The sequence below is a fragment of the Gambusia affinis genome, linkage group LG20 (genome assembly GCF_019740435.1).
Source record: "Gambusia affinis linkage group LG20, SWU_Gaff_1.0, whole genome shotgun sequence".
Taxonomy (NCBI): domain Eukaryota; kingdom Metazoa; phylum Chordata; class Actinopteri; order Cyprinodontiformes; family Poeciliidae; genus Gambusia; species Gambusia affinis.
Genome location: NC_057887.1, coordinates 2,059,649 through 2,198,858, shown reverse-complemented (window position 1 = coordinate 2,198,858; position 139,210 = coordinate 2,059,649). Strand labels below are relative to the sequence as shown.

At 40.2% G+C, this 139,210-nt stretch overlaps 11 protein-coding genes and 1 long non-coding RNA gene across 25 annotated transcripts in view; 4 read left to right on the top strand and 8 right to left on the bottom strand.

The window, feature by feature from the left end:
• Positions 1-12,102, bottom strand: part of LOC122823687 — a 12,567-nt gene extending 465 nt beyond the window's left edge. Inside the window, exons 1-2 of the long non-coding RNA XR_006369378.1 lie at positions 11,986-12,102; positions 86-285 (exon numbers count right to left, since the gene is read on the bottom strand). This is a non-coding gene — a long non-coding RNA (uncharacterized LOC122823687). The remainder of the gene's footprint in view (positions 1-85; positions 286-11,985) is intronic.
• A 7,744-nt stretch (positions 12,103-19,846) lies between these two features.
• On the top strand, positions 19,847-24,206 carry dlx4b (distal-less homeobox 4b). The gene is made up of 3 exons (XM_044103574.1): positions 19,847-21,914; positions 22,329-22,525; positions 23,718-24,206. The coding sequence occupies exons 1-3, from the start codon at positions 21,593-21,595 to the stop codon at positions 23,976-23,978; spliced, it is 780 nt and encodes a 259-aa protein (XP_043959509.1). The 5' UTR covers positions 19,847-21,592; the 3' UTR covers positions 23,979-24,206.
• A 7,182-nt stretch (positions 24,207-31,388) lies between these two features.
• Positions 31,389-34,124, bottom strand: dlx3b (distal-less homeobox 3b). Its single transcript, XM_044103573.1, has 3 exons — positions 33,556-34,124; positions 32,676-32,860; positions 31,389-32,319 (listed from the first exon to the last, which is right to left on the bottom strand). The coding sequence occupies exons 1-3, from the start codon at positions 33,896-33,898 to the stop codon at positions 32,002-32,004; spliced, it is 846 nt and encodes a 281-aa protein (XP_043959508.1). The 5' UTR covers positions 33,899-34,124; the 3' UTR covers positions 31,389-32,001.
• A 5,829-nt stretch (positions 34,125-39,953) lies between these two features.
• On the bottom strand, positions 39,954-54,827 carry usp42 (ubiquitin specific peptidase 42). 5 transcript variants are annotated; one of them, XM_044103554.1, is made up of 18 exons: positions 54,442-54,827; positions 51,810-52,056; positions 51,113-51,319; positions 50,881-50,991; positions 50,471-50,570; positions 49,229-49,296; positions 49,054-49,124; positions 48,859-48,941; positions 48,645-48,756; positions 48,143-48,283; positions 47,843-47,943; positions 46,724-46,889; positions 46,006-46,653; positions 45,842-45,918; positions 44,086-45,159; positions 41,922-42,217; positions 41,781-41,838; positions 39,954-41,690 (listed from the first exon to the last, which is right to left on the bottom strand). In XM_044103554.1, the coding sequence occupies exons 2-17, from the start codon at positions 52,045-52,047 to the stop codon at positions 41,783-41,785; spliced, it is 3,549 nt and encodes a 1,182-aa protein (XP_043959489.1). In that variant the 5' UTR covers positions 52,048-52,056; positions 54,442-54,827; the 3' UTR covers positions 39,954-41,690; positions 41,781-41,782. The 5 variants fall into 5 exon arrangements, with proteins under 5 accessions (XP_043959489.1, XP_043959492.1, XP_043959493.1 ...); XM_044103557.1 differs by having other exon boundaries at positions 41,781-41,835; XM_044103558.1 differs by having other exon boundaries at positions 44,086-45,138.
• Positions 54,828-54,968: 141 nt separating this feature from the next.
• Positions 54,969-69,794, bottom strand: eif2ak1 (eukaryotic translation initiation factor 2-alpha kinase 1). Of its 2 annotated transcripts, none has more exons than XM_044103568.1 (15): positions 69,409-69,794; positions 66,217-66,384; positions 65,997-66,133; positions 65,514-65,557; positions 65,338-65,437; positions 65,149-65,229; positions 63,903-63,996; positions 63,756-63,804; positions 63,257-63,644; positions 62,473-62,581; positions 62,188-62,294; positions 57,089-57,203; positions 56,921-57,000; positions 56,547-56,783; positions 54,969-55,289 (listed from the first exon to the last, which is right to left on the bottom strand). In XM_044103568.1, the coding sequence occupies exons 1-15, from the start codon at positions 69,578-69,580 to the stop codon at positions 55,164-55,166; spliced, it is 2,007 nt and encodes a 668-aa protein (XP_043959503.1). In that variant the 5' UTR covers positions 69,581-69,794; the 3' UTR covers positions 54,969-55,163. The 2 variants fall into 2 exon arrangements, with proteins under 2 accessions (XP_043959503.1, XP_043959504.1); XM_044103569.1 differs by having other exon boundaries at positions 56,550-56,783.
• Positions 57,210-61,364, top strand: LOC122823684 (ankyrin repeat domain-containing protein 61-like). 2 transcript variants are annotated; one of them, XM_044103572.1, is made up of 4 exons: positions 57,210-58,733; positions 58,934-59,105; positions 59,216-59,416; positions 60,290-61,364. In XM_044103572.1, exons 1-4 carry the CDS (start codon positions 58,657-58,659, stop codon positions 60,902-60,904), a joined length of 1,065 nt encoding a protein of 354 aa, XP_043959507.1. In that variant the 5' UTR covers positions 57,210-58,656; the 3' UTR covers positions 60,905-61,364. The 2 variants fall into 2 exon arrangements, with proteins under 2 accessions (XP_043959507.1, XP_043959506.1); XM_044103571.1 differs by having other exon boundaries at positions 57,210-59,105.
• Positions 69,795-70,162: 368 nt separating the features above from the next.
• pms2 (PMS1 homolog 2, mismatch repair system component) lies at positions 70,163-79,132 on the top strand. 2 transcript variants are annotated; one of them, XM_044103565.1, is made up of 15 exons: positions 70,163-70,356; positions 71,298-71,440; positions 71,656-71,742; positions 72,094-72,196; positions 72,279-72,462; positions 72,852-73,019; positions 73,115-73,212; positions 73,284-73,383; positions 73,467-73,551; positions 74,532-74,672; positions 74,766-75,549; positions 76,312-76,479; positions 76,556-76,656; positions 76,728-76,897; positions 78,196-79,132. In XM_044103565.1, exons 1-15 carry the CDS (start codon positions 70,343-70,345, stop codon positions 78,337-78,339), a joined length of 2,490 nt encoding a protein of 829 aa, XP_043959500.1. In that variant the 5' UTR covers positions 70,163-70,342; the 3' UTR covers positions 78,340-79,132. The 2 variants fall into 2 exon arrangements, 1 of the variants encoding a protein (XP_043959500.1); XR_006369377.1 differs by having other exon boundaries at positions 70,216-70,356; positions 76,733-76,897; positions 78,196-78,334.
• A 29-nt stretch (positions 79,133-79,161) lies between these two features.
• Positions 79,162-87,663, top strand: rsph10b (radial spoke head 10 homolog B). Of its 2 annotated transcripts, none has more exons than XM_044103567.1 (17): positions 79,162-79,454; positions 80,211-80,286; positions 80,395-80,463; positions 80,562-80,735; positions 81,224-81,309; positions 81,382-81,502; positions 81,687-81,863; positions 82,304-82,403; positions 82,480-82,595; positions 82,668-82,857; positions 82,955-83,063; positions 83,561-83,640; positions 84,541-84,689; positions 85,958-86,062; positions 86,139-86,324; positions 87,082-87,318; positions 87,549-87,663. In XM_044103567.1, the coding sequence occupies exons 1-17, from the start codon at positions 79,240-79,242 to the stop codon at positions 87,606-87,608; spliced, it is 2,250 nt and encodes a 749-aa protein (XP_043959502.1). In that variant the 5' UTR covers positions 79,162-79,239; the 3' UTR covers positions 87,609-87,663. The 2 variants fall into 2 exon arrangements, with proteins under 2 accessions (XP_043959502.1, XP_043959501.1); XM_044103566.1 differs by having other exon boundaries at positions 82,468-82,595.
• A 92-nt stretch (positions 87,664-87,755) lies between these two features.
• Positions 87,756-95,589, bottom strand: dlgap5 (discs, large (Drosophila) homolog-associated protein 5). 5 transcript variants are annotated; one of them, XM_044103559.1, is made up of 19 exons: positions 95,465-95,589; positions 94,374-94,622; positions 94,065-94,249; positions 93,883-93,960; positions 93,735-93,774; positions 93,039-93,083; positions 92,848-92,982; positions 92,674-92,748; positions 92,289-92,323; positions 91,934-92,205; positions 91,149-91,307; positions 90,972-91,060; positions 90,738-90,898; positions 90,554-90,655; positions 89,365-89,551; positions 88,820-89,280; positions 88,582-88,735; positions 88,161-88,204; positions 87,756-88,006 (listed from the first exon to the last, which is right to left on the bottom strand). In XM_044103559.1, the coding sequence occupies exons 2-19, from the start codon at positions 94,609-94,611 to the stop codon at positions 87,896-87,898; spliced, it is 2,571 nt and encodes an 856-aa protein (XP_043959494.1). In that variant the 5' UTR covers positions 94,612-94,622; positions 95,465-95,589; the 3' UTR covers positions 87,756-87,895. The 5 variants fall into 5 exon arrangements, with proteins under 5 accessions (XP_043959494.1, XP_043959495.1, XP_043959498.1 ...); XM_044103560.1 differs by having other exon boundaries at positions 92,848-92,958; XM_044103563.1 differs by lacking the exon at positions 88,161-88,204.
• Positions 95,590-96,575: 986 nt separating this feature from the next.
• On the bottom strand, positions 96,576-109,877 carry ccz1 (CCZ1 homolog, vacuolar protein trafficking and biogenesis associated). 2 transcript variants are annotated; one of them, XM_044103553.1, is made up of 17 exons: positions 109,699-109,877; positions 107,061-107,147; positions 106,886-106,982; positions 106,694-106,791; positions 105,883-105,976; positions 105,704-105,784; positions 104,620-104,667; positions 104,447-104,530; positions 103,287-103,462; positions 102,781-102,862; positions 101,240-101,301; positions 100,124-100,235; positions 99,752-99,785; positions 99,500-99,617; positions 97,994-98,152; positions 97,186-97,313; positions 96,576-97,093 (listed from the first exon to the last, which is right to left on the bottom strand). In XM_044103553.1, the coding sequence occupies exons 2-17, from the start codon at positions 107,066-107,068 to the stop codon at positions 97,038-97,040; spliced, it is 1,437 nt and encodes a 478-aa protein (XP_043959488.1). In that variant the 5' UTR covers positions 107,069-107,147; positions 109,699-109,877; the 3' UTR covers positions 96,576-97,037. The 2 variants fall into 2 exon arrangements, with proteins under 2 accessions (XP_043959488.1, XP_043959487.1); XM_044103552.1 differs by having other exon boundaries at positions 109,599-109,778.
• Positions 109,878-111,780: 1,903 nt separating this feature from the next.
• On the bottom strand, positions 111,781-116,058 carry pvalb9 (parvalbumin 9). The gene is made up of 5 exons (XM_044103549.1): positions 115,811-116,058; positions 114,735-114,802; positions 114,161-114,293; positions 112,925-113,034; positions 111,781-112,055 (listed from the first exon to the last, which is right to left on the bottom strand). The coding sequence occupies exons 2-5, from the start codon at positions 114,793-114,795 to the stop codon at positions 112,030-112,032; spliced, it is 330 nt and encodes a 109-aa protein (XP_043959484.1). The 5' UTR covers positions 114,796-114,802; positions 115,811-116,058; the 3' UTR covers positions 111,781-112,029.
• A 2,850-nt stretch (positions 116,059-118,908) lies between these two features.
• On the bottom strand, positions 118,909-121,163 carry LOC122823676 (parvalbumin beta-like). The gene is made up of 5 exons (XM_044103548.1): positions 121,068-121,163; positions 120,540-120,606; positions 120,060-120,192; positions 119,401-119,510; positions 118,909-119,314 (listed from the first exon to the last, which is right to left on the bottom strand). Exons 2-5 carry the CDS (start codon positions 120,598-120,600, stop codon positions 119,289-119,291), a joined length of 330 nt encoding a protein of 109 aa, XP_043959483.1. The 5' UTR covers positions 120,601-120,606; positions 121,068-121,163; the 3' UTR covers positions 118,909-119,288.
• Between the last annotated feature and the right edge of the window lie 18,047 nt (positions 121,164-139,210).

Sequence of the window (139,210 nt, the reverse complement as noted above, 5' to 3'; positions counted from 1 at the left end):
TGTCAAGCATTAGAGTGGGAGACGCCCGATCTATTTCATAAAATCTTCATAAAAAGTCTAAAAATATACACATGCAAACACCCACGATGATTTGGAACACTGAGGCTATGATGTCCAGCCTCCTTTGAAAGCGGTGGGGACCAGAAGACATCAGCAGACGGCGTCCCGCTGCTGCCACCTGGACCTGTGTTGTCGGGCCCCCGGGCCCACCTGAGCAGTGGACATACACCTGGTGCTCCGCGCTGTTGTTCACTTGAGTCAGGAGCCTGGCAGGCAGCTGGAATGCTGATTTCAAGCAGAGCTCCAACATCAACACGGAAGTCAAGGGAAACCAAATTCTGAAAACCAACCTCATAAAATCGCAAGTCACACTTTAATGTTTTCCTTCAGAGTGTTGCCACTGAGGAAGGCCCGCTCTTAATAAGGCTGCATTCAGTTATGCATAATGGCAGGCTCCATAATATAAAACTGCTGTGCAGCAGTTGCATGGGCTTCACATTTTTGAATAATCGCCAAACCAGTAAAGCATGAAAAAGTCTACAAGGTTGCTGCTGTACAGCATGAAATTTAAGACTTGTGTGTTCCAGAACTGGTCCCTGTCCAAAATATTCCCCAAACAGGATCAGCAGTTTGCTTCACGAGACACTCCCAGTTCCTCCACTCCACTAATCTCCCTGAGAAACCAAGGTGAGACGCTTGGGTGAAAGGGTCAATGGCCCCTCCCACCCCCAAGCATTCCAGGCTTGGCAGGGGGGCAAAGGCTGGGCTGAAATGGAAGAGCAGGGTGAAGCATTGAGGTAAGCATGGGCATTGTATATGTAGAGGAGGTGACTTAGTTGGGTTTGGTCCTTTGCCTTTTGTCAATTTGTTGTTGTCATTGTTGGCCAGGCCTCAATTCAACATTCCACAGCGAGTGTGTAGTTAAGAAAGGTACCAGTCAGGGGGGAGATGACAAAACAAATGGGATTTTAAATCTAATTGGAGACAATGGAAGGTGGTCCCTGGAGCAATACTGGGCCTCTGTGGGCTTCAGGGCCTCAACTGGAAAACTGCATGACAATGACAATAAATAGGCAGATACATTTTAGTGACCAGTAAAATGGCAAGAGGGACCATCAATCAAATGTATTTATTTGTTGGGCAAACTTTTAAAAAACAAAAAAACAAAAAAAAACAAAAAACAAAGATTGCCGCTCCTCTTAAAGGTGTGCAAAGAATTTCAAATTTGATTTATTTTTTTTTATTGGGCAACAACACTACAAAAATTGACTGACAATCAAGAGGTCATTCATAAACCATTTCTCATAGACATTTTTCAAAATTAGAATGAAAAGAGAGTGCTGAATTGAAATGAGGCAGACATTCTGACCTAAGCTTGTCCATATCTACAGTCAGAGCAACAACTACAAACCCCTGAACATCTGTACCTGGGATAAACAAGGTAGAAGTTCACTGTTAGAGAACTGCAGCAAAGACTGGCAACATGGAGTCACCAAGTCTCTACAAAACCATTAAATTGTTGATGCCCAAAGTCAGGCATCAATAATCTTGATTGCGGGTTGCACCCACAACCCACAAACAACTGTGGGGTTGTGGGTATGAATTGGAAGAAATCAAATAAGATTTTATGGAAAGTCGAGTCACATCTTTGTCGACTCGTAGCTGCGTCACCTTTGATGCTCTCCCACTCCAAATAATGGCGTGCGATGCCATCAGCGGTGTGGAATTCAGTGTTCAGTTGCCTTAGCCTTAGCAGACCCGTATTCTTTTATTGCTCTTGCTTGCTAATTATAGATCACCTGAAAGTTTTATTCCAGCGCTCTTCCCTCAGATGGTCAGTTATTTATTACTGAAATAATTTTGAAGTAGGTCACGCTACCAGTTTCAAGCATCTCGCGTGCCAAGATGAGTGATGCCTCCACAGAGAACAGCATGAAATTATGGTACCATTGGGTTGTTGCCGTAACATGACCACAAATAAATTCTTTAGAAAACCTGTGAGCTGAACTGGAGAGAAGGAAATATTGGGCTGGGGTTTTTCCACCAAAGAGGTACCAGTTCTTAACCAGTTCTAAACTGGTCCTGTAAACCGGTTTAGAAAATAACTGATTGTCTTTCCATCACCCAAGAATCAAATCAGAGTCAATGTGTCATCACACATTGACTTATTTAAAACTTCCTGATGTGTTAATTAAAAATAAACCAGAAAGATAAACGACAGTCATTTTCTCCTCCCACGCATCATCCTTGCTACTTTTACAGCTTTCATGTCAAAATTAAACTAAGCTCCAAAATCTTAAACATAGCTCACTACTCTTTGATGGACTCCTGCTTCCCTTGAGCGGCTGCTGAAAAAGGATTTTTGCCCTGACAGCAAAATTTTCGTGTGTATCAGTGGAAACACAAAGAACTGGTGCTTAGTAGTTGTAGTTCCAGTGGAGCAGGGTAACCGATTTGGGCCAAGTAGGCCTTTTACTATTTTTATTTGTACAATCAAAGACTGTACAGAATGAAATGGTCTTCATTCCTTCTCTCAAGCCTGGCAACATGTTGTAGGAGAAGATCCCAGTTAAGCCTGGAATGTTTCTTAGCCCAAGAAGATTTAAGTTTAAAGGAAATTTTTTATTTTACCAACATGATTCTTCTGGCTGGAAGTAATGTTGACCTGTTGGAGTGGCTCAGTCATCGAGCTGTCGAACGGAAAAGAGATGCCTCATTAATTTTGTTCATTTATATGAATACACAGAATTATCTTTATGATAAAGGATTTCAGTTAGGAGATGTCTCAAATCCAGATGACCTCATCTGGATTTGAGACATCTCCTAACTGAAATCTTCTTGTGATCTAGTCATAAAATATGCTTTGAGTTCTTGTCTTCAGATTGGTTTTGTTCTTTTCTCTTCCTGCAGGTGTAGAGGCAGACGTCTGGGATGTTGACTTGTATTCTCTCAATGCTTCTTTCTGTAATCTACTCATACCTCCCCTTTTCCCTTTAAAACATTTCCCTACTTTTCTCTCTTTCTTTCCTCCTTTCTTTTTCATGTCCATGTCAATTATATTTGTAATAATCCAAAGCAATTTCCAATAAAGTTTAATATATACATATATATATATATATATATATATATATATATATATATATATATATATATATATATATATATATATATATATATATATATATATATATATATATATCAAGTGGCGCATGAAAAAGGACAGGACACGTGAAAAAAAATAAAATAAAATCAACCATATTATTTTCCAGATAATTTATAAAGTATAATCTGAGAACAAGAAAGTATGAGTTATGATATTTTTTGACATAGACAGTTCAGTAACACCAGTCAAACATGTTGAATTTGTTCCAAGTACACGGTATTATTCGTCAAAGGACCTACTGCTTCTCTTTAAAGCCGCGGTTAGTAATTTACTTTGAAAAGCTTTCTTTTAAATCACCGGCTTGAAAACAACACCAAGAGAGAAAGAAAAAACACATCCATTTGCCTGAAGTGACTTGGCTTGGACTAATGGGGTCAAAGCTTTGCCAATTAACACTTTAACAAGCTCCTTGTCTTTCTGTTTTTCAGATCTTGACACGGGTTTCCTTAGGCTGAGCTCGTGAGACAGGCATCATGGTCGCCTGTTGGGCCTTTGCTACCTGTTTTCTCTTTCTTCTTATTCTTGGAACAGATAAGTTAAATGGACTTCTGTCACAGAAATATGAATGCGTTTGAAGCACTTCAGCTTCTACGCGGCCTTCGAAGCTGCTGCATGTTTGGGTACGAGCAGGATCCATGCCTTTGAAACTTATTTAAATTCCAGCTCAGGTGAGCTCCTGTTCCTCTGGATCCAGGTCCTACTTTTAAAGAAACGTCAGCGTGTACGAGTCACCACAAAAAATGATTTATTACATAATTTTCATGCGTGGGTTTGGCTAATTGTGTGGTTCGCCTACCTTATTATGTAAAAATGTAACCGATACTCTCAGTTGTCTAACTACGACATCGTGTTTGTATTTGTACATCTGTCACGATGCTCCAGCTATTTATTTTCTTAGTCTTTGGGTTAAGGATGTTTCTCTTCAAGCATATCTGTGTAGTTCCCCGGCTGAGGTTTTTGAGACAATCCCCGAGGAGCAAATTACGACTAATGAGGTCCAACCTTACATGACCGGCGAGAATCTGGGCCTGGTTTTCAGCTTTTATCACAAGATCTCTTCATGGAGCAGAATGAGGGACAAACCCACAGGAAGCACATCACTGCTGACGCCAGTCACGTCTGCTACAAATGACCTCAGACGACTTAAAAGGACGTCTTGGAAAATATAATTAGGATGAACAGCACATTGTTTTTGTTGTTGTTTTTGTTGTTGTTGTTGTTGTCTTGAAAGTGTTTTTTTTTTTTCAGCTTCATCAATTTGCTTCGTTTGTGATTCAGGAGTGTGCTTTAACTTTCAGGGCCTCCCAAAAGTATTCACATCTCTTGAACGTTTTAATCATTTCTCGCTTCACAACTACCAATCTCAAGATGTGTTGTTTCTTTGTTGTTGTTGTTGTTGTTGGTTCTTATACTGCATCATAAGCAAGTAACTGTAGCTCACAGAAAAAGGCCAGGAAATAGACTAAACTTATCTTTTTATTGTTAATGCAAAATGCTGTACACTTTTCATCTCTTCTCATCTGACAAGCTGAAATATAAACAATATTGCTGTGAAATTTTCCACGATAAATGTTAAGAACTATATAAAGAACTTGTGGAAAACTAAACACAAGGTAGAAGCTGACAAGTAACCAATGCTTACAGTTCTAAAATCTTTTGCTGTACTAAGTCTAAAAATGCACATCCCAGTGAATCATTTGCAGTTTTTCTCTTTCAAACTGATTAGTATTGATTAAATGTTACTAATTCACCTGATAAACTAATTTTGGAAATTATTTTGAGTCTTAGAACAATTAAACAGCGGTTTTGATAATGTCATACTATGCCGGAGCCAGTGGTTTGTACAGATAAATTATTAAATATGGACAGATTTGCAATAGTATTACAATTCTGGGGAGGGAAGGCCATGGGGCGGAGGAGGTTGTGAAAAAAATTTGGATACCTGGGGGAGGGGGGAGAGGGGGCATGACAGAAAATAATTGAAAAACACTGGATTAAGATGTGGACTTTGACTGGACCAATCCTATACAACAATACAACTCTTCTGTTTGTTCTCCATTGTTCTCGAACACAACAAGTTAATTCAGAAGATAGCGGGCTAACTACAAAAACACAGCCCACTTTTACAAACATATATCTATAACGTGAAAACCATCTAATGTTTTCCTTTCACTTCACCATTATGGACTCCTTTGTGTTGATCTGTCACATAAAATTCCATTAGAATAGCCATCGCCTTCCTACACAATTCCACTTGATTCTCATTTCCTTTCGATGTTCCATCTGGATTTGTCCCATTGAGCTCAATTCCTCAGGATGTTTTTCATCTTGGCCAATCAGCGAAGAGAAGGAAGAGTTTTGAATGATGACACTGAGTTGGTTGTATGGTTGTATTTTGGAAATGGCAAAGGAGGAAGAAGCCATTCAGTCCATGTTGACCAAAGATGTACACTGTTCCTCTCTTTCCAGTAGGGAATGTTTGTTTACAGTTTCTTTCCTGATCAAACTGGCGTATTACATACATCATGGATTGGTGATTGGGTAAAATCAGATCCAGTCATTAAAAACCTGAACAGAGTCCACTCCAGCAAGCAATCGTTTTCAATAGCAGAGGGCCCAGACCAGGGGTCAGCAACCTTTATGGATTAAAGAGCCATTTTGCTTTCAGGCCAGACAAAAAAAAAGGAAATGACAATATTTAGGGTCACAGATGTCCAAAGAGCCACATGAGGCTTCGGAGCCGCAGTTTGCAGACCCCTGGGCCAGGACCTCTCTACGAAACAAGGGGCTGGTTTTGACCAGGTTGTTACCAAACAAATGGGCAAAAGATGGAGGGGTGTGAATACTTTTGCGAGGCTCTGAAACATGACGAGACTTCAACACATTTCCCTGCTTGTAATGTTCAGACCAGCTGATTGTCCCTGGTTGGGGTTTTTGTCCCCTGTGTGGACGTTTGTTTTGCCTTCCTGCTGCTTCCTCCTGTTGATGCTGCTGACAGACAGACAGAAGTGATCAGTAATTGTTATGAGGCTCTGTTGCCCGGAATCAATTATTTTGCCTCCCTAGTGTTAAACCACTCAGTTGCTTTAAACACAAACTCCCCCTGGGTGGGTCATCAGGCCTAATTGAAACCTGAGGCACTTCATCCAAACATCATTTAGTTTTTAACGTGGTTTTTATTTTGCCAGCATTTATGATAATAATTAATGAGGTATTTATAATTGTGTGTTTTGTGGGAGAACCACATAACCACATAACCAGAGCCTAACGCCAACACAGCAGCATCCCTCCGTTTTGACTTGATGTGAATATTGTTAATGGGCGAGCAGCAGGTGGGGGAATAATCTGAGACCAGGAGCCCCCAGTCACACATTCCCTGAGCTGCTCTGCTTTGTGTGGCGGATGCTGAGGAGGAGCAGAGGAACAAGACAATTATGACATTATGGTTGGGTGGTTGAGCAGCCAGTAGTCCCAGCTGGGGAGAGCAGCAGAGCGAGGGCTCCCTGAGGACAGCAATCCACCACATGGACACTCTGATCAGCCGTCAGATTGTTTCTGTGGCTCTGCATCCCGACTGGAACTACTTCTGTTGACATCTTGTTGTCAACAATGGATTTAACTAGAGTTATAATCAGATTTAACTGGATTTTGAAGACTCCTGCATAAAACCTGTTTAAAATGCAGGTCATACAAAATGCAGCCAAAAATTCAAAGGCTTGGGTTGAAAATAATATCAGAGGCAGAGATGAGTAGAAGAGCCAAACTGTGCACAGAAGTGAGGCTAGAGCTACTTCAACTTATCTTAACTCAAGTAAAAGTGAAAAGTAGCTTTCAAATAAAACATTTTAGAATAAAAACGGACTTAAGAATGCCACTCAAGTGCTGATCGTTTAATCTGATCTAACATTTCAAAAAGATGTCAAACATTTTAAATACTAAAGAAAAAACATTGCAACAAATAAATAGAAAACACATTCAGCCAGATGCAACACATTTTCAACTAACTATTTTTTTTTCAGTATTGAAGTTTTCAAAAAACTAACAAAAGTATAAAATTCTGTTAGTTTATAGAGCACATCAACCAGTTCTAAAGTCTTTCCTCTTTCCTCTGGCTCCCTGCAGCTCAGAGAATAGACTGAAAATCCTGATGTTAGTTTATAAACTTCTGAACAGTTTAAAGATCTGCTGCTGCTGGATCAACCCTCCAGACCTCTCAGGTTCTAGTTCTGGTCTGCTCTGCATCAACAGAACCAGAACTAAGCATGGAGAAGCAGCGTTCAGCTTCTATACACCACAAATCTGGAACAAACTTCCAGAAAACTGCAAAACAGCTGAAACACTGAGTTCCTTTAAACCTAGAGTAACCTGTTTAGAGTTGCTGTTGAAACATTACAAATGAAACATTAATCAACATTTTGATATGTAAATGAGTGTTCTATAACTTTGTGTGTGTGTGTGGGGGGGGGGGGGTGCGTGTGTTTGTGTGTGATGTTTGGTGCTATGCTACCATTTTACCAACTCTTATTACTTTTGGTGTTTCTTGCCGTTTTAGTGAATTTAAAACTCATCCATAAATTATTTTGCGTTGCATGAACTTGATGATTAGTTTCTGATTGTGAGACTGACACCCAGATGGAGACTTCCTGTAGGACACTTGGCTACAGCAGCTGTTCTATAGATCTACATTCATGCAGTTTACATTTAGGCAAATAATTTTGGGTCTTAGATCTTGGAATGTGTTTCCCTAATGATATCTCAGTGACCTGAATGATTTTGGTCTTTTTATTCTCCTTTCCACATCCATATTCCCCATCTACTTTGTGACTATGCAGTGTATTGTATTAGTTGTTTTTATTTGAACTTTTTCACCATTTATTAATAAAAAATTAAGATAAAAAAGAAATGCATTTTCCTGTAATCTCCCACTGCCAGTAGCAGCTTCTGTGCGCCTACAGCTACACGCATTCACACCTGAGTTATGTTCAACAGTTATTATTTTCTCCGAGGTGGCAGACATGTAATTTATTGCCATAAAAGAGGCGGCTGTACAGATGTTACCGACAGTAGGAGGTGTGAACTCAATTGTTTTTGCCTAGTGAGCTGCAAGGCACCACACTGTCTGTGAAAATAATACATTCACTTTCCTTTTGTTATAGAAAGTTTACGGGCAGGTCTGCTGCTGCTCCCCTCTAAGTGACTTTGCATTTTGTGTTAGAGAAATTGTAATGATAGCAACATGTGTGTCAGTCTATATTTAGAGAATTGATTTCTGCAAAGTCATCTGTTCTGATTCAGGCACATTCTCTCTCTCCTATTCTAAGTATTCTATAAGCAATAATGTTAGAAAAACCATAATTGTAAATGGGTCATTCATTTGATATTTTCTCATCTTACAGCCACACGTTAACTCTGGAGGAGCTGCAGAGATGTTGGAAGAATCAGTTGACTGGACAACTATCAGACTTGGACTCCAGGAACCTGAACTTAGACTGCTAGTAAAAAAAGAGTTTGTGGCGTAGAGGTTAGCGCGCCCCACGCCTGGAGGCCCTCAGTCCTCGACGCGGCCGTCGTGGGTTCAATTCCCAGACCTGACGACATTTGCCGCATGTCTTCCCCCCTCTCATTCCCCCTTTCCTGTCAGCCTACTGTGGTATAAGGGACACTAGAGCCCACAAAAAGACCCCCTGGTGGGGAAAAAACCAAAAAAAAAACAAAGAGTTTTTATGCCATATTTGAGCACAGGAGTCATTTGGAAGAAGGGGCTTTGTTCACACGAGACCAAAATGTAACTTTCTTCTCTTGGTGATGCATTTTTCCAACAGGTCACAGCTGATTGGAAGATGGATGGAAGTAAAGACAAAGAAAACCTGGAAGAAAACCTGTTAGAGGCTGTTATACAGCATTTCTGTTAGGATGATATTACACTAGAAATGCTTACATTCTGCTGCACAAGATATAAACTACTCTGTTAGAATAGATCCAGAACCTCCCCCAACTAGTTTACATGTTTATGCTTAATTTATGTGAATGTGTATTATGTTGGTTGATATATTGTTGCCTTTGTAGCATAAAGGATGCCTCAGCTTGGAGAAACATGAATCATTTTCATGTTGACAAACTGGTATTGAGTACCACATCATTCATGTTGCAACTTGCAAGACATGCCTCATTGGTTCTAATTTGCTTCTCAAAGTCGCCAGGTTTAAGTCAAACTTGTTAAACAATCTTGTGTTTTAAACATTTTATTTATATATATATATATATATATATATATATATATATATATATATATATATATATATATATATATATATATCCTCTGCAGCCCTGCTGGGTCCAGCTGTTGGTGTCTCCAGCAACATTGCCCCGTCCTCTGAATCCAATATTAAAGCGCAAGTGTGTTGTTCTCTCTCCACGCTCCGCAAGAATGTCACGGGAGAATGACCGCCCTGCCCCAGGCACAGGACAGCAGAGACCTGAGCAGAAGCTGGTCAGGCTGGTAGATTAAAAAAACATGTCTTTCCTTGTATAAGTAAGAATCTGTGCAGATTCTGGATGAGTTTACTGGACTTAGCAGCTCCCAGTTATTATGAAGCAGCCGTAAAAGAAATTCTACCATCAATATCGAAAATATTCATGAAAATATTAAACAAGGCGAGGCACTCTGATGTCTCTCATCCTGGACATAAACGTCCACTTGCTTGGAGTTCACTTTTAAGGGTCAGCGTGTCCTCCCTCTGCCCTGTCCAGTTGCATACCTTAATTGGCGCAGAAGCTAATAAAGCTCAGCTTCCTTTGATGTCGTGTCCCACCCAGAGGCCTCTACTCGCAAGAAGACAATACTCTAATTCATTACTAGACCTGACTCTTCAAAGCTCAGCCATTCTGCTCTGGGAGACACTAAACTTAGGCCCCAGACAGGCTCTTTTAAATGCCTGTTCACCCCCCCCCCACCCCCACCCTCCACCCGCCCTCCGCCACCCTGCGGGCGATGAGGTGGTGGCTGGATGAGTCCACATAAGTCGCGGTAGCCTGCACATATCCCACCCCCCTTCCTGAACCCTGCAGCACCACACCTATCCCCCTCAGGTGACAGATGTATTATTGAGCAGTGGTATTTCTGCATTATCCTGCCTGGGTATGAGCACTACCACCCCCAAACTCCCTTCTCACACACACACACACACACACACACACACACACACCGTTACGGAGTGTGGGAAAGCTTGGGACCTGTGGAGGTGTTTGCTTTTCCAGCTTGTTAATGCAAACTCTTATTCTGCTGTTGTGTTATGGGCAGATTAACATAGTTGCCTGAAATCTAGTTTCAGTTCCTCGTTCTTGTGTAACCACAATAAATCACATCACATTACAACTGGATATTTGTTGTTGCTTTGTAATCCTTTGTTATGACCTCAGATGCTTGACTTCTCAGCCACTCTATGGCCAATTGAGCCACTTGAGTCAAACAGAAGCAGAGTAACTCCTCTGTTACTGACGCTGTCGACCAACAGCTACTTTGTCAGCAGTAATTGTCTTCATTTGAGCTAGAGAGTACAAAGCTGTCCTAAACAAACACTGGGAGGAAAAAAGTCTGTTTTGTACATTTTGCCTTGTACAGTTGCTTTTTGGAGTATATCAATCACAAGGCAAAAAAAATAAACTGTGTGGTTTAAGGTGAAGGAAGATGATACAACTGAGATAACTGGAAAAGCCAACAGTAGATGGACCACAGCAGTAGAAAACAACAACAGGCTATAATTCCAACAAGCTCACCAAAACTGGACAAGAGCAGACTGCAAGATGTTTTCATCTCAAACTGAGTTCTAAAACAACGACAATAAGCTCACGGTACTCCAATGGGTTAGAAAGTCACCAGAACTTAATCAGGGTATCTTTGGGATGTGGTGGAATACTTGCATTAATCATTAATCAATCAATCAAATCTGCAGCAATTCCATAATGCTATCATATCAATATAAAACAAACTCTCTAAGAAATGGTTCTGAAAGCACATTAAATCATCGACCTACTACAAAAATTCTAAAGGAATTTAATAGAGCCTGCCAAGACGCGCATGGTTCCCAGATTCAATTGATAAACACAGCAAAAAAAACTCTGTATAAGCTAAAATGAGCTAAATTGCTAGTGCTAGCTTAAATGCTATAATCAGTACATTGGCTATCAATGATTTATTGACAAAAATGTGTTTATTCCTTTCAATATGTTAAGTTGAAAATGTTATAAAAATGATATCAAATGTCAATGTTAGCTACAATGCTCATAATAGCATAATGACTATTATGTTAGTAGCATGTTGACCTACAGCAGTGCTTCCAGTCCTCAGGCCCCCCTGCTCTGCATGTTTTAGATGTGGCTCTATTCCAGAACAGGTGATTCTAATCATTGCATGATCATCAAGTGCTGCAGAACCCTGTTAATCACCCATAGAGTCAATCCAGGTGTGTGACAGGAGGGAAAAACCTAAAACATGCAGAGCAGGGGGGCCTGAGGACCGGAATTGAGAAGCACTGACCTACAGTAACATACTCCATCTAGTGTGCAAAAAGCATCTATAAGGTCAAATTAGCTAAAATACTAATGTTAGCTCAAATGCTACATTAGTATGTTTGCTATCACTATCATGTTGACTCCATCCAGCATTCAAAATGTTTTATAAAATTAGCTAAAATACTACAAATAGCATGTCCTTAGGTTGCTGTTGCAGACAACGATAATGGAAATTCAAAACAGTTCTTATTGCAAAATGGAGTTCAACCTGGATGGGCCTAATAAAGTGCCAGGTGAATGCATGTTCTTACATTGGTCCTTATGCAGAAGAGGAAGCTGAATTTGTCAGCATCTGATTTCTCCTGCTGTTTCCCTCTGTGTCCTCCTCCCTGAGCCTGTTTACCTCCAGTTTGCCAAGTCTGACGTTAGGCCAGCACACACACAGGGTCCCAGAGAGAGGGTACAGTTTCTGTTTTGACACCTGCTCCTAATTACACATGTAAATGATTGATCACCTGAGCTCAGCACAGGAGCGGTGGAGATGGAAGTCCCTGCCACAGGATGACTCTGCGATTATGGCCAAAGTCCTGGACAGTCACTGGGAACATTGCCTGTGATGGCCCATAAAGAGCGTGGAGATTAACTTCTATGCAACAAGCAAAGCTCCTCCTAACTAAAGACCATTGAGGAGCAAGTCACACAGGTGTGGTGAGATATCTGTGGCTCTTTGTTGGTTCTAATCTGACCTAAGTAAAACCAAGCCCCACTGCCTGCAAGTTTAAGCTGATTTTATGACACCTGAGGGCCCGTGGCCACTGGACTGAAAGCAGAACCCAACTACTTTTGTGAAATCTGATTTGGCTAATTGATTTTGGAGTGGCCAGTCTAAGATCGCCTGCAGGGGGTGAAAGCGCAGGGAGCTAGGATCCTGGGTAAAATTAACCCATTGCTTCAACTGCTTTAGCGCCCTGCTCTCAGGTGCAGTGTATTAACTCAGAAATACAGAGTTTTAACCTCAAGTCTTAAAGAAAACAAATGAGTGGAAGCCAGAAACAGACTTGTGCTTTCACAGATGGGGTGAGAACTCCTGTCTGGCAACAGCTGTTGGCTTGGCGGAGCTTTGACCCAGGTATGGAGCCAATCTGGGGCCAGGGGAGGTTTTAACCCCAATCTTCTCCTCTCTCTCGTCCCACAGCCTGGCACACATGAGCTGTGCAGCTGGGCTTCTCATTGATGTCCCGGGATGCCGGGATGACTGGCTGGCAGGAGATAGATTGGAGAGGAAATGGCTTAATTGTCCTCTCTCTTACAGCTGGAATGCAAATAGCTACCACTGCTGGGCTCCTCTGCGAAAAGAAAAGATCCTCATACTGAAATGGTGGAAACTGAATAAATATAATAAATTGTAAGTTTATATATCACGTCATTTTAGACTAATCAACCTTTTGTCCAGTCATGTTTGATGACAGTAGCGTTCAGCACCCAGAGGGTAGAGACGGCCATGACTTGTGTAAAAGAGGCAAGACATGGAAGAGTTAAATGCTGAGGTGTATGTATCCTGTCTGACTTTGGTCTCTGCCTCAGGTCGCTCTTCCACAGCCATCAATCTTGGCCAGGAGCTGATGGGGTCCCCCTCCCCCTTGGAAATGGGCTTGCTCAGACATGGGCCGTCCCCTCGCCACAACACAGCACCATCTGAATCACTTCGTTTTTCAGACAAGAAAACACAAAAAGCAACAACAAAATCCGTAAAGGGCTTTCTCTGATCGTATTCTCCCTCTCTCCTTCTTCTGGAAGGTTTTGCAGTTGGTGGCGCACGAATGCAGGCAGGAAGGGGAGCTGGGAGGGCGTGGCTTTGGTGAGGTTCAAAGATGCACTGAGTGAGTATCGGAGGCTTTGATGTTCCTTGGCAGGCTTCAGGCAGCCGCTGACAATCCACTGATCTGAGCTCGGGGTGTGGGGGGCTGTGGGAGGGAAGATGTCTTTCTTGAATGCCGGCCTCCGTCGTCTAGCCCTCCAGAGACAAACACTTTAATATGACAAGGTTAACCACCTGAAGCACTGCAGCAGAATGTTTTGATGAAGCCAGGGTCACTGGAGCGCCTACAATTTGCTCTGGAGCTGAATATCACAGTTAACTTGTCTTTAGTTTTATTTCACTTCCAACAACCGGTACCCTGTAGATAAATACTGGATCACACAGTTAGTGTTAAACTAAATGAACATGTTGGTTGTGGGGTGGGGGCTCCAGCCCTACCCTTTGTTTAGGTTTTTTGTTTGTTTTTTTATTGTTTGTTTTGTTTTTTTTATTTGGACCATCTTTAAACATGTTTCAATGGAATCCAGGATCTTTCAGACTGAATCACTTAAACTAACAGACAGATCTACCTTTATAGCAAAGCTGAAAACTTAGTCACACCGTCAAGGCATTGTTTCTATGTCAACTTTCCTCTTGGTCAATTGTACCTTCATTTTGTACCCCAGGCATTGTCCCTCTCAGTTTCTACCTCTGTTTCATGCCCTTTACAAACCAATTTATTTTGTAGGTAGTTCATAAATGATCAAGTTAGCTAAATTTGCCCTGACGTTATTTATAGAAAAAAAAAAAAACTATTTTATTTTCTGATCATTTTTAACCACACCCTGTTTACATTGTTTATGCTTCTGATCCTTGGTTTGGCCAGCCGTCTGAAATATTGATCAAACAGCTTTTATTCATTTGTAAAAAATAAAATGTTAAAAAATGTTTAGCTTAGCACTGCTTTAGCCATGCTTGACTTTCAATTTTTGATTTCTTTAATATATGGATTATTGTCACCTACTGGTAAAGCAAAGCTCTTCAAAAAACACCCTTGGCCACTAAGGAACTAAGAAAAGGCAGTCGGTACAGATCAAAAATGTCTAAGAAGAAAAACAAACATCTATAGTTATTTTTTAAAGACATGGTAAAATGTTTTTGTAGGCATCTTCACAAAAGTTTCAGTGTTTTTCATCCTAAGTTTTCCTCTTAGTAAATATGCAAGAAGACTTACAGGGTGTCCATGACTACCTAGTAAGTCTTCTTGTATATTACTTTAATATTTTAATTGAACTCATATTAGGATCGCACACAGAGTCCCACTGATGAATATGTAAATCTATGTTTGGAGAGATTATTTTTTTTATATAACTAGTCGACTTGAAGACGTCATTAAAGTTTGCTGAGTTTAACCCTATTTTTCACTTTTTCCGTGTTTTCTTACTTACAAGAGCAATCAGTTCTCCAGAACCGCTGATGTGTGTTTGCTAAAACAACTTTCATTGGTTGAGACTGTGTCCAGTGGTGAAAATCTGAGGCTACTTAGCATTAACAGACACTTATTTTGTAAAACTTTCACACATTATCACGAGTTTCAAACCTAAACACACACGCATATCGCTATATCCATAGTTTTTTTCTTCTTCTTCTGGGGGACACCTGATAGGGAGCATGTTAGCTGCTGGGCCCTGTGGGGCCTTTGTGTTCCATTGTAGGTCACAATGGAACTTAACACTTGACAGAGTCAGGCCTTGTTGTCAGGAGCTGAACTTGATCCTGTCAAGTTGTTCTCATTGAAGAGCTATAAAGAAAAGGCTTTGACCTCGCAGCTTTGAAAGCTCTGTGTGCAACCAAATATTTATCCACTTTCAAAAATATCTTTAGTGTATCATCTGCAGATGGGTAAGATTGTGTACTATCCAACCAAACACCTGTTATGGCATTTGTCTTTCCACAGAAAGTCTTTTTTTTTTAATGATCATTATGCATGTCAGGAGATAGATGTTAATGATCCACAGCCGTGTCACTTAACCTGGAAACAATTCAGAGATGACCCGTCCCGCTGCCGACACACAGAATCCAGAGTGTTTTCCCACATCCAGCCCTTGCATCCCACCCTAACACCCTGCAGAGCATAAAAACAGGGGGCTTCACGTTACCAAAGGGCCTGGTAACTTCAGATGGATAATCCTGGGACCTGGTAAACCGGTCTTCAACCTTGAGCCCTGTGTTATTGTGTGCCGATGTGTGTGTGTGTGTCTGTGAGGGGGGGGGGGGTGCATGTGTGTGCGTGTGTCTGTGTGATTCCCCTGGGTAAATCTTTGTGTTTAACATTAGCACCTCCACCTGTCAGCCTTTATATAAAGAAGGAGCAGAAAGTGATGACAGTTTTACTCACTCTGAACAGCTTTCTTATCCGCACATATGTAGTTTGTTAGAAATGTCCGTCTTTTAAATGATTTTATAGACAGCTCAATCGTTTTCTTGCCTCTACTGAGCAGATTTATAGACTGCTCACTCTAACTTCCATCATGGTGGATGATTTGAAGGAAATCCTGCTGTGATGCCGTGATAAAGTCCTCAGAAAGCTGTGCAGCGGCGTGCGATGCCACTGCTTCAGGATTCACACACTTTGTCCGCTGCCACCATTCTCTCCTGAGCAGCTGAAGCGTTTTGTTGTCTCCCTCCCACGCCCTCCTGATGCACTGTGGACAGGATTTACAGTGGAAAATAGCCTATAGTTTTTCTCCCATGTTGAGCTGCATGAGTCTGGAATGTGTTTTTTTGGCGAGATTTTTTTTTTTTTCTTTTAATGCGAGTGTGAAAAAACAACAGGGCTGTAAACACCAAGGGTATAGTCCCAGACAGGGTTCCTTCTTCCAGATGTGGCGCAGACACACAGCTGTTTGTGGAGCCCAGAGTTGTAAGCCCCAAAGCGGTGCCAGTGCTGTCCCCTCCGTGCCCCGCTCACTCTCCCGGCCTCCTGCCGCGGTTTCAGGGAAGGGTGACGGCCTGTAGCCCTACCTGTAGCGGCCTTACCAAGCGTGTGTAGGGAATCCACAAAACACCAAACCCCGCGTAGTTTAGGCTAATGACGCCATGTTACTCCGCTGCCCCCGCGTGACACCAGACTTAGCACGACGGACTTGAGTTTACGATTACGGTAAATAGAATCCAGATTTTTCTTCTTTTTTTTTTCTTCTTTTTTTTTCACTACCGTTAGGCCTTCATTCAACCAGTCAGGAGTTTAAATACGGCAGTGAGCGTCGTCAGCGCGTCGCTGCCGTCACGCGCTGCCTGACAACCACTGGACCGAAAATAAAACAAAAACAATAATAATAAAAGTAATGAACAAAGTCCGGAAATTTGCGAGCATTAATGTTCATGGTGTCACTTTATTTTGTATTGACAGAAAAAAAGCTGTGGGTTATTTATAATCATTTTTAATTTCACTTTAAGAAATATATAATAGCTATATATAAAATATAGGATCAAATATATATCTTTGTTTTCTTTTTTATTTTATATTTTTGTAGCTACATAGAACATATTATATATATGAACATATGAATATGATATTGTTCATTATTATTATTATTAAGAATAATAATGATCATTAAACAATAAAATGACTGATTACTGATCATTTTTGTCTGAAGTGAAGATTAAACTTAAAGTAAATAAAATCCTCATTACATATCCTATATATATATATATATATATATACTTAACATTCTGCACCTTTTGGTTCAATATCTGGTGACAATAATAAACAGCAGTGGGCTTCACAATAGTACACCTCAGTGAGTGTATGTTAAGAATAGACGGATAATAATATTCACCATAATAATCAGCATTTGGAGCATTTTGCAGGTCAAAGAATAAATGGTGTCAAAATAAAAGGTCTCATATCATAAATTAAACTGAGTGCATAAAATAAAATAATAAATGAAACATCTAGTTATTAAACAGAAATCACATTATTAAACTCCAACTAAGACTTAAATACATGTTACCATATGGATACAAACATGAAGATTTTGATTCTTCAAAATAATCACCTCTAAGAGGAAACAGAAATCAGTTCATGGAATTAATTGGATTCTTCTTTGGTAACAAACCTGTCACTCGCAGTGTAAAGCAAGATTCCAGAAGAGCATTATGAACGTATTTCTGTTTTTACTCAGATGAGTCGGAATGTAGAAAAGAAATAAAACTAAAAAAAATAATAAAACATTAGTCTGCAGAAGTGATGATCCGATTGTGCTGAACTCTTTGAGGCCTCGGTCCAACATGCCAGCAGGCTCACATCTCAGAACTATTTCTGCAGATAAAAATGGCTGCACTTGAGGAATGGGACTGGGGCCCATGGAAGCATGAGTGTTCCAGTGTGAAGACGCCCGGAGGACAGATTAGGACCGATCATCCTCTGCCCTTACTGCGGCTCCTCCTCAGCTCCTTTAGCCTGCAGCAGAAAACAGTCATAGAAAAATGTCAACCCTTTTGTTTGCCTTGGCTTTGTTGATGCATAAAGGACTGACAGCCGCCTTGTTTAGTGTGTTTCACTGCCAGTCAAGTTTTTTTTTTTTTTCTTCATACACAACAAAAAAGTAGCAAGAGAACAGAAAGGATATTCACACTCATTCAAATTGGGCAGGCTCTACCTGCTCTATAATCATAGTCAGCCTTGGTGTGCGATTAAATGGAGACCTTCCCGCTTCTCGTAGCTTGTTTCACAGAGATGCACCTCTGCTTTAGAAACCATGGTAACGTCCTGCATCAGGAGATACACGCAGGGCTCTATATGTGTCCATGATGGGAGCCTGAGCTCGGCCCCAGCAACAGAGGGCTACTTGTAGAACATGACGTACCAGAGAGGAAGATCACAGCTGCAGCAGTTGCATGGGAATGTGCTTTTAGTTTGTACACAAAGAATGCTGTCACTCTGCATCAACTGGTGTGTGTGTGTGAGAGAGAGAGAGAGAGAGAGAGGGAGAGAGAGAGAGAGAGAGAGAGAGAGAGCACCTCTATCAAACACACCTCCAGCAGCTGTATGAACCGTGCCAACTTTGCAGCCAACAGACGCCAGAAAGTCTGACCTGCATTCAGGCCTGTGACTGTTACTCACTTCCAGTCGTTTTCGGGGTGTGCTGGCAGGGCAACGACCGGGGCCAGGTCCTGCACAGCCCTGCATCATGACTGCAGGGCTCATCTTTGTTCTCCACCCGTAATGCTGACATAATTACAAGCCTTAAAAAAAAAAAAATCCTCCTCACCTCAGTGTCTCTGTCCCAACACCTCCTCTACACGCTGTTTGGCTGTCACAGTCTGGTTCCTGTGCTTTCAGATGTCGAAGACGCCTCAGGATAGCCACCATAGTCTTCCCGGTCTTCAAAGAGTTCTATTTTGCTTTTAATGCATGTGTCTGAAATGGAATTTCAGCTCACAGTGTTCTGCTGAACAAAACGTAACTCAGAGACTAGTTTGTTCCAGTGTATTCCCACCGTTTCCACAGCCTCGGGTTTGGGTTACATCTACAAGGCCTCATATGGATGAAGTCAGAAATTTGTCGCCCACAATCATCTCCCCTCTTCCCTCTAAGTTGGCTAAATTTTTTTTTTTACAGTGATAATAATTTGTGGCTTTGTTCCGTCTTAAACGCTTTGGAAACGGTTCAACCACCCCCTCCTCTTCTTGGGAGGACCGTCGTTTGATGCCACGGGTTCCCAGTAGCAGCACACAGGGTAGGACATGACCAAAATGACGGGGTTGGACAGCGGCTCGGCGCTGCCGCTCAACCCACCAAAGTTCTGTTAGTAATTTCGCTGCAGCACACATTGTAGGCCAAGTGATTTATTTTAGAGTAGAGGAGGTATCTGAATAAGCCGGGACACGAATAAGTGCGTCCAGGCGCTGTGGGGGAATTTTTCTCCACCTGTGGATTTGTTCAGCCCTCCAAAGAGTATAAATCCAGGCTGGGAGGTGGACACAGGGGCATTCTTCACTGCAGTTTCCTCCCTACTTCTACTAATTGTAAATAGAGATAGTAACTAATGAGTTATACGGGTCATTTTCCTTATATTAAAACAAGACGCCTTTGCACTTTTGGATAGTTCTGTTCCTGCTGTCCTAAGACTTGATGATGGATTTGAAGAAGACTTTCTGCAAACTCAGCATATTAATAGTGAAACAAGGCAATACTGGAACTTGAAACATCAGTATGTACAAATGAATGTTGCTGCTTCTGATTTACTGATGGTCAGTAGTGGTGTACCACAGGGATCTGTGCTAGCCACTATAGCACAGATATATATATATATATATATATATAAATATATATATATATATATATATATATTTAAAATATATATATCTAATATATATATATATTTTTATATATATATATATATATATATATATATATATATATATATATATATATTACAATGACATGCAATGCTTCAAATAGTCATAAAATATTAACTTTATTTGCATATTATTTAATGTTCTCTGCCTGTTTACATTCATCTGATAGCGTCAACAAAAAAAATCACTAACAAAATGACTGCATAATAAAGATCTGTAATATTTAGCAATAGGCGATAATAATGTAAAATTGAAAGAGTTTATTGAAGCAAATGTTTTGGAAGGAAAACTGAACAAATAAATAATGTTTAATAATTACACAAAAAATACATTTTATTGCAAAAAACATTATGCATTGTAAACGGCTAAATACTGATCTAATGCGTGTTTACACTAACTATAATAACTATAAACAGTTTCAATTACTCTGATGCAATGAATTAAGTAGACATAATTTTATGGATTCTATTATTTAGTGGAATTTAATGCTGGACTGGTAACGTAAAAAGAAGAAAAGCATAGTGAAAGCCTCCTGAACAATATTCAAAAATTGCTTCAATTTAAATGTTTTTTGTTGTTGTTTTGTTTTGGGGTTTTTTTTTAAGGAAAACATTTGTAGCTAATATAGATTTGTTCTGGAGATTAACGTGTGAAATAACTGATAAAGAATAAATTGAGTTGTAGATTTGAATATATCTATATATATATATATATATATATATATATATATATATATATATATATATATATATATATATATATATACACACACGGCAGAAAGAGCAGACGGTGTCCTGATAAATCTGTTCTCTCATTTCTGTTCTCTGTTGGTGTGATGGGTCTGAGCTTCCAGTTCCGGCTGGATGTCTGCTCGCCTTGGGACGCAAGTTTGCTTTAGTTAAAAATATTTATATTCCTCAAAAGCAGAGTACCATATTATCTGGCCATGTTTTGTACTATGACATTAAACCTTTAGGTTGCACAAATAACATGATAATGAAAATAAAATACTGTAGACTAAAGATGATATTTTATTTAGAATTTGAAGAGTATTTTTTTTAGTAAAATTAAAAACATGATTAAATACATTAATGTATTTATTATTATTATTATTATTATTATTATTATTATTATTATTATTATTATTATTATTATTATTATTATTATTATTTTATTTTTTATTTTTTTGTGGAAATTTAATTGTCAATTTGTTATTTCACTTTTCCAGGAGAGAACGTGAATTTCCCTTTAAAATTTGCCGAATTTTATTTTTGTTTTATTCAATTGATCTTGAACAGTGTGTTCGTCAGTCCTCTCGGAGCTCTGTGTGTTTCACCCGGGACTGATGCATGTATCCGCTGATCGATGGGAGGAGGTGTTCCCTGGCTGGATCCCATATTAATGAAGTTAATGGTGCAGCTCCGGTGACAGCCGACTGCTGCAGACCAATCAGAGCGCTCTGCGATGGAAGGCTGCGCGTTTGAGGCGCTGCACGCACGATCCGTTTGAAGAACCATGTCAGCTCCTCTTCTGACCTAAACCCGGGACACCTTTCGCTTTTCATCTCCTTCCACCTCCCAGAGACACCTGTCAAAAAAACATGCCCGGCGCGACTCCGTCCTGCGTGGATGTTTGCCTCTCGAGCGGCGCGTTGGATTCAAGCGGGGAATTGCTCCGGTTTTCCTTTGCTTTCTGACAGAAACTCATGAATTCCTCCTCAGAGCGGCAGCTTTATGGACTCGCGCATTAGCTAAATGATGTCTATGGGTTTCATGCCCGACAGTGTGAACGGCTCCGATCCCTCCAAGTCGGCCTTCCTGGAGTTCGGCCACGGACACCCGGCGCACCAGCAGCACTCCCCGGGACTCTCACACATTTACCCCGTGCACGGCCTCCACGCTGCGGGACATTCTCAGCACGAAGGTCCCTTTCCTGGCAGCGCGTCCTACGGCCCCCCGCTGGGATACGCCTACCCGGCCACGGTGAACGCTCACCCGCCGTCCGCTTACATGTCATCCTACCAGCACAGCAGCCACAACAGCGGCGGTCTGAACCACAGCAGATTAGAGAGGACAGGTATGAGAGAAAAACTGCAAAAAATAAAATAAAAAATCTGTGCTAAAGTGTAACTGCGCACTCGGGGCGCCTTGACTTAATAATTTACGACATATATATATATATATATATATATATATATATATATATATATATATATATATATATATATATATATATATATATATATATATATATATATATTTGAATTAAATGGCTGCAGGTCGCCTGGGACCTCTCCAGCCCGCAGCCATACATTAGGCCCGTCAGTCAAAAGTTCAAAATGTGTCCAATAAAACTATGTCATTGTTTTATTATTATTGTTATTATCATTATTATTAATATTTTTATTTTTATTATTTTGTTTTGGGGTTTTATTACTAATTATCTTTATTTTGTTTTGCTTGTTTTTTTTCCCCCTGTGGTCTCTTTTAGATCCCAACAAACCCGGCATGACTGAGAGCAGGGACGTCCGTCTGGTGAACGGCAAGGGGAAAAAGATGCGGAAGCCTCGGACCATCTACTCCAGCCTGCAGCTGCAGGCTCTGCACCAGCGCTTCCAGCAGACCCAGTATCTGGCTCTGCCCGAGCGCGCCGACCTGGCTGCCAAACTGGGCCTCACGCAGACTCAGGTGGGTTCTCCACTCCTCCGCTGATCTCCGTCCACATATCAATGAGTTAGCCAGGAGTTGGACTTACCAGGGATCCAGTTGGTTGCAGTGATAGGCATTTTCCAGCCAGAGCCGGCCGAGTTGTTTCACTGTGTTGTCTGATCAGACGTGTGCAGCCATGTGGCTTTGAACAATAATGTTGAGCTCTGCTAACTGAAGAAAGGGAAACCTTTTTATTCAACAGTATTATGAGGGATCGCGGAACAAACCTGATCCTCGATCCTTTAATACAGCTCTCATCTTCTGGGCTTAATTTACTGCTTGCTTTTCCCTTTGTTAGACACGCGGGCCTCCGCACGTGCAAATCCCCCAAATTAATAATAAATGCCAAATTTAGTCAGTCAAAAAATTTATTTGTTTATTCCTTGACTTTATTATTATTATTATTATTATTATTATTATTATTATTATTATTATTATTATTATTATTATTATTATTATTATTATTATTATTATTATTATTATTATTATTATTATTATGGAAGGGCATTTGGGAGGGTTTAATTGGTTTGGGGTGCCAGTCTCGTGCATGCGCTTGGGTTCTCGCGTGTTCCCATAAAACAGCAGGTGCAAGTGTCAACTAATCATCTTCAGGTGTCCTTGCGCTTTTTATTTGGCGTTCAGATTTTAACAGAAAAGAGAAATAAAGACAGACAGACAAAAGTTGATCGATTTTTTGTTTTGTTTTGTTTTGTTTTGTTTTGTTTTGTTTGGGTTTTTTTTTTTTTTTTCTTGTATCTGAGCCGCCTCCTGTACTTTTCTTTTTCGAGCTTGGCTGTTTAAACGTCTGCAGTATTCACCTCTTCGCATTAACTGTTAGAAATAAAACAAGCATAATGTGTATAATCATTTGCATCTCACTCTGCCACCAAAGCCTTGGGCTTGTTTTTATTTCTTAATCCCCCCGATCTCGGTCTGAAGCTGTTACTCTCACGCACCACTGGCTTTACAAAACAACCAACAATAGGGGATCTCAGTTTTAATAAGTTTGGAGTCACTCAACCATTATGTTTGTTTACCTCATAAAAAAGTCGTCTGGGATTTACAAAAGTAACTCTGAAGCTGGAGACTTGCTGGAGAAATGAATTGAGTTTTTTCTTTCCCTCCCAAAAATAATAATAACTGTTTTCATCCTTCTTTTCATTTTTTTTAGGTGAAAATATGGTTTCAGAATAAACGCTCCAAGTACAAGAAGATCATGAAACATGGCGGAGGCTCAGAGGGGGAGCACCTCCACAGCTCCAGCTCCATCTCCCCCTGCTCCCCGGCCTTACCCCAGCTCTGGGAGGTCTCCATGGCGACCAAAGGAGCCCAGATGCACCCGAACAATTACATGAACAGCTTTGGCCACTGGTACCCGAACCACCACCACCATCCTCACCAGGACGCCATGCAGAGGCCGCAGCTGATGTGAAGTGAACAGGCGACTTGAACTCATTTGTCCTGAGGATGAACTTTGCGGTTGCTCGTGCGCGTGCGATTTGACTTCAGGTTTTTTTTTTGCTGCGAAATTCAAAGTCACGCAGCAAAAAAGTACATCTATATGTTTTCAAGCGTCATCCTGCACGGCCTCACGTCCTTAGAATGTGGAGTTTGTGTTTGAAGCTGAACTAGACACTGCATAAAGGAACTGTCGTGAAAATATGTGTGCGTGGATTTATTTCAGCAACAAAGAACAAAGTGAAAAAAGAAAAGAAAAGAAAGAAAGAAAAAAGAGCTTCTTGTGTGGAAGAATATTCTGCTGGGTGCAGTTTGCTTTTAAACACCTTGCCGCTGTTTTCTAAAAACGATTTTAAATCGTTTCGGTGCAACCTGGTTTTACTTTCTTGATCCCGATATAATTTGTGAAGGAGTTCGGGTTTACGAGTCTCACAGTTTTATGTTGTTTTAAAATCACCCGGAACCTTTCAGTTTGAGTTATTCCAGATTCATTTACTGATATATTTATCTACAGGCAGCTGCTGAAGCTGATTATCTCTCTGAGCTGCACTCCCAGAAACATCTTTCAAATGGAAAACATTTGAATGCGTGCTTTATTTTTTATTTTATTTTTTTATTTTTATGGAGATGTTCCATCGACGCATTGACTCTTATCTTTGCCAATCTTCCTTCGTTTCAAAGTGAAATCCACGGCGCAGACTCTCTGCGCGGTGCTTAGGTTTGGTGCAGCTTTTTACGCACGAATCCAAAGTCTTGAAATAGTTCAAACACATCCAAACTGTTGTCTAACGGCGATAACTCGACGTTTTTTAATAGCTGGATCTGAGCCTTTCCGTCTTCCGTCGGAAAAGAAACGCCTGCATTTTTCTTTCCATTCAGCGTGAGAGGAGAAGAGCGCATGTTGAGCAGTCAGCTCAAACAACAAAATCACCTCTGTCATAATACAGTGACAAACGAGTAGGCTATCCCTTCAGCATCCTGCGCACTGATTTGCCAATTCTGGCTGCTTGCATACAGTTTAATCAGGCTCAGACTGGGGTATTTATGTCTTCGCTGGTGCTCTTGATTAAATGGAGAGCTGATTTCTGATTAATGAAGCTGAAAAGTGCGTTAAAGAGCCATCCAGTGACTTTCTTTTTATGTTTTTCATTCATCACCCCGAACATTTCGGGCTGTCTGGCAAACATTAGGAGCAATTTGTCTGATGTCACATACAGGGATTAGAGGAATAACAAACTATGCATGCAGTTTTCCCCAAGATGTTTACCCTAATATTAGTAGTAACTGCTCGGGAGTTCACTGGCTTCGATTCTGGCACTGTTAAAACAAACTGTTAGAATTTAACCAATAAAATCTGCGTGCCAGTTAGTTTGTGTAGATATTTTAGCAAGTATTTTTGATTTCAGAGCTAAAACACACGGAAATGAAGGAGTAAAATTACTCAACTAATACAAATTCTAGCTAATTAGGCTCATTTTTTCTCAACTCATTTGACCTCCAAGGTTAAAAAAAAACAGAAGAGAAAAGCAGAAAACTCTGAAAAATTTAAAACACTTTCTATTTTTAGTAAACAAGGTGCCATGTCAGCCTTTTCTTCGGACAGATGTCAGGCAATGATCGCCAGAGATCTGATGAAGACTTTAGAGCTTTAATCATCATGGATTTTATAAAACATTTGATTTTATCGCTCATGCCGCATGTCTGTTTGAAAGTTTAATGTTGAAAATAGAACAACATTAACAGCTTTCACTGGATAATACTGGAAACATGTTGGTTCTGTCAGCTAATTGACATTCTGATTTGACTTTTGTGCTACAGGCTACAGCAGAGAATGGAAACCTGATTGTTTAGTCTGAGTTGTCTTGTGAGTGAATTTCTGTACTTACAAGTATCAAAGACTTCCAGTGAAGAAGATTTCTGCATTCGTTAATTCTACAGAAGAACTTGCAGAAGAACCTGCTAGCAAGCTGAGCAACTACACCCAGAGCAGGAGTTATAGTGTGCAGAGCAGCTGTGGTTGCTAAGCTTTTCAACACAACTTCAGGATTGAGAAGCTAAGCTGGCTAGCAAGTTACACTTTGAAACTAACATTGTCGCTAAACCAGTCTACAAACTTAAATTAATGTTCCAAACTCTCTCAGCCATAAAGTCTTCTGAAAGTTGTTGACTCTTAGCTGTTGTGAATTATTCATTTAACCCATATAAACTTTTTTTGTTTTGTTTTGTTTTTTTTTTTGCTGGACACCAAATACAACAAATAAAACGACTGACTGAACCAACATCTTCAGTTGAATTCTAACCAAAGGGTTTAGCTAGGAGTTGTAAACAGCAAAGCTGATAACATTTTTAGAATCTAAACATTACAAAACATAAAATGTACAAACTATTATAGATTGCAATTTGAATATTTTTGATGGTTAATATAAGAATAGCCTCTGCTTTCTGTTACCTAGTAGAGTTTTCTACCTGTTAAATAGGCAAATTTTGCTCATAAAAAATGACTGAAATAAGGCATGCAGACTTATACACCAAATTTACTGATTAAACCGTTTGTTTTTCAGTTTAGCAGTTTTGACTTTAGAGATGTCACTTATCTAGTTCTAGCTGGATATGAGATACAACAGAGACTTTCTCCACACCTAATCATTCAGTCCTTTGACAGCGTGACTGAATTTATGTATTCACTTATTTCACAGCACCTAAGCTGGACGACACAAAATTATTGCCTGGTCTTAAAATAAATTCTAATCCAAACATGAGAGATATTTCTGTTGGAATGTAACTATCACTGGAGGTCAAACTATAAACTATATATATATATATATATATATATATATATATATATATATATATATATATATATATATATATATATATATATATATATATATATATATATATATATATATATATATATATATATATATATATATATATATATATATATAGTGCAAATTTCCATCCACTCTAAGCACAAACATATTTATCCTTCTGTCTCTCTGCTTCATGCAATAAAAATATGCAACTTCAATTTGACATCTTCTTTTAGTTCCCTTTTTTTTTTTTAAGTGGACTCAGCTGTGAAGTTCCAGGAAGAAGAACATTTCTAAGTGGCTGCCGCTGCCTTTTCTGAGCAGAACACTGACTCATTCAGCTCTTACCTCGCCCGAGGAGCGCGTCCTCATCCGGGAGCTCTTCAGCCATCTGCCGTGTTTCCGTGAAGAACAAAGCGCAAGCCAGAGCCGCCGAGTTTTTGAACCCCTTTCCGAGCTGATTTTTCCTCTGATAACCGCCAGTTTTGTGACATATTAACATCTCCTTCTTTGTGCACCCTGTTTTACCTCCTCGCTCCTCATCATTATGTTGCCTTGTTAATAAACATGCGGGAAGACGAGGAGAGCACCGCTTGTGCGCTGAACCAGGCTGACGGAGGGGGACATTGGGGAAAATTATAGGCAATTTCACATCTCTAGATTAGAATAATGGCTCTGTGGAGTTGGACAGAGAAGAGTGGGAGCTTTCAAACGGAGGGGGACCAATTATCACGTAAGCAAAAGTGAAAAGGCCTTCCCCGTGTAATAGACAAGCTGTGAGGAGCGGATGGAAGGCTGGGCTGACGGCTGAAGGCTCCTGATAAAGGCAGCTCTGACTGTATCAATGATGTGGATGCTCTGGGTTATCAGATATCAGCCGTCTGATGGCTTTTAATTGCAGGATAGCAATAGGAGGGAAAATAGCTTGTTATTAAATCTCTGCTGCTGTGAATGGGTGAATGGCAAAGCAGGTCTCCAGGGTGATTATTGTTATTAACTTGAAGGATCTGACATGTAGGGTAATTGTAAGCAGCTTCCCCGCAGGAAGAGAAGTGAATGTGTGGTTTCATAAAATAGGCCGTGACTTTCTGGTTTGGGGGCCATGCTGCACAAACACACTGGAGGGGGAACGAAGGCTTTTACACAAGTGTGACCTATAAGCAAGCGAGGCATCAAAAACACGCTAATGGTGCATGCTGCGCCTTCTCTTCTTCTCCAGCCTGGACTTGCCCTGCGTTGGCCGAAAACAGAGGTCAGCCAAGGTTCAGGACTCCACAGCTGTCCACGGGGCCTTCCTCCCTTCACTTCTCCCAGGTTTACAGCGAAATGACCAGCCTGAGTGACGCTAATGCGGCTGAGGACGAGCCCGGCCCTGGACAGCTGCTGGGAGTCTTTCCGTAGCCGCCGACCTCTACCTCAACCCGCACAGATGCACTCGAGAGACGAGCTCTGACACCACCATGTCGACAGCGGACAGGGGTCACGGGGACAGGGCCTTATTTGTGGCCCTCCAAAACGCCACATGTTCCTGGACGTTTCTGTTTCACGGCAATCTAAGGTTCGAAATGATACTTATATTTATATTTACTAATATAAATATACTTATATTTAATTAAGCCATGGAAAAAAAACATATTATAATGTTGTAGCCCACTGGACACTGGAGACATTGGACAACCCTCTTCATGTCGTTGGGTTATTTAATTGACAGCATAAGTCTTTATGTAAATGTCTCTTACGAGGTGAATTTTTTTTCCATTATTTCTATAGAAGGAAACATGGTAATAATCCTTGGTAATTTTACCCAAATGTCCAGGGTCACACTCAAGTTCAGCTCTTCCCCAGCCACAGTCACACACCCTCCACTGCTGTCACACTTGAACTGTTCAGAGATGACACAAACGGACACGCCTGACGGCCCCCGTCCCACTTGTTGGCGAATTCATGTTTGTTCTCGGCCCAAATGTCTCCCCTGACGGCGCGCAGTCCGGGAGGCCCACACACACTGAGGGAGCCACCAGGGGGGATCATATGTACTCTGTGATGAGATTTCATTGATATCAAAAGGCAATAGTAATCATGCCGCTTTTGTCAAATCAGCACTGGGTACATTTACATGCTGACTGACGCCATAGACAACTGGTGTTGAGTTCAGTGGGTATAAAATAAGAAGGGGACACCAGAGGGATGGGATTAAGGAGTTCTGAAACGTTAAGCTGTTTGTAGCGTAATGTGCACAAAAAAAAGAAAAAAGATGTGCTGGAAGTGTGGTGCCAAGAAAATGACAAGTCAGAAGGGACAAAAAACTTAACAAAAGTGGCAACAGGACATTTAGAGACGTTTCTTTTCTTCTTCTTCTTCTTTATAGATAGAACAGAGATATGAAAAGTTATATTCAAGTATTACAGAGATGTTCTGAGAGGTTTAAACACTTTGATATTTTATTTAAGGCTGTGAAGACTTTCACTGAGTCACACTTGTCACCATTTTAGCTGCTGATTAAACCTCTTTAAAGGCTTTTTTATGAAGCTGTTAAAACCTTTGCAGGTTTATTATCTTTTGAAGTTTGACATGACTGACAGCTATGAACACATTTCGGAATTAATTGTAAATAGCGTCATAATTCAAAGCCTTGGCAGTATTAGCAGTAATAACAGTTATCACTGGTGCTGCCTGTAAAAGCAGGCCACTTCAGGAACAGTGCTGGATTAACACTCAGGTCATATTAGGTGTCATAGTTTTAGGTTATTAAAAACTCAGGGAAAGTTAAAAGTGTTCTGCCCCATCTAGAAAATTATTGTCAAATACAAACAGAAAACAAAGCAAAAAAAAAAAAAATTATGTTGAAAGGTGAAAGTCAAAATAAGGATGTTGGAGACTGAAAGGTAATCTCCATTGATGTTTAAAAGTGGTTTAAGGGGAAACAAAATTGAAAGTAAATATAAAGATGGCGGTAGATTTGTAAATGCTGCTGGCTGAAGTGTCATCTGATGCATAATGATGTCTATATGTAGCTATAATAGATTTAAATATGAATATTAAAGTCAAATGAGGTCGAAAAGTAGAAAAAAAAATTCAACTTGTCAGGGTTGATCAAATTAAACTGGTTTTACGGTCTGGACGGAACCCGTGGAGCAAAACGGTCTCATTTTGAACACACGTTTTGGGATTAATTAAGAAAAGGACAGCCGTTAAAAAGACCACCAGGATACGGAGTGGGTTGTGACAGACACGACCCTGGTGGAGAGCCTAACAGCAACACCTCCACGGGTGAGCGCATACCACTGCAGCTACTAAAAGCAGCAGAAACGATTCATTAAAGAAAAAAGAAAACGGGCAAAAAAAAACAAAAAAAAAAAAAAACACCGTGGGTGCATTTTCTCTCCGTGTGTAATGGCGCACTGGTGGTCCATGTGGACGAACTCACAGTCAGCAGTTTCTCCATCATCTCTATTTTCAGCGTTGGGAACATCAACCAGCTTATAGCTCACATTAATAACGACAGGAGTTTAAAGAAGCGCAGCTGTTTTGTTGTCTTTTTCTTTTTCAGTGTGACACGGAGTCTAAAGAACTCGGCAACATCAAAGGTTTTCTTACCGAGCTTCGCAGCGTCCCACGTCCCAATTATAACATGAGAAACCTCCCCTACTTCCGGTCGTACGGCCTTTTTTTTAATCTGTAAAGATTTCCTCTTCCTGTAGAAATAAAGATATAAACAAAATATTTTACCTTGAGTATTTGTTTAAAGGTAGTGTTTCCAGTCAAAATAGTTTAATTAAGCACGTAGTTGTACTGTTTATTCACATTCAATACACTCAGAGGTGCGCGTGCGTCTATGACGTCTCGCCGTCTCCTTGCCAACGTGCCCTCGGATCAGGCAACAGAATAGCAATTAAATCCACTGACTCCGGCATGTCTGCAGCTATAGTACTGAAAAAAATACATTATTATTATTATTAATTATTATTATTATTATTATTATTATTATTATTATTATTATTATTATTATTATTATTATTATTATTATTATTATTATTATTATAGATAGGGGACATTATTCAGATTTGGGGACAAATTTAAAAAGCTACACAATAAATATCTGCATTTAGTCTTTGGGTTTTTCTTCAGTAGAACTTCCACGGGGTTTAAGGGATTTTTTTTCTTTTTTTTTCTTTTTTCTTTTTTTTTATCCTTATACATAATCACATGCTCCAAATACTGGGCATCTTGTTGGTGTGTTTTTCAGATTGGCTTATCTTTTCTTCATACCCACAAATAGTCCACGGATCCATTTGAAATTCTGCCTAAACAAGGACACTGTGGGCCAGGCTTCAATGTCAATCAACGATAATAACCATTGCCACCACAATTAGACGACAACAGACGTATTTTCACGTCCCAGTGTATCACATTTACGTTCCTACAGACGTCTTTGAATCCCCAAACCACTTTCCTTTTTTTTTTTTCCCGGACAAACTTTGCTTCTATTGCGCTCTTTAAAACGGTGTCTCGACTCCTCCAGCCGAGCCTTTAAATGTGTAGGTTTCTTTAAAAAGGGCTTGAGACACAGCGAGCATTTAACACCTTTATTCATCAGACAGGAAGGCAACAGTTTGACTCATTACATGAATATAAAAACGGACTAACAGCACCACAGTGCTCTTTCTTGTTCAAATATGATCATAGTGGTTCTGCATATATATTTATATAAAAACATTTATTTACAACCTTCAGCATTTTTTTGTACAAATCCTTATAAATATGTCCTGAGTTCTTTTTTTTCTTTCTATTGTCAAAGTTCTCCACAAACCAACATGCATGATTGGTTGCAGCACAGTTTTGTGATTTAGTTTGTGTTTCGGCTACTTGTTTTTGGGGACGAAAAAAAAAAGACACTTTGCATATCATTTACAAAAGGATTATACGATAGAGGTGATAAATAATTTAAAAATAAAATACGCCAGATGTCCCTTAAATATGCTGCCAGAAGTGATTAGAAATCCCTTATGTGCTTTTAAAAAATAAAAATCTGGAAGTCCAGCTCTGAAAACTCTCTGCGGACATCCAGAGACAGAAAGCAGTGTCTGGTTTCCGGCCTCCTCTGGCTCCATTAGAGTTCGCTCTGCAGAGTCACTGTGGGGAGAACTCGTAAAACACGACGTGGGTCTGGCGCCCGAGTCCGACTTAGTAAACGGCTCCCACGCTCTGCTGCGGCACCGGGTGGTGCACGGTGCCCGGATGCTGTAGGTGCGATCCCTGCTGGTACCAGTGGTTGGTATAATCCTCCAGGTAGGGCGGCGACGAGCTGTGCGCCGGCTGCGGCACCTGAGGCCGGCTGATCGGCGTGCTCTGAGGGGTGCTGCTGCCGTCCCAGACGGCGGGGGAAGGCGGGGAGTTACAGGCCATGGAGTCGCTGGCGTTGGGACTGTGCTCCAGGGGAACCTCGCCGTTTTTGTACAGCTTCTTGAACTTGGATCTCCGGTTCTGGAACCAGATCTTGACCTGAGACAAGAAAAAAAAACGAAAAAAAAAACACGAAAAAAAACAAAACAACGGGTGTTAATTACTGATCTAAATTAAAAAAAATAAAATAAAATAAAACATTTGATGCGTTAATAGTGCTAGAAAATAAAACTGTTAAAAACATCATTTTAAGGTTTTTTTGTGAGTGAGTGTGTGTGGGTGTGTGTGTGCGTGTGTGTGTGTGTGTGTGTGTGTGTGTGTGTTTGTTTGTTGTTTTTTTTTTATCTAAATATGTTTTATTCATCTAAATATGTTTTATTCAATTTTTGTCCATGTGGGGGAAGTTTTCCTTGAAAAAGTTCTAAATCAGGACCAGTCAGTCAGCCGCAGCTCACCTGAGTCTGAGTGAGGCCGAGCTGGGCCGCCAGCTCCGCTCTCTCGGGCAGGGCGAGGTACTGCGCCTTCTGGAAGCGCCTCTGCAGGGCGGCCAGCTGGTAGCTGGAGTAGATCGTCCTCGGCTTGCGGATCTTTTTGGGCTTTCCGTTCACCATGCGGACCTCCGGTTCTGGTTCTTCTTTGACTGTAAATTTACAGGAAAGAAAAGAAAAGAAAAAAAAGACCGAATGAATCAAACGTTTCGCACATCATAACTGACGAGTCAAAAAAAATAATAAAGAAAGAAAGAGGAAAGAAGATGAACGGGAACAGTAAATTAAGCCTAACCTCTGTGCAAAGCGATTTTAAATGTAAGAGGTTTTTTTGTTTGTTTGTTTTTAGTCAGAGTCATACTCTAATATAAAATGAAAAATATAAATTTGATATTCATTAAATTTAATAACGTTTGGCAAAATAAAATTCAAAAAGAAAAAAAAAATATATATATAAGTACTAAAACCAAATCTAAAACTGTGAGTAAAATTCCATAAAACATAATTTTCAACTGAGCAAAACAGCGCAGTACAATGACGTCCATTTTTAATTTCGCCTCTTTTTTTTACAGCTCCTATTAAATGGCTTTTATAGCGTGGCCTAATCAAACACTTTCATCTATTTAGAACTACATTATACACATTCATTTCATTTAATTCGTAATCAAACAGTTCGAATATATTTTCCAACTTCGAATAAAATTTTGTCTTATTTATTTACCAAAATTCTAGGAGGGAAACGGTCTCCAAAATCTCTGAGGATATTTGGAATAAAAAATCTTTTTAAGCCTAAATGAATTCAAAACCCCCGGAGGGGGAGGGGGGACACTGTCGTGTTCTCATTTACCTGAGCCGGGCGGCGAGGCCTGCAGGTGATCTCTGTTGTAATGTCCGTACTGTCTGTAGCTGTTCGTGTAGGGATACTCGGATTTGGTCGCGTACGCTCCCGCCGCTCCCATCCCGTTCAAACTGAACTGATGGTGGTAAGAGTTCATGGGCTGTCCGTACGGCTGGCTCTGGTAATACTCGTGGTGGCCGTGGGCCGTCTGTCCGCTGTAGTAGCCCATGTCCGTCACCGAGGACTCTGGGAGAGTCGGGGAGTCCTTGGAGCTCGGGTGGCAGCCCATAGATCCGGGGAGATCCGTCAGAATACTGGCGATCTTCTTCTCGTAGCTCTGTCCGGCGCTCATGATGAAGGAGGCGCTCCGAAATTGTTAAAAACAACAAAAAAGAAGATCAAAAAAAAAAGAAGAAGAAAATAAATCCTCCCCCCTACTCCTCCTGCTGGATTGATTAGCGAGGAGGTTTCGCGCAAGGAACAGCAGTGTGTGCACTCCAAGAACGCGCTGAGGTGTTGCTGAGCATATAGTCCACTGAAACTCTTCCAGCTGCAGAAACTTTCTAATGGCATCGCTCAGCCTCTGTGGCACAGAGTTATAAAGAGCCGAGCTGCTCTCCGCCTTCCTATTGGCTGCTCGCCCCCTCTCCTCCCTCCTTCCTTCTGCGCTCCGGGCAGAAAGTCTTGATGGAACCCAGCCTTCAGCCGGGGGCTCATATGCACTCGCTGCCCCCCATAAAGTCATTTTTCTTAACATTTACCTGTGTGCCGCGCGGGCTCTGCACACATTAAAAAACTAGGTCACCACAGATTTCACCCCGGTGACGTTGCAACATGGTGCGACGGGCATGTTTTCTAAAGACTAATCCTGCAGCCAGACCGTCTCCCTAATGTTTTATGCAATGTTTTCTTAACAATGCCTTGAGATCACACTTTATTGAAAGACTGCCAGCTGGCCTCCCACTGACTGCTGTTGTCATTTAAAGACAGCAGAGGACGGGGACGTTTGGGTGAAATGCAATGGAAGAGAGAGGAGGAGGAAAAGAAGAAGAAGAAGAAAAAGGTTAAAATAAATAGTTCAACTGATGTGTCCTGAGGGTGAATTCCTCTGCTCTGCTCATCTCGTTTGTGAATATGCAAATCAGCACTGCTACAACCGGACTGAAGCGAACAGTGCCAGAGGTAAAGGAGATATTCCTCTACACATTAAAATAGAACAAATATTTAGTCAGTTTTATTTAAACAGCTCTTATTTCTCTCGTGCGTCTGTTAACAATACGGTGCACAGCGCCTCCTTGCGTAACGAAGTGATGCATCTTTTTTTATTATTTTAGCAATTAGGTTTCTGTTTGTAAACATAGCGCCAATTTACAATTGTCTCAAGAAGGTAAAAATTAATTTTATGAAGAAAAAATAAATAAATAAAAAAATAAAGAATAAAATGGGGCGTCACTTTCTTTACCGCCTTATGAAAACGTAGTTCCACTTCAGTCATCTGCAATCAGCAATTTCTGATACAACACCGCCCTCTTCTGGCGACAACCGGAAATTCACACTTCACATAATATTACTATGATGATGATGAAGAAACCAAATCCCATTTACCTATATTTAAAACACTCAAAAAATATATCATATTGTCAAAATAGGAGTTTTGTGTGTAGAGTTTCGAAGAAATATTAATTTAACAAAATAAAATTTGAAAAAGTATAGCTGGGCGTGGTTGTTCGACGCCGTAGGTAGGTTTTATACATGGTTTCTTTTAATCAGAACTAATTGTATGTTTATATAGCCTATTGCTAGGCTTGCACCAGATCGGCTACTCCAAGGTTTGAACTGGGAGTGTTGATTTATGCAATGCAGGTAGGCAGTGTTTTAATGTGTTTTAGGTTGATTTGATTAAAATGATTTAATAAGCATTTGACAATTTTTGTGTTTTTGTTTTACAGTTTTTGCACTGCCTCCTGCTGTCCTTTTAGCGTTTGGTTTTCCTTTGTTGTTCCACCCAGTTAGGATTGTTTTTCTTCTTGTAGTACTTGTGAGGGCGGGCTAACAACCTTTCATTTATTATGTTGGTTTTGTTTAATTGTCTGTTTTGGGCACTTCCCTGAATATTTATATCCTGTTTGGTGTGATGAAGTTAGCGGGGAATCCTTTTTATCTAAGCAACAATAATTAACTTAATTCTGGTTGTTGTTTATTGCGCTTTGGCTAATCAAGGCTATAACATAAGTATTGGCAAAGCTCAATGTCATTTTCACAGGAGGTGGAGCGTTGTTGTTAGCAGCTGCTGAAAGTAACTAAAAAAAGTTTCTTTTAATGTAACTTAGTTACTTTCCAAATCAAGTAGTCAGTAATCTAAATTACTTTTTCAAGGAGTAATTACTTATCCGATTAAAGTTACTTTTTCAAAGTAACTATGCCATCACTGTTCTTACACATATATTGTAAATTCTTTCTGACAATAGATCCTCAGATCAGAACAATCGTCACTCGTGTCCCATGAAATGTAACCACTAATTCCTCATGAGCTCTTCTGGGCCTCTGCATGCGTCCTGTTTCTCATTTCATTCATCCTTAAACATGTTTCTGTCGGGACCCAGCCATGAAGGACTGAACTGCATACAGGAAACGAGGAGTATGACTACTGTTAATCCCAGAATGCATTGCATTAACCCATCTTCAGTTTCTAGAAGGAGCGGGAAGCACAGCAGCTGAAGCACCTGACATGCTGAGCCAGCATGCTGCTAGTGTTGCATTCCAGTTAACTGGGACGTGGGAACTCAGAGCTGGGTTTGATGTCACACTGGGTAACAGTGTTCTGGTTAAGAGGTCAGAACTGGCACTTGGTTACACCAGCAGACGGATGGATCAGTTTGTAGAAACTCTTACAAACATCATTTTAATGTTTACTTTCCGTAAGAAAACACCACTTTTAATTTGTTCAATTCACAGTTGCAGGCACTACATACAATATTGCTTTTTAAAGGTGTCTTGTAAAATAAACATGTTTTCACAACATCAGTACCAAATGTTGATGTGAGGAGCGGCCATTTTGAAACGCGTGAAAGTGAGCCTCACCAATCGTAACGGGGTAGTGGGAGTTGCTCCCATGCTTCCAGACTTGGGAGGGACTTTTAGTTTTTTTTTTTTTTCCTCAAACCTTGAAGTGAGAATTTCTCATCTTTGAGTACAACTGGAACGCAGCAACACTTCCTGCCTCTTTATTGCAGAGAACTGCAGTGGTGAGACGCAGACAAGCATGTGAACCCCCCATCGTTGTTGGTAGAGAAGGGGAGAAGTTCATCCTTTAACGAACCCTGAATCCAAAGTATCTTTCTACCATCTGGTAATCGGTGACTGCAGTCTGTCTTGACCCAGCTAATTCAAAATTCTGCAGAAGGACTTTACTACCTTTACAACACTAACCTGACAGAGCACAGCTCCAGGACTGGGTGCTCATTCTGTGCTTCCAGATCATGTCCCACCATGAAAAGTTCCTCACAGGTTCTGCTTGTGATCCGAAGTGTGATTTCATTTCATGGTTGGGAAAACAATTTCCATGATGGAAGGAGTTGATGCACTGCAGGTCTACACTGGCAGTCCATCCTCAAAGTCAACTATTAAGCAATTAGTACTATTAGTACAGCATTATTCAAGCTTAAATCATTTTGAAGTCCCATTAGCCAAACAGGTGTGTCGTTATTGCAGAATGTGGTGTTGCACTAGTTTTAAGCCGCAGGACGAAAATGCACGTGATTTAAATATCTTTTTCTAAGACCACGATTTAAAAAGCCTGACTGAAACAGTTCCTAGCTTTAAAAGGCTGTTATGTGTGGGTGGATTTTTCACAGGTAAACCTGAAGTACACTGTGTTTCTTTGACATTCTTGGTAAGAGTAAATATGAAGTAAATATATCCATCCATCAATCAATCCATCATAAGAGTGATCAGAGGTGCTTTTGCATCTCAGTGAGGAAAACTAGTTGTGGTCACCTAACTGGTGTCCCAGCATGGCGGCCAGCGTGAAGCCGTCTTCTGTCACAGGACAGTGGAGAGAGAACCATCAGGGAATCTATGACTGGCCACTAGGGAAACGACTTTCACAGCTGAATATAATAAGAGATAAAAACATTTTTCCCTCTCTAAGTCCTTTAGGTTGGGAACTGCTTCCCTTAAAGGACAGTAGAAGGATGGAGATGTGGTGAGAAAAGTTCCAGGATGCTGCATCTCCTGCACATTGACAGGAAGTCAGGATTTCTCAGACAGCAGATTGGTTGATTTATTCTTCATTTTAAACAACCAGAGCCAAATTAGAAACCTGAAAAAGTGGAGAAGTGGAGAAAGAGCAGGTGACTGAGCATCTTTAGTTTCTCCTGCAGCCTCACACATAACTAAAGTCACACTCACTCCTCTCAGTTTATTCTGAGAAATAAATTAATTCTGTAAATAAAAACATCTATTAAAACCGCAAAGTTTTTTTTTGGCTGCTCACAGATAAAAGGCTTCCTTTCCATCAGATTATATTTTATAAACTTTTCTTCATGTGTTCAGTAATCCAGTTGAGGTCTAGTGAAACTGTCATGTACAAAATATTCTGTACATCCGTTTTGTTTTTGTCATTGTTGTGTTGGAGGAGTCAACGCCACTGACCGTCATGTCCACCCACAGGTCAGCAGTGACGTGCGGTGAGGTTCATAGCTGGTGAGGCACTGACGTCATCAGAATCAGATTTGCAAATAGATGCATAGATTGACAGCAGTTTACAGGTTATGTTTCACTTCTGCATCCTTACACATACAAACTGTAGCTCACAAAACACACATATTATCTCCTGCTTCGATTGAAAGTCCACTTGAGAAAACTTTTTTGGTGTTGTAATGTAGTCATCCATGTCGAAAGTCGGGATAAGCGAGAGGAAAAAAATCCCTATCTCTATTATAATCTATCGCTGCACTTGACTTGCTTCCCGAATCGTTTAGCCTAGCTCGCTGTCACTTACTCGGCAGTTGAGGAGTGAACAAGACGAACGTCTGGGATCTTGAGCGCCCCCTGCCATGAGGCAAGAGAACTGCCTGCCTCACCTCGAACCTGTTCTCTGCCGTTTATAATCGCTCATTACACGAAACACGTTACACAAACACAGTTGGTGACAAAAAGCACTGTACATTATATACATAAGCTAAATTATTGGAAATAAGTTCACATATTAAATTGTTTAAACCATTTTATTGACGCCTGCAACAACATGCTCTCCGCTTAGCAGCCAGTGCAGAGCCAGGGGTTGCGCAATCCAAGGTGAGGCAGAGCTCGCTGCTGCCTCACCGGCATCGCTTCCAAGCATTTGAATGGGAAAATAAGAAAATTCAGCGATTTTGAACAAATAAAAATCGAAATTGGTGAAGCTACATGAAAAATAAATATTTTTTAGTACAAACCACCGGATGAATATAACAATTTAAATTACTTTATGATTATATATTTTCTTTCTTTCCACGATGGCTGGTGAGGCACTGCCTCACCTGCCTCCCCTGACCGCACGTCACTGCAGGTCAGAGAATTCTTTGCAGATTTATGAAACATTGCAGCTGGTGGTTTCACAATTAACATGAACATTTATCAATACCAAATGTGGCAGAGTGATCAGAATAAGAGTAGAGACATGAACAGCCTAGTCAAACACTTCCTCTAGATAATATTTTGGCCTCTTGTGCCTTGTGGTATCTTTGACATGGACGGCTTTTTACCCACCAACTTCAGAAGATATTCCATATTCTTGACTGACCTACTGGAATAAAGAGAGATATCTATGACATATACCTAATTTGATCAGTTCGTCTTCTGCACTGTTAAATTTCTTAATCTAAAAAAAAAAAATAAAAATCAGACCAACTAAACTCTGCCTTATATTAAAGAACTGAATGTTTCATATGATCCTAACAGAGCATTAATGCTCTCAAGATGAAGGTTTACAAATGAAGTAGAATGGGTTTTTCCACTTCCTGTCTATGAGCTAAACCCCCGTCTACTTCTGAGACTGGGAAAGGTTTTTTGATGCAGCTGGTGCTCTGGGTGGCTGCAGGTATCCTGAACTAGAATTACAGTTGTGTTGCTACAGGTTTGGGCCACCATTATTCTGCATTTCTTCATTTTTGTTGCCATCAACTATTCTTTGCCGTTTCATCTCTGTAGATTATCATGAACTGAATTTGACTGGATTCCATCCCAGCTGGACTGAACACACTGCACTGGCATGATTTAGGGAAACTCCACTTGGCTGGACTGGGGTTTGATTAAAAATAATGTCCTGTAAAGTGTTTAGATATGCCACTTGTGATATGAAGGGATATAAACTGCAGTGAGGTTTGTTTTTTTTATAGTTACTTTGTATTGAAGATCCATATTTGCAATCGAAGTTCATTTGTTTTATTTATTGTCTTTTTGTTTCACAAAAGAGGCAGCCCCTCCCCCCACTTACATTTAGTGTGTATGCAATATAATGTACAGTTTTGTTATCATTATGGTCATGTAGTATTAATCATGGCTTTAGCCATTACCCATTCAATATTTTAGCTTAATGTGTTATAATAAAGGGACTGTATGGAGCTCTTAGTAGAGCATAAGCCTCATTACACCATTTTTACTGAGCAGAGACAAAAAAACAAGACTTTGTGTGCATGTAAATTCAGTGAAAAAGTTTGACTCACCAAACATAACCAGTCTTTGGTTGTTCCATATATGGAAATAATACATGTGTGACTCAAGCTCTAATACTGACCAAGGAGAGATAAACAGCTTGAGTGTTATTTGACCAAACCTGAATATAGTGTGACGCGTGGGAAGTTTACCGTCTACATTTAAATGGAACGAGAAAATATGTTTGTTCAACAAGAAGGCTTCGGTACAATCAATCAATTCTCTATAATACAAAAGGTAAATAAATCCAACATATCCATCAACGTTTGTCATTCAACACAGCTTGTAAACAAAGTCCAAAGACAGAAATTACAATTTCTGACATTAACAAATGTATTTAAGGCTTTTACCTTACACAATGTATAAATTCAGACATGCTAAAATAAAAAGGTATAACAGCAGTTTCCTCAACTTCTTCCTAAAGTTGAAAAACAAAGAAAGAAATACCCTCCCCATTCTCTACCCTCACAATCACACCCCCAAAATCTAACCATATCCACTAGTGACTTGTGTCCAGAGAATATGGTCAAAAATCAACACAAATCCTTCTACAGACAAAGCAAGAAGATCCTGATACAGGCTTTTTACTTATAAAAATAACTGATAGTACAGTTCAAACTCAACTTCACAGTATATTTCATGATGCTAGAAGACACAAACTGTATTTTTATTTTTTTTTTTAAACTAAACACAAATGGTCCACAGTCGTGAAAGAAAAAAAATATATAAAAAGCTTTTCTTTCTGAACACCTTAAAAGAAAACAGGAGAAAGAAATGCAATTTAACTCAAACGGTTTAAAAAGGGAGACTCAGGCGTCAAGAGGGGAAATGGACGTTGTTGCAAAACAAAAAAACAAAAAACTAACAAATAAAGCAGATAAATGTCCTCAAGTCTGTCCAGGGTTAACATGGAGGTATCGCTCAACAAACCCATGTTCACACCACTGCATTCATCCGCCTCATTCAGAAACATGCACCCCCGTCCCCCCTCCCCTCTCTGGTAGTTTGACCACAGCGTGGATTCAACAACAAAACAACAGGTGAGAAGTAAAAACATTGCAGCTGTGCAGATATGGTGACATCTTCAACATCTAAACATGAAGAGACTCAGTCTTTTTACACAACACATTCTCCCTTTTGTTTCATTCTTACTTGAAGTATGTGGATAAGTGATTTCTGTTCCAAAGGGTTTGAGTCCTGAGATCCGCTGAGCAGCAACTGAGATGTTTAAGCTCCAGGCTTGGTTTGTACTCAAATAACTATATATTACTATCATCTTTTAGTCCTAAATGTTTAACAGGTGATTTTGTTGTTTTTTTAACCGTAGGAGAATAATCATAGATAAAGGAACACTGTTAAATTGAACTCCCAGTGAAGAAGCACCACTTCAAATAGTTTTGTGATATCATTCCTCTGCTGTTGTCAAATGTTGCAGGTGAGTGAGGGGTCTGTAAGGAGAAACAAACACGGCGTTGTTACACTGACTGAGCGCCTGAGCTGAGCTCCAGGTGGAATCTGAACAGCGGGTTGGTACTCACAGTCACTGCTTGAGGCCACTGGAGTATCTGTGGAAGTCACCATTGGTTCGACCGTCTCCTGAGAAACAGGACAACCTCTCAAGTCTAATTGTGACACATGACATGTTGAACTTCAGTGAGCAGCTGTGGATGTGGAAGTACCTGTGTGTCCGTTGAGATGTTGGTGAGCTGAATGGTTTGAGAGGGCGTGGTGCTGAGGTGGGAGTGGCTGGTCCCTGCTGCCATCGCTGCAGTCTGTGCGCTGACGTTTCTCTGGTAAAAAGTCTTGGTCGTACCTCGAGTCCTTGGTGTCAGAGTGATGGCGCTTCCGGTTCTCTCTTTCTTTGCTGCCTCTGTTGCCGTGGCCCCGTCCGGAATCGGAGTCGCTGTCCCTGTGCCGCCTCTTCTTCTTTTTCTTCTTCCTGCTCTCGGTGGCTCTGTCTGAATCCGGGTCAGAGCTTCAAGTAGAGACAGAGAAAAACTAAATTGAACTGAATAATCCATTCGACAATCCAAGAGTCAGTCATTATGTATGACACCCTCCCAAAAACGGGGGTGGAAATTAGCACCCGCCACTGGCCAAATGCGGGTAAAAGTATGAAGTGGAGTGTAAATTGGAGCAACCCACCCACCACCGAGGCGGGTTGACAATTTAAACAGGAAAAAAAAAAAAGCTGCATTCAGTTTGAACTTCTGTCCAGGCCCAGGGCAGCTGTGGCTGACTGGACTACAGACTGATGCACATACTGTATATGGGAGGGACCTAGGCTGTCATAATTTATCCAAAAAATATATCAAATATCATTTTTATCGACCACGGCAGCCCATTAGTCGATTTCATGCATTTTATATCATTTGCCTGTACTGGTGGAGTTTGTAATTGAAAGAAAAAAAAAAAAAACAGTGGCCGGTGAAATGTCTGAATGGCTGGTAAAAATTTTTTATTTCCACCCCTGCCCAAAAACAGCATTGGTTTTTTTTCTCCCTGGCTGTATGGAGGAAAGAAAAACATTACTGTACACAACTGCTCAGCTGGAAGAATGTAACTGCTCCTCTAATGCTTGCAAGAAAAAAACCCCATCTGCCATACTACAACTATTCCTGCTCACAAAATCCATGAGCTCAGTGTGGAAACAAAAAGAGCGCCTTAACTTCTTCCTCGCCTTACCTCTTAATAAGGTAATGCAGTTTAAATAAGGCCTATATACAAAAGCTGTGACTCTGTTACAATAAAAAGCTGAAATGCACAAATGTTTGATCATTTCCACAACTAACAATTATTACTACTAAAAGTAGATTTTTTTTCTAGATTTTCAATATACATATAAACAAATACAAATTAAACATAACATGAGCAAGTCTACTCAGAGCATCTTTAGTTATTTACAGATTCTGAATGTGTAGATTCTATGCTTTCCAGTGCTGTCAAACTATGGCTGTAACGATTCCTTGAATGATCCGAGATCTTGATTATTAAAATTCCTTGGGGCATATTATCTACCTCAAAGTTTCGTCACATTATGTTTTACTATTTATCGCACCGTGTTCCAACAGGGTGATTATTTACGTTGCACAATGCTTTCACTTCCACCTGTGAGTTGTTGACGACTGATAAGTGATGTCATAAAGTCCAGTTTTCAAGTGGGTTGACTGATGTGTTGGAGAGGTTCATGAGCCATGTGTTTACATCAAACTTGTAAGTTATTGGGTGAATCCAAAACAATAGCACGTGTTTATCCAATAAAGCCCTGAATGTTGATCAGCTATGAGTTTATGAACAGCTCAAATTTACTCTGTAAACAAGCTGAATTCAAACATTATGCAGTATGTTTACTATTTTTAAACCTCTGAAATTGCCATTTAAAGCATGGATTGGTTTCTTCATGACTTGAACTAGCATGCTTTGCAAAAAAAAATAAAAAGAATCGCAGAAATTGGTGGATGTTATCCTTTATTCTCCAGTTCCTCTCTTTTGACTTGTTCATACATTTGCAGTGGCGCTTCCCATATTACTTGGGCTGCATGATAATTGGAAAATATAACTGTGATTTTATAGGTGAATATTGTGAGGAGTGGAAGTTGTGAAAGTTTTACCTTTCTGTGTTGTCGGGGATCTTGTTGTAGGGTTGATCAGTTCTGATCCATTCTACAGAACAGGTCTACAACAGCCTGACCTAAAAGCCTGAGTGTCCTAGCATGTCCTAGATCTTATTGACTCGGCTACACTGAGCCATCTAAACATTTCAAATGTAAGACACTTGAGTCCTAGCATTAGGCAGCACCATTCTGTTGCTGGGGGACAAACCTTGATTTGAGCAGGTCTTACCTGCTCTCGTGGTGCCTGTCTTTATCTTTTGACTTCTTCTTCTTCTTGCTTTTTTTGTGTTTTTTGGAGTGGCGGCCCTCTGAGCTGTCCTCTCTCTCCTTTCTTAGATGAGCAGCTGGCCTCTTGTCACTCGACTCCTCCCTCTTAAGAGTAGAGTTAAAATTACAGAGGCGGTCCAGGGGGGGGGAAACCTTGGACTTGTTTGTTTCTAGAGCAGTAGCAGCTGGGGAGGAACTCCTTTCTTCCCTATCCCACCCATTCCTTTTGTCCTTCATTGCCCAGGATTCCCGACCGTCCTTTTGCGACCGCCAATAGCTGTGAGACTCTTGAGGTTGTGGGTATCCCCTCCTCTCATGTCTCCCATCATACTTGTGGTAGTAATGGCTGGAATGGTATGAGCGCCGGTCGCGATCATGCTCCCAGGAGTGCGACCCGAGTCGTTCCTTGCGGCGGTTTAAGTCCCAGTAGCTCCGCTCAGGAGGAAATCGATCCCTGTAGGAGCGATGGTGATCCCGGTAGTCTCGCCTATACCGATGGCGATCGCTGTAACTTTCTCGTGGTGGACTTCTGTCCCTGTAGTGTCTGTCTCTGTCTTTGCTATAGTCAGAGTAGAATCTGTCTCTGTCCCTGTCATGGGATGACTGCCTTTCATGGCCTTTAGAACCGGGCTTGGACTGGCTCTGCCCCTTGTTCTCTGTACCACCGTCCGGCCGTGCTGATGGACCGTTGGTCTGCGACGAATCCTTAACTTCTTCCTCGGTTTTGCTAATGTTCTGAGCAGCTGTAGAGATCCCATTAGCACTTTGACAGCAGACTGGCTCTGAGGGGAATCCTGACAGGTCTCTGGGTCCAACAGCGTGCGTCTTGGAAGTAGTAGCTGAAGGTGAGGAGCTAACAGCAGAGGATGAGGTGTGGTGAGGAGGAGGAAGAGGTTCAGGCAGCGTTTTAGCCCTTTCATCAACAGTAGCAGAGAGGGGCTCTCTTTCATTAGCAGCAGGAGTAGCACTCTGAGCTGAACAAGTCTGCGATGAGGCCGGGTCAACGAGCTCTTTGCTGGGATCACAAAGAACAGAACTGTTTGAGATTAGCTTCATGATTCATAGAGTATGCAGTAAGTTATGCAGATGGAATTGTAGCAAATAGTTGCACTTCCATTTGCTACAATTGAATTTTGATAACAATTCATTTACCCGAGTATCGACTCAAGAATACTGAATGAATATGCACAGCACACTTTTCAGATGTTTGTTTGAAAGAATGCTTAAAGTTATTTATTTTATATTAGAAATACCTAATCATGAATCCTTATAAAAAAAAGCTTTTCCCCATACATCAAGCTTCAGACAAAGTTAATTATATCATAAAAGGCTGTTTACTAAATGCCTACATTTAGGTTTGCTTAGTAATTAAAAAAAAAAAAACTTGTGAAAGGTTTTATTTCTCATTTGCTTTTGTAGCTTAAAAAAACATTAAATAGATAAAATGTTTCCTTATTAAAAACAGGAACTACTGATTATCTCTTTTACATATTTCTTTTACTGAGTTCTAAGGAACAGGATCATTTTACATTTGATTATGGATTTAATCTGCAGAATAACTGATAGATCACTGAACACTAAAATAGTTATTTACGAATAGCCCTAAAATGCTTTGAGTCTTAAGACTGTACCACGTTTATACGTGCATCAATACTTGTGCGAGGGACTTTGTGGTTATATGTTAAAATTTAAACATAAATCAGACACGTTAATCTTACTTGGGTTCATTGTGGTCACTGCCAAGTCCATTGGCAACAGCATTCACAGCTGAACTGTCCTGATTATGGATGGATCCCTGAGGAGCACACAACGCCGTTACTACTGACATGACACTAGCAACAGATCCTTTGCATATTTTACAGATCATATATGCATAATTTACCTTGTCATGTATGTTGTGTCCATTAACTTTGTGGAGCCCATTAAATTGTCCATTTTGGTTTGTTTTTGTAAATTCAGAGGTTGACCCGTTCACTTCACTACTGTTATGACAGACATCTATTTCACCGTTTGTGTTTTTAGAAGAAGAGGCACACACATCTCCTGTTCCATTAGTTCCCTTAGTCTGAGGCTTGGATATGCAGCCAGCATCCTGAGTGGTACTGTTCTCCTGGTCGGATTCTTCAGAGGACTCTTGACTGTACGGCACCAGTAAAGACGACCCGTTGCCCCCGGCGGGTTGGTCGCCGTTACTGCTGGGCGTGCCGTTAAAGTGGTTTAGCTGACGCGGAACAAAGTGAACGTCTGAGGTAGACTGCGAGGAAGATAACGAGCTGGAGGAGGAGCTGCTTGCAGAGGATGGGTGGCTGTAGGTAGATGAGGAAGATGCTCGGTTCTGTTTGCCTTGTCCAATAAAAAACGAAAGCTTCTGTCGTTTCTCTTGGTCTGGGATGGATGTGGGTCGACTGATTGAGTGGGAAATTGAGGAAGAAGCCAGGCCATGGCTGGGTTTGCCAACTGCACTGCTGCTGGCCTTAGAATTGCTGGGATAGTCCCTCAGAGATCCATTCCCATTAACATGGAGAGTGTTCTGAGGCACAAGACAAACATTTTTAATAATAACTCATCCTCAAACATCAGAGGGAACTCTTTAGCCCTACCTTGGTCATGTGTGGTGGTAGCTGGGGGCCGATGAAGCCAGTGTTGCCATGGTGAACGGCGGTGTGGATGCGAGGGGTTACCACCGGCCGGGGAGACGACTGACCAGACATACCTGGGTTATGGCTCACATTGCTGAATTCCCCAGTTTTCTTCACATTACACGACCTGACCACAACAAAATACAAGCCAATATTTTATTCATCATTTTTGAATTTTTTTTTAAAGTTGCGTCTGGAATATCTTTTATTACTACACTATAATTAATATTACAATAGCAATAAAAAAAAAAGAAAGTAAAAAAATGTCAGAATCCTTAGATAATTTTACACAAATATCCAGTTTGGTTACTTATAATATCTCACTGATAGAAGATATGGTAAAACTCTTTATGTGCCTCTCAACCTGCCTGCTTGGTGATGTGCTGAACCCTAAATCTAATTTTATTGCCTTGTTGTAAATCATTTGTAGATTATGTCAATACCTACATTTATTGACACTTAAATAGATAGGACAAACTCATAAATATTATATCATGTTAATAACTACAAGTCATTTTTAAGGTTACAGTCTGCATTATAAAATTTGAAGCAAATTTAGAGGTGCACTTATCACAGTCCTGTTCTATTTCTGTTCAACATTTTATTTGACAATCAAATTATTGAGCATTTAATAAAAAATGTATCATCTTTTGGAGGGATGCCCACCTCACCTTCTAACTTACTTACAGACTTATTGGTTCAGTGAAATAACTTTTCACTTAAATCTGCCAGGAATGTGGATAAATTGGCGATTAACAGTATTACATACATACATCACTTCATTAGAGAACAAACACTTTGAGCAGAAACCAAATCTCACAAGCATCATTGTTGCCATTTCTGAATAAACATCCTAACCTTATCTCCTTCAACAGTTGATCATTTTTAAATTGCTTCTACATATTTTAATATAAAATCACCACCTAACGTTTGTTAATATTAATATTTCCATCTCAGTTTCTTTACCTACTGGAGGGTTGGAGTCTTTTTATCACAATTCGTTTGACCTACAATTTATATTGTGTTCTGTCCATTTCCTGTTTGTAATGTTGGACCCTCGCTGAGTCATGGTTTACTCACTTAATGTAGAAAAGGACGTAGGCCTGTTGGTTGAGGACTGAGCGGATGTCGCTCACAGAGACAGACGAGTCGTTCATCTGGTACCACTGACCATTGCTGGCCTGTCACAAAACACAGAGGAACACTTTGATTCTGTTTCAGAAAATGAAATGAAACGTTAAAACATAATGAAAGCAGCTAAACATTCAGCACAAACAAAACAAAGCTGAACTATGCATTTAAGGCTGATGCGTTTTGTGTTCCATCTCTCTGGATGTGGATGTGTGGAAGGCCAAAGCAGCGTTCAGACAGATGATTCACCTTAATGTAGCAGAAGTAATGGCCAGCGTGGCAGCTGAAACCGGAGTGGACCAGCACAGCGTACAGGCCGTAGATCTGGGGCTCTCCTTGAGACTGGGACATGAAGGGCCGCAGCTCCAGGTACTCTGGATATTTAACATCCTAGTAAAGACAAAAAAATACTGTTGACTTTGCTTCGTTTCGCTAATCGGGAACATTATTATTGAAAATGATGCATAAAGTAGCTAACAGCAATAAAAAGCACATTATCTAGCAGGCATTTTGACAGAGCACTGGTCCGTGAGCGTCCACAAGGGACAGGTACGATTTTATTGGCATTTATTTATTTACAATGGATTTTTTAAATAATCCTCATTATCACATGAGAAATATGAGAATTTTTTTGAGGGACTCATTATTGCACTCTATTGTTAGTGCCGCAGATACTTTCTAATGCTATTCTTACGTGAAGGTCTTAAAGGGCCGGTGCAGTATGTGGTGTAATATACAGGAAGCTCTGTACCTTTGTGATTTTTCCTCCAGTGAAGTTTGCAAATCGTTTTAGTGAGAGAGTGAGCACATTAGGACTGCGGTGGATTGTGAATCTCTTTGAGGCTGTAACCATTTTTTTGCACCTGAAAAAAGAAAAAAAAAGAAATTTGTTTTAATTAACATATTGATGCATAAACAGAAACATAAAAAAATTAAGATCTGTGCTTAGAGGCTTCAAGAGTTACTTGGTGCACTTGTAGGCATTTTCTCCATCCAGCTGTTCTGGTTTGACAAATTGCTCCAGAGCTTTGGAGACGCTGGGTGCCGTCTACATGAAGGAAAAAAACAACAAAAAAAAACATTTTATAGGTTCAGTATTGAGAAACAATGATTTCTTTGGATTTGTTTGTCAACTGTGACAACAGATGTGGTCAGATTACCTTAATTTCCAGCGTGATGTCCAGAAAAGGATCAAATGTATCAGAAACTGATTTGCAGTTCAGACATTTCACTGAAAAAGAAACATTAGAAAGTTGACCAAATAACAAGATTCAACTATTTTTCTGCCGAAAACAAAGATAAAAAAAGGACAAGAAATCACCATTAATGTCTCACCTCTGGACCTGAGGTACCCTCCAAACACTTGATGGATGAAAGTGGTGGCCTGCGTTTGCCTGTCCAATCTGCCACACAGGAAAATGGGAGAAGTAATTTCCTAAATGAGTCATGAATGTACTTGCATGTGGCTACAGAAGTACAGCTGCACATCTCCTGAATGTCTAAGACAGACCTTCAAATACAACCCAGTACAACCGTTCTGGCACAGCAGAAAGTGAAGAGGCAGTCCATTAAAGTTCTTCACCTTGTGTTGTTTAAAATATTTTGGTTTTAGGTAAATTGAAGAATTAACAAATGTCAAATGTTTTTGTGTATCATATATAACTTGATGCAATTACCTAAAATAAACATTGACAGAAAAATAGAGCTCACGCAACAACACCAAAAACATGATCATCATATTCCATAAATATTAAGATTTGTAACTATGGCAAAATAACCTTCACAAAAATAGCTTAGCTTTATAACTGTGCTGTCGGGTGTTATAAGGTTACACACCTTTAAGGATCCAATCTTACTTTATTGGAAAACACTGAACAATACCCATGAAGCTAACTTGTATCAACTGCATATGAAGTATTGCTCTCAGATAAAAATGAAAGGTTTAGAGTATTTCTCTCCAAACAACAAACAAATAATTTTAAAAAATAAATTAAAAAAAAAAAAACACCCTTTTTTTAAGTCTTTAATTTTTCACATCTTAACTTGAACAGGTTAGAAACTAAATACCTGTTTAAGCCTCTTACCAAAACTAAAGAGCACAGAAGTATTTATTTTTATAAAATCAAAAGATTTGTGGTTTATTGATGACTAACAAAATAACTTAAACCACTAATAAAGTGTCCTAACTTTAAAGTTCTCTTGCAGTACAAAAACATATTGCCCAAATGCAGCAGCTTTGTGGCTATTTAAATGTAGATAAGGTTGGTTTTTACATGCAAGTATTAGTGCACCTCTAGTTATTTTGCTTTTTAGAAATCAAGTCAAGTCTGAGGAGCAGATTCATTTTGACTGGAAAATGTACAAGTGTCCATCTGAACTTAGCACCTTAACTGCAATTGTAATTACATTTAAGATTTTTCCAATAGTAGTAAAAGAAAATTTATGAATAGTGTCTTTGGCCAAAACCACAGACTTGATAAGAGATTCTTAATTAAACAGAACTCTGTGGTCCTCCACAGGATAATAATACCACATTTAAAAAATGCTGTAATTAACCACGATTATAATCACACTCACTTGGTTCCAGGTAAGCAGGACTTTTGCATAGCGTCCACTGTGTACCGCAGGAACTCATGAGCATCCTCCTGGCTTCCATAGCGGAAGTGCTTTGCAATTCCTTTTAAAGGGGGGAAGAGTACATTCATAACAAAATCATTAAAATGCAAGGAAATATCTGGCTGTGATTAAACACACGACTGTTCCATCGTTGCTTGTTTCATAATTGGTTACTGTATTGTGTTTTTATCATGTGAAGCCCTTTTTATTGGTGTAGCACCTTACTGAAATGTGCTACACAAATTAACCTGGCTTGAAAACATAAGAAAAAGTTTTTTTTTCCTGTCTGCCAATTCTATCACAATCAGAAGATTTCCTGCCATTAATGAAAAGAGTTGACAGTAGTTTTAGCACCAACACCACCTACTTACTTTTAAGCTCATTGAGGACACCGATGGGCTTAATGACATTCCCAGAGTTAGCAAAAACCTGAATGATGTGGTTTTGCATGGTGCACATCATGCAGAATCCAGGCTCATGACCTAAAAGAGAAAGATTAATACATTAAAAAAAAACTACATTAAAAATCCTCAAGAAAACTAAGATAACTGATTATTTTTAGGTCAATCTGTTGCAATAAAAACACCAAACGACTGAGCCTACAGGTTTTGGAGTGCTCCCTTGACAGCATGAAGTTGACAAGCGGTGGAGTGTAGGTGAGGCACTGCAGGGCTGAGTTGAGGAAGCATGTGTTCCCCATGTTCTGCAGGCCGGCACCAATGCGATGAACTTGGATCCACTTCAGGCTGAGCCGCTCTGGAGGAAACAGGACCTTCTGAGGCAGCTCTATGCCATCTTCACTGCTCATCACTGGGCAAACATGACAAGAGCTACAATCACAATCAGTGCAGAAAGTTTCTTTTGTTTCTAATTTTAGCTCAACCCGGCGACTGCATCACAGGCTTAAGTTGATTGATTGTGCTCCTGTTTTCAAACTAGCTGTTATGTAACTGGATGAATGAAAGAGCTAAAGGAGAACAAAACGCCCACATGAAGCAACGTGTCACACATGAGAAAACCATCAGCAGAGTGCAGCTTTTTATTATTCACAAGTCATAATACAACCAATTTTACTTTGTTTTGTAGAAATAACAGCATATATATTTCTGAAGTGTGTCTTGTATATTTGCATACAAGTCAACACTGTAAATCACCATTTTTCACTAGACTAGGAAAACAAACTGTTAGCTAAAGCTGGTTTGGTGTGTATTAATCCTGTTTAATCACATGATCAGGTAACTCGGTGTTTGCTCTGTCAGAGGTGTGTGTCACTCGTGCAGGTTCAGGTGTTTCCCCGTACCTTGGTCCTTGGGGCGGTCCATAGAGGCGGGTGTGCCGTTATAGATGGCAGCACCAGGGGTCGGACCCAGGCAGCCTCCTGAAGGCTTGAGCCTGGGAGAGTCGCCGGGCATGCTGGGACCCACCGCCCAGCTGCTGGAACAACTGCCGTCCATCCCCACGTCTCCACTGGTGAAGGATCGGTTAAATCCAACTGACTCGTGGTCAGATTTTTCTGACAATCTGTCAACTATGGTCATTGTTCATAGCTGCATAGAGACAAAAACATAATCTTACAACTTTAAAAGCTGCAGATAAGACAAGAATACAGCTTTAATCTGTAGTATTTGGAAAGCAGCAACAGCAAGAATAAAGGTCTCAATAAGAAGATAAGAGGAAAAAAAGATAAACTGTACACCTAAGCTTACAGCTGTTTTGGGAGAAAGGAATGTCAGGAACAGAAAGTGCAACTTCCTTTGTTTTGGAACTAGCAGTGGGCATTTATTGGGATTAATTTCTTATAATTATAACTTATTGTTGTCATTATGAATTCCACTTAATGCTGTTTAACTACCCGCCTTCCAAACCCGTCCATACTGTCTGGATTACTAGTTATGCTATTTTTTTTTTACACTGTTCATTCAATAAATCTGAAAATATGATTAGATGCAGTTACTGTTTGTGGTCTAGTGATACAAATCACACTTTTCCTAAAGAACCCAATTACTAGTGCGAATGTTTTCAGGAGAAGTACTTGTGTTTGTGCTGCTATGATTGCTGTGCCATGCAGTCACAGCCACACATTTACCTAAAACACAGTAATAAAAAGTTCTTAATGTAATTTATATTGTTATCACAATAATACCACAAACTATTGGCATAAAACTTTAAGTCCATAACAACCACCCCTACTGTAGACAGATATGGTGTGTCTGTATTGAAGATGAATTTGGAGAAGACATGGCAGCTCTCCTGACATTTTGTGGTCTGTTACTAAGGAAATCAGTGGGCAGGATTAGGCATTATAGGCACCGGTACCGCTCGCGACCCACTAGGGATAAACATTTAAGAAAAAAATATGGATGGATGGATGAAGCTTTGGCCAGTTACAGGTATAAACTGTAACTTTATACCTGTAAAGCTGTAACTTTTAAAAAAGTTACAGCTTCAAAATTTCTGCATTTTCAGTCATGCTGTTCTTAGAATTTAAATTAAGTTGAATAAGAATCCAGAAACGGAGTGGAAGAGCACAAAAAATGTTTCAAACTAAATACTTTTGGTTGTTGTTTATTTTAACCCAAACAAAGTGGGAGTTCTCAATTGTGATAAATTTAATGAATATAAGGAATAAATGATTTGTCGGTATTTAATCTGCCAACCCTAGCCGATTCTCATCTGTGGCCAAATGATAAGTGCATCCCTAACATTATTTAAGACTACATATAAAAAAAAAAAATCACTGTACATGGTAAAGACTAGTAAGCTAATTCAACATTGTAGTAGTAGGACAAAATGTGTTGCTATTTAAAAAAAAAAAAAACACTACAAGATTGTATAAAATTGAGATTTTTGTAGTGATAATTTGTATTGATTCACTATTGTATGGAGACAATATTTATTCAGCAGTATGGTGAATCAAATCTTTGGATTAAAGAAAAATGTTTTAGATAATTCAAGATTTGAACTTGGCATCACAGGGAAAATGATAAAAAATAAATAAATAAAAAAAAATCACTGTAATTGTCCTGATCAGTTTGTACTTACTATTTTTCCCCTTCAAAACTAAATTAAATCATTGAAAAAAATGAGCAAAGTAGCTCAAAATAATATTTGTTTTATTTAGACTTTAAATAAAACAAATATTTAAAGTCTAAATTTGTTTTACGCGTCTGTAAAAAATATCTAAAGACTTGGCGTATCAAGAAGAAAGAGTAAACATTACCTGTTAAAATTCATTAAATTTGAAACTTGTTACGGGCGCAATGGTTCCCAACTACCACTGGAAGTTACACAACCCAGACGGGAACATTTCCTTGTTAGAAGCACGTTAAACTGCAGCTGTTCCCTCCCACCCGCTCCAACAGACAGACTTACATTGGCTAACAGACGGTAGCTAGGCCTTTAACATGCAGCGCCTTTAAAACCGAAAGAGAACACGCAGTAACGCTCAGCTCACGTAAGAGGGGTCCCGATGTGTGTACATTTTTTTGCGAACATTGGAGAAAGACGGAGTTGTGATGAATAACCTGTTACCAAACATTATAAAGGAGGCGAAGGACAGAAACGATAGCAGTGGCACAATTCCGGCTAATGCGGCTAACGGAGCAAGCTAGCTAGCAGTCTTAGTTCATGCTAGCTGACACCGTGATGAGTCCCATGGCTAAGAAGTAGCATGTTAAAGAAACCTTAGCGGGCAAGGTTTTAAATTGTACCGACTTTCATCCGTGTGGAGATTAAAAATAGGTTGTCTAGTAGGATTATTAAAGAATGGGCTCCACACCGGTGGCTGTGTGCGTTTACTGCGTTGCTCTCCGACATGACATAGAGAACCGGTGTTGGGCTACTACAGCGAATTCCAGCGGTTTGGGCCAGCTAATATACCTCTATTATTCGCCAGTTCTAACATTAGACCGTAAAAACAACCCAGCACTCACCTGGAGTCTGTTATGAACACCTTAATAGTGGTTTTAAATCCATTTCTTATTTCCAGCGGGTGTCCGCCGGTGAACAATGACGTAGCTAATTGCCCCACGGCTACATCCGGGTACCTGCCATGAAACGACGTCTCTGATAGGTCCATCCGACACATATCCGTGAAGAACGTGTTTCGGAAATATCCGACGCATGTTCTTAACTCTGACCTTATTGTGCCTTTTCCACTACAGTGACAAAATAGCAAGCACTACAAACACGAATATTTCAGCACAACTACGATGAAATTATATTTTCCGAAAACTTTTGTGTTCAGAGCAAATCGCACTACATGTAGCCTGTACAAAATCATCTTTTAAAAACTGAGATTGAATAAACTAGCGACAAGAGCATAAAAAGATGTTAGAACAAAATCAAAGTACTTTTACGTTGTACGGAGCTCAGTAACATTGAAACTATCCTGTGAATGGGAGGCTGAGGTTGAGAAAGACATTTTGCATAGACATTAAAATCAAGCTAAATATCACAGTGTTTTTGAAATACCTGACATGGTTTATTTAGCAGCTGGATAAAACAAATGTTTAAAAAAAGAGAAAAAGAACACTACCATCTCTAGTACAAGACACTTAAATGTTCACACATGCAGGCAATTGTATCAAGTCAAACCAAGTAAATTAGGGGCTCAATAAATTAAGTTTAGACAATCTGTTGATGTTTTTGAGGCTCAGGTTTTGTCCAGTTCAGTGAAGCTAACGGTGACTTTTGAGTTCTGAAGCTGACTGATCTGCCTCCTCAGCTGCATGATCTCCTCCTCCTGCTCTTCCACTCTTTTCTGTAAACCGTGGATGACCTGGAAAAGAAGAAAATAAATATTACAATTGGTTGGTAGTTATTATGGGCGCCTTAGCTCCAAATGGATCCAAAAAAGATGGCACTTTTTTGCATTTGGGAACTTGAAACTAGGCTTGGGCCAGCAGTGACACTGGACAGTAGGTTATGATGATGGTTTTACTTTCGGTTTCAAGCAAAGGAGACTCAGAGGAGAGTGGATCATGATTAGGGCAGACCAAGCATTTGAACAGTGCCGCATGAGATTAAGTAATGTCAATATTTGGCCATTGCTGTGGTATTAGAGTAGTAGTTGTGTAAATGCTACTGAAGTGGCAAATATACAGTATATATGGCATGTGAGAGTAATGGAATTTTTCAATATTTTTGGGTGCCTGGCTTGTGTGGTGACTAAACTGTGTAGGCTTCAGTGCTGAAAGTGTAGGAAGGTGATACTGGAGCATTATGTACATAAGACAACACATCTCTTAGTGATACACAGTTGGGGCATGAGCAAAACATAAAACACTAGTAGTAGCTCAGTAGTGCCTGCAGCTGAATGTTAATTAGTGATGGGACTCTTTGAAAGGAACCAAATATTTACTTCAAAGTACGTTTCAAAGGATTCAGTTTTGAAAAGATACATTTTTCTAATAAGTCAATTTATTCCTAATATAGTTTTATATTAATTGGTCTTGTGGATGAAGTTCATATAAGAAGTTCAATTGTATGCATTAAGTTAAAACAAAAAACTCTGGATTTTATTTATTTGCCGATTAAATAAATAAAATTTTAAATGAAACAGAAACTTAGGCAATCTTAAGCGATGTGTGCAGAATCCTATTGTACAGGGTAAAGAGCTGCTCAAAAGAATCAGCTCGTTTCTGAACCTCACGTCACTAATTACTGAACACCAATGTTCAGTAATGTATCCTTAAGAAAAAATGTCTTTGTGAGGGAAAATGTAGTAGTAGAAATAGTTGTCTTTCAGCCAGCTGACAGTGTCCAGAAATAGCCTAGACAGATCTACATCTAGGCTGATCAGTCCAGAACTTTCTCTGGCGCCTCATTTGAAGCACTTTAAATGAACTGGATGATGGCACATGTATGCCATTTTGTAACTTTGTAAACTCTTCCATGCCTTAGTATCTGAATCTGGCCCAAACCTACTTCAAACTAAACACATGTGCTGTATGCATTTAATCCTAAACTATATCTGCCTACTTCAAGATTTCTGAAGAATTAAATGAACAGTATTAGGCAGATATTTATCCCGTACTACCATGTCTTTATTGTGGAACAGTTCACTCTCTAGCAGCTGGCTGGCTGCTGGCCGAAGGCTGGGGTCTTTGCTCGTCAGCTTTACGATGTATTTAGTCAGAACTGGCCATCTGTGGCAGAAGGAGTCTGGAATTTTCCCTTCTCTCAGGTCCCCGAGGGTCCGGACCCGCTCCATCTCTGTCCCAAACGGATGGAACAGCTCCAGAGCCAAAACCCCAATGCTGTACATGTCTGACTGCAAGAGCAACATTTATACTCTTAGTGTTAAAAAAAACAACAACAACATGTACAGAGAAGAATGTGTTTGATCTAAAACATCATTTATTCATAAACTATCTAATCACAACACAAAAATGTAACAGTTTTAATTACCTTTGAATCATAATGAGAGCCTTTCAGTTGTTCTGGTGCAGCGTACACAAACGTGCCGACACCTGATGTATGGGTGGAACCTGAAAACACAAAGAACCATTCAGAGGAAACGGCGCCATCTACTGGTGTGTTGTGAGAATGTAATAATAAAAGAGTTTAATAATCTACCATCACCAGGAGAAATTGTTCTTTTATGGTCATCTACTATCATATCCCTGCATGCCAACCCAAAGTCTCCGATCCGAACATGGCATTCATGGCCATGGAGGAAAATGTTCCTGGGCTGGAAAAAACAAGAAGGAAAAGTTATTAGGATTAGTTTACCATGTGATCAGTTGTAAAAGTGGAGAAATCCAAAGTTTCAGGAAAAACCTTTTTTAACACATCATCTGCCGGGTATGCATAATGTATCCACATGTAGAACTCAGTTTTTCAGAGAGAAAACGTGAGACATTTGTAACCACTGAGACATGAGAAACAGATTTTGAGAAATAATGAAATAGTAGTAGGATTGTGTCCCTAATACTTAGTTCTGACTGCTGCAGAACTTTGACAAAAAGGATCTTATTCTTAGTTTTTTTTTATAGCCTAATATTTGCTTAAAAGTTCAAATTTTCAAGTGCTTGTACATTTAAGATCTATTGATATAAAACATTAGTATGTAAATTTTTAAGCCCCTGCAAAAAGTATACACTACATTTTTAAAATACTCTAATACTCTTAATTTTTAACCACAAAACAAGACTTAAGTCTCTTTTCTAACTCTAGTAAGAAAAATGCTAGCTTCAGCAATTTTACTCTAACAGCATAAGGGATATTTCTGTGAAGCAAGTTAACATAAAACCATTGTATCTAAGAACGACGCAGTCAGAAGTGTAATTTAACCAAGGCTTATATACATTTTGCATTTCGGATAAAGAAACCAAAACAAACATTATTTGTCTGTAAATCTCTTCTACCCAGAATTCCTCAGGTGGCAGAGCTTTTGCTCGACCTTGGTTCAAATTCAGCAACAAGAAAATCTCCTATTATGAACTTTTTGCTATTCAATCATTTATCTGATCATTGTAAATATAACCACCGGCTTAGCCCTACTCTGTACTGATGTTAAGTCCAGCAGAAAGTGCGGGAGCTTTTCACATGTTGATGTCAGACAGATTTTTTTTCAGATGCAGATGCATCCTACAAATGATGACGAGTCACTAAAGGACTGCTGTTAATGCATTTCAGGCATTGATGACAATGTTCATTTTCTTATTTAAAAAAAATGAACTATTTGTATCTTATAAAATATACTCCTAAAATTGTATAATCCAATTAATGGTCAGAATAAGCAAATAGTAAAATAATGGGTAGTTCCAACCCCAATTTTTATGACATGAACATTCATGAAAATGTTGAAATAAAACAAAAAAAGGGAGTTCGTCCACCAATTTATAAAAAAAAACAAGAAAAGAAAAAAGCAATATCAAAGGTTTTTGTCAAGCAGTAACTATAAAAAGCACAATCATCAGAAACACTGCAACAACATGAGGAGACTCATCCGGTGGATGTCAACAGCCCCCAAAACAGGCCCCGAATGCAGCCAGGGTTATCAGATGGGTCTGGGCCGCAACGGCAAAGTTAGGTCACAATGACTCAGTACCAAACACAGAAGGAGAAGTAGTTGATGAGAACACCAAAAACAGGGAAGAGGAAGTTGATGTTGACATTTCTTTTTAGATTTACTCTTTACTATGAAAAACCAGAATACGTACAGAAGAGTCCACAGCCTGCAGAGCTTGCTGTCAGCTGGAGCCGATGCTCAAGTCAAGTGCGTACAAACATCCCAGATACAGATTTACAAGTTCACACACATTGCGACCAGAACCCGAGAGCTGCTGTACTCTACCATATTTTTACACTACATGCTAAGAGCGCAACCAGGAAAAACAAAACAAAACCACAAAGTCTAGACAGTGAGCGCACTGGTCTGGTTTTGGAACGCAGATACCAACAATGCCTTTTCCACAGGGACAAGCTGGGTCGGACGTCGCTACATTTGGTCATCACCAACTGGCCGATCACCACGACGACCCGGACAAAACCTTCCTCCAAGTTCTGGACCACTGTGGCGAGAGCAAGCAGGCAGGCTGAAGCCTGTTTACGGCTGCTCTGTGAGCACGGAGCTGACGTCAACGCGAAGGTGAGGTTTAACACGTCCTACCCAAGTTCTGAACATGAAATAAAAAAATAAACAAACAACGACATTTTAAAATAGAATTTTGCCACTGTCGATTTGTCGTTTCTTATTAGATGGATGATCAGAGTCAGCAGACGCCTCTCCATCTGTCAGTGGGTTACAGAGCACTGTCTGCTGCGCGGCTGCTGATCAGCTGCGGCGCCAACGTGAACGCAGTGGACAGCAGTGGAATGACACCTCTGCACATGGCAGCATCAATCCTCCATCAGGACATAACATCAAGTTTAATCAGCCACGGAGCTCACGTCAACATGGTTGGTATTTACACACAGACTTCAACTCATATCTATAAACAAGTCTTAAAGGGGCGGTATTATGTATATATATGTTACAGCACAATCATGTAACTGTGTTACCTTAAGTTATGATGCTGCATATGTCATACATGACCTCTCACAGCCAGCTGAGCAAGGATGGCATGGACTAACTCACTCTTTGGTTACCTAGCAACAACCTTTTGAGTTACTTGCTGGAGCAGCAGTTTTGGGTGCCGTGCCACATAGCTGCTTAAAAATAATAAACAAGGGTGTGGAGTGAAAACTGGATAAAACAGGAAGGTCACATCCCTAGTGTGGCAGTATTTCAAATATTCAAACCAAAAGACTAATCAATAACTATCAATATCATCTGATATTAAACAGTTATATTGTGAAATGTTTTCAGCCTCTGTCCCTGAAGCTCCTGCTCTTTCACTCCACCTTCATCATGTCATCGTAGCAGCACTTCTCAATATGCCTTTTACAACTGTTCTTGGGAGGGCTTGACTGAGAAGTAGTTGGGATGATAAACTCAGCATTTGTGGAGTTCCATCAGGTTTGCTAATTGCTGCTGCTGCTAGTCTGGAGGAGCTGATTTGAGGTGGTGGGGGTGAAGCTCAGCTAGAGGCTGCAGCTCAGAGGAGGAGCTTTATGAAACCAAACATTTAGGCACCCCGGAGTGGTTGCCATGGGAGATTAAGGGATTCCTCAAACATGAATAAAAGAATCAAAGCAACACTCCAGATATGTTTTAAGAAGGGAATGACATTGTGACATGACATAAAGCTCAAAAAGGTTAATTTTACATTATATCCCCCCTTTAAAGAATGCTGTTTTAATCTATCTATTGAATGAAACTTTGTTTTCCAGAGGATGCATCACTCTGGAAACACTCCTCTGCACCTTGCTGCAGTTGCAGTGATGACAAAAACAACCAAAGTCCTGGATGAAGATGTGAGCTGCGTCTGTGAGCTGCTGGAGCGCGGAGCGAAGCCAAACATTGTAAACGAGGCCGGCATGTCGCCATTCCACCAAGCGTGCAGCCTGGGGAACGAGCAGCTGGTGGACCTGCTGCTGAGATACGGAGCTGGTGTCAACAAGCCGAGCGCAGCAGGGGAGAGCTGTCTGTTCCTGTTCCTGAACCACACACCTAACATGAGGAACGGCTCCCTGCTGATCAAACTCCTCACCCTGAGCGCCCCGCTCACAGTCTGCAGCCACGACGGCCGCTTACCCTCCACCTTAACTCAGCCACGCTTCTTTCAACAGAGAGAGCAACTGATCCAACTAACCCAGCAGCCAAAGACACTTCGGGATATTTGCAAAAGTAATATTTATCTGAAACATATCACAGGAAGAAAGGAGGAGCTGAGAAAAGTTATTCCGGAAAGCTTGTACAACTTTGTCTTCAACCAATGGAAGATCCAAAACCTTTCGTTTGTGACAGAGAGTGAAGAGGCAGCAGAGCAACGTGCATGTACCTGAGCTACAAGATTTGAACCATTCAGCTGAGATACGATAAGATTCCCCCTCCTTTGCTAAAGAATTCCTCCACCTTAAAGATTTTCACTGCCTGTCACATTAAGAACACAAACTTCCTTGAATTCTACACTGAGCAGTACATAACTAAACTGGAGGACAAATTCTACTATTTTTTTTCTCAAACAAAATATCTAAACACAGAGGTGTGTTTCTATTGAACCTGTTACTCTAACACAGGGGACTGCAGCCTTTACAAACTAAAGAGTCATTTTCCCCCTCAGATAAACAAAAGCTACGTAATATAACTTTCTCTGACAGGCAAACTTAAATGCTTTAATAAATATCAATCATAGGAAATGTGTGGTCGTTTTTTTTGTTTTTTGTTTTTTTTGGTTTAAGACAAAGAAAAACAAAACATTTACAAAAAAGGAGTGATGCATTATTCTTCTACGGGAAAATAATATTGTGGAAAATTATGTAAAACAGAAAAAAAGACTGTTATAAATAAAATAAATAATATTACTAACAGTTGTGTCATTTTGTTGTGAAAATTCAAGGCGGAATTGATTAAGCTGCAAAAAAAAAATAAAAAATTACAGTTGTTACATCTATACTAAAATAAAAACATTTGGTGCTGCACCTTTGTGTCAGCAAAATTTGTAAGAGCCATAGTGGATGTTACAAAGAGCTACTTTCAGCTGACAAGCCGCAGGTTGCAGACCTGTGCCCTAACGCATCTATTGAGACTCCAGTGCAACCACTTACCTTCTTTCAAAAGAACAGAGAACCTCAGAGAGACTACTGGCAAGTAAATGGTTGTTCTCCTGGGGGGGTAACTCACTCTGTCAGAACAAGCAGTTCCTCTCCAAAACAGTTGGTGGCAGCAGTGATGTGTGCTCAGTTAGGTGTATATCTATTCAAAACTAAACACTTCACAGAGCTCTGAGCAACGCATCAGCCACAACAGGAATGAGTCAGACTTAGAATCAGTCAAGAGGCCAGTGGTGCCTCTGGATGAGTTGCAGAGATTTCACAGTAAAACATAAAACAAGCATCATTCTCCTTCCACTTCACAACTGTGAAGTGGAACTGTGTTGGTCCATCTCACAACGCTGCATTAAAAAAGTACTTCATTTAAAATCTGTGTCTGTGGTGTGACAAAATATGGAGAAATTAAAAAGGTTGTAAACACATTTGTGGACAATTTCCAGATTTGCTTTTGCAAAACAACTAAAGCTGTGGAAACCTAAATGAATAAGATGAGAAATTAAATCTAGTGCTGTTACCTTCAAGTCTCGGTGCATTATTCCTCTGGAGTGAATGTACTCGACCCCTTGAAGAATGTTCCTCAGCAGGTTCAGTGTGAGTTCAGCATCAACACAGTCATAAGAAGCTGCAGACACAAGCAGAAGACAGATATTTGGACCATTTTTATACCAGAGTCCAACTGAATTGAAGCAAAATATTATATTTCCCAAATGGCATTCTGGAAATAGAGAACTCATTTCAAGTTGTAGAAATATGAGGAAAGTGAGTTTTTGGTGGATTGCAGAGAATGTAAAAATATTTACATTTTGGGATGTGTTCCTTTTGTGGCCTGGAGTTCCTGTCAGAGATCCAGTCCTTTAGTGAGCGCTCACACAGCTGCATCTGGATGTACAGCATCAGGTGGAACTGAACCTGCACATAGAAAAACAAAAACTAATATTAAATGATACTTAGGGATATACTGATCCACTTTTTTCATTTCCGATATCTGAGCTTTAGTGTCGACCGATACCGATCTGATACGTAAAAACAGCTGAATTAACTCAAAACGTTTATGTTTCTAAACCGACATAAAAGTACTTAATTACTAGTTCATTTACTCACTCTGCACCAGAACAGCACAATGAAATACACCAACAGCTCTACAAGTTTGGCCAAACATGTAAAAACAACTTTAGTATAGTCAGTCAGTGCAAATAGGAGCAGAACAACTAATGTCAAATAAATAATAAAGAAAGTAATAGAATCAATAGGTTGACTACCTTGGTCAAACATTCAAAAAATAAACTAACAAACCTTTCTAATGGTTCAGAAAGTGCAATTAGGAATTCTAAATATAAAGTAAAATAAATAATACAGGATGACGTTGCTCAGAGCACAAAGCATAGAATTAGACTGAATAGATCTGACTGATCGTACACATTGCTACCAATACCCAATCTGGAATTGTTTTCAAAATATGGGGGCCGGTACAGATATTAATATCGGATCAGTGCATCACTATTGTTTATGATGTTTTGGTTACAGAAAAATTGGGTAGAGGAAAAAAAAGACAAAGTAGTGGTTATGAGACTTTAAAACACTGACGTCTTTAGAGGATCTTCTGGTGTGGATTTCTGCCCACTGCTGATGGTCCTTGTCAACACAGGAGTTGTTGTTCAGCTCAACGCTGCTCCTGCTTGAGTCCTCATCCAACATGGCCGAACGATCCCAGCCCATGGCAGGACACTTGGAGCCATTCCTGGGCTCCCCCTGTCCCAGGAACACACAGGGGACGTAGTTCTCCGGGAGGAGGCGTACTGTCTTGGGACACGCCACCTGGCGGTCCTGGGTGGAGACTAAGGCTCTGATTGGCTGGCTCTCTGTTGGAGGTCCTTTGGCACTGGAAGCAGGACCAGTCTCTCCTTGACTGTGACTTTGGAAAACTATAGAAGAGCTGCTGCTGCTGCTACTGTTGTCAAGGCTGTCATTGAAACTGTGAATGAAATAATGAAGATATAAAGCACAGGAGGTGTACTGTCAGTTAGGGACAGCTGCAGGCCAATGCAACTAAAGGATAGTGAGAGAAAGTAATGACTAATCGCACCTATCTTTTTGTCCAGGGGATTCCAGAGCAGGAAGGTGGGACTCAAGTTCTACAATAAAGGAGGTTATTAAAGCCAGAGTTAGGACAGATCAGTCTAAATCTTCTCTCATTAATGTTGGGCCATCTCGTTTCATGATAAAGACTCACGGACAGCTGGCTGAACATGTTCCATCCATGCAGTGTGATAGCCTACGATGTTAACATGCTGCAAGCTGGATAACACTTTGACTTCTCTAAGGACCTGGAACACACACAGGGGCCCGGTTAGACTGAGGAAATGTTAAACTCAAAACATTTCTTTTGAAACAATTCAAAAATAAAAACCCCATCTAAATTTGTAGCTGTGTGCCAGGTTCACATGACAACATTTTAAATTTGTAGATTGATTTTCAAAGCTTGAGAGCCTAAACATGATGACAATAAATCAAAGATATAACTGGTTTGGTCCTGCAGTGTGTGGTGTTCAGCCACACGCCTAACACAACACAACACACACAGACAGGTTTCACTCACCAACATTCAGATGACAGTCAGAGAATCTCACAAAAAGTCTCAAGACCAAACGTGAGTTCAGAGGAACTAAACATGGCCGACTGAGAAGGAGCAATGATGATAGTTTGTGGACTATTTTTAAGAGGGAAAAAAAATTCTACAAAAAAGGTGCTAGTTAAAGGAGAGGTGCTCCAAAGATTATCTTTACAGTATCACAGTAATCAGCATAAAAATCTTGCCGTGTGAACCAGGCATTAGAAATACGTCGCCTCCCAAAAGGATTCACACTCATTGAGGTTTTTTAGATATTTCTTGAAAGACCCACACACAATTATTTTACTATTGTTCATTATTGCTTAAGACTTTTACAAACAAAATTAAAAAGTGTGCTGCTGGGTAAATGTTTTGTTTTGTTGTCTCACCGTTTGAGACATGCCTCTACCAGCTTTGTCCATCTAGAAACATTTAAACATTTCTACCAACTGTTCTTTACAAAAAAAAAAAAAAAACTGAAGAAACATTTTTATAGTCAAATCCATATTTCTCCCACATGATAAATCTGAACTACTTTGTTTGGTCTATTAAATAAAGCCCCAATGCAATATACTAAGGTTTGTCATTTGTGAGTGAGACTATAAATAAACAATGCTCTGTGAGGTAGTAATTGATCATATTCACAATTACATTGAATAAATTTCAAATAATTGTCGCAGCTGGAACAAAACACTGTTGATCCCATGCCAAAGGCAAGCAGATGACCAGACACATGGATGATTTCAATCCATGTGTAAAAATGAAAGAAAGAAAAAACACCTTCTGTTGAGCAGGGTGAGACATCTTACATTATAAGTGATATAATGCAGTTTAAATCTTTAGTTTTACAGAAGACAGGGAAGCCGACCTTCATGCAGTCCTCCTTGGAGACTCTTTTGATCAGAATTTTCTTCACGGCATAACTCTGGCCATCTAGTTTGTTCACAACCTACAAAGTGATGATCAAGAAATCACAGATACAATTACATTAAAATAAATTCAAACATGAAACAGTTTTGTTTTTTTAAGAATTTGAAACCAATGACCATTGTAATACCTTAAAAACATTTCCGTATGATCCTTTTCCAAGCCGACATATTTCTTCAAACTCACTAAGATAGCGTGAAGTCTGGGCTTGAAACAGCCCCTCCTTTGGCCTGTGATCAGATCAGACTGTTAGAACGCACAAAAAATAGCTAGACAGAAAAACAGAAATAACTCTAGACACATTACCTTAGAGTAGGGTTATGTGGATTTGTGCCAAGACATTGTTGGCCCTGTGAATAAAACAAAAGTAACAATAAATTAACTAATTTGTTGAAGCAAAACTTCTTTTCTTCCCCCCAAAGTGTCAAACACCAAATCCACAACTTCATTATACATCTAAGCGTCCATAACACCTTCATCTTCCTGATATTTTGTCACAAACTTCAATGCATTTTAGAAAGACTCTATGTGGCAGAGCAACACAAAGTAGCACAAAACTAAATTTACATCCCCCACAAGATTTACAGCAAAATGTCAAACTACAAATAAATAACTCAGATGAGGTGCTGAACAAAAGTGGACAACAAATAGTGTTTTCATTCTTATTTGTGAACAAGAAACAATTCCTGCGATGCTTTGTGTCGATCACATCGATTTCCAGTGAAGTACATTAAACTCTGCTGTTGTGATGAGACATAATGTGTTCATTACAAAACTGCTGAACTGTACCTGTGGATAGAGCGAGGAGCTAGCGGCGTTCAGTAGCTCAGTGAACGCTCGGTTGTGCTGGAGTCTAATGGTGCTGAATTCATCACTGATGGCCAAAGGTGACAGAAGGTTCAAGGCTGCCAAACGCTGGCCGATCACTGTCAGAGGTGGAGAACAATTCAAATAGAACGGCTGCTTTATGTGACGGCGTATGAAACATGAAGTCTGCTGAGCGGCTTACCTTTAAACAGCATCCGCGAGCGCGCCGGATTGCTCTCGTGGACGCAGCACAGGTGTTCCAGCAGCGAGCCGAGGAGAAGGTGGTTGGGGATCGCCGAGGCAAACTCTTGTACGGATGGGTAATGTCTGCCGGCCATCAGGAGCTCACAGTTACTCTCCGAATCTGAAGCTGAGCATACACACCACACACACACAGACAATGAATATTCTTTAAAAAAAAATCATATTTGGTTAAATATTTGGAACATACTATACTTCAAGTTTAGCCACATACCTTCTTCAATTACTTTTGCTATCATTTCAACAATGTTTCTGTCTCCTAGGTCCATGTTTGACAATGAAAGCTTTAATGATTCTGCCCTCTGACTGCAGTACATGAAGTGAACTCATCTTGTTTTTACATAAGGGAGCGCCCAGCAGTCAGGCTTATCTACTTTGTCCAGTGGAGACCAGCCCACCCTCTCTTCAACACACACACACACAAGTAAGATGAGATGTGCCAAAAAGGGAAGGGGGTGGTGGGTTCAGGGGGCTAGTGAGGCACTCGCTTTCTCCTCATGATGCAGAATGTGTGTGTGTGCGTGTGTGTGTGTGTGTGTGTACCAATTGAGTCCGTCTTGAAAGTTTTCAAAATATTACAAAAGGAAATCCAGTGGAGCAAAGAAATAATAGGGATATTCTTTAGAAATGGGGATTTACCAACAAAATAGGCACAAGAAGCTTACTGGTATCAAAGCACACCAAGCTTTTTTTTTTTTTTTTTAAATAACATTTTAAAATCCACTGATAGAGATCCTATAATTTCAGGCTCTGTTAAAGAAACATCAGAGGAAGTGCCAGATTGGCGGGGAACTTTCCCCGGCTTCACAGAGAACTGGGAGACGGAGCGATGCTCTGCAGAAGTCAGAATAAACAAACTGTTTACGTTCAGCTGAGTTTCTCGGGCTGCATATTTTAGGATTTAAATTGCCTATTTATTTGCTACTGTAAAGCTTTTGCATGACCGTTTACTGTACTTTGTACTATTTAAATAGAATAATCCTCCATTTGATCCTGACTGGGGACATTTAAGTGTATTGGAAACAAAGTAATAAGTATAAACAGAGGCACACAGGTAGCAAAAAATAAATAAAATGAATAAATAAATAATTTAAGTAAAGAAAAAAATAGGGGCTGCTCAGAAATGCCAAAATGTATGTAAACATGATTATGATAATGGCAGACATATCTTGTAAGAACAAACATTAAGATAAAATTAAAAAGTTTGATTCAATTATCTAACCCAAAGAGAAATTAAATGTCATCATCGCTCATATCATCCAAGTCCCTTCTGAGAGGCTTTGTAGTTTGTGATGCTGTGGGCAGGAAGGATCTCTGGTAGCAGTCAGTCTCGCAACAAATATGGGAATGCCTCTGACTGAAGACAGTTGTAGTATGACAGCCTCACAAGTATCATGACATTCTAACAACTCCATTTCCAAGCAGCAAAGGTGAGATTCCACAGTAGCATCTTGGATGACATCATCAGTTCATGGAAAGCTCTGCTAATCCTCCTCACTTGCTTTTGCCACTCTTCTTTAAATCTGTGCCTGGTCATACGGTTAGAAACCCGGGCAGATAAACGTTGGAGTCGGGATATGACAGTTTGTTCTTCCTCCTTCTCGTTCTGCTCTGAATCCTCAAAGCCTCTTTTTCAACTCCTCTGGGAACTGAGCTTTTTGAGATGCTGATCAGAATTGTAAAAACAATACCATGTTGCCAAGGTTAGACATAATTGTCCAAAAGATCTTAAAAAAGAAATGAAAAAGACTAAAATTCCTCAAGAGTTGCACTGAATCCAAAAACAAAAAGTTTTTGGATGTTGGAACAAGTCAGAGATGTTCCAACATGCTGACACAATGAGCACTTGAATATGAGAACTCTTCAAATTGTGCTTTTAATATTTGTTTCAAAATACTATGGAAACCAGTACAAAGAATAGGAATGTTGAAAGTTTTTTTAGGTCAGTTTAAAGCAGTGAAGGCTACACAGTGTAACACCTGCTGAGAGGAGCATCACCCGGGATCACTGGAGGATCCACCTGGATCACTGGAGGATCCACCTGGATCACTGGAGGATCCACCTAGATCACTGGAGGATCCACCTGATCACTGGAGGATCCACCTGGATCACTGGAGGATCCACCTGGATCACTGGAGGAAGTCCTCATAATGGTACTTCAGTCACAACGTTTGATAATTTGGCTTTAAATTAAGCAGTAGCTATAACTTTCCATTATCTTGTTTTAAACTTTTTAAATACCAAGATACAGTGGTACTGTTGCAATCACCATGGAAATCTCATTACATAGTAGACATTACACCCAACTGCAGATTGTTGGTTTGGAATAATAATCTCTAATCCTTTACCTCATCCTTTACTGAATAACAAAAAGCCCAAAGTGCATCATGAAATGAGACAAAAATAAAAAAAAAATCACACAGATAACTAAGCTTAATAATACTGGGGAGGAAGAGGACAAACAGAAAAATGTTCTTCATGAGCTACAATTACAGGTAGTCTAGTCACACATAAAAATATGAACAACTTTGACAATTTTAATTAAGTAATTAATCAATATGGCCTATAAAATTCCTAATATACTGTAGATAACTTATTAACCATAATGAATAATATTTATGCTGGAAAGTTGTTTTTGTGGATGCCATTAATTTGTTTTTGGTCAATATATATATGTAAATTATTTCATTTATCACCTCTGAAATAGTAGATTAATTTAAAAATATACAGAAAACAGTTAATCATTCCTCTAACAGTTGAAGATTTTTAAAGTTTGCGCCTTAAAAAAGATAATAATGGTTGAATATTAAAGTTGTGATTATTTACGCCACAAAACAAATGAATGAATAAAGATAATTTATTAAGAAAATTTATTGAGAAAAATGCACAACACATTTGTTATATCAATATTAACTATCATATCTTGAATCTAACATATCTTAAATTCATTCATATAATCAAATAAGGTCATAGTGATGTCTCATGGGTTGCAGCTAGCCTCGCGGGATCTGGAAAAGCTGCATCAATGAACATTTTTATTTTGATTTCGATTGTACCCGTGTATCTACAAATGCCATGTAAACGAATTATTCGATAAAAATGAAACTCTTGTAAAAGAAGCAAAGCTGCTTACTGTCAAACTGGACGTCTTCGTCCTCTTCGCTCGCCAAACTTAACAGGCTAATGCTGCTCTCAACCTGCTGTCTCCGGACAGATCTGAGGTTCCGGTGGACCAACAGGTTGCTAGCGCTGCCAGAACATTCCTCAGAGCGCATCAGACCGTTGTCCGGCGTCGAACTGTACATTTTAAACGCGAATAACAAAAAAAAAAAAAAAAAAATTAAACCATTTTTCTACAGTGTTACCAAGTTCTCAACGGCTAACCTCATGTTAGCCGCTGACTACGAATAGTGAGTCGCTTTAAAACTTTTACAGAACTTGTCAGAAATGAAAGCTGGGGGTAAAAGTCCCTTGCGTCCCCTGTCAACTGTCGGCCATGTTTGAGGAGCAGCCGGTTTAAAGGGACCGTCATGAAATGCGTGCACTATAAGAAAACAGCCTGTTCCTTAATAATCATTCTCCAAAACAAGAAACACGTACAAAATTCAAGCACTTTTCTAATCATAAAAGCAAATATTTAATTTGCATATTTGGTAAAATTATTTGCTAAACATAATAGTATTCGTTTTTTAGGATGTACGACAATTATCCACAAGCCCTAACAACCGATGATGAAATTCAATAGAGGTTTGGGAAATAGTTTTAATAAAAGTACCACAAGGTGAATTCTTTGTTTTATATTTGGATTCTATTTACACGTTTTGTGTATTCTTTATAGAGCTTAACCTTTACGTTCTTTTCCTTCTTGTGATAGTAAGCTGCGCAGTGTTGCGCGGTAGTAATACTCACGAACATTGTGCGTAAACGGCGCGGGAGAGCTTCATTTGTGTGTTTCTGTTTCGAGAATCAGAGAACACAACCTATAAGATACATAACCAGCTGATGTGGCGGTCCGTTTGAGTTCAGGCTGTGGAGATAGGAGGGATCCGGTGGAAATCCGGGGAAAGATGTCCGATGTTTGGTAAGTTAACCGACTCATTTTAGTTTTCCCCCTCCACAATTATTGGTCTTTTATGACTTGAAGCTATAGTCACTTTAGTGCTTCAAGTCAAAAATGAAGTGCTCTAAAGTCCAGGGGACTGCCTTTGCTGTCTAAATCTTGCGCTGCCTTTTAAAGATATACCCTCTCGTTGACCTCTATCATATTTGGTAGTTCGTAACTGAAAAGTAGTAGGAAAATAATGAGTTGTTTTAATTTTATTTGACTTGTTGTGAAACACCTGAAAAATGTGAAATTGTGCTCAGCCTCTAAATCACAAACTAGAGCTTGTTTTTATTGTAATTAGGGATGCGAGTGTTTTTAATTATTTCTCTACTTGCTGAAATTGAATTTCTAGGAAACTCAATTTCCAAGAATTTCCTAGTCTTGGAAATTGGTGCAGTCTTTCAATTGGATTTAGGTTTTGACTGGGCCATTCTTATATGTGTTAATGCTTTGATCACCTTACCATAACAGTGGGTGTGTACGTGGGCTCTTTGTTTTGTTAGGTGAATGTCCTCCCTGCTCTCCCGTCTCTTGCAGTGTCTAACAGGTTTCCTTCCATCAGTGCTCCATTCTTCATCTCTTCAACTTCACACCCGCTTCCCAGTCCCACCACATGTAACCGTGGGTTGTATCTGTTCAGGCTAATGTGTACTGTTAGTTTTCATGCACACATTTTTTTTGCATGTAGTTGAATTTTGGTCTCATCTGACCAATGCGGGGTGCTATTTATGTATTAGGTGACATTTTGAAGTAAAAGGAATTAATCTCATTGTTACTACTGTTTAAAACTCCATTTACGACTTATTTTGTCTATGGCAACATGTTAAAGTTCATGGTGTCTATTATGGTCTCTATGGTCTATTTTTAGCATTAGAAGTTTTCCACCTGCAGCTCTCGCTGTTCTTCTTTCTTCTCAGCACTTCTGAGCCTGCTGGAGCCATAAGGGCCATCGACAAGCACTCGGTGCATCGGATCTGCTCTGGACAAGTAGTTCTGAGTCTGGCCACGGCCGTCAAAGAGCTGGTGGAGAACAGCATTGATGCCGGAGCAACCAACGTTGGTGAGCAGAGCACAAAGTGTACTTCTGAAACACAAAACAGATGCTTTATTTTATAGTCTAAACTCTAGAATTGCACCTTTACCTTTGAGTTTGTTTATCCGATTCTCAACATTTCTACCAAACCATTAGATGTTTGTGTTATTAATATGATTCTAGGAAACTAAGACTGGACATGTCTGCTTATCTTATTAACATACCATCCCTTATTACCCCAGAGGTCAAGCTGAAGGAATGTGGTGCTGAACAAATAGAAGTGTCCGACAATGGCAGAGGTGTCGAAGAGGCGAACTTTGAAGGACTCGGTATGTGGGATCTTTGTAAATCCTAATAATCTAGACAAATCTGGAAAAGTATGGAATTTACTTTTTTGGCTAAGTATAGACAAATATTTCCAAGTATTTCCAGACTTTGCTCCCTTACGCATTGTCTACATGTCATGTCCGTCCGTCCATGCATCCAACGTTTTGTTGTTAAAGCCAAACCTCTCCAGAATCACCTTCAGTAAATTCAAAGTCTGTTTGATCTGTAACTGTACTTCAACTGAAGTCTGAATTCTAGAAATCTGGATTAGAAAAAGTGAGACATTTTGGGATGAAAAACCTCTATGAACCGTGTGCACGATGCTGTGTCTTCCTCTCCTGCCCGCTCCACAGCACTAAAGCATCACACATCAAAGCTGAGGGATTTCTCTGACCTGATCCACGTGGAAACATTCGGCTTTCGAGGCGAAGCCTTGAGCTCTTTGTGTGCTCTCAGGTAAAGTCACATTTATTCTGTTCACAAAGCCCACCGCACAAGTCAGATTATAATCACTCCTTGTCCCAACTTGTGGTTGCAGTGACCTGAGTGTGATTACATGCCATGAGTCCAGCCAAGTAGGCACCAAGTTGGTGTTTGACCACAAAGGTCACCTTGTGCAGCAGTCCCCCTGGCCCAGGCAGCAGGGCACCACGGTAACGATGCAGCAGCTCTTCTACACGCTGCCCGTCAGATACAAGGAGTTCCAGCGGAATATCAAGAAGGTCAGCGATTAAACAGTTTATTCTGGGACGTCCATGGTGGAATGTATATAACAAATCATATTTACACAAATTATTTTCGGATGGACGGAACACAGCTGGATGTTTTACAATTTTGTTTTCTGCGGCGTCATTCTTTATCCCCAAAATGTATAAATAGATAAAAAACTTATCACCAGATGCTCATAATACTTTAATCACCCACTAATTAAAGATTGTTGTTGTCGTCATGTTAAATAATCAAATAACTCTTTTAAAACAATCTGGTTAGAAGTCAGACATGTTCTCAGCTTTGTCTCAATTTTTACCTCAACTGTTTCCTTTTATTTGAATGTAGTAAATACATACCCAGTTGTTTTCATCCTTAATCTGAAACGCTGCTGTGTTTCCAGGAGTTTTCCAAAATGATCCACGTCCTGCAGGCCTACTGCATCGTCTCTACAGGGGTCCGTATCACCTGCTCCAACCAAACGGGCCAGGGAAAGCGCAGCGCCGTCCTCGGCACTGGCGGCAGCCAGAGTATGAGAGACAACATCGGAGCCATATTTGGACCAAAACAGGTTCTGGCTTGTTTTACCCTAATTTAAGGCAGCAGCACCAGGATATTCCCGAAGCCAGTTGTCCTCATCGCTGGTTTTCCTTCCGTGCCCTGCAGCTGCAGAGTCTTCTCCCGTTCCGGCAAGTTTCTCCGTCAGAGAATATCGTGGAGGAATATGGACTTAAAGACGGAGACTTACCCAAACAGCTTTTTACGTGAGTGGCGTGTTTTTATTCAGCGACACCATTCCTTTCGTTGTTGCTTTAAATCCAAATGCTTTGTGCAGCATTTCAGGCTTTGTGTCCACCGGGGACCACGGCGTGGGGCGGAGCGCCTCAGACCGGCAGTTCTTCTTCATCAACAGCCGCCCATGTGACCCAGTGAAGGTCAATATTGTTGAAAGCTTTTAACCGAGTTTGTATTTTCCACCTGACTACTTTCCTTTTTGTTTGTTTGTTTTACCTTGTAGGTCAGCAAACTTGTGAATGAAGTGTACCACATGTACAACAGACATCAGTATCCATTCGTTGCCCTGAACATAGCTGTTGCCTCAGGTGAGAAAACTGACAAAATTAAACGTTATTCCTGAAATGAACTGTTGAATTGAAGGTTCATTCGCACCATGAAATTGTATTGAAGTGTTTCCCGGCTCAGTTGAATTCAGTTTCAATTTAACGTCGTCTCCAGACACTTAACAAAGACAGTAAATGAAGCGGCTGGGACACACAGAGAGCTGAGCTAACCTGGGCATGGTGCAAACCGTCCACTAACTAAATGTAACCACATTGTGATTAACAAGGAAAGAGAGAGAGACTTGACTAGTTCTGATTAGGATAAGGTCAACAATTAAATGTGTTATTTATGTAAACAAAATATTGAATATAAAGGAAAAAGTGCACTTACATTAACAGCAGTTAATTAGATACATTGCATTTCTGAATAAAATATTTCCTCATTAGAATCAAGTTATTTATAAGTTACAAATTAGTTTATGAAATGCGCCATGTACATAATAGCTTAAGCTAGAAATATTATTATTTGTTTAATGAGAACCTTCTAACAACCTCACATGAAAAAATTTAGTTAATTAGAAGAATCTGAGTTTGGAAAAATGTTAGTATTGGTGGGGTCATTGTCGGTAGAAAAAAATAAACACATTTCTCCCAAAAATGTCAGAAACTTTGCAGTTAATCTCAGAAATGTTCTAAAATAATACTTAGAGTCAGTGACCAAAAATTCTTGACTTTTGGACATTTTTTGAATTTCAACCCTTTGGGACTCAGAAATGTTCTTGTTTTTTCTACAAAATGTCTGTGATTATTCTCAAAATGTTTGAGTTTTTTTGTTGGGAATTTACTCCTGTTTTATTTTCCTATCTATAATGGCTCTAACACGCCGTTATGGTGATCTCTAAAAGTTAGATCCATCCATTGTCTTTATGTTCCCCTTTTTTTCAGGGTACAAATCAAGTGTGAAGATATGTGGTAACCCTGCCGGGTGTTTTCTGTGATTTCTGGTTGCTTGTTGTTCCCAGACTGCGTGGATGTGAACGTAACGCCTGACAAACGACAGATTTTCCTTCAAGAGGAGAAGCTCTTACTCGCCATCCTAAAGTCTTCTCTCATCAACATGTATGAAGCTGGAGTAAATAAACTCAGCCTGAACTACACACCGAGTGAGAACTTGTCTTTGCATGCTACTATAGTGTTCCTTTTTTTTTTTTTTACGTCTTTTATTTTGAAATTCTCTGTTTTCTGTTTCTCTCCAGCTGTATCGTCTGCAACTAAAGAAGTTCACCTTCCTGTTGAAGACAAATCAGAACATGCGGAGAACAACCAACCCGGGACCCTGAGCCCAACGCCAACCATGAACCTCGCTGCCCTCAAAGCTGCTTTCTCAAACCAGAACAGCGCCCTCTCTGGGAGTAAGTCAAGCACGGAAAAGGCTTCCAAAAGTGGGCCGAGCCAGAAAACGCTGCAGTGTTTCTTTAAGGGCTCAGTTAAATCACCAGTACGACCCAGAACAGAAGCAAATAAAGGCAGCCTGGGAGCGCGGGCAGAGCTCCATGGGTTCAGGAATGAAGGGGTGTCAGTCAGGGAGAAGGACTCTGAACGATTCTTGGCAGCAGAATCCCCTGATTCACAGCACCCAGACTCCTCCGAACCAGTTGTTGACAATGTAACGCACGACTCATCGGTGAGCCAGAACCTCCCTGAGGACCCAGAGTTCCAGACTGAAGCACGTTCACCTGTCGAGGACTCCGTCATTATCCCTGAAGCTAAAAGAGCCAGACGAGACGATCCAGGTTTCACCGCAGAGCAAACGCCCGACACGGCTTCCTCCACGGCCGACGTTCCCGTCTGTCTGCGGAGGAAGACCGTGCCGCTGCATTTCTGTCTGCAGGCCCTGGCAGCCGGCATCAAGAAGCTGCAGCAGCAGCAGCAGCAGCAGAGACGGCAAGCTGCAGACAGGCAGCGCTGCAGGCGCTTCAGGGCCAACATCAACCCTGGAGAAAACCAGAGAGCAGAGGACGAGCTCCGCAGAGAGATCAGGTGGGACTGACTGTCCTCGGTCAGGGCTGGGCGATATGGACTTACAATTTTATTATGATGTTTTCTGTTGCTATAGAGATGAGGATTAAAAAGGATTTTCTTTTCCCTACTTTTTGAGGTAACTGTTTGGTTATGACTGCATATAGCCCCACAAATCCATTTTTTGGAAAATCATTTCCATGTAAAATGATTTGCTTGAAAACCAGTTATTAAAAAAAAAAAAACTGTGAATTTTTTATATCACTAGTCCGCACACAGTAACTGCATTTTTTCGTATTTTCTTCCTTTACTGATATTTATTGTTGCTGTCGTGGAATAAAGAGTGAAGAAAACAGTAAAATTAACATCTCCAGTAAAACTTTTTTTCTTTTTTTTTTACATCTTTAATTCAATGCTATCAAGACGCTGCTCTCTTTGAGAAGCCCTGGTTTAGATCACACACTACGCACATGTCAGAACAACTCAGTCTAAGCCCAAATAAATCATAATCTAACCTCACTGAGCTGGAGAACCACTAAGCATATTTCTATTCCCAAAATCCGATAGAAAACTATGTATTGTTCTACTACTGCTTCACAAATATTAGTACTTTGTGTTGATCTATCCCATAAAATTCTACTAAGCAATAAAAGGTTTGTGGTCAGAACCTGACAAATGTGGAAACGTTCAGCTGTAATCAACATGTCTGGCTTTTCTTAGCAGGGTTTGTGTGCAATTTGTGTTAGAGTACAAACAGTTATGTTTTTTTCTACTTTTTTGTAGCAAGGACATGTTTAAGGAAATGGAGATCATCGGTCAGTTTAACCTGGGCTTCATCATCACCAAGCTGAACTCAGACATCTTTATGATTGACCAACACGCCACTGACGAGAAATACAATTTTGAGATGCTGCAGCAGCACACTGTGCTCCAAGGACAGAGGCTCATTGTGTAAGCTGCTAGCATACTGCAGTCCACTTGGTATTGTGTCCAGAGTCTCTAACCTGTTTTGTTTTTATGGCTCCAGCCCACAGAAACTCCACCTGACTGCAGTCAGTGAGAACGTTCTCTTGGAGAACGTTGAGATCTTCCAGAAGAACGGCTTTGAGTTCCTGATCGATGAAGACGGTAGGACTGTCACCAGAGGTCTTCTTCAAGAAATGTTCCTGCATATTCTCACTGTGAAGTGATTCCCTCAGCCCAGGTGATGGAGCGAGTGAAGCTGGTCTCCTTGCCCACCAGTAGGAACTGGACCTTCGGGCCGGCCGACATCGAAGAGTTGATCTTCATGCTGAGTGACAGTCCGGGCGTCATGTGCCGCCCGTCCAGAGTCAGGCAGATGTTTGCTTCTAGAGCGTGTCGCAAATCAGTTGAGTTCAGCCCACTTTTAACACACACACACACACACACACACACACACACACACACACACACACACACAGAAGTTACAATTTATTATATCATTTCCCTGTTTGATGAAAGCCAATAGATTTCTTACACAGTTACATTTTATATTCAATACTACTAGAGATAAATAATGAAAGTAAAAATGTGAATGTTTTCCTGTGACAAACCTTCAAGTGCTATTATTATTAGTAAGGTTGTGACTAACAATTATTTTAGTAATTAATTATTCCGAATGTGCTAACAATCAGATAAACAAATTGGCACATTCTGCACCGTTGTCATTTGAACACTTAAGTTTGTTTTTTAATGCAATATTAAAAAAATCATACGATGCAAATACAATAATAATTCAGCTACTTTTTATAAACATCTTATTGACTAAAATTCAAAGCATTTCTGTAGTGAACTCTTGATCATCTGTAGCAAAAGAGCTGCAGCTAAATAAATCCTTCTAACATCAACATGTGAAAAGCTCCGTCTTTCTGCTGGACTGAAGATTTTTACAGCGTTGGGCTGATCTGTTTTTTTTGTTTGTTTTTTCAATTAACTGATTTATAATTGGATCACAAAAGGTGATTATCAGTTTATTAATTTTTTTTTTTTAACAGAATTTGAACCATGTGAAGTTCAAACTAGAGCATATTTACATACAAAATGTGTTTTTTTTTTTTTAAATCTTATTTGGAAAGTGTCTTTATCCTCTAATTATCAATGAATCGATTACTGAATTAGTTGACGATTATTTGAATAATCGTTCATCAACTAATTGTTGATCAACTAATTAATTCAACTAATTGTTTCAGTACTAATTATTAGACTGAAATTGATCAAAATTTACCTAAAATTATTTGCTCACCCATCAACATCAATAATATCTGAGATTGTAAGACAGGGCAGCTTGTCCAACATCAGTGTCTGACCTCACAAATGTGCATCTGGAAGAACGACATAGGTGCAACAGGTGGACCAGCAGAATGTTCAATCCTATAGGCTAAGAATAGGGAGTCACTCAAGTGTGTGTTAAAGCAGAAATAATTCAGAAATCTAGTGTAGATGTAACTGTGTTAGGCAGCATATACAAATATAGATTGATAATATATTAGAAACAGTCTGAACTGTTAAATCCTTTTGTCAGACCATCATTTTGTTGAGTTGTCCAACAACATGCAGATGGTTGAAAGAGTTTTTATAGATGTTGTTTTATGTCGCAGTATTTTCTCAAAAACCTGATTGTTTGTTTCTGCTGGTATCCGCCTCCAGGTGATGATCGGTACAGCTCTGAGTGTCTGTGAGATGAAGAAGCTGGTGATTCACATGGGAGAGATCGAGCATCCATGGAACTGTCCTCATGGCAGGCCCACCATGAGACACCTCGCCAACCTGGAAATCATCTCACAGGACTGAGTCCAGAAATACACCAAACACCTTTCTGATATTTTCACTTTATACAGACCAAACTGTGTGTGTAAATGTTCTGTCTGACACTTCTGTCATAGATTTACCTTGTGAATTTTAGATTGGTTCATGTACTAGAGTGTGCTTCTTTTTTGAATGCTAGTTTTCATTTAGTTTGATTTTTTTTATAATAAATAGATTATATAATTTTTTTTCTTGTTATATTCAATAAACAATGCACAAACACATGCTTCTTACTCATGTTGAACTGAGATAACAGATTATTTATTATTACAATGTAAAGAGGTAATCCTGATTAAACAGTGGATTCAACTGGGATATTGATTGATAATGTGTCAATTAAAGATTCCTGAATTGTGTTCGGAGCTAAGTCGAGCATTTTTTTCTCTCTTGTCAATAAAAAGGTTATAAATTGATTTCCAATTAGAGAGGCTGTGGTAAAATTTAGACTAATTGGAAGTTAATTAATGTAAACATAGGCATAAACGTTTACTTATAGAACTTGTGCTCTTTTTAATGTACTGGTTTTTGTCAACAAAAGTGAACAAGCGGTATTTTATTATTAAAATGTCTTTCAAGTTAAAGGGCAAAACCTAACCTGGTACGTTGTTTGTTTATATTGATGTAATTGTGAATGTAAAGTGAAGTGAACATCTTGTATTTAAATGTAAAAGGTTTCTGTTTATGCTTGATTATGTGTACGAATTAAAATGAACAGCTTACAAAGGTTAAAGAAAGGAAGAACTTTAATTTAGCTTTCGTTAGTTTTGCGCTTTTTGACGTACTTAGGCTGCCGTAGTAAGAAGCTTTCTCGAACGTTACCATAGAGACGTTTCAAGTCCCTAGAGAAACATAAAACGAAGGACATTCGAGTGAATAAACGTGGCCATGGAGGTTTTAAATGCTGAACTGTGCGACGAAGAAATATGTATAGAAGCGGATATTAAAAACAACGAGAATGGCGGTGAAACCTTAGATGAAAGCTTGTTAAGTTTATCAGAAAGAGTAGCTAATATTCTGCTGCGGGGCTCAGAGAGTAATGACCGAACCCGAACCGAAGACATTTATGAACTCCCTGATATAATTTGCCTGAAAATACAAAGGTAGCTTAAATAGTTATTAACTTAACATTTAATAAAACGTTGAAAAATGTTCTCAAATTGTAATTGCTGATATACCTCTAAATGTAGCAAGGTTCGCTTTTTAAATCGGATTTGACAAAATGGCAGCGTAGGCCTCAGGTTATATCGGCCCTTAAGCAGATTTAGATTTGGGGCCCCTCTTTCTGGTGGAATCTGGGAGGGAGATTCCACCAGAATCTCAGGAGGATTCTGGTGGAATCTGGTGGAATCTGGTGGATTGCTGATTGCTTAAATCAGCAATCAGCCTGATTTAAGCAATCAGGCTTTTAAGCTTAAAGATCAATCAGGCAAGTTGAACTGATTGATCTTAAAAGCAAGGATTATTCGATATAAATAATCTATTAGATGTATTTGTGAATAAACCGAACTCAAAACACAAAGAGAAGGTAAATAACAGCAACAGATTGTAACTACATTTACAAAACAATGGAAAGTTATTCTTTGTAGTAAACTTGTCAATTCCTTTACATCTTAAATAAAAATTCTAAGCAGTTTAAAAACTTGTTCTTGATCTGTGCTGAAAATATACTTTTGCAAATTTCATAATAATCTCATTCTAAGTAAATCTGCAAATTTGTACCTTTATGGTCTGTCTTGAAATTCATCCATTTATGGCAGGCCCCTGATTGTTTGGGGGCCCTAAGCGTCATCATAATTCGCTTGTGCGTTGAACTAGCTCTGCTTAAATAGAGTGTATAATTTTGTCAACGTCGACAGGTACAAAGGAGAAACCAGTGATGGACAGATCCATGGAGAAGGTGTTGCTTCTTTTGAAGGAGGACATGAGTACAAGGTGCATTGACTGACACACAAAAAGTTGGATGTTTTGATTTGCCTCCACATTGCAGAAAGTCTTTCTCATTTAATTTGATTAACCAGTTAAGTAAATTGTTTTGTGAAGGGAATTTTCTCCAAAGGACTCATGGAGGGATTTGGTACCTTCACACAGGCAGATGGTGTGAAATATGAGGTACGTTCCCTAAGTGATGCATTTACTCACTGCGGATTTAATCATTGCATCTGCTCAACAAGACTGTCAAAATGAGTTAAAATTTTCAATGTTGGCAGGGAGACTTTGTGTGCAACTTGCCAATGGGCCAGGGAACTTTGACATGGCTCGATGGTAGCACTTATACAGGGGACATCAGCAGAGGTATAAGACATGGAATTGGAACCTACAAATGTGCCAGAACCGGCATGTCTTACAGTGGGCAGTGGGATCAGGGCAAGAGGCATGGAAAGGTAGGATTTACTCATTTTACTCTTTCTCCTCTTTTTAAATGTATTTTTTTTTCTTCACAGAGAATGTCAAAATTACTGAATGATGTTTGAGTAAATGTTCCTTAGCAGTTCACAGAGATACGACAGACTTTTGTAGCCACCAACAACCTACTGACATGGCCGTGGTTGAAGAGTCGATTGCTCTTCTTCACAGATTTTGTAAAGCTCATTTAAATTAGTTAGGCCAGACTTTTTAAATGTAGACCTCAAACTTACAGCTTAATATTAACCCGCTTCATCCAATCCGAAAACCGTTTTGGGGATAATTTTACTGCTGGACCGCTTGACCACGTGATCATAGAACATCCTCTTTAAATTTAAACTTGTGCATCCGATCCTTTTATAATTCATACTTTGTACGATAAATAAAAGATACAGTTAACGTTAATGTGACACTTATCCCCATGATGGGTGGATGTCAGCTTTTGACCTGAACTCTGTTTATTTAGGGTAAAGTGTATTATGATGAGGACCAGAGCTCCTGGTATGATGGGGACTGGGTGGTGAACAAGAGAGAAGGGTGGGGAGAGAGGGGGTAAGTGTGTCCTTGATCAGTTCCTAGCTTGTAGTTAATATTAGTGAGATAATATTAAGTGGGTTTTAACAGTTACCCATCTGGAAACACATACGCTGGTGAATGGAGGAACAATCTGAGGCACGGAGAGGGAACTATGAACTGGATCAAACTGGGACAGCAGTATGTTGGGAGCTGGAAAGATGGAGTGCAGGTATGAAGGTTACATTGTGAACTGAGCACATATGTAGATACAGTAATTCATTATTTTGTTTTAATTAACCCTCTAACCGCTGACCTGGAAAGAACCTGCCGGGACACTTTAGTCGTTTTGCAACAGTGTCATATTTTAATGTTTATTACGAACTGGATTGGAATCTTGGTTCTTCATCTTCCAGCATGGTTTGGGCACACACACCTGGTTTTTGAAGCGCAGTGATGGATCCCAGTATGCCCAGAGCAACCAGTACAGGGGGGAGTTCTTTGAAGGCCAGCGTCACGGAAAAGGAGTCTTTTACTACGCTGGTGGTGCGATCTACACAGGAGAATGGAGGAACAACAAAAAACACGGGCAGGTTAGTGCTCATCTGAGAAATACAGAGGCTTTAAAAAGGAACTGAAATCTGGATTATAAATCAGATGCAGACTCTGATAAATGTGTTAGTACCCCTGGTAAAGCCATTTACAGATTCTACTGGAGTAATATAATCTCACACTTCCATATTTTGTATTTAGTTTTTATTATCAGTGGCACCAACAATGTCTTTAAAATGAAAGCTTTACTTTTAGGTTAGGATGTTTAGTAGCTATGTGTATAAAAATATCATTTTGAGGAGGATGCACTGCTGACTTTACTAATCCATCTTTACCAGTGCTGTCTATGGGGTACGCTAGAAGAAGTTGTCTTGTTGGCAGCTACAGATGAAGCTACTCAAATCTCCCAGGAATAGTATTGATCATTTTGCTCCCGTAATATTTGAAGCGTTCTAAGATGTGTGTGTCCCTCGGATTTCAGGGCAAGCTCACTGCGAGGAGTGGCCGTGTATTTGAATGCGAGTTTGATGACGATCTGATCTTAGCCAGCCTGAGTGAAGACAGAGCTGCACTGCCCCTCGGTAAAGAAATACCTCATTCGAGCGAACGTTCAAAATACATTTCACAATTTTCACGGTTTTGCAGTCGCCGTCGCAGGCATCCTTCCGCTGTCAGACAACGACTCCAAGATACTAGGATCTGACATGGCTTTCAACATCCGAGTTCTCCTGAATAAGATCCCACAGAGAGACCGTGAGACTGAGCGCATGAAGGTCAGCTCCTCCGCCGTTCCGACGCCGTTCCGCTGCTGTTCCCCGCCTCACGCCGTGTCTGTGCTGCCTCAGGTGGAGTCTGTGGTGATGAGCCAACACGTGGAGCTGAGGCTCATCTTTGGTTTCTACAGCAGACTCGGCCGCTCCAATCCTCCCGACAACATCTTCCTGCTGTCCCACCTGCAGTTCTGGCGCCTGCTCAAGGACTGCAACATCCACCGTCACGGCGTGACGCTGACACAGATAGACCGTTTGATCAGAGGTGAAGGAGTCTGGTTTGTAACGATCACTATCCAGGACGGGTTAGCTGCTGCAGACGTTTAGGAAGCTTGTTCTGTTGTCTTCCCTCTGTGTTTCAGAAGAGGGAGGTGTAACAAAGACCTGCTTGCCTTTCACGTTCATGCCGCTTCATGAGTTTCTCATGGGTCTAGTGACGGTGGCCTACTACATCTACAGGGAAGATTTGGTGTAAGGAAAACATCTCCTCCAGTAGATATTGTGTAAAAACATTCAGCTTCAACCAAAAGCGTCACATGTTATGAAGCAAAAAAGAAAAGAATTTTTTTCAAGAAACCTTCTCAGAAATAGCGTCCTCACAGCATAATGCTGCCACCGCCGTGTGTTACAGTGGGAATCTGCAGTTTTACTATTCCACCATATGAATTTTGCGTTCATCTGAATGAAGTGTCTTCTTCCACATTGTTACTGTGACCAAAAGTTGAAACAGTGTAAACACTTCAGCACAGCCCTGTTGCATAATAAAATAACTTACATTTAGTTATGATCCATCTGGGTTTAGAAAGAGAATCAAAAGCAGACGATCTGAAAGAAATGGATTAAACTGAACCAGGAAACACTTTCATCCTGCTTTTTATTTGTGCGGAAACAAAGAAGACATGATGAAACATTAGTCACCGTGACAATCTTAAGAAAAAATAAAAACATAACGTCTTCTCGTTTTGCAGGTCCGAGAAGCCCCTGTTGGCCGCCTGCTTTTCCAAACTGATGACGAACGATGTCCTTCCAAACGCCAGGAATGTAAAAGGTGCTGATTTATTTTACTGGTTCCCAAAATAAAACAGAACAGATAATATCCATCACAGTGGCGGGGAAATTGTATGCTCATACAAGAGAGCAAAACGGGTATTAAAACAAGATTAACAATAATAATAGTAATATACCATGCAAGATTATAACATAAAAAAATACTAGAATTATCAGAAATAAAAGTGTCAAACTCTGAGCGACGTGCAACTCAGTTGGGTGAGCTTTCTTTTTATGTACATCATTTATGAGTGTATGGTACATTAAAGACAATTGACTACTTACAATACAGCATATCAGTGCAGAAAAAAAATTGAAGTGCAGTAACAGCAGAAATATTATTTAAAATTGAGTAAATGACTATAAATGCCAGCAGGGAGGACTGGACTGGCAGATTCTGTTGGGAGCAGTGATGGTTGTGGAGCAGAGCTTCTGCTGGGAGGAAGAAACATCTGAAACACTCCTGGTTGTTTAGTTTAAGGTTTCCAGGGAAACCCAGCAGAGTATTCAAGCAGACAATATTCATGTCTGCTTGAATATTTGGTAAGACTTTATTTGACGGGATGTGCATAAGACTGACATGGAGCCGTCATAAACGTGACATAACTCGTGTCATGAAGGTGAAGGAGTTTTCATGAATGTTTATGACTGTAGTCATGAAGTGTCATTCAGGAAATAATGACACCCCACAAATAAAGTATTACCAAATATTGTTTTTTTTTTTTGTTTTTTACATAGTTGTGCATATAAAATGTCTAAATAAAAGAATGATAAACACATTCACTGAATACTCATAAGTAGAGTGTTGAATGATCGGACTCATACTAGTAAAACGTCATTCCCATGTTGCCTTGCATGTTGTCTTTGAGCCGATTTAATGACTGCAGCCTTTTTAACGCAGGCCTCCTGTTCAGCCAGCCAGACGTCACAGAGGAGGCTCTGAAGTACCTGAACAAGTGCTGGGAAATCTTTCAGTATTTCTGCAGGATCTACTCAGCCCACAGCGACGAGCCATGCATGACCTGCAGACACCTGCTGTGGATGTTCAGGGTGCCACAAGCTGCACGCATAACAGTCAATCAATCAATCAAGTTCATTTGTATAGCACATTTCAGCAACAACAGTGCTTTACATCATAAAAAGCCCACACACACACAAATACAAAGCTCTAGAACACACATCAGTACCACACATGCACTGATTCATTCTTTTACTTCTGTTTCTTCATTTGATAACCTGTGCTGTAAACCTACAGTGATTATTATTTTTTCTTTTTGCCAGTTTTCTTTCAGAGCAGCTAAAGCTCTGTCAGAGTGGATAGAGAGGCTCTCATTTTAGGCCATGCCACAGCTTTATAGTTAGATTCAGTGCTTTGACTGGACCATTCTTACAAATGAATATGTCGCGGTAAAAACCACTACCTCTCCAGCTAGCTTCCCACCACCTCTAAGAATGTGGCTGTTTTCTGGGAAGAGAAGCCCATCCAGTTTTTTCAGAGAGGTGTGTAATGTTAGTTTTCCGCCACACAGGCTGTTTCTTTAGTATTTGACTATTCTGATGATTAATCAGATATAATTTCTGCAGATTTTTCATGTACTATTAGGGATTGTTTTAGAATACAAATAAGCCAATATTTCAATTCCTTTTGCAAACAGAAGAAAATGCCATTGCCTAAAAAGCCGTGGCAGCATTCCTTTAGTGAACACGTGATCATTTGTGGCAAAGGATGCATCTGCAGCTAAAACGTCATTCTGACATCAACATGTGAAAAGCTCGGCCCTTTCTGCTCGCTGATCTGGTGATTTGTTTTTTGGATTCATTGGAAAGCAACAGGTGCTTAATATTAGATATTTTTTATACAAAATTTGAACCAGGTGAAGATAAAACTGTCACTTGAGGAGTTCTGTGTTCAACAGATTACAAATAAATGTGACTTTTTAAAATCTGTACAGTCCAATTAATAATTAATGAATTACTAAATTAGTTGGTGATTATTTCAATAATCAATTCGACACCATGAATGGGGTTAATGGTTTCAGCCCTGGTTGCTGGTCTCCCTACATGGCTTGTAGCAAACTGCAGATGGAACCACTCTCCTTAAAGCCCAGTGAAGCACCGTCCTCCCTGCAGATTGTGTCTGCAGCTCCTCCAGTCATTTTCAGATGATAGACTGATAGAATGTAGATGGTTTTTAAAATCAAACCCTTTGAGAACCTCTCTACCGCCCTCTACGGGCTTTAGATTTAGTCTTCAGTTACTGCAATATCTCTAATACGTGGTTAATGCATCAGATTAATAATGTTCTGTTACCTTCCCAGGACCTCAGACTGTTCGATCAGCGTCTCACCACAACAACATTACTGGAGCTCCTCATTGCAGAGAACTGTCTAAGCGACACCTGGCCTTCTCGTGTGGAGCTGGAGGTCCGCGTCTCCGTTTCCAGTCACAGCTTCATTTAGAGTCTCCTCACTAATGCTGTTGTCCTGATCTCATCTGTAGATTCTGTTCCTGGAGTTTTTTGAGGTGCTTTTGGACTGTGCAGAGTTAAAGTTCCAGCAGGTTTCTGATGAGCCGGAGGAAAGCGCGGTCCAGATTGCGACCGACAGCCAGACTACAGAGAATTCACTTGAGGCGGAAGAAGCCTCCAGGGAGGAGGTAGAGGCTGCAGCCCAACATGTCCAGGAGGTGAGAATCTTTCTTCTGTCAACTGTCCTATACGGATAAAAATTGTCTGAGTGATAAAAAAAAAATTCCTGTGGGGACAAGTGTTTCACATCACAGTCTAATATGCAAAATTTTCTTTCTACAAGTGTTGAAGTGGGAAACCAGATAATGTTATGATCAGCATCTATTCAATTTTTTTTCAAACCTGGCCTCTAATAACTGATTTTCTTTTACGTGGAAAAAGCAAAGCTACTTGCTAGAACTTACTGTAGAATTGATCAAACCTACTTTAGATACAGTATTATATCTATATAAAAAAGTTCCATGTTTGTTTTGTATTTAGTTGAAAATCACAATAAAGCAAAGTTGCTTCACATTCCCTCTGATGACATCACATAGGGCTAATGTGACCGGTGGACTTCTGAGTTGTGTGGTGATGTGGACAAACCACAAGACATCAAGTCTGGGTTTGGAGGCTGTCTCCGTTTATTTAATCCGTCAATCGGGATATTAGCATTAGCACTTAGCATGTGCTCCAGTGCTTCTTGTGATGTCATCAACCCAAATAAACAGGACAGAATTAGCACCTTTTTCCCTTCTGGATGCTTTTTTCAAAACATATTTGGTGAACTTATGTAGTGGAAGTCCAGACTTCATTACACAACTTTGTTTTTTTACATTTTTGTATAAAGAATAAACTCCAGTGGATGCCATCTTTAATACTTCCGATTAATATCCACACAAAGTCACCATAAACTAACTAATAATGTTGTTGTAGGAAGAAAAGGACACGGTGCCAAAAGTGGAGAGAGAGCAAGTAGTCCCCCCAGAGGACTACTTAGAGGATCACAGCGAGGAGAAAATGAGCGAACATGAACCCAGAGACCATCAAGAACCAAGCACCATCCTGACTATCCAACAGTTTTTTACCTACTGCTTCTTTCCTGCAGTTAAACATCACATTTTGGTTACCAGGGAGATGGAGAAGCTTGCTGAGGAAGCCCAAAATGCCAAAGTATTTCACTTTATAGAAAACTAAAGCTAAGATGTTTTAATTCCTAAAATAACACAATCATGGGAGGCTAAAGCTAACAATTGTTAGCTTTGTACTTACTGTAATTTCCACTTTTTTTTTTTTTAAATACTGGCTTAACCAGTGATGCATAAGTATTTTCATTCATTTAAATGTTCTAAACTTTTGTTTGGTTAACAAAATGATGCTCATCTTCTATCATTGCATTGCAGGAACCAGAGCCAATAATAAACTTATGTGAAGGTCAGCAAGCAGAACCAGAGGATACTTGACATCTTCAATGAAAGAAAAGCTTCTGTTCAGTATCTATTCTCTCCACTGTGTGTGTGTGTGTGTGTATATAAAAAATAATTTAAAAAATCTTTGGAAAGGCTTACAGCTGGTCTGTGATGGAATGTTAAGCAATTCCAGAGAGAGTTTGCAAACATGTTTAATTGAAAAGAAGTAAAAGAAATATTTTCAACTGAATATATAAAAAAAAAAAAAAAAAAATCTTTTTTTTTTCCCCTCCCAGACGTTGAACATGTTTAAGTCAAAACAGAAAATGTAAGAGAAGCTTTTATATGTTTGGAGGGGTGAAGACCATGAGGTCACTTGGACAGGTGGACGGGCGTATCCGGTCCTTCAGGTCCGGGGTGAAGAGCAGCAGGGCCGACTGCGCAGTCTGCACCTAGAAATACACAAACTAGATTCAAAATGAAAGAAATCAGGACCAGAATGGATTAGTTATTAATTATTAAAGCACAAAGAACTCTTGTGTGCTTGGTTTAAGTTAGTGTTTGTTTCTGACTAAAGAAAAGTAAAAAGAATAAAATAAAAATGACCTGAGGTGATTGAGGACTGAACACTGAAGACACCGCTGAGAGTGCTGTTGTGACAGATGAGCAGAAAATGTGAACAAAACCCAAAGCAAATCAGGCAGGCAGCAATAAGCAGGAGTAAATAATGAATCAGAATACATTAAGCAGAAAAACAACCAAATATATGTAGATTAGATTTTTGGTTGCAATTTTAATAAATTGTTTCTGGTGAAGTTCTTCATGCAGCTCAAATTTTTTTCGCTTGTGTAATCTTTGGGGGATTTAAATAAAGTATAGCATAGCTAAAGTGGAAGAAAAAGGATCCCTGCAGTTCAGTTAAAAATTTGCAGTTGTAACAAATAAATACATTTTGTATCTTCCTGCTTAATGAAGCTTTAACCAGTGGAAATCCCAGTAGTCGGTGCTCATGCAGCGTTCTTCATACCCGGCTCTAGATGAGCAGGTTCTCCTTTAGGACTCTCCATTTCTACATCCGCTCCCATAGAAGACGACATCTCTATGGCAACAGTGTCCCCCGGTGACATACTGCATCTTTGCGACGGCTGGAAATAACGTTCAAAGTCCAAACCGGGAATTTCCTGCAATTAAATCATCAGAATAAAATCTGAACAACACATAAAAAGAACTTTGCTTTGATAAATACAGAATTATTTGGATCAGACCTCAATAACTGAAGCGTCTGGAGTGGGAGAGCTGGGCGGCTGGGTCTCCATGGGAACCTGATCGGATGGGGAACGGGCCAGTGGTTGGACTGCAGAAGAAGTTTGACATGAAGATGGGGAGAGTCTGGCGCTGATGACATCACAGGGTTTGTTGTCCACAGAAAGAGTTGACGGGTCTTCGGACGCCGTTTCCTGCTCAGAGCGCTGGCTGGGGCTCGTCTGGTTCTGGGGCTCGTCTGAAGGAACTTCCTTCACAGGGGAGAAGCAGAGAGAAGCGTTCTGCTTCTGGGATTTGCAGTCCAGGTGTTTCTGTGCAGAGTGGACAGGCTGAGCGGGGGGAGCAGGAACGGGGGTCTGGGTCAATGCAAGGGACTGGCGGGTGACTCTCCTGGGTGAGGGGTGAGCCTGGGGCAACACCGTCTGGGGCAACGCCGCCACGCTCAGGCGGCTGGATCGCCGGGCTGAAAACACAAATATATGCACCAATTAGAAAGATGATTCTAAACAATAAAGCATAAAGAGGTGAAGCTCTGTCTGTCGCTCACTTGGAGGCCTGGCTGGGCTCTCCAGCTGGGAGAGACCTTCCGGTGGCTCCTGCCTGCCAGCAGCGCCCCCTGTGTCCTCTGCCTTCTCTGCCTGCTGCCGGGCTTTCATGGCAGCTTTCACCGCCGCCAGGCGAGACTTAGCTGCAGCTTTGCTTCCTGGCGGCTTGGCGGGAACGGCCGACGTTTTCTTTAAGACAATCAGGACAAGTGAGGATTTTTACTGGTTAGACCCCCGAGCTTCAGTACTGAAGGCTGTGCAGATAAACATGGGAGGGAATGGGACACAAATGATCAACTAAACTGTCTGGTACAGAGAAACGTTCACATTCTGCTAGTTAGATTTTATCTAGATAGATACACTAGTTTGGAGGATTTTACCACATTAGGAGGTTTTCAGTGCAAAGAACAACCAATTAAAATTTTATTTAAGGAGGAGTTTTTAATTTTTTTTATTTTGCTCTTTTCTGATTGGCTGACTGGTTTTAAGCTTTGCATTACGCTGCCCCCTACAGGATTAGCATGATTAAAACTAGAGGTGCACCGATCCGATATCAATATCTGTATCAGTCCAGATATTGAAAAATGTTCTATGTTGGGTGTTGGTGACAATGTGTCCGATCCATAAGGGCATATCTATTTAGTCTAGTTCTATGCTTTGTGCACTGAGCAACGTCATGCTTTATTATTTATTGGTCATTATATTTAGAATTCCTAATTACACCACTGAGCCAACTGAAAGAAGGTTTGCAGCATTTATTTCTTCATGTTTGACCAAGGTGGACAACATACTGTTTTTGTTAAGTTTCTTTATCATCTATTGGTTGTTCGCCTCCTATCTGCACTGACTGAATAATTTTACACGTTTGTTAGCTTGTGAAGCTGTTGGTGGATTTCAGTGTGCTGTATTGGTACAGTTATCAAATAAATTAGAAATTAAGTAGATCTATGTCTGTGTTAAAAAAAAAAACCAAACATTTTGAGTTAATTCAGCTGTTTATCTGCATCACTGAAGCTCAGATATCGTTATCAAAAGTGAGGAAAGTGGATCGGTGTGTTCCGGTTTAAAACACTCGGAGGGGGAATAGAAAGACGAAAACCTTTCTGAAACCAACCGGGTGTGTATGATATTATTACTTTACGATGCATCGGAGGCATTTGTTTATCCAGGCCTGTTTTCTGCAGAGCTCACCTTCACCGCTCTCCTCTGTCGTGGGGGCGGCTTCAGCTCCTCCAACCAGCCGCGGCCCTCCGCTTCTCTCAGGGCATTGAACTTCCTGTTGACGTCTTCCACCTGGAAGGCAGCGCACATCTAGCTACACTGCTGCGTTTGAATCTAAAACCACTTCCAGTCTGCCCCAGCGGACGAGCCGTACCTGGAAGTACACCATGTCCCAGAAGCCCTGCAGGTCGGTGCAGGTGGTGACCTTCTCCCCGCGGCTCAGCTCGCAGTCGTCCACCAGGCCTCTGAACTGGTTGAAGCGCTCCTTTATCAGCAGCCTGGCCTGGCCCACTGCTGTGCGCATTCGGTCTCTCACTGTCACAGAGTCACTGAGTGAAAACGGTTCGGCTGACGACACGAGTCTGAGCCACTTCAGGTTTACACTCACTCTCTTCTGGGATGGTCTCGTCCTCCACTCTGGACCCCCAGCGGACACAAAGCTCCGTCAGTCTGTCCGTCTCGTTGGACATTGCTGATCTGAACGAACCAGAAACCAAAAGATGCTTCAACTCCCCCAGCGTTAAAATGAGGAGGAAGGGAGCGGTGGATTTCAAAGTGCCGCTACCTGAAGTAGGGCACGTCATGCTTTGAGTCATGCAGGCTGGCTGAGGTCGAAGCGCTGAGCAGAGGAGAGCGGCCGGGAGGCTCGGGCGCACTGGGCTCTCCAGGCTCAGCTGGAGGTTCATCACTGAACACTGGTGCTGGTGGGGAACTGAAACTGGGACTGGATAGAACCAGAGCACAGCATTAACATTAGAAACAAGCAGATATTGGTGAGAAGAAGAAGAATATCTGTTTGTTAGGGGTGAAAACTGTCAGGATTTAAAGGTTTCTTATCAGTCAATATCAATAATTATTAGGTGTTTTTTGTTTTTGTTTTAAATCTCTGAAACAGAGATGAAGCAACTAAGCCTTTCCTCCACCTACAACTCCCAGAATGCTGTGCAGTTCTGGATCAGAGTTCGGTGAAATTATTACACTTTCTATCAGATGTATTATCTATGGATATTGATCACGTCTATCGCAAAACATTTATTGTCCAGCCCAAGTTTATATAAGCACAAATGTATCACCAGCTTCACAGTAACTCTAATATTAACATTCCTGCTTCAGCCAATAACCAGCATTGTTTACATTTCTCTACCCATTTGTCACTGAAAACACACACACACACACACACACACACACAGAACAGACTTCATGTAAACTCCCCACCATGCCTCACTATCACATGACCAACTTCCTCCCCTCACACACCCAAAACTGGCAACAAGAGGGAAAGACACATTGGTTATCGGAGCGCTACGATGTTCATGCCGATGCATCGAACCGAATCGGAATGTCAATCACCTCGGAGTGAAGAAGGCGTCTGCTGATCGGGGGGTGAGAGGCTCAAACTTGAAGGCCGACAGGCCGGCAGGGGCCTGAAAGATGAAACCGTCTGGGGCAAATGAAGGAGCAGCAGGACCCGCAGCAGGACCCGCAGCAGGACCCGCAGCAGGGGCGGCTTCCTCTGGAGCCGGGCTCACCGCCGTGGCTCTGTCCTCACGGCCAGGCGTGGGGTGTGGAGGACAAACTGCTTTCTCTTGTTCCTGGACTGGAAGTTCGGTGAGCTCAGCCTCCTGCAAAAAGGAAACTGGCTGCAAACAACCTGATGTGCGTCTCTGACTTTAATCCCACTGAAACACTGAGGGAAAACACTCACCTTGTGGTCATCACGCTGGACTGCGGTGCTCACAGCTGTAGAGATGCAAACACCAGAATTCATATTGAAAAAGAATTTTTATGTAGATATTTTTTTAATGGTGTACAGCTTGTATTTATTTCACGCCGTCTGTCATTGTGATTTGATGGTCGTTGTGAGTCGTTGATTGGAATTTTGCTGGATCCACTCAGGTGTTTTACACAACTGAATGGTTGCCATGGAAGTTAAAGGATTTCTAAAACAGGCCTGAAAGAGTCGAGGCAACACTCCAGGTAGGTTTTTGATGATGAAACATTACAACATGACAAACAGATTTAAAAAAAGTTGATTTTACATTATACTGCCCCTTTAATGCAGGTCGGACCTTTGGGAAAATACTTTGTACCTTTACAGTTCCTTCCTTCCCCAGAAGAGGGCGGCAGAGGGTTGACAACTGCTCTGTTCCTCGTGGTTCTTCCATCTGAGAACAGAGACAGACATTACACATTCAGTTTTCTGGACCAACCAAATCAAACAGCTCGTCAGCAGCAACTAGGAAGCCTGTGATTGTGTAACGTACCTCTGGCCTTAGGATTGTCTTTCACCTCAGCCTGAGCTTTAGTAACCAGAGGCCTGCTGGCCGATCTGGTCGATAACGCTCGGCCGCCTGGCCCTGACGCAGCAGGACAGCCTGACAGACACACAGATTGACATGCTAATATGGAAACACTATAGCTGCTGCTGAGGAGGGCGTCCCGTCCTGCGGGTTACCTGCTCTGCTCTTGGTGGCAGCAGCTCGGCTCCTGGCCGGCTGGACTGAAAAGGAAGAAAGGAAGCCGTCAGTTAACGGCTCAGATCGATCTAAAACAACATCATCATTTAGTCTGCTCCAGAATTTCTGTCCTGCAGGCAGACTGGTTGGTTAATAAGAAGTGGGTCGGTTGTTCTCAGCCTGATTGTTGTTGACCATCGTTCTGAGTAACATCACTTAATCACAACTTTCCCAACATTCCACTACATAAATTAAGTAATACAAGTAAATGATTCATACTGATATCAGGACAGATCTACTTAGGATCACACGATATATCGCCACTGATATCAGTATCAACTAATATTCAGATTTTAACACATTGTTATCAGTCTGATAAATAAAACGGGGTCGATATTAAGAACTGATTTATTTCCATTTTGTTGCTTTGATCATGTGGTGTTTGTTTGGTCATGTGACAGAGATGCAGCAAAGGATTGTGGGACGTTTAACTGAAGCAGTGCTGAAGTCAGTGCTGTGTTCGTTTTAATCAAGGCTTTGAAAGAGTAGCAAAATATATTAAATGTAAATACAATGTTGGTAAATATCTGTCATCGGCCATAACAGTAACATTTATATCGCATATCGATATCAGTGCATCCCTCGTTTCACTTGAAGGTGAACTTGTTGAAATAAGCTGCTTGCTCCCGACTTACCTTTGTTCGCCCGAGTGTTCTGATGCTGCGTGGCCAGAGGCTGCAGAAACATTTTCAAAAGAAGACCAATAAAATATGTTTTAGATTTTACTTTGTGTATTACGGGTGGATGTGAGAAAATCCTCGGGATCAGAAGCGGAGGACTTACCCTCTGTGGTTCCTGCTGGGACTGTTTCATGGAGCGAGTAACTCTGCTGCTCTGGGGTGGAGCTACGTTCACCTTACTCTGAAAGAAAGCCATCATCAGACATTTATTTTTAGTCAAACATGTTTTGGCTCTTCTAATATATAAAGAGAAGCCAGATGTGTGTGGGATGGGTAGATCAGCACCTCTCTGGGTCTGGATGCAGCAGACGGGACGGCAGGCAGCGGAGCAAAACTGAACGTGTCTTTGGGCTGATAGAGGCCAGTCTTGAACACTCCTTTTGACTCCTTCTCTCTTTTTTCCTTTTCCTTCTTCAGCTCCTTCTGCTCTTTCCAGTTCTGCAGCCTCTTCAGCCTGTCTAGTGCTGCGGCTGTAGGTGAACACATTTCGAAAGCCACAATTAGTGGCAAAGAAGTCCAAAGAAGCCAAGAATTCAGAATGTAACATAGATTTTTAGAACATCTCTAGAGATGTGTGGAACAGTGAGCTCATACTGTTAGCTGATGTGGCCTTGATCTGTGTCTTCTTCTGAACAGTGGGCATGTTGGTAGTCACCATGGAGACGTCCAGGGAAGACACGTCCGCTTCTGGCAGGTTGTCCAGCTGCCTGCGAGTGTTCACCATCCTCTCCCGGTTCTCTTTTTGGCACTGAGATCTCCGGCGTGACTGCTTCACTCGGAGCATTGACACGCTCGAGTCTCGCCGCCGAAGGTCAGCGAATCGAGAATCCATTTTTGAGAGCTCTGAAGGAATGAAAAACAGAATGCACCCGACTTTCAGCTCCCACAAATGTTGACGAAATAAAGGAAATCTACTGCAAGCTGCTATGATCAAAAGGTACAGCGTGTGTGGAACGTGGCAGATATTGGAAAAATAAATATTGGTTGAGATGTGGCTGCCAATAACTTCATGTTCCCATTTCATAGATGACCCAGTTGGTCCTGCCTTTAGGTGTTTGACTCTGTCTCCAACCTACTGTAATTATTTTTTCTTTACTTTTTATTTAGGATTAAACATACTTCTGGATGAGTGTTGCTTTGTTTTTGTGCATCTGCTCTGTTCTCGAAACCCCCAGTTGGTCGTTTACATGGAGTCAGGATATGGTGCTGCTGGAGGTTTTTTTAAAGGGGAGTTTTCCCCTCCACTGTTGCAACATATATATATATATATATATATATATATATATATATATATATATATATATATATATATATATATTATATATATATATATATATATATATTAGCAGCCCTTCTTCAACATAGTTTTACTCAACTAAAGGTAAAAAGTAGCTATTTACACTAACAAATGTAACTACTTACTACCCACGTAGTAAGTAAGAACACTGGGCAAATATAACTGAATCCGCATCACCCGATCAGCCCTTATAAGGTAAGACGGTCTAACTTCACTCAAACGTGCTGCAGTAATTTAACAACAATAAAATTAAACTAGAATATTTATTTATAGTGGACGATCAAAGATAACCCAAAGCTAGCTAAGCTGCCCAATCACTGAAAACTAACAGCAAGCCTTATATATCTCTAACAGCCACCAACAAATAAATACTAAATTAATACCCTACCTGATGTTCTCTCTAAGAATAATGCGCAGGAACGGTGTCTTTTTTTCGAAATAGCAACTTAAAATCCGGACGAGCCCAACGAACACAGTGAAAGTGGCCTAATTAAGAAACATAACAATAATGGCGGTTGAATTTTTTAAATCCTGTTAAAGTGACGCTGATTGGTTGCCTGCCACAGGACTGGGCTTCTGATTGGTGCGTCTTATCTTCCTCTTTTTCTTGGCGAATCTACAGAGGTGCATACTGCCACCTACTGTACATGTTTAACAGTAGCTGGCAAGTCACTCACCAGTCCCTTGCCCCCTATGTTTTATTTTGTTCACAAAAATGCTTTATCATCTTGATTTTCTCCTTATCGTCTTTTGTTTCTAACATTCATCTTAAACTATTCTTTCCGTATTTTTCTTACTTTTCTAACTAAGTGTTTTAGTTGCATAAAACACTTCTGACTGGTGCTTTTTCTTTGACGTTTTCTTTAGTTAATTCACTACTAAACAGGAAGACATTTTCAACAAGTAATCCTTGTCCTTGTTTGGTTACTGTTGGACTCAGTAAATCAAATACAGAATGATCTATAGGAAGTTTAGTTTAGCTGGATAATGTTTGTTCCAGTGGTAGACTGTCTGATATGAATTAAATTCCAAGATTAACAAGGACTTAGAGCTAAGAACTGTCTTTTAAGTAAAGGTCCTCAGATTGAGTGTTTTCTATATTTTAGTACAACTTTACCACATCAAATTATAACTGCTTATTTGTTTCCAATTAGTTGTAATTAGATATACTATTCATTGGGGCATATTTTACCCACTAATAAATGTACAGTGACAACAAAATATCCGGCTAATAAAAAATCTTTTCACTTAAGTATTTCACAAAATACAGTGTTTAAAAAGCCCACTGAAACAGAACAAAGCAACTGATTCAGCTTTGTATTTTTGTTGACATCACAAGTAGTTTAAACATGGTAGTAGGCCACAATTTCTTTCTACAGTAATCTACTGTGTCCAGGAAACCCCTGTTTAAGATTAATGTTGTTAATAGTGACCCACAGATGCATGTTTCATAGCCTTTACTTGTGATTGAAAGCTAAGAGTAAAATGCATTTCATACGTTTAGGAAAATTACTTCATTTATTATTTCAAGTTAGTGCAGTTGTATACAAACCCTAACAATAGTTCTGACATGATGACATCTTAAAACCAGAACTGATCACCAAATAAGACTGGAATGAACACATCAGTACATGTGAGTTTTTAAATTAAAATCAGACAATTTCATCATGATCTCAATAAAAATATCCACAAATATATAGGGGCAAACTTAGAGCAGATGACAAAAATCATAAAAATATGTACAGAAAAATTAGATGCAGTACATGTAAAGTCAAATCTGTATTTTCTTTTTTACAGGTAATTACAAGATAAAATTACAATTTTAGTCTATTAAATAAAAAACTTGGTGAGAAAGCTTTTCAACAATATTGTTTTATTTTACTATGCAGTTATTGCATTACGTTGATGCTGCCGCTGAAACCCTGACAGTTGTTGGTGTGATCAGTCGCCATCGCGTTTGCTCAGTCCAAGAAGAAAATGTTGTTGAATTGCGTCGCACAAAGCCTCTTCACTTCCTCTGGAATTCAAAAATGAAAATGGATGAGGTTGAAAACATGACAGCACATTCTGGTTAGAATACACAACTGTACTTCCTGCTGAAGGACATACCATTTACTTCAATCAGATTGGCGTTCTTTTGATTTAGGATCACATAGAGCTCTCTCTGGTCCGACTTCTTGCCGACGACCCAGTAGTCCGTCATAGCTTTTACTATGATTTCCTCATCTTCGTCAACCCTTGGGAAGCAGATTGGCAGAAATTTTGTCGTCCTTCAACATAATTTTCCATACATTTCAAATCATATATTTACATAGGTCCCCTTGATACTGACCAAATGTATGTAAACTTGAATTTGAGGGGAAAAAAAGAAATTATTTATTACCAGGTTTTCTGGCATTTTGCAAGTAGAAATAATTTTGGGAATTCTAACAAACCTAAAGCAAGAAATGTTTGATGGAATTTAATTTCAAACAGTGAGAAAAAATGTGTTTGTGTCTTTTTATTCAGCGTATGTAAACATATGGTTTCGTTTTTACTCTGCAGCTCAAAATACGGAACAAGGAATTGATCCCATTTCTGTACAGTACACTGCTATCGTTTGTGGAATGTCTGCTTTCATGCCAAAAATGAAAGTTTAAAAATAAACTAAACCATAAAAATTATAGCCATTTTATCAGTAATTTTGCAAAACCTGTAAGAACACACAACATAGAATCTCCAACGTGAAAAATCTCTCAGAATGATGTGGCTGTCTGTGGTGTCCTCTGACAGGCACAGAGCATTGAAAGGTTGAAACTAATCACTTGTATCTACTTGGTGCTTTCAGGACGCAGCAGGTTGGCAACATGGCACTAGGAAATAAAAAAACACCACCTTGGATATTTGTTTAATAAAACTCCAGGATCTGCTGCTGTACCTCGCAAAGTCACAGTTGATGTCTCCCAGGATCTTCATGAGGTCAGGGTGGACCGAGGTCAGACACACGCTGGCGGTTTTCCTCATGTGAATGGTGCTCTTCTCCGCCAGGTTCATGTGGTTAAAGTAGATGAACTTGAACTGGGGCTCCTTCTCTGGCCTAGAGCAACAACATGGGAGACACACAAACAGGACAGGATGAACCAAAACGGCTGACGGTGGGTTTTAGCAGCAGTTAGTGGTTCCTCTGAAACTGGGATCAATTTGTTTTATTCCAACAGGAAGTGGATCGCTGAGTGGAAGGCAGCAGGAGCCCAAATTCAGGATGGAGACGTGAATGACAGCTGAGGAATTTGGAACCTTATTATTTATTCAGCACTTTCTTTACTAAGTTGATTACGAGGAGCCCATCGAATTGCCAGGGCCGGTCTAAGATTACGGATCCGGAGCTAACTGATGGGGTCAAAGACACATGGACCAGGATGCCAGTCCTTAGTGGTGCCTTGCTTGAGTTACCCTTTAAGAGCTGCCATGATGAGCTGCAGTAATGTTAGAGTTCTGTCTGTGTCTGCCAGCCAGGCAGTGTTAACACATGACAGGTGATATTCAGAACTGGAATCACAAAGCCCTCGATATGGCAACAGCATTCAGGTTAAAGCAGCATGCCAACTTTGCTGTTTAATTGTCCCACAAAAATATTTCTCCTGCCCTGATGGAGTCTTTTTTTTTATTTTTGCTAATAGGCTACAGAGGCAGTAGTACAAAATAATCACCTAACTGACCAGTTTGAGGAAGAAAAAAGTAAAAAGCTGGTGAAAGCTATGTGTGTGTGTAGGATTAGTTATACAAGTTGTTATAAAAGTGCTGTACATATTAAACATAACTTAAAAGAAATTTGACTTTGCAATTTGATGCCTTGAAATTGTGCCTCTGTCTCTTTAAGAAGCTCCTGTTCTTTCCGACACTGCCTTCAGCGCACCATCACATCAATACTCCTCCATGATGCCGTTTACAATGACCTGCTGCTGTAAAGAGTGTGGTTTGTCTGCATCTTGCCAAGTGAATTCTGTCCCAACATTAGCAGGACAGAATTCATGATTTTGACCAGAATGGATCACAGAATATCTACAATAAACAATCACTTTTCCTTGCTTGCTACCATTATTACAATCATTTACTGTATCATCATTCAACAATTCATTCAGTGAAAAATGTTAAATGTGTCTTTAAAGGCCCAAAATGAATATAACATTCTTAGTTTTCATTATTAGTATGTAAACATTCGACTGAGTTGTATTTGTGGACCCGAAAAGAAAAAGGCCAGTTTTAAGTCAACGTGGTTTACTGAACACAGTTCATACATCACACTGAGGCTTCGAAGACGCTTTATGATAAGTTGCATGACTGTTGTTACTCATGATACGAGACAGTAATACCGCTGAGAAGAGGAGTAAAACTGAATAAAACTATGTTTGTTTGATGGAGGAAGTGAGAAGCTGGCACTGACCCAGATATCCTGCGGTTTATTGTGAACTGTTCACATATATCTGATGCCAGCAGCGTCAGCTGGGGGCCCACCAAGCCGTCCAGCTGCTCACAGAACTCCCTGGTCAGCTCCACATTGGCTGGGAAAAGATGGCAGAGGGAGGAAATTCACTTGCCACAGGATACAAGGTCTTATTACAAATTAATATGAGGAAGAAGACAACACGAATCCATTGAAATAACAAAACAATAAATAATGTAGGCTTTAACTTACCACTGATCATAAAACAAGTAGCGGCGCTCATCGCCTGCAATGGAACCAAAAAAAAAAAGGAAATCGGTGCAGAATCTAGGTCAAAAAGGTTGAAAATTCACACTAATCGGATGATAAGCATTGCTGGAAGTACTTCATTTTAAAATTGAGCCATGTAATCCAGAAAAATCCATCCGTAGAGAAGGAAGAGGTTTAATCCTACAGCTACCATGATAAACAAGAACCAAAATCCCCTCCATTACAGATTAGGTTAGAAAATCATCCTGATAATGAATGACCTGGTCACTGATACACTTATAATATGAGAGAGGATAAAAAACAGCAAAAAAAAAAAAAAAAAAACAGGACAGAGTCAGGTTTGATTCCACACACCTTATAAACGATCAGATGCAGCTCCTCATATCCATCTTCTGCACTCACAAATATTTTGGGGAATCGGAATTTGGCCTCTGGGTCTTTGAGGTTAGCAGGTCCTGTCAAAAACCTGAGGACACGTGGAGACAGGGGAGCGAGGACTGTGAGGTGGTTTAGTGTTTTACATGAGTTAAAAGTTACACAATACATGTAGTGGTTTTGAAATGATGAAATATTCAACATCCATTGTCCAGAGCCCAACGCAGGAGTCTTCAGCCGGAATATCAACAAGTCACACCAAAGCAGTAAGGAAGGGAGCTAATGTTAGCGTAGCACCGTGGTAAGCATAAATCCAGGCCAGGACCCTAAGAGGAGTGAGATGCCCGTCTTATCTATAAGTTTTGAGTGAAAAATGTATCAGCTCAGATAGCCCCAACAAGGGGAATAACAAAGATACAATTATTTGTGAATGAGCTTGGCTTCTATTATATATCACCACCTTTTGTTTTTCCCCACCTCTTTTTGGCCAAAATGTGATTCAGGCAAAAAAAGAAAATCACTTTTGGCAAAACAAAATGACATATGCCATGACTTTAGGAAGGTTGTGATATGAAACTTGTCACTACAGATATTCTAATAATGAAACTGTACATTTTTAAGAACGCTTGTTTATCACGTCCATTGCTCCGTTAGACAATCGGGTTTTTTTAAAATAAATGCCTCTGAAAATGTTTCTGGCTGCCATGCTCTCCTTATTTTCTGTTGCAGCCATCTGAGCTGGGCTGTACCAGCCACAATGACAATAAATTAATTTAGGAAATTGGTTGTTTTTATTGATCTACTAAAATGTTACCTTGGGGTGCAGCAATACATTCGTTATGAATTCCTTACTTTTGGGAGGTGAGTGAGGTAAAGACGTGTAAATAGGTTTTGAATAATGACATATTTTAGTGCAGTAGCACAATCCGCCCCTCCTCTGTCCAAACCTGCCTATGCAGCAGCATCAAACACAGACTGCTGAAAAACATGATGCAAAAGTTCAAGTAGCACACCCAGTGTGACAGCAGCAGATAAATTCTAATGTTTTTTTGTTTTTTTTTACAGAGGACAGGATTAAAGAGAAGATGGAATTACCTCCCATAATGCAACAGATTTCCTGTGACTTCAGGCCTCAGAGGAGAGTCCCTGCCAGCCAACTGCAACAGGAAACAGGTAAAAAACAGAAAAAAATTCAGTTTTAAAAAGTACAAGGCCACTAAAGTCATGTTATTGTAGAGAACATGGAAAACTGTTAAATGCTCAAGATCTCGATGCAGGATTGAAACATCCTGTGAAATAAACCTCATAAATTCATTCTATATGAATTCTGATTCTACTAAGGTTTTTGTGGAGTTTTTATATAAACTCCACAAGTTTTTGTCCGGACTTTGAACATGCTTTGATCATTAGCATTCCAGTGCAGCTCTAGCTGAATCCTTATCCACTTTAGGTGAACCTTTGTCCCAGTCTCAGGTCTTCTCTTCTCACTTTGCTACTTTCTTCTTCTACTACTCTTCAATTTGGATCATTTGCTGTCATTTCAACTGTCAACTTTTTGTGTTCTCTCAGTTATTTTTCTCTCCATTGAAGCTGAACCAGGTGTGGCGTTCTGTTGGTGGTGGTTCCTTCCTGGACGAGGGAATCAGCTGTTATCTTCTCATTAGCACAAAACAAACACCTATATATCAGCTCATCTGTCTCTTTTCTGTGTCTCTGCGCTCACACTGAGCCAGGTTCTGGTTCTGCTGGAAGTTTCTTCCTGTTAAAAAGCAGTTTTTTTCCTCTCCACTGTCGCTGCATGCATGCTCAGTATGACGGATTGCTGTAAAGTCAACGACACAATACAAGAGATCGTCTCCTGTGGCTACATGTTCATCCAGGAGTGAATGCTGCAGGTTAATGACTCGATCCAATCTCCTTGGTTTCTCTTAAATAGAAAACTTTGTAAACTAATTTGAATAATAAACTGAGCTTAATTTATAACTCGCTGCAAAAACACAAAATCTTACCTAGTAATTTTGGTCTCATTACTTGAGAAAATATCTTAGTACACTTGAAATAAGACTAAATTAACTCAGGAGTAACTTTTCAGCAAGATATAGGAGTTTGTTTTAAGTCAGTAATTCCATATCATTGATGAAAATATACTTATTTTATTGTCAGATTATTTCACTTATAAAAAGACATTTTTTTTATGTTATAAGTTAATTTATCTGCCAATGGATTAAAGTGCTTTCATCAATAGGAATTATTTACTTAAGACAAGCCTCTATATCTTGCTGAAAAGTAACTTTTAAGTTAGTTTGTCTTATTTCAAGTGTTCTGAGATATTTGCTCTAGAAATTAGACCAAAATTACTTGGTAAGATTTAGTGTTTTTGCAGTGCAGGATTAATTTGAATGCATGTGTGATAGAACTGAAACAACTCTCTTCGTAAAGAGCCCCGAGACGACACCTGTAGTGAATAGATGCTGTGGAAATAAACCGAACTGAGTCGAGTTGACTGTCTTGTATTTGGCTTCATTCTCCCCAACAGCAGGACACTTCTCTTCTTGTTGATTTTGAAGTGTGTCATTTTAACACTAAAATGTGAAAACGTCCAGTAGGTATGAAGACATTTGAAGGCCTCCATCTACCTCGGGCTCTGAGTGCCTGGGGAACAGCGACGTGGTCAGATACTTGTAGAGGATCCTCATGTCGTCCTGCTCCAGACCACTCCTGGACACACAAGCATCACAACAACAACAACAACAAAAAATCACTTTTAAACACTTTTAAAAAAGTTGTGTTTTTTTCTTGTAACTAAAGCTCAGGAGTGAAATGGACACTATGAGTAGACAGAGTATTTGTATGCTAACTAAATAAACCCCATCCCGTCTGAAGACTGTTTACTGTGAATCACCTTTAGTGAACATCCATGTATTTACCTACTGATCTAGCAGGCTGACAAACCATAAAGAAGATTAAGCTTCTTGTTCAGCACCACCTCTGTTTGTTCAACATGTTTTTATGACTTAGTCATGGGATTCTACTGTTGGAAGTGGCTGCAGACATGCAGGGTTGTTTTAAGGCAGCGGGAGTTGGCGATTCTGGTAAAGAGCGGATTAGCTGGATGAGCGTGTAAAGTTGTAACAGTCTGTACCAGATAAGCTGGTCGTTGTAGAGGAAGGCTGTGTATTTGATCAGGCTCAGGCTCTCCTCCACTCTGTTGACAAAGGACTGGATCTTCAGGTAGGTCATCTTGTCCAGGGGGAAGAAGCTGATGCCTCCGAAAACGTCCAGCAGGTCACAGGACTGCAGGTGGAGCGTCTGCAGATACTGGAGAGCCCAGAGTAAAGACAAGACAAAACAAAAACAAAAAAAAAGGATTAGTTTACAATGCAATAAAGAGAGCAGACTGAGAAGTTCTTGACCGATGTGATGCAGAAGTTCCTGCATCAGAGAGGGGATAAGATGTTCAGGTGACACTCAAGCTCAGATACAGAACACCGCAGCGTCTACTTTCTCTTCGTGTTAAGGTTACACGGTGGAGAGGGAAGCCTGGATCAATTTAAGGTCTTCCCTAATTAAATATTAAATTTTGAAACTTTTATACAGAGTCGGTCAAGGCAAGAGTAGACCTGTCACCAAGACAAATTTAGCTGGACAATAAATTGTCCCAGAAATGAAGGCAATACAATGAATACAAGTTTGCCATCTAGAAGATTGACAAACCCTAACTTTGTAAAGAGCCTTTAATACAGGAACTAGAAGATAATTTAAATAACCAAGAAAATAAATCAATGACCAAAAACAATAAAGTGGGGAAAAAAGAACAAACATAACCCAAAGCATTAATGAAAAAGATTATTAAGTCTATAAATAGAATGGCCCTACAAAAAATATTAAAAAGGGTGAAAATTAATTATCTTATTTAAATTTATCATGCAGTTAATTGATTAATTGGTCAATGTGACAGGCTTATGCAGTTATGTTGATGGTGAGAAGTAGACAGAGTCAAGGCAGGTCGCTAAGGGCCGAGAAATGAACCGCGACTCCAAACATCATCCTGCTGTTTTTACACACACACACACACACACACACACACACACACACACCCACACACACCGATGAAGTCTCTGGAACTGAGGAGGAAAAACACAGACGCTTATAGAAACACCGACAGGCTCTGGTGACTTGAAAAAAGAAGCAATGCTGGACTTAGTTTGACAAAGACAATATGTACAGTCCAAAACAAGGCCAAACAAAAAAACACCTAGCAACAGCAGCCAGCTGGACAGAACGGAAGTCGGCAACATTCACCCTGTAGAAGAACTTCTCAAGCTTCTGGATGAGCAGCTCCACTCCGCCGGATTCCATCGCTCGACCGAAAGTCCCGTTAAACAGCTGCAGAACCAGAGAAATGACAAAATGATTGAAAGTACGATTTAAAGAAAGTATGTTTTTACTGGAACCAGGTGGTCTAAAACTCTCACCTTGTACATACTGTAGCACTGCCGGACCACCGCACCATAGACTGTATCCTTTGAAAAGAGAACATGGCGGTAAATTGGAAACAATAAATAAACTACCAGAAGTTCATGTTTTTATTTGTGTCATGTGACTCCAGTGGAAGTAATGATAATGTTCTGGAGCGGCCCAGCCAGAGTCCTGAATTGAATTGATCTGTGGCGCGAGCCTTAGATTAGGGTGATGGTTAGGAGGCCCTCCAACTCCAAAGAGCTGGAGCTCACTGATAAGAATTCATTGATAATTAAGAACAATATGAATCATTTTCAACATGTTGTTTGTTAAATACAGAAAAAGTATGTGAAACTTATTTTTTTAAAACTGACATTCCTTTTACATTTCTTCCTTATCTTTTAAGAGATGCCCGTCTGAATTCCTATCAGAACCAAACTGCTTGGTTGAAGATAGATATTTATAAATCTGAATATGCTGTAATATTGATGCATTTTGGAAATCCCTGAATTCAAGCTAAACCCTGGTAAATGTACACTGTTTCCACAAAGAACTGACCTGCTTGTCAATAGCTAACGATAACATTAGATTGTCTATCCCTACAGAAGCTAACAGGCCAGAGAATGAAAGAAGCATGGATAAGCAAATGTACACATTTTAGAATAAACTAAAGGTAAAGGTCATTTAAAGGGGCACCATTATGTATTTTCTAGTTACATAATATTTTATAGCATGATCAAGTGACTATATTACCTTTGGTAAACATGACTTAAAGAAATAGGACTTTATAATTAAACGAATTGAAATCGGGCCTCTGTCTCTTTAAGAAACTCCTGGTCTTTCTGAAACTCCGCCTTCAGGAAGTCATCACAACATGGCTCCTTTATTAACCCTTTAACATTTTTACCAGATTTCTGCTGTAGGCTGTGGATTTAATTCTATACATTAATTAAATCTTAAACATAATATTTAACGACTGCAATAATCAACATAATATTTTAGAAGCAAGTGAATGATTTATGATTTTCCTCTTAAATAAAAGCAATAAGATGAGAAGTTTTAAATGTTTTGTTAACAAGGTATTCCTCATTAACTCACAAGTAGTTCTTCTTCTTGATACTCTATTGTGGGAGGTTTGCCATCTTTGTTCGGTTTCTCAATCATTGGGTTTCGAACCACCTGCGGAACAAAAGCACAAGAAAAACAACATAAAGATTATCTGACTAAATATTAAAATAGGTCCAGAGAAATAGAGGCAATCTGTAGCTGCTGTATACCATGACGATCCAGAAATTTTCTTCTGGCTCAAAGAAAAACTGCCGATTCTTCTGTGTGTGAAGGGATTTTGCTGGTTTTGTTGGACAGAAGGTCCTGGAACAAAGAAGTGGGTGTGAAAAAGAGAAAGAATTAAAAAAAGATAACTAACCAATCCTTGGTGGGTTTTTTGATTAGGAATTGGTTATAATGTTACAGAGATATTTCCCTATTCCCTCCAGGTTTTTGTTTTTTCACAAATTACCTGCAAACATGAAACCATCAGCCTTCCAGTTGCAACTGCAGTAAAATGAGCTTCTACAAAGTCTTAAAGGGGCAGTATTATGTGTTTTCCAGGAACATAGTACCATTTTATAGCACAATCAATTAATTATGTTAGCTTCAGTTAGAAATGCTGTATATGTCAAATATCACTTAAAAGAAATTTGACTTTGTAATTTAACCCCTTGAAATTGGACCTCTGTCTCTTTAAAAGCTCCTGTTTTACACAGCTGAATGGTTGCCACGGGAGATTAAAGGTTTTCTCAAACATGCAAGAAGAATCAAAGCAACACTCCATGTATGCTTATGAGGGAATAACATGAAGTAAAAGTCAAAAAAGTCAATTTTAAATAATAATGCCCCTTTAATTCATGGGAGGTGAATACAAATACACAACCCACTGTCTGATTTTCAGTCATTGTTTTCCTTCATGTTGGTGCATCACCTTAAATCCCAATCAATTACTTAGGAGTTGGAGGTTTTAGTGACAAAAGACCTGAATATTGCTTTTGCAGAGGCATCATGAAATCAAGTGTTAATGATGTGTTGTACCTGGTGAATTGAACAATGGCTTCACAGAGGCCCACATTTCTGATCTTCTCATTCTTCTCTATCTCACTGGGGTGATAAAACAAAATCTTTTTCTCTTCCTGAAAGAAAAAAATGTGACATGAGAAACTTAGTCCAGAACAGGGTTTTGCAGAGAGGTCAGAGAGATGTCCTCCACTGAAAGCCCCCTCTCACCTCTCCTTCCCGAGGTCCAAACGAAGGGTTATAAATGAAAAAGCTGAGAAGGGATGGTGTGTACTGTTTGTCTTGTGCTCCTGAGGCCATTTTAGGACTGGGAAAAGACAAAGACAAAGAGTTTGGACATGGAAACCTTCAGTTTAATCCACTCTGACCCAATGCCATCACTTACCTAATCATTAGAATTAGTGAAATTTGGATTATGGTTTCCTTTCCTCAGGTGAATGTCTGGTTACCATGCAGGAAGGGTAGTCATATTCTAGAAATTAGAATACAAAAGTCTCATTTATCAGATCAACAAAACCTTTTGTAAATAACAACCTTGAAGCAGTTATTAAACATCCTTTTCATTAAGCCCATATTTCTGCTTTTAAAAATTGTTTTTTATTGGTCTCACGTAATATTCAAATTTTAAATGTTATGTTTTCATTAGCTGTTAGCTGAAATATCAATTAAATTGATAACACCAAGTTAATTAATCTACGGTATATATTTTCAATAATATTTTAATTTATTGAATGGATCTTCTGAGGGATTTACAATAATAGTATTTTTTTTCAGTCATCACTCAGAATGTGATAACTGAGAAACGTGATCTTCGATATCAGAATTTTACACATCCTTGTTGACCCGCGCTGACATTTGACGTGCTTTTGGGATTGGCACAGGAAGGAGGAATGTTTATGATCTAACTTACAACTTTACTTAAAAGGGAAAACAATGTTTTTTCCACAGGCAGATATGATTATGAGATCCTAAAAGACAGACTGCCTCTTGAAAAGCTTCTTGTTTCTTTGATGTTTCTCATAATAAATCCAAATGTTTCTTATTCTCTTTTTCCTCCTCACACAACGTTCCCACCATGGTGAGCTCTGGCACCTCAGCCATTAAGATTATGGATCAGGTGGGGAGATTAAGGGCACACAATGTCCTGACTGGCCACATCTACTATCTTTATGCAAAGCATGAACATATGGCATCCTGCCAAATATTAAATCCAAGCAGTTCTTTGCATGTCATGGACAGACCTTAGATGAAGGTCAAACTGCGTAATTGTACACAAGCATACAGGCAGCATACTTTCTTAGTATATCTACTACGCCTGTCAAAATAAGCAATTAATGGCACAATAAATTAAAATGAGCTTGATAATTCCCATTATGATGAAATTTCGTTGTCAGAGAGTTCTTAGTTCATTGTATTTGTGTGGGTTGTGTGTGTGTTTTCTATATTTCCGTTTTGTTTATTGTTTTTGGTTCTTGTGTTTAATTTTTGGATATTTAAAATGTCTTCCAGTTCCAGTATTCAGCGTTCTTTCCAAAATGAAAAGGCGAACTTGCATTATTATATTACCAATATATCAGTTGAAAATGGTCCCAAAACAACACTATTGTTGTTTATCACAACAATTGCTGGGACAATTTATTGTCCAGTAAAATCTGTTATTGGGACAGGCCTAGTATCTAAATGACTTCAAATCCTAAAAGGTTCACATTTTACAACAGCTTTGGTTTTGGCCTTGGTTTCATCTGCTAAAATTATTAAATATTTTCAAAAAGCTCAACAGAATTTACCGACCCCAAAGGGTAGAGGGCTTCAGAGTTCTTGGGCTCCTTTTATTTAGCAGGACCACGACTGGCTCAAGGGACTTTAAAAGTTGCTGAACACTGTCCTAGGGACATTCAGATGGAAACGTTCTGAGTTGTATGCCAGTAACTGACTATTCAGAGCCCTACCACTAACAGCCAAGATCATAAAGTGATGCACTTGAATGGATGGGGGGCCTGTGGAGCAGGACAAGATACAATGTGACATAAAAAAAAAGTAATTTTCTCTGAAATCTGCCAGCAGCATACTGTTCAACCTGCAGACGGTCCACGACTGCTTTGTTTAGGCCGCTGGATAATGAGTTGCAGAAATTAAAACGATGAAGAAACAAATATGACAAACAATTTCCAGTTCTGTTCTAGAGACGATACCACTTAATCTAACAATATTTTATAAGTCCAGATATACCTTAAGGTTCCTGATGGAAAACTTGGCTGAAGAGGTGAACATTCAAAGAGTTTCCATTAGAGTTGTGTGCTTTTCTGGAGCACAAATAAGTTCAGTTTTACCTTAGTTTAGTTCGAGAAACATCTTACACAGTTTAAGCAGTTGTGTAAGACATGCTGTTTTGCTGTCTCGTGAGGCCTTAAAGAAATGTAGAACTGAATATCACACGCGTAGAAATGATGAGAAATCTTTAAAAGTGCTCAAAATGTGCTCAAGAGGGAGCAAGTAAACCAGAAATAACAAGGGCCCTGCAAAGGCAGAAGTTCTATGTCCGCAGAGTGAAAACTCACTATTTATTGTCGAAGTATTCCTAAAAAAGAATTGATCTGCTCTTGTAAACAGTTAATTCGCTGTTTAATGTCATCAAGTCTAAGACGGAGTAAAACCTACAAGCCGAGGCAAAATCTCACAAAAAAAGAACTAAATATGTAAGAAAACAAACCATTCATTAACGTCCTTTAAAATATTACTGTTGCATCAAAATGTAACAAGGTGAATTCAGATGTCAGGCAGTTTAGAGCGTAACGAGGACCCTTTAACTTCTGCCCATGAACTGTTGCTCAGCCACCGATAAAGCTAGCACAACCCGGCTAACAGACTAGCATGTTCCTATAGCTAACCTCAAGCGCAATGAAAACTGACCGGAAGCACTCACCTCGCAAAGCATGCAATTGAGACGCCCAGCTGCACCTAGTTATTGTGCAAATAAAGGGGAAAAGTATGGAAATAACTCAAAGAAACGACATGCCGCTCACATTATAGCAGTTTCCATCGTTCACTTCCTGCTTTTGACATTGAAGGGTTACAGGCTTAGTTGTCCGGGTAGTAGAGACTTCAATCGACTTAAAAGTTCCGACTGCAGTCGTGTATCAGCAGTAAAATGTCAGGAACTGTCCCACAGTGATGTTTCTTCTTCTTCTTCTTCTTCTTCTTCTTCTTCTTCTTGTTTTTTTATGGCGGTTGGCAAAACACAGTGATGTTTTATTCAGATCAAGGCGTATATCTGAAAAATCTGGTGTCACTGCAGTCTGAATCACAGAATTGTCTCCAGTTAGTACTTGACATTACATTATTCAATAAAGATAACCTCAACCCTCCCAAAAAACAACTTTCTTTCCGTAAGTGACTGGTGTCTGATTCTAGTTTTCATATAGTTCTTGATATTCCGATTTATTTCATAGTCAAATTCAGAATTTTAAGCGACTTACAGCAAAAACTTCATGTATGTATGTATGTATGTATGTATGTATGTATGTATGTATGTATGTATGTATGTATGTATGTATGTATGTATGTATGTATGTATGTATGTATGTATGTATGTATGTATGTATGTATGTATGTATGTATGTATGTATGTATGTATGTTTTCCAACAATAAATCTCATGATATGGTTTGTGAGGAGGCCTATGGGAGACTGAAATGACCCAATTTCAAATCATATTGCCAATGCATCCATGTTGATGATTTTCAATCTCAACTGTAAGAAAGAGAGAATATGATTGGGTTAAACTGCTTGTAGTGCTCTTGCTCTGAGAAATCACACAACTATTTAGGGCGATAGAGGCCAAGCATTTGGAAGGACCATACAGAGAAACCAATCCCAATGAAAAGTTAAAGCAGGAGTATAAACAGATTAGTAACAGCTCAAGTTCTGTTGATCATTCTCATCACTAGAGTTTGCTTCAGCTTCTCCATCCACTTCAGCTCATGGCTTAAGGTTCATTCATCCGTTTTCTGTACACCCTTCTCCTTAGTGGGGACAGGAGGTGCTGGTGTCTATCTCCAGCGAACGTTTCAGGCGAGAGGCGGGGTCGCTCTGGACAGGACGCCAGTCTGTCGCAAGGCAACACAGAGACAGACAGGACACACAACCATGCACACACACAATCACATCTAGGGAGAATTTAGAGAGACTAATTTTGGCTTATGGTCATCAAAGTCAAACTGTGGCTAAGAAACATAAGACTGGATGCCTTAAAACTCAAATCAATTGTTTTTTAAGATTTTGTTGGCTCTAGTGGCCTTTATTTGAAAGTAGCAGGGTAATGAGAGAGGGGAAAGACATGCGGCAAATATCGGTAGGCTGGGAATCGAACCTGCAACCTCCGCCACGAGGACTAAGGCCTCAATATGTGGGTTGTGCTTTGCCCCTGCGCCACCACAGCACCCCAACTCAAATCAATTGTAACTGCATCAGAATCTGTGCCAGAAATACTCAAATGTTGCTCCTCCATCATACTGCTAACTAATGCTAACTGGTTTGTTTCCTGCATCTTTTTCGATGACATTAACCCAAGTGCACACAAGTGAGACACAACCATTTTATTCTATGCAATTAAAATGTCTTGTATTTTCTTGAAGGGGAGGACTTTTTCTTCATTCTCCAGATGTGTTATTTTTTTCTCAGTATATTATTTATCAAAAAAAAGAACACCACAGGTGGGAGCTTTAAAATACACATAATTTCCAAACAATTGCAATATTACTGTTTGTGCACATGTATGTTTGTGTATTTACCTACTTAAGAAATATGGTCTTTCTTCACATCAAGACATTTAACCAAAAATAGTTAGTTATCATAGCTTGCATTGAATTACTAAAAGGTCAGATGAATAGGTCAGAAAGGTTTGAGAACCTAGAAGATACTCTGACATGACTTCTGTGTTCCCTGGTACCATATATACTGTTGGACAACCTGCAGGCTCGTTGGTACAGAGTATCTCTGTGTTGACCTGTCTATAATATCAAACTTAATCTAAAATTTTGCCTGATGTCTGATTGTTACACCTGGTGGGTGTGGAAAATAAATCAATGAATGAAAGCTATGCACATATATGCTTCCAGATGTTTATTTATTTCATTCTTTGTTACAGGCTGAATGTGCATAAACAACAAACAACGGACAAAGAGAAAAGACATCCTAAAGCTTGGAGTCTTGAAAAGGAGATGTAAGGTCATTTAAAAATCATGAGCACACACAGATTGAAATAGAAAACATTTGAAATTCCTGGGAATGGACGCTCCTATCAGAAGACTCCAGAGGTCGGGGGAATGACCAGAGGCTTCTTTCTGTTGGTAGACCTCAGGACAGGACCATTGTCTGGAATTCTGGAGAAAAGTGAAGCATATTGAGTTAACCACAGTTAAGTTGTATTCAACATCTGAATTAAATGAGCCACAAGACAAAATTTTTTTTGTCTCTAATGTAATTATGCACATGGCCTCTGACAGCCTGACAGCATAAAACTAGTATGTCTTAACTTGTCCTATGCACATGATGCTGTTGTTTTTACGCCTCCCTCCAATTCAGTTTGTTTTTTTACAGTTCAAGTAAATTTAATTAGCTTCATTTCAAAATACATGTCATCTCAACAAATTTCACAAAATTCATTCATACAACGTTCATTTATACATAACAATTCTGATATATCTAACAATGTGGTCAAGTTCAGTTTATTTTTCAAACTGTTTAAAATGCATATTCCTCCTCTAACCTCAATCCATGCACAGTGATGAGGAATTGCATGTGAACGTCTTAAGAAAATTGACCATAAACCTCAATGTATTTTGTAAAGTGTAAAGAAAATAACGTATAGTTTAAACTATTTGCAAGTAAAAATCTGAAAACTGGCTTTGTGCATCTAGAAACCACATTGTTTGTCAATTCTTTGCAAAATAGCTCAAGGTCAGTCAGATTGGAAAGGGAATGTCTGCAAACATCAACATTTCAAGTCCTGCAACAGACATACAGTACAGACCAAAAGTTTGGACACACCTTGTAATTGAATTCAATTCAATTATCAAAAATGTGGAAAACCTTAATGTCACTAAGGTGTAACACATCCAAGCAAATTTAGTGTTATAAATTTGCTTGGATGTTGTTGTTTTTTTAATTTTAGCTCTATGATGGGAGAGTTAATGGAGTCAGCGCTTCCTGTCATTTTAAACCTGGACGATGTGAAAAATGAGACACCAACCATCCGCTCCAATTCTGCCGTCGCTGTTCTCATCAGCTGATGAGACGAATTTCTTGGTTTCTGCATCGCTCAGGGTCCGTGCCCCAGGGACGAACCGCTGCAGGAAGAACCTACAAACACACACACACACACACACACACACACGCACACACACACACATAAAAACATGACATTGAAACACTCATCACTGAGCTCGGAGAGGCTGAATTATACAACAAAATATAACAAGAGTGCTTATCCTGGTGTCTGACTTGTATTGAATTTTTGTTTTCTATCTTATGCAGTTTACTTTTACTTAAGACAAAGTTTAAAATCGTTGGTTATTAAACATGTCTGTAAATGGTAAGTTTTTCAAGTTCCAAAAACTTGAAGCATGTTAACTTACCAACATTGCAGCAAGACAAGGAATTATTCAACTTGTGGTGTTATGTTATGAAACTACAAAAAGAAAGAACATTCTCCTCCTCTGGCTGTTCTTGACTGACTGAAGGCTGTGGTTGAGTTAGCTGTTTTGTTTTTACTTGAGAAGTTGAAATGTCCAGGTTTGAGAAATTAACAGAACGTTTCCTAAAAGCCTGAATTTTGATTGGGAATTCCAAGTTTTCTCTCCAACCCAAAAGTCAAAGTCCAAATTGGCTGCCTTACATTTAGAATTTGCTCAAAGTTGTGCAGCATTCGTATGTCACTCTGTGTTTTCTTCACACAGTGTCATGCAATCTCCATTAGTGAAGATGTTGTCATGGTAACTGAGAGAATAAAAGGCATCCAAATAGAGTAATCTCATCCTTTAAGAAAATTACTGACAATCCAGAGTTTCCTCTTAATGAGATTGTTTCAGAATGTCAGAGTGGCTTCAGTCAGAGGGTTCTTCTGAACTGCAGTAATACAGACTGCTGTAGGAGATGCTTTCTGCCCTCAGCCATCAACATCAACTACTCTTTAGAAACACGGCCTAAAATGAGTTACAAAAACATTTAATTTACAAAGAAAGTATTTTGGATTGAATTTAATTTATTGTTTGGAGTTAATCGGGTCTCTGAATGTATTGTTTATCAGATTTCATTCCCAAATCCGAGTTACATGTGCGCTGCAAAGTAGCCAATTTATTCATATTTACCAAACAAATACTATAGCTAAACATTGCCTTAAGGCTGAGAACTACAGGAAGTACTAATTGGGATTGTCAGTATCTAAGGAATAACAGGTTCACTGTCTCGCAGATGAGTTTTTACCCACTTGAGCTCAGATTCCTCGATGAAGCCGCTGTTGTCCTCGTCAAGGATCTGGAACACATCTCTCACCTCCTTGGGTGTCTTTGAGGACAGACCACACAGCTGGAAGAACTTCTTATGGCAGAACGATTCTGGAGCTGCTCAAAGACACACACACACACACACACACACACACACACACACACGCACGCACACACACACACACACACGCCCACACACACAGAGTTTGTCATGACCCTGACAGTCACCTGGTTGTGAGGATTAAAGCAGCATGTGGCTGTGTTCTTGTTTTTCATTTTTAAAAGCCCACAGAAATGTCCGGTGCCACAAACGGAATGAATCTTTTCAGACTCTGATATAAAACAAAGTGTGGAGAGGATTAAACTCTTATAAGATGAAAAGTGTATTTAAGATATGCATAGCACTGAGGCATCATATTTTGAGGTATTTATTTGAATCACTATTGACTTAATCTTACAAGCCTTTTGATCCTGTTGGGAAAATCAAGCTGAATTACTGATCAAACAATAATCAATTGTCTGAACTTAACAGGAGGATGTATTTTCAAGACAAGGTACCTTCACAGTCCTTGACTGCATTTTCAATGGCCTCTGCTGAAAGAATGGAGGTGAGTGACATGTTGGTCCTGTAACATACAAAAGAAAATATTAAACTGTGAACATGAGCACACAAAATACAAAACAGGACTTTCATGCTCTATGTGTTTCCTCTGGATCTATTTTTATGTTTTAACCTTTCAGCTGTATTTAGGTGGACATCCGGACCCCAGAACAGACCTGTTTGCATCTGAACATGCTTTGAAAAATATATTTTATAGATGTATTTTATTAGAGTTTTAGAACTGTAATAAATTCTTTTGGATTTATGCTTCCTCATTAACTTTCCACACTTTGAGGAGTGAATGCTGCAAGTCTCAGATAGAAAACTTCTTAAAGAAATTTGAATGATGTACTAAACTTAATGCACCATTTGATAACTGGGATTAATTGAAATGTTTGTATGACTGAAATGAAATGACTCTTTTTAAAGTGGCTGAAGATGAATTCTAATATAAGTAAACTGAATTAAATGAAATGAAATGAATGATTTGCAGAGGTTATAGGTTGAACTAAATAGAAATACAACATCATCTTTTGGTGTAAAATGTGGAGTTAAAAAATAGTATGTCACTGAACCATGCACCTTTAAGATGGTAAAAATGAAGTGGCTCAGTTGGGACAATTTTCCTTTTTTAATTAGCTAATCCATTCTCTATATAAACCACATATAATGCACTAAAACAGACTCGGACCATGCTGGAAGTTCCCAGTTATTGGATGCTTAATGCGTGAAATTTATCAATAATAATTTGAGTTAAATGCACTTAAGCAATAGCAGCAGTCAACTTACTGAAAAACACACATTTCTAAGTAACGTCACAGTTTTAACAACAGCTTTTATATAATCAACAGTCAGCCTAACCTGTCCACTCTGCTGCTAACTACCATGTTATTACATTAATTCGATCCATTTGCATGTTGACAAAGAAGTCTAGGTAACGTTTCAGATATGAAGTTCCATAGTTCAGCTGAAGCTGCTGAGAATAAATGTCATGCTGCACCTGATCAACTTCCTGTGCAGCTGTGGGACTCACCACTGTTGACTCGTTTGTTTCAGTCCAACTCCAGGGCAGCGGCAGCAGCAGCAGCAGCAGCAGTAGTTAAAACTGCTTCCTGTTGACAGTTGTCTTATATATTCCAGTCACAATGCTCAGAAGGATGCTTGAGTTTCTAATGGATCCGGGGATCAGATTCTCCTGCAGTCACAGCAGCCTGCTTCTCGGATTCCCAAGTGTCTCACCTGTCTTATTAACCTTTCCTGTTTATATCCAGCTCTCCCTCTGCCCCGAACTCCCTTAACTCTACTGGGTGGATTTTATCCAATCAACTTTTTTTGCGCTCAGCATCTCTCCCCTCCCTTTTGTTGCCTGTCCATCCTCCCTCTGTTCAAAGAGTTCACCGTGTTCAGGTGCATCGAGAACCTTCAGCAAATGATCTCCTAAATGTGGAGAAATACAGGCTGTATGTTTAGTGTTGAATATTAGATCCTGTTTGTTACATTACGTTGGTTCTTTCCAAGTAAGGCAGGAAAGTGAAAACTACATTATTACCTGTTCACTAAATGTCAACCATTCTAAGAAATGTTAGATTTCTCTAAAGTTTACAGCATGGGATCACACTACTAAAATAAAAGATCTTAACCTCTTTGCCTGGCTGCTGTGAAGTGAGGCTGTGTGTAGAATCCTTGAGTCATTGCTTCTATGACCCTGTGTCCTGGTGTGCTCCTGTATCAGTATTTCTCCATAAGTTTCCTGTATTATAGTAATCACTTCAGACATCCATTCCCATCATCCTACAAGTGCCATAAATCTTTAAATTTTCCAGACACATAATGCTATTTTATAGCACAATCAAGTAAGTATTTAACCTTCAGTTATTGCACAAATGCTGTATTTCAAACATGACTTAAAATAAATTTGGCTTTGTAATTTAGCACCTTGAGGTTTGGCCTCTGTGTCTTTTTTTGTCTATTTCTCTGCCTTTCCTGAAACTCCTCCTTCGGGAAGTCATCAAAACATGGCTCCTTTATTAACCCTTTAACAACGTTTTTACCAGCGTTGCTCCTATAATGAGATCAGCAGATTCAGTTAAATTCAAAAGTACTTTATTAATCCGAAAGCAAAATTAAATAACAATAAGATGTGCAGATTCACCAGCTTTTTGCTAATTGCTGCTTGCTAGTGTGAAGGAGCTGAGTGGGGGAGTTGTGGGATAGGGCGGCAGTGAGGAGGAGCTGCGTTTTGAAGGCGGGGCTAGCTCCACCCGAGCAGATTGCACAGCTGAATGGTTGCCATGGAGATTAAAGGATTTCTCAAAGCAACACCCCAGGTATGTTTTTGATGAGGGAAGAACTTTATAACATGATGTAAAGCTCCAAAAAGTGTTTTTCACATGATACAGCCCCTTTAACTTTCTGATGCAGATTAAAATGCTGCTGCAGTGGGAAAAGCCAGATCACAACTGCTCCAGAAAGAGCAGCTTAATATTTTAGACACATTTAAAATATTGAAATTGTATTTTCATAATTTAAGAAATTACATTATTTAAATGCTGGTGTATGTTCAGAAAATAGAGTGGGATCTAAGATGCTTTCATGCCAAAGTCTGGTCACTTAAACTGATGATCTTGTTGCCTGCCAGGGGAAACTTGTCAAACCATCTGACGCTCCGCCGTCCCTGGAGACTGTAGTCAGCAGTAATGGCAGCAGCTGGGAGGAACAAAACTGCTTTTCTAATGAGAATCAGGGGAATAAATCCTGTTTCCCCCACTCCACCTCCAACTTTCATTTGTTATTGCGTTCTAAATGAATTCTTTTTTAAATCTATTTCCTAAATCTTGCACTTAACTCTTAATATCATCCAATGGAAAAAATAAAAATGACTAAATGTGTGAATTTTTAGTCTTTATATTTATTTTGGAAAAAAAAAATCTACCAATTTAAAATGTAGGTGACTTACTAGCACCCTCTGGTGGCTATTTTACATTAACGCAGAGCTTGTCCACACTTCTGATATAGAATTGAAGTTCTAAAGTAGGCAATGTGCTGACTTTGTACTTCTTATACTAGGGGATTCAGAATGACTCTGTGTAGAGCAGACCTTGACTCTTCCTTATTACTTCCTCATAACTTTATGGCAGAGAGAATTTATGTGTCACTCTCAAAGAGCTCTCTGTGTTCCCAGTTCAAATCTAATTTGCTCGTCCCCTTTGTGACTCATTCAAGTTGGAAGAACAAATATGATTGTTATGTCTTACATGGCACACAGTGGCCTTCCTGAAAATAATCCCATAACTATTTGGTATCTATCTTTACTGATTCAGGGTATGGCTGGATGTGCTTCATGTACTGTTCTTATGACTTCATAATGTTTAAGATGATTTATTACATATCTACAAATTCAGTCCTTCATTTAAGGGAAATTAGAGTAACAGATCTGTGGACTGTGAGCAGGGCTGGTCCAAGCCTGTTAGGGGCCCTAAGCAGATTCTCATGTGGGGCCCCTCAAACCAACATGTCATCACCAGATGCTTCATGATTCCTAATCTGCTCCATGTGTGAAACATATCTACAATCATTAGCATTGTTTGTAATTAGCTTGTATCATACCACTATTGTTATGACTGATAGGACTTTAACCTTACAGGAGTTGCAAACCTCCCAACTTTTCAAAGCTTACTTAAGATTTTAGCAAAACCTTTTAGCTAGTAAAATGATTGATTCAGACTGTTACGAATTACTTATTTTTCTTAAAGTTTAAAACTAAAAGTGTTTAACTTTCTAAGATTCAATTGAGTCTGTTTGAGGTCAGTTTCTTGACAGCGCTCCATCTACCCATATAGACCCCAGTTTTCTCTCGTGCATTTTTCCTAAGCGAACTGAAATTTGGATGAGCTGGTATAGCGCTGCTGCCCTTCAGGTAGAAAGTCCTGGGTTCAAATCCCAGCCTCAAGTCGTTCTTTCTGCATGGAGTTTGATGTTCTCCCTGTGCATGTGTTGGTTCTCTCTGGGTACTCTGTCTCGTTGCAAACAGTATTTGGATGGATGGATGGATGGATGGATGGATTGGTCTTGGTCCAGCCTGTGCATTATCAGTTTTACCTCAACAGCCTATTAAAAACCAGTTTCAGAACGTTGTTATTGAAAAAGAACCTTTATTGTCTCATCGTCCGTCCGTTTTCCATAAAAGTGCATCATTGTTGATCTCACAGCATTCAAATCCCACACAGTAAAACGACGACAGGAGTGAGAGAGAGAGAGAGAGAGAGACACAAGTCAGCCATGCCATACATTTAGTCAGGTACATTCATCGTGGATAGCACTGGGGTGAGCACGGCCTGAGAGAGAGAAAGAGTTGTTCGTCTGGTCAGGGGGTCAGAGGTCAAATATATAAAAGTGTTGCAGAGTCTACAAGGGGTAGAGTGAATGGGAAGAGGAGAAGAGAGGAAGAGGATGTCTTTGGCTCATGTTGTTTCTTTAGAGTTGTGAAGCCAGATGTTGGTCAGTTTGTCCATTTAACCCTTGACCATGGCAGCAAACTCTGCATGGAGAAGACAAGGAAGGTATTGTTTCAGCTTTCACGCCTCATTAGTCCAAATGGGTTTGATTAAGGAGGCGCTTCCTCACCATCAACTCCGATCTTGCCATCACCATCAGAGTCACCAGCCTGCAGGAAGGTCTTTGTCTCAGCATCAGTCAGAGCTCTGGCACTGGCAGAGAAGTTCTGCAGGAACAGCCTAGAGAGGAAAAGTAGGGAAGTTTATTTAGTGACATAACAGTTTTTTTTTTTTTCCCCACCAGGGGGTCCTTTTTGTGGGCTCTAGTGTCCCTTTTTTCATGGTGGGCTGACAGGAGGGGGGAAGACATGCAGCGAATGTCGTCGGGTCTGGGAATCGAGCCCGCGACGGCCGCGTCGAGGACTGGGGGCCTCCAAGCGTGGGGCGCGCTAACCTCTACGCCACCGGAGCACGCCCCAATATAACATATTGTGTGCCTAACAAGTGTCTTAGCTCATTTGCTTGGGAATATTTTACAAAACTGTTTGATTGAGGACACGATTTGTGGAACCAATTAATTGGTAATCCTGCTATTCCTTGAACTGACTACCGGCTGGAGCTTTCCTGTTGCCTTTTGTGCTTGAAAGTAAAATATTTTCTAAGTATTTTTTATGATTTCTCTTGGACTTTCTGTGGTTACATTCTTTCTGAATTTACCCTCATTGAGACAGTCCATATCGTAAACCTTCAAAAGCTAAAGCCTAAAGAGAGATTAGAGAGATTGTTTACTTCAGCTCTTCCTCCTCAATGAAGCCGCTCTTGTCCTGGTCAATGATGGCGAAGGCCTTCTTGACGTCATCAGCAGACTTGGCAGCCAGGCCGACCTTGGCAAAGAAGTCCTTATGCTTGAAGGAGTCAGCGGCTGTGAGGAGACAGAGAGGAGGATCACATCAGAAAGTCAAGAAATGCTTCAACACAACCCTGCTGCTGGTGCACAGGTTTCTGTTTGCAAGCACTAGTATTTACTTGTAACAATTCTGTCTCAGCATCAGTCAGATGCTAAGCCAGACGTAAAAAAAGGCTTAGCCACAATGTTAGTTTTGCATCTTTTTCAGTGTTTTTAAAAGCTGCAGCCTTTTAACTTGATGGTTGAAATAATATTTTAAATCTTCTGCCTTGTATAACAGGTCTACTAACATGGACAGCCTTCTCAGAAGCTTAAAGAAAGTGAAAAAAAAAATTACTTGACAGTTTTATTGCTTGGTTTACCTTGGCAAGCTGCAATGGCTGCACTAATGTCAGCATCACTCAGAAATCCGGCGAATGCCATTTTTAACTGAGGAAGAAGAGCAGAAGAAAAACCATCAGTCCAAGACAACAGCTTTGGGAACATCAAACACATTCAAATAGATTAAGTCTGGACCAAAGAACATCTCAATGTACTTTGAGTTTACAACTTTGAGTGTACACAACTACAAGTAATCTTCAGCATCTACGGTGGTCCGGATCAGTAAGTAATCCAAGAAAACAAAAAGATCATTTCAGGTTGTCCAGGTTTTTCCAAAACCAAACCCTCCAAGAGAAACGATCAAATCTTCTTTGGTCTCAACAGGTTGAGTTTTTTTCCCCCCTATTTTGTTTCTTTTCCAGTCCAAAGTCAGGCACCGGGCTCCTGATGTTCAAGAAACAGACCTCTGTGGCCCTTCATTTTGATTTGTATCCCATTTTACGAAGGAACACCCTTTGAACCGGAGGCCACATTCGCCTACAGGTCTGCTGCCCTCCAGTGAAACTCACCTCGAGGTTATCTCTAAGACTAGAGAGGATTCGCTGAGATGAATCTGCCGACTGCAGTGAACACCCCAGCCGCTCACACCGCCTTATATATGCTCCGCTCGGCCGAAATATGATGCATAGGCCATGTAATGAACACTGTGTGCGAAGAAGTCGGCTTGAAAAAATGTGTCAAGTAGACAGAGCCGTTCTATTTATAAGTACATAAATGAAGATGCTTAAATGGTAGGCCAAGTGTGGGCCCAAGCGAAAGTGCTTGATATTGCATCAGGCTAATAATAAACGCTGCTGATTTGGGTAAAACACACTGTGTGAGCAGCCTGTTGGTCTGAGCTGCTACTCGCAGAGTGAAGAGCGATCTGAGGCCTAGAGTTGTATCAAGAGGTGGTTCACATATTCAGACAGACCCAACAGTATTAGTCTGGATCCTTCATTAGTTGTGCCTTTCAACAAGCCTTTTACTGAACTATAAAATAAAGGTGAATTATAGACTCTTTTGGAACCGAATGTCTTCATATTAACTTCAAATGACAGTTTGGGAGACTTATTATATAGAACATCTTTCCGACAGTATCATGTCAGGAAGATGCAGCTGTTATGACAGGATTGAAGCAGTTAAAACATAATTTTTAAAAGAGAACAACTACGAAATCTAAAGCATCACATTTCTAATCTACAGTCTTATTCAATAAATATACAATAACAGCTTTTAAGCAGACGTTAAACATACTTTTCATTACATACACATTTCTGCTGTTAAAGGTAGGTTTTTATTTGTCTGATGTAATATTCAAATTTTAAATGTAATGCTTTCATCAACTGTGAGTAGAAAATCATCATTACTAGCTCAAATGTTAGACACACAAAGGAATCAGTGCTTCCTGTGTGTAATTATTCTACATAATGTGTTTCACTAAGTGATAAAGTTCATGAAATAAATGGACTTTTCAGTAATATTAAAGTTTTTTGCATGGGTCTATATGGTTTCTGTTTTTATGTGCTTAAATTTAAAGGAATAATGTTTGACTTTCCATAATGACTTTGACACATAAATTGTATGGAAGTCAGAGGAAGAGGAAATTTCTCATTTCTTTTATTCACAAGTGAGTTTTATTTCAGGCCTGCAGTGAAGGAAGGACCATTTAGGCCCAATGAAACCTGTTTCTCTACCAGCTTGATTTGCGATGTGACAAAGGACGATATTTATTATGCAAGAGGACAACATATATTTATACATCTACATATATATAGATATATGTATATATCTATATATATACATATATATATAGCTATATATATACATAGATATAGATATAGCTAGATATAGATATGTCTAAATATAGATATATCTGTAGATAGTTATATATATATATATATATATATATATATATATATATATATATATATATATATATATATATATATATATATATATATATATATATATATATATATATATGTATAAAACAGTTAATTTGGAATGTTTCAATCTAATCGTATATCATCATCATCATCATCATCATCATCATCATCATCATCATCATTTACTGAATGGCACCGGACAGCTCCTATTTTTGGACCTGCTCCACTTATTCAGTCCATTCCTCCTTATGGGGATGAAACTATTTGTGATGCTAGTTTAGGAATCTTTAAAGGCTAATATGATCTGTCTCATCATCGTTGCTATTATCATCTTCCTCATCATCAAGTTGACACCAGAGCTGGGTTACATAATGAGCTCTCAGCCTGAATCAAAACAATGAGATTCAAATGGGGAGGAGCACAGGGGTCTTTCCTTAACATATTTGCTCTGGTGGACTTTGTCCAGGCTGCATTCCATTATGGTGGCAGTAGTGAAATAATTCCATCCATCCATCCATTTTCTGTTCACCCTTGTCCCTAATGGGGTCGGGAGGGTTGCTGGTGTCTATCCCCAGCTAATGTTCCAGGCGAGAGGCGGGTTCACCCTGGACAGGTTGCCAGTCTGTCTCAGGGCAACACAGAAAACAGACAGGACAAACAACCATTCACACACACACTCACACCTGGGGAGAATTTAGAGAGACCAATTAACCTGACAGTCATGTTTTTTGGACTGTGGGAGGAAGCCGGAGAACCTGGAGAGAACCCATGCATGCACAGGGAGAACATGCAAACTCCATGCAGAAAGATCTCGGGCCGGGAATCGAACCCAGGACCTTCTTGCTGCAAGGCAACAGCTCTACCAAATAGAATTACTTTGTAAATACTCAACTTTAAACTTTTAGATCATTGAATTGCACCAGCTGCTGCGATCTCAGCTGTAATAGGAAAACTATAAATGCAGAAGCATTTCCAAATCTATTCTCTCCCTGTGTAAAACATACATTCCTTCAGATTATTTTCTGGCTTTCTGAGAAAAAGCTCTCTACGTTTAATATATGGCCTTTAACATTTGCTCCGGTTAAATGAGGTCCTCACCTCAAACGACTCAGCCACAGATACTGTAACTATTCCTGCCTGTCTTCAGTATCGTGATAGGATTACAAATATCTAACAGCAGGAATGACACCCATCAAGCAGAACTGTAATTTTATCCAGTGCAGGAACATCCCTGTTACATTCTGAAATGGTCCCTACTAATAGTGTAGTAATGGGATTTTGTTTTTCTTTTTACTAAGAATTTGGAAGTTTTTAAAATCAAATGGTATTTCTTCTTTTTTTCATGATGTTCTTGGTTTTAGGTAAGTTTTAGACAATTACATTTAAATAATTTTGCTCAAATTTCCACCTTTTCCTTCACTTACGCTGCAAGCAGAAATAGACGTGGCCCCCTTGTTCTCTATCCCCCACCTTGAAAGAAAAGCTGTGAATAAATGTGACTCCCAGACAGAAGCCCTTTAAACTGGCTGGCTCAGAAACTCTACCCTGTTCCCAGACATTCCCCTGGGTCACAGCAGGAGTCCCGGCCTCCTCCCTGCACCAAGACTCTACAGAAGCAGTGCCAGACACCAGCCATCCTGATCCTCCCTCTGCCAGAGCTCCAGCTGGATCTGTGCACTTCTGTCCTCACCGATGATGGTTCTTGTCCACCATGTTTGAGAGCAAGGTGTGAAAGAGCTGGTAAATCCCTGGTACTGATCCATTAAACCCTGTTCAAAATCATTTATTTATCAAATAAATTGGGGTGACTAATTGGGGTGACTGTGGCTCTGTGGGTAGAGTAGTCGTCTTGTGATCGGAAGGTTGTAAGTTTGATTCCAGCTTTCTCCTGCCACATGTCATTGGTGTGTGTATGGGTGAATGTGACTCTAGTGTAAAGCACTTTGAGTGGTCAAAATGATTGGAAAAGTTCAGTTGAAGAACAACAGGAGTAGATGAGAAAATTCAGCAAGGAGTGACTGAGGATGAGGTGCTTAAATATTGGGGAAATTGAATGCTGACAAAAGACTGACTGCTGATGAGCAAACAAGTTGCAGCTGTGAGGGGAGAGCAGGAGGCAGACTGAGGAGAGAAAGAGAGAGAAAGAGAGAGAGAAGGTAGCACAGGGGGCGAGGCAAAGTACAGCGGGAACAAGGAAACAATTCTAACACTGGGGAATGACTAGACTCACAAAAAAACAATTAGATTAGAGAAACTAAAAATGAGTTGAAACAAGAAATGAACATAACTAGGAACATTAAGAAGAACTGAAGTAAAGCAAAACAGAAACAAGATTGATCTGATCAAAGAAAAGATTAAGACAGAATAATCAAACTAGGATAAATAAATCAAACTCCAAAACAACTGAACAACTCGGGATCCTAACAAGTCACTGATTGTGTAGCCTCTCAACAAAAAAATGCTTAAATATATAACTGCATGTTTGCTTTGGATGATGTCTGACTTCATCATTTAATTGCTATAAATAACAGGTATTGCATCTTTTAGAGTTTGGAAGGAACAATTCCATTGCAAACTGAAAACATCTGTTTGCAATTGTTGCTACAAAATTTAAAGCAACAATGTCAACAATGATGAGGTCAGCACCAAATTCTAGTGGAGTAATATATGATAGCTACAGTACTTTATCAATAAACAGTATTTTATCACAAACCTGTCTGCAGGTGTTTGGTGTCACCTGCAGACAGTCATTTTAACCTCTGCTGCATTATGTATTAAAAGAGGATCTGACATCATGCTGCTACATCCACCTGATCTAACCTGGGCAGGTACTGTAGTGTGTGTGTGCGTGCGTGTAAACCAAACGGCTGTCAGAGAGGTTATATTTGGCATATCTGGGGGAAACCTGGCTCGCCCTGCGTTTCCTCTTCACTCGAGTTTCCAGCCGTGGTTGCTGACTGCTCGTGGTCGCTCTGCTCTGGCAGTGTTTCCTGAGGCTATAAACATCCTGTTATTAGGGCCTCCATCACTTTCAGACTTTACTCCATGGGCTCCCTCCCACACAGCCACATTGTTTGCAGATGCAACATTTAGTTCTGTTCACCATTGGGATATAAAGGCATTCTGTGGATAACATTCACCCTGATGTTTGAGGTTATGCGATTCTAGGTCTACTTTTTGTATATGGTATGTACACATAGAGATACAACCTACTGCAAAAAAATGGAATAACTACTTTTGGAGAAAGTTCAACAAGTTATTCTACTTTGCTTCAAAAAAGGGATCGCAGATCTGATTTAAAATTTAGAAGAAAACAAAATAAGCACAAAAATGTAGCTTCACAAGACATATTGAGTATAATAGTAAATGACACTGTCACAATAAATGACAAACCCGTATTTTCAGATCAAGTTGAGGGGAAAAAATGTAGAATCATGTCGTAATTTGCATTTGTGAAACAACTACCTACATAAGGTCTGCTTGTGTAGTGGTTATAAAACTATTTTAGATAACTAAAAGCGAAAACAAGATCTAGTGATCTGCGATCGATTGTTTTGGTCTTTCAAGTTCGGTGCTACAGACAGATATGCTAAAGGGTAGCCTAAGTTTAATGAAGTCTAAAAACAATGTATTTTCTTTAATGTTACTTTTCCGGCTATGTTTGTTTTTTATAATTCTTGAAAAGTTCAACCTTTTAGATTTTCAGTTATGACAGTTTGTTAATCGTTCGGGTTTCGGTTGGTTTTGTCTGATCGAATGTAGGGGAACGTTAATGTAACGGTTCTGCTCCTCCATTACAACACTGGAGACGAAGTAGTAACATTGTGTCCGTGTTTTCATTATTCCCCTACAGGTAAAGTTCTTATTTATAAGGTGTAACTTTAAAGCTATCGATTACATTCTTTTAATGAACAGGGAGCGTTGTGGTGACTGTGATAACTATAGTCTAAGAGCTACTATATTCACCTTAACCTCCTGGTTAGCTGCGTCTTGTGTGTTCGGTTTGTTTTACTGTGTTGGCATAACCGGAATGTGTGTAATGTTGACTCAATATGTGACAGTGTAATGTCTGAAACTGTTTTGAAATATTACTATTACAACACTGGAGACGAAAGTAGTAACATTGTGTCCGTGTTTTCATTATTCCCCTACAGAGTTCTTACTCCTAAGGGGCGTAACATTTTGGAGGCACCGCTGGGATTGAGTGAGACAAAGATTGACTTCTGCTAGGATCAGACGTCTCCAGCTCTCATTCAGCTCCCCCTTAACTTACTTATCCAGGCCGAGAACATCTACTGGACAACTGTGTAGCAGTCTGAGTTTCTGTAACCGACGGCAACAGTAATCTGAGGTTAACCTAAGGTGCCAGGAGTGCTGCAACCAAGGTTTAGCAAACAAATTACTGCTACAACAGAACGCTGATCAGCTTTCGCAACAAAGATGGAGTCTGTGGTGTTAATGTTATGCATAGTTAAAGACTACAAATGGCCACCTGTGGTGACGTCATAAGGCGACAGGCTTAAGTAGTCCAGGTGATGCTGATTGTGGTAATGAAGTCTATGCTGGATGTTTGGTGATCTGGGAATAAACTGATAACGATGATACAGTTCGACTCAGCGCAGTTTTCTTAAAAACACGACATGGTGTCAGGAGTGCTGTAAATCATCGGAGGCTGCAATTCTACTGGAGACATGGCTGATGACAACGTACAGGGAGTCGCTTCTGCTGGTCCATGTGCAACGTTCAGCATCCAGCCGCCGGAATCTTTCGACTTCACAAAGCCGCAGGAGTGGGCCAAGTGGATACGGCGATTCGAACGGTTTCGTTTGGCAAGTAACTTGAATTCTAGTTCTCAGGAGAATCAAGTTAACACGCTCATTTATTGCATGGGAGACGAGGCAGATGATGTTCTGCGAGGATTAGCATTACCAACTGACCAAAGAAACACGTATCAAGGAGTTCGTGATGGATTTCAAGCTTTCTTCGTTGTAAAGAAAAATGTCATTTACGAGCGAGCCAGGTTTAACATGCGCAAACAAGAGGAGCATGAAACCGTAGATGCCTTTGTTACTTCACTGTATGCGCTAGCAGAACATTGTAGTTATGGAGCGCTACATGATGAACTGATTCGTGACAGACTGGTGGTGGGATTGCAGGATAAAAGATTATCTGAGCGTATGCAGCTCGACCCAGATTTGACACTGGAAAAGGCCATTAATTCGGCGAGACAAAGTGAAGAGGTGAAACGGCAGCAATCCTGTCTGCGTAGTGGCATCAGATCGGAGACAGAAAATGGAAAATCTGTCGACAGGGTGTACAAAAGCAGTGCTAAGCATGCCAAGGCTAAATACCAACCTAAGTTGCACACTACTACAAATAATAAAAGGGAGATTTCTCAATGTTATAAGTGTGGCTGCTCTCCATCCCATCCCAAACTTGACTGTCCAGCAAATGGGGAAAAATGTCATTTATGTGGGAAAAAGGGACATTATAAGAGGGTGTGTAGAACGCTCAAGACTGTACATGCTGTTGAAAAAGATGACTCTTTGTTTTTAGGCAGTATTACAAAGGGAGATGAATCTTGGAGGGTGAATGTTGAAATAAATAAAAGAAACATCTCATTTAAGATTGACACTGGTGCTGATGTTACGGTCCTGCCATACGCCATGTACAAAGACATCTATAGAGACAAGAGTTCCCCCCTTCTGAAAAAAGCTACCAGGCAGCTACTGGGACCAGGGAGAAATGCACTGGATATTGTGGGGGTTGCTGAGATCTTAATGAAAAAAGGAGAAAAAGAGATACAAGAAAGTGTGTATATTATGAGACACCTGCAAACTGCACTTTTGGGTAGACCAGCCATTCAGAAGCTGGAGCTTGTAGCTAGATTAAATGAGATAACTGCTAAAACATTAAAAACTAGCTATCCAACGCTATGCAGTGGCTTGGGAGAGGTGAAACAGCCTTATGCCATCAAACTGAAACCAGGAGCTCAACCATTTTCATTAAAGACACCCAGAAGGATTCCACTTCCTTTGATGGACAAAGTCAAGCAAGAACTGTCCCGGATGGAAAGTTTGGGGGTGATCAGTAGAGTTGAGGAGCCAACTGATTGGTGCTCAGGAATGGTGGTTGTTCCTAAAAAGACAGGGGCTGTACGCATATGTGTTGACCTCACCAAGCTGAATGAGTCTGTGTGCAGAGAGAAGTATATTCTTCCCTCTGTAGATGAAACACTCGGTAAGCTAGCAGGAGCTAACATTTTCAGTAAATTAGATGCTAATATGGGGTTCTGGCAGATCCCTTTAACGGAAGATACTGCAAAATATACAACTTTTATTACACCTTTTGGTCGTTATTATTTTAAACGGCTACCCTTCGGTATTGCTTCTGCCCCTGAGCATTTCCAGAACAGAATGGTAACAGAGGTTACGGAGGGATTAGATGGTGTAGTTTGTCACATGGATGATGTGTTGGTGTGGGGGAGAACACAGGAAGAGCATGATGCTCGTCTGCATACCGTTCTTGGAAAGATTCAAGAAGCCGGTATTACACTGAACATTGATAAATGTGATCTTTCAAAGCAGAGTGTAACATTTTTGGGTCATATTATTTCTGTTAATGGAGTTAGTCCTGATCCAAATAAAACAGAAGCTGTGAGAAAAATGAAAGAACCAAGAAATGTGAGTGAACTAAGAAGTTTCCTTGGAATGGTTAACCAGCTGGGGAGGTTTATTCCACAGTTGGCAGAGCGAGACAAGCCTTTGAGGGATCTCTTGTCAAAGAAAAACTGTTGGATATGGGGAGTTGATCAAGCTAGAGCATTTCAAGAACTGAAGGAGTTGCTTTCATCCCCGCCAGTGTTAGCCATGTATGATACAAACCGGGAATGTAAAGTTTCGGCAGATGCGTCAGCTTATGGTCTGGGGAGTGTGCTGCTCCAAAAGTGGGGTCAGGAGTGGAGACCTGTTGCATATGTGTCACGATCTCTAACACAGACTGAGCAGAGATATGCACAAGTGGAAAAAGAAGCTTTAAGTCTTACTTGGGCTTGTGAAAGATTCAGTAATTATCTCATTGGCAAACATTTCCAAATGGAGACAGATCATAAACCACTTCTGAGTCTTTTGAGTTCCCAGATGTTAGATGATCTTCCGCCACGTATTCAGCGTTTTAGAATGCGTCTCATGAGATATTCCTATTCCATCTCATATGTGCCAGGGAAACATCTGTGGACAGCTGACACACTGTCACGTGCCCCTATGTTAGAAAACTTATCAACAACTGAAACAAAGTTGGTTGAAGATTCAAATATTTATGTAGATAATGTGATCCAAAACCTGCCTGCAAGCACTGGCTACCTTGAAGAGCTGAGACAGGAGCTGAAAAGGGACAGTATATGTGCACGTGTGATGCAGCTGTGTGAGGAAGGATGGCCTACACATTACAACAGTGAACCAGCACTCAGACTGTATTGGGCTGAAAAGGCATTTCTTACAGTGAATGATGGTCTTTTGTTAAAAGGAGAAAGACTTGTTATTCCTTCAACTATGAGAAATGATGTGCTCATGAAACTACATGAGGGACATCAGGGAGTGGTGAAATGCCGAGAACGAGCACAGCAGTCAGTGTGGTGGCCTGGACTGAGCCAGCAGCTAAAAGAACTGGTTCTAAAATGCCACACCTGCAACAGAGAGAGAGAAAATCCCACAGAGCCATTGATGCCATCACAGTATCCAGACAGACCATGGCAAAAACTTGGGGCTGATCTGTTTACTTTGCAAGGGAAAAATTATATTCTGGTTGTGGATTATGCATCAAGATTTGTGGAAATTGCTCAACTAAGTCCCACAAGATCAGTAGATGTGATTCCTCACCTGAAATCTATGTTTGCACGTCACGGCATTCCAGAAGTAATGATCACAGATAATGGTCCTCAGTTTTCCTGTGCTACTTTTGCTACATTTGCTAAGTTGTATGGATTTAGCCATATTACAAGTAGCCCAAGATATCCACAAAGTAATGGGGAAGCTGAACGTGCAGTTAAAACCATAAAGAACTTGTTGAAGAAAGCAGCTGATCCATATCTAGCCTTACTCGCCTACAGAGCAACACCACTTTGGAATGGGTACAGTCCAGCAGAGCTCCTTATGGGAAGAAGGCTTCGCACGACTGTGCCAACACTTCCATCTTTGTTGAGGCCAGTTCTTCCAAAAAGTAAGATCATTGCTCAAAAAGAAAAGGAGAGAAGGTTAAAGGATGCAGAGAGATATGATGCACGCCACAGAGCAAGAGTTCTTAGTAAACTTACTCCAGGACAAGGCGTGTGGATTAAAGATCAAGGCATAAGCGGAGCAGTGGTTACCAGTCATTCTACTCCACGGTCATACATTGTGGAAGGACCACATGGATTGATTAGGCGAAATCGTCGTCATTTGGTTACCATGGAACCTTCGACAGAGCCAGAAGTACCGGAAGGTGATGTTGTTGCAGAACAAGTTCCACCAAGTTCTGAGGAATCTTCACAGCAGAGCTTTCCTGAACTTTCACCTACTCCTAGAACCAGGTTTGGGAGACGGGTTGTGAAACCAGATAGACTGAATTTGTAGCTAAGGGAAATGAAATGATTGATGTAAATGTTATGCTAAAAATTTAAATATGTATTTCTATTTATTGTAGCTTTTTCTTCTAGCTCTAGGTAGAAACAGACCTTCCAGCTATAGAGGCAGAATAATCCTCTAAGGTCTGTTGAATCAATGGTAGTCCACCCATTGATTCTAGAGAGGGGAGATGTGGTGTTAATGTTATGCATAGTTAAAGACTACAAATGGCCACCTGTGGTGACGTCATAAGGCGACAGGCTTAAGTAGTCCAGGTGATGCTGATTGTGGTAATGAAGTCTATGCTGGATGTTTGGTGATCTGGGAATAAACTGATAACGATGATACAGTTCGACTCAGCGCAGTTTTCTTAAAAACACGACAGAGTCAACAGAGGTAGAGGCGTTACAGTTGGAGATAATCGGACTTTTGTGCACACTGCCTACAGAAAGCCTAACAGAACTGTGTGATTTTCTCACCATTGCTGGGCCAAAATTTGAACATGTGGCAGGAAAGAATAGAACATCGCTCATTTTAATGATTAGTAATCATCTACAGAGTGATAAGTTCCAAAAGCTAGAGGATTTGGGAATGTCAGAGTTTCTGTGCTTCAGAGATAAGATAACTGAGCTCCGAGTTGAGGCTACAGATATCCAAGTAAAGGAACTTAAAGCAGCACGACACGCACAGCAGAATGAATATGATGAGATACTGGGTACTACATCAACAGAAACCAGATCTTCTCAGTCTCATGTACCATCCCAAATAAAACATACTCACGAGGAGGATGTACATAAAGTTCAGACTGCCATGTCCAGCCTTGGAATTCCAGCTTCAGCTCTACGTCAGACCCCTGCTGTATGGCACAAAGAATTTAAAATATCTGGACAAATTGGAGACCCAGGACAAAAGGATCGCCTCACGTTTTCCAGTCTCGCACGACAGATTGAGCATGGCCTCCTCAAAGGCTTTCCAGAGACAGAGATTGTTGATGCTGTCATAAGGGCCATTGTCCCAGGGATGCAATTACGGAGCTACCTAGAGGGAAAAAATGACCTTACGCTCCCCACTCTGAGAAGAATACTGCGCTGCCATTATCAGGAAAAAAGTGCAACAGAATTATATAAACAGCTGTCATCAGAAGCACAGAGCATTAAAGAGACTCCTCAGAGTTTTCTCATCCGCACTCTGGACCTACGACAGAAGATTCTGTTTGCATCACAAGAGTCAGAGTCAGGCTTACGTTATGATCCAGTGCTAGTGCAGAACATGTTTCTCCATACCGTTATGACCGGTTTGTTGAACGATAACATAAAACGTGACCTTCAGCCATCTCTAGAACAAGCTGGTGTTTCTGATGAACTTTTATTTGAAAAGTTAAATATTGCATGTGCTTATGAAAGTGAGAGACAGGACAAGAAAAAAATGCACGCACCACAGCGATCTGTGACTGTTCACTCTGCTCAGTCTGACTACACCACCACTGAGAAGAAGGACAAAATCAGCCAGTTGAGTCACAGTAAGAGTCAAACAGATATTCTCTCGGAACTGCAGGAGATGAAAGCAAATATGACCCTGCTTAAAGATCTGAAAGCTGAAGTGTCTTCTATTAAAGAGTCTATGCAGCAGCCCTCTTATCTACAGAGGCAGCACCCAAGCCCAGTATCAGGACCAGATTGCACACCAGCTCAACCAGCACCAGCTTACCACAACTCATCACAAACACACAAGCCTGCAGTGCAACATGGTTACCATCAAGCTACTCCAGTGCAATACAGCTACTTGCAACCCCATTCAACACAACACAATTATTTACCACCACCCCCAGGACAATACGATCACTTTCCACCCAATCAGAGATATGGAAATCAACGCCCCCTCTCCACAACTTCACCACGGCCTAAGAGGAGGTGCCTGCCAGCAGGAAAATTTGGAGGACTGCTTTCACTGCTTCAGGTGTGGCAGCAGTGAACACTTCTCAGCTGGCTGCAGGATGAGGAGATCAGGCCAATTCAGAGGGAGTGCTTTAAACGAGCAAGGGTTACCCCAGCGGGGCAGGGAGTGACCGCGTCATCAGCAGTGCCCCAACTCTGTGCACACTGTGGTGCAAGCGGGTTAAAGGTGAGATTGAGACAATGTTCATCTTGCAAAAGTGTGTTATACTGCTCCAAGAGATGTCAGCATGAACATTGGGCTGTACATAAAGATCAATGCCCGACAGCTTCCTGTAGTACTGTCCGAGCCTCACCACGAAAGAAAAAGCAAGTTAAAATTGCTCCACTAGTTGGAAAAAAATATCTGGTTGACTGTTATATCCAAGGTCAGCAAATTAGGGCATTGTGGGACTCTGGCTCACAAGTGACTGTAGTCAGTGAACAATGGAAAGCGGAACATCTGCCAGATGTGACTTTGAGAGGCATTTCTGAGATAATTGAAAACAGTGATAATTTGAATCTCATTGCAGCCAATGGCCAAAACATGCCGTACTTGGGATGGATAGAAGTCACATTCAAGCTAGCTGCAGATGGAGTCCCAACAACGGAGGTTGTTGTCCCTTCACTAGTAATTAAAGGGAATAGTCTTGCTCGCCCTATTATTGGTTCAAATGTCATTGGCCTGATAGTGGATACTGAGCTGCAGCAAAGCAAAGACACCAATAAACAGCAATTAATCAAAGCTGTCCAAACAGCTTTTTCTGACTTTGAAATGGATGATGCTGAAGTATTTGTGGCTACAGTTGCTGCTGAACAGCAATTTTTGGAGTATAATGTCAAGACCACCAGAGGACAAGTACATGTCCCAAAACATACATCAGTAAAAGTAGAGTGCCGTGTTATGACAACTCTTTCACAGGAGACAACTCTGATCTTCGAACCCAGTGTCAACCCACAGTGGTCAGAAGGCCTAGAGTTCACTGACACCCTCTTAAAACTGGAGAAAGGTACAAAATCAGTCGTGATTGTGGATGTGCAAAACCCAACAGACCATGACATAATACTCTCTGGAAGGACTGTAATTGGAACAGCACAGCCAGTCCAAGCAGTTTACCCACGACAATCTTTGAACAGTCCTGCTCCACGTCCCCATTAACAGTAGCTAATGTGGAAATGAGGAAACAACAAACCTCTGATTCTGACTGGGATCCCCCAGTTAATTTGGAACATCTCAGTACCCCTGAAAGAGATCTGGTTAAACAGATGTTAAGAGAGGAGTCGGCTCCTTTTCCTCTTCTGATGATGATATTGGATGCATCGAGAACCTGCGACTGTCCATCTCACTGAAAGACACAGAACCTGTGGCTAAAACTTACCTCTCCGTTCCAAAACTGTTGTATCAAGAAATGAAGAGCTATCTACATGATCTGATCACACAAGGTTGGGTGCGATCAATTCCCCCTATTCTTCTCCAGTGGTGTGTGTTCGAAAAAAAGATGGAAGCTTACGCCTTTGTATCGATTACCGTGAGTTGAACCATAAGACTGTACCAGACCGCCAGCCCATTCCCAGAGTACAGGACATTATGGATGGCCTGGGGGGGAACTCATGGTTTTCGCTGTTAGATCAAGGTAAAGCTTACCATCAGGGGTTTATGGCGGAACACAGTCAGCCTCTCACTGCTTTTGTGACCCCTTGGGGTTTATATGAATGGATTCGAATACCATTTGGTTTAATGAACGCACCAGCTGCCTTCCAGCGGTGCATGGAAGAATGTCTCGAGGGACTCAGGGATGAAATTTGCATTCCATACCTTGATGACATCCTTGTTTTCAGTAAGTCATTCAAAAACCATGTTGAACATGTCAGAACTGTGCTTAGACGATTGAGAATGTATGGCATCAAGTTGAAGCCAGCCAAATGTGAAATGTTTCGGCATGAGGTTCGCTATCTTGGGCGGGTCATTTCATCAGAGGGCAGTAAAATCGATCCTGCTGATACCATTGCTGTCAGGGCCCTTAAAGACAAACAGCCAGCCACTGTGGGAGAACTAAGAGCCATTATGGGCCTTCTGAGTTATTATCGTCAGTATATTCGAGACTTTTCTCAAATAGCTGCCCCTCTTTATGATCTCATGAGAGCTCCTGCAGATTCAAATCGAAGGGACACCCATGTTACAAGACAGAGACAGAATAAAAGAAAAACGGGGACCCCATCCAACTTTCCCATTGTGTGGACAGAAAAGCACCAGCACTTGCTTGAGGAACTGCTAGATCACCTGGTGGAACCACCAATCCTCGCCTTTCCTGATTTTAGTAAACCCTTTGTACTACACACAGATGCTTCCAATCTGGGTCTGGGGGCAGTTTTGTATCAGGAACAGGAAGGAAAAATGCGTGTAATAGCATATGCCTCGCGAACACTCACCAAATCTGAAAAGAACTACCATTTCCACTCTGGAAAATTGGAATTTCTTGCCTTAAAATGGGCTGTCTGTGAAAAATTTAGAGACTATTTGATTGGCTCGTCATGCACTGTATATACAGACAATAATCCGCTCACTTATGTCTTGTCTACAGCGAAGTTGAATGCAACCGGGTGTCGGTGGGTTGCTGAATTAGCAGATTTTCACCTTACCATCCGATACCGACCAGGGAAAGAGAACATCGATGCAGACTGTCTGTCAAGGCTGCCAGTGGATATTAACACCATGATGGAACACTGTACGGAGGAAATGTCATCCCGTTCAGTTCAAGCAGTTGTACAGTCAGTCGAGGACCCAGGTTCCCATGCAGTGTGGTCCATGGCACTCTCTGCTCAATGTAAAGAAATCAGCACTTCACACCAATCGCTTCTTTCATTAGAAGAGATTTGTCAGGCTCAGAGGGAAGATAAAAATATTGGCCCTGTGATTGAATATCGTCAGTTAAATAAAAAACCAGACAGAAAACAGTTAAAATCACTCAGCACAGAGAGTAAAAGACTACTACACGAATGGGAAAAACTGACTTTGGATGATGACAACATCCTGCGTCGAAAGACAGCCAAACGGACACAACTTATTTTGCCTGAAAAGTATAAAGCAACCGTTTTGAAGGAACTACATGATGGCATGGGACATCAAGGCGTTGATCGAACCACTTCATTGGTGAGAGAACGTTTCTTCTGGCCATACATGCAACATGACATTCAGCACTATGTGGCACAGAGATGCACATGTATAAAACAGAAGAAACCAAGCCGAGAGATTAGGGCACCTCTTACAAATATTGTTACAACCCAGCCTTTTGAGTTGGTTTCTCTCGATTTCTTGCATGTTGACAAGTCGGCTGGTGGATATGAGTACATATTGGTCATAATTGATCATTTCTCAAGATTCGCCCAGGCTTATGCCACAACATCTAAGTCAGCAAAAACTGTGGCTGATAAACTTTTCAATGATTATGCATTAAAATTTGGATTCCCCCTACGTATTCATCACGATCAAGGTGGTGAATTCGAAAACCAGCTCATGTCACAACTAAAAAGGACCTCTGGAGTTTTGGGCTCGCGGACAACACCGTACCATCCTGAGGGCAACGGCCAAGTCGAACGTTTCAACCGTACACTCATACAAATGCTGAGGACCCTTACAGAGAAAGAGAAGTCCAACTGGAAAGAGTCACTGAACAGATTGGTTTTTGCATACAATTGCACAAAATGTGAAGTCACTGGCTTTTCCCCCTTCTTTCTTCTGTTTGGAAGGACTCCAAGACTGCCAATTGATGTATTCTTCCGCTTGACACCAGACACAGGTACACCTGATCACAGAGAGTACATGCGAAAATGGCGAGAAGGAATGCAACAGGCTTATGATATAACACAGAACAATGCACGGAAATCAGCTGAAAGAGGCAAAAGAAACCATGATTGCAAAGTCAAGAGCTCAGAGCTGGAACCTGGAGACCGTGTCCTGGTTAGGAATTTGACCCCAAGAGGTGGGACTGGTAAACTCCGCAGCCATTGGGAGGACATCATCCACAAGGTTGTGCGGCGAGTAAATAAGGATGCTCCTGTATATGAGGTGGTACCTGAACAAGGAAAGGGGAGAGATAGTAGGATACTACACCGCAACCTCTTACTTCCCTGTGACCACCTACCTCTGGAAGTTCCCCTAAAAGTTGCCAGATCACGAAGAAAAGGTTCAAAACAGACAAGTGACAGTGAACATAATAGTGAACTAAAGGACGTGAGTGATGAGGATTCAGAAGATGAATGGTTTTACTACCCATCCCCTGAGCCACACAAACAAACAGGTCCCACTGCTGAGGAGCACACTGATGTGTCGGCAGACCCTGAGCCCACAGCAGCAAGGGGAGAAACAAGGCAAGAAGAGGACCAAGATACGGCGTTAAACCTGGAGGAAGATCAAGCGATGCCTGATCTGTTAGTGGAAGATGGAGCGTCTGAACAACTGGAAAATTGTGGAGACAACCCTCTACCACCATCCATGTCACCTCCTTCATGTGAGGACCACAGTGGAGATGAGCAAGTACAAGATAGGCCTAGGAGAGAACGGCGACCACCACAGCGACTTACCTATGATGAATTGGGTTATCCATCTTGTTACAGTTTGGGACTTCCACCAAGGTCTACATATTGGCTTGACCCAGTGCACTACTGTGGACCCTTTCAAGCAAGGTATAGACCTTGGCCGGAGCCAGTTCAGATGTCCACCTACGATCCTGTGTTTGTGTATTGCTGATCCACCTTTTTTTTGGACTTGATATTAGCACTTAAAGACTTTGATTAGATCAAGTGCCTGTGTATGGACCAAGTAATCTCTTTATGGTTTTATGGATGAGGTTTGTCATCTTACTCCTTTCCTTGTTGAATGTCGAGGACGACATTTCTGTTGAAGGGGAGTGTGTAGTGGTTATAAAACTATTTTAGATAACTAAAAGCGAAAACAAGATCTAGTGATCTGCGATCGATTGTTTTGGTCTTTCAAGTTCGGTGCTACAGACAGATATGCTAAAGGGTAGCCTAAGTTTAATGAAGTCTAAAAACAATGTATTTTCTTTAATGTTACTTTTCCGGCTATGTTTGTTTATAATTCTTGAAAAGTTCAACCTTTTAGATTTTCAGTTATGACAGTTTGTTAATCGTTCGGGTTTCGGTTGGTTTTGTCTGATCGAATGTAGGGGAACGTTAATGTAACGGTTCTGCTCCTCCATTACAACACTGGAGACGAAGTAGTAACATTGTGTCCGTGTTTTCATTATTCCCCTACAGGTAAAGTTCTTATTTATAAGGTGTAACTTTAAAGCTATCGATTACATTCTTTTAATGAACAGGGAGCGTTGTGGTGACTGTGATAACTATAGTCTAAGAGCTACTATATTCACCTTAACCTCCTGGTTAGCTGCGTCTTGTGTGTTCGGTTTGTTTTACTGTGTTGGCATAACCGGAATGTGTGTAATGTTGACTCAATATGTGACAGTGTAATGTCTGAAACTGTTTTGAAATATTACTATTACAACACTGGAGACGAAAGTAGTAACATTGTGTCCGTGTTTTCATTATTCCCCTACAGAGTTCTTACTCCTAAGGGGCGTAACACTTGCAGATCTTAAAATAGTAGTATTATGTAAAAGCCACGTTTCTGGGCTTTATATCATGTTTTAAAGTTATTCAATCATCACAAAACTATCCAGAGTGTTGCCTTGATTCTTTCATGCATGTTTGAAAAATCGTTTATCTCCTGTGGCAACCATTTAGCTGTGCAAAACGCCTGGGTGGACCTAGCCCCGCCTTCAAGACATGGCTCCTCCACAGAGCTGCAGCACCCCGCCCCTGTAACTCACCTACACCACCAGGAGTTTGCAGCAATTAGCAAATGCCTGGTGAAACTGTGCATCTGCTGAGCTCATCATAGGAGCTAGTTCTCAGTGTAGCAACATTACGTGGTAAAAAAAAGAAATCTATATTAAATGTATCAAAAGATGTTGGTCATTCCCAGTCAGTGGCTGAAACTTGAAGAAAGGAAAAACATGAATGTATATGTAGGTAGACGTCAAAATGTCAGGACAGAAAAGTCAATATATTATGGCTTGAAATCAAAAAAGAAAGGAGTGAAAAATAAATGCATATAGATACATTTTGCCTCCAATCTTTTATGTTTTATTTAATTTTTACAAAATCGTTAAGAACCCAAGACTATGGGGCGTGCTGTGGTGGCGTAGGGGAGAGCGCAACCCACATTTGGAGG

What these genes read in the sequence shown, in the direction of transcription:
- dlx4b (XM_044103574.1), top strand. Translation starts at nt 21,593, where the DNA reads ATGATGTCTATGGGTTTCATGCCCGACAGTGTGAACGGCTCCGATCCC. An exon ending in CAGCAGATTAGAGAGGACAG is followed by an intron (nt 21,915 to 22,328) that starts GTATGAGAGAAA and finishes GGTCTCTTTTAG; the next exon opens with ATCCCAACAAACCCGGCATG. An exon ending in TGGGCCTCACGCAGACTCAG is followed by an intron (nt 22,526 to 23,717) that starts GTGGGTTCTCCA and finishes CATTTTTTTTAG; the next exon opens with GTGAAAATATGGTTTCAGAA.
- dlx3b (XM_044103573.1), bottom strand. Translation starts at nt 33,898, where the DNA reads ATGAGCGCCGGACAGAGCTACGAGAAGAAGATCGCCAGTATTCTGACG. An exon ending in GGCCTCGCCGCCCGGCTCAG is followed by an intron (nt 32,861 to 33,555) that starts GTAAATGAGAAC and finishes GTAAATTTACAG; the next exon opens with TCAAAGAAGAACCAGAACCG. An exon ending in TCGGCCTCACTCAGACTCAG is followed by an intron (nt 32,320 to 32,675) that starts GTGAGCTGCGGC and finishes TTCTTGTCTCAG; the next exon opens with GTCAAGATCTGGTTCCAGAA.
- usp42 (XM_044103554.1), bottom strand. Translation starts at nt 52,047, where the DNA reads ATGACCATAGTTGACAGATTGTCAGAAAAATCTGACCACGAGTCAGTT. An exon ending in AAGGGAGCACTCCAAAACCT is followed by an intron (nt 50,992 to 51,112) that starts GTAGGCTCAGTC and finishes TTTCTCTTTTAG; the next exon opens with GTCATGAGCCTGGATTCTGC. An exon ending in TACCACCACACATGACCAAG is followed by an intron (nt 46,654 to 46,723) that starts GTAGGGCTAAAG and finishes CTTGTGCCTCAG; the next exon opens with AACACTCTCCATGTTAATGG.
- LOC122823684 (XM_044103571.1), top strand. Translation starts at nt 58,590, where the DNA reads ATGAGAACACCAAAAACAGGGAAGAGGAAGTTGATGTTGACATTTCTT. An exon ending in GAGCTGACGTCAACGCGAAG is followed by an intron (nt 59,106 to 59,215) that starts GTGAGGTTTAAC and finishes GTTTCTTATTAG; the next exon opens with ATGGATGATCAGAGTCAGCA. An exon ending in ACGGAGCTCACGTCAACATG is followed by an intron (nt 59,417 to 60,289) that starts GTTGGTATTTAC and finishes TTTGTTTTCCAG; the next exon opens with AGGATGCATCACTCTGGAAA.
- eif2ak1 (XM_044103568.1), bottom strand. Translation starts at nt 69,580, where the DNA reads ATGTACAGTTCGACGCCGGACAACGGTCTGATGCGCTCTGAGGAATGT. An exon ending in GCTCCTCGCTCTATCCACAG is followed by an intron (nt 65,558 to 65,996) that starts GTACAGTTCAGC and finishes TTTTATTCACAG; the next exon opens with GGCCAACAATGTCTTGGCAC. An exon ending in CCACATAACCCTACTCTAAG is followed by an intron (nt 65,438 to 65,513) that starts GTAATGTGTCTA and finishes ATCTGATCACAG; the next exon opens with GCCAAAGGAGGGGCTGTTTC.
- pms2 (XM_044103565.1), top strand. An exon ending in GAACATAGCTGTTGCCTCAG is followed by an intron (nt 73,552 to 74,531) that starts GTGAGAAAACTG and finishes TGTTGTTCCCAG; the next exon opens with ACTGCGTGGATGTGAACGTA. An exon ending in CAGCCTGAACTACACACCGA is followed by an intron (nt 74,673 to 74,765) that starts GTGAGAACTTGT and finishes GTTTCTCTCCAG; the next exon opens with CTGTATCGTCTGCAACTAAA.
- rsph10b (XM_044103566.1), top strand. Translation starts at nt 79,240, where the DNA reads ATGGAGGTTTTAAATGCTGAACTGTGCGACGAAGAAATATGTATAGAA. An exon ending in ACAACAAAAAACACGGGCAG is followed by an intron (nt 81,864 to 82,303) that starts GTTAGTGCTCAT and finishes CTCGGATTTCAG; the next exon opens with GGCAAGCTCACTGCGAGGAG. An exon ending in ACCTGCTGTGGATGTTCAGG is followed by an intron (nt 84,690 to 85,957) that starts GTGCCACAAGCT and finishes TTACCTTCCCAG; the next exon opens with GACCTCAGACTGTTCGATCA.
- dlgap5 (XM_044103559.1), bottom strand. Translation starts at nt 94,611, where the DNA reads ATGGATTCTCGATTCGCTGACCTTCGGCGGCGAGACTCGAGCGTGTCA. An exon ending in AGACAATCCTAAGGCCAGAG is followed by an intron (nt 92,749 to 92,847) that starts GTACGTTACACA and finishes CTCTGTTCTCAG; the next exon opens with ATGGAAGAACCACGAGGAAC. An exon ending in CATGACGTGCCCTACTTCAG is followed by an intron (nt 91,061 to 91,148) that starts GTAGCGGCACTT and finishes TGGTTCGTTCAG; the next exon opens with ATCAGCAATGTCCAACGAGA.
- ccz1 (XM_044103553.1), bottom strand. An exon ending in TGCATCTGATCGTTTATAAG is followed by an intron (nt 99,786 to 100,123) that starts GTGTGTGGAATC and finishes GTTCCATTGCAG; the next exon opens with GCGATGAGCGCCGCTACTTG. An exon ending in TACTTGTTTTATGATCAGTG is followed by an intron (nt 99,618 to 99,751) that starts GTAAGTTAAAGC and finishes ATCTTTTCCCAG; the next exon opens with CCAATGTGGAGCTGACCAGG.
- pvalb9 (XM_044103549.1), bottom strand. Translation starts at nt 114,795, where the DNA reads ATGTCACTCACCTCCATTCTTTCAGCAGAGGCCATTGAAAATGCAGTC. An exon ending in ATCGAGGAATCTGAGCTCAA is followed by an intron (nt 113,035 to 114,160) that starts GTGGGTAAAAAC and finishes GTGTGTTTGTAG; the next exon opens with GTTCTTCCTGCAGCGGTTCG. An exon ending in CGGCAGAATTGGAGCGGATG is followed by an intron (nt 112,056 to 112,924) that starts GTTGGTGTCTCA and finishes ACTTTTCTCCAG; the next exon opens with AATTCCAGACAATGGTCCTG.
- LOC122823676 (XM_044103548.1), bottom strand. Translation starts at nt 120,600, where the DNA reads ATGGCATTCGCCGGATTTCTGAGTGATGCTGACATTAGTGCAGCCATT. An exon ending in AGCCATTGCAGCTTGCCAAG is followed by an intron (nt 120,193 to 120,539) that starts GTAAACCAAGCA and finishes GTCTCCTCACAG; the next exon opens with CCGCTGACTCCTTCAAGCAT. An exon ending in ATTGAGGAGGAAGAGCTGAA is followed by an intron (nt 119,511 to 120,059) that starts GTAAACAATCTC and finishes TTTCCTCTCTAG; the next exon opens with GCTGTTCCTGCAGAACTTCT.